We start from the raw sequence: 144,179 nt of genomic DNA, 5'->3' as shown, positions 1-144,179 counted from the left end.
TGGGTTACCTCACTCAGGATGATGCCCTCCAGGTCCATCCATTTGCCTAGGAATTTCATAAATTCATTTTTTTTAATAGCTGAGTAGTACTCCATTGTGTAAATATACCACATTTTCTGTATCCATTCCTCTGTTGAGGGGCATCTGGGTTCTTTCCAGCTTCTGGCTATTATAAATAAGGCTGCTATGAACATAGTGGAGCATGTGTCCTTCTTACCGGTTGGGACATCTTCTGGATATATGCCCAGCAGAGGTATTGCTGGATCCTCCAGTAGTACTATGTCCAATTTTCTGAGGAACCGCCAGACTGATTTCCAGAGTGGTTGTACAAGCTTGCAATCCCACCAACAATGGAGGAGTGTTCCTCTTTCTCCACATTCTTGCCAGCATCTTCTTTCACCTGAATTTTTGATCTTAGCCATTCTGACTGGAGTGAAGTGGAATCTCAGGGTTGTTTTGATTTGTATTTCCCTGATGATTAAGAATGTTGAACATTTTTTCAGGTGCTTCTCAGCCATTCGGTATTCCTCAGGTGAGAATTCTTTGTTCAGCTCTGAGCCCCATTTTTTAATGGGGTTATTTGATTTTCTGAAGTCTACCTTCTTGAGTTCTTCATATATATTGGATATTAGTCCCCTATCCGATTTGCAATAGGTAAAGATCCTTTCCAAATCTGTTGGTGGCCTTTTGTCTTATTGACAGTGTCTTTTGCTTTGCAGAAGCTTTGCAATTTTATGAGGTCCCATTTATCCATTCTTGATCTTACAGCACAAGCCATTGCTGTTCTATTCAGGAATTTTTCCCCTGTACCCATATCTTCGAGGCTTTTCCCTACTTTCTCCTCAATAAGTTTCAGTGTCTCTGGTTTTATGTCCTTACTACCCTCAGTATATCTGACTGGAGCCTGTCCATCATGTAATCCTGCTTGATTCAGAACTCCTCGGTGTCCAGCTTTCACTGGGATCCCTTGATTCCAGGATCCTGTGAACTTGAGATTCGGGGTGTGTCAGAGTTCTTGGCAGTCAAGTTTACTCTGAGACTCTGAGACTCTGGTGTGCCCAATCTCCTGGGATCCTGGGATCCTATGATAATGGGTATGTTATGGAACCTAGAAGTGGTACCTCCTCTGGGGGATTGCGGAGCTGTTCAATGTGTTCGAAACCAAGGTAGACCAGCACCAATCAGAAAAAACCTGAGCCTCTCTGCTCCTGCTCACACAGGCCCCTCATGGTTGTTTTGGAACAGATGTTGTGTTCGACTCACCAGTGATCCTCAGATCCTGGGTATGCTAGAACTCCACAAAGAACTAGAGACACTGAAACATATAGAAGAGAACGTGGGGAAGAGCCTCAAGGATATTGGCACAAGGGAAAGATCCCTGAACAGAACATCAATGGCTTGTGCTTTAAGATCAAGAATCAATAAATGGGACCTCATAAAATTTGCAAAGCTTCTGTAAGAGAAAAGACACTGTCAATATGACAAAAAGGCAACCATCAGATTGGTAAAAGATCTTTACCAATCCTAAATGTGATAGGAGGCTAATATCCACCATATATATATATATATATATATATATATATATATATATATATATCCACATACATATATATCTCAAGAAGGTGGACTCCAGAAAACCAAATAACCCTATTAAAAATGGGGTTCAAAGCTAAGTAAAGAATTTTCAACTGAGGAAAGCCGAATTGCTGAGAAACATCTGAAAAAAATGTTCAATATCCTTAATCATCAGGGAAATGTAAATCAAATCAACCCTGAGGTTTTTCCCTGGCAAAATTCCACCTCACACCAGTCAGAATGGCTAAGATCAAAAACTCAGGTGACAGCAAATGCTGGGAAGAATATGGAGAAAGAGGAACACTCTTCCATTGCTGGTGGGATTACAAGCTGGTACAACCACTCTGAAATTAAATTTGGTTGTTCCTCAGAAAATTGGAGATAGTTCTATTGGAAGATCCAGCAATACCACTCCTGAACTCAGAAGATGTTCCAACATGTAATAAAGACACATGCTCCACTATATTCATATCAGCCTTATTTATAATAGCCAGAAGCTGGAAAGAACTCACATGTCCATCAACAGGGGAATGTATACAGAAAACGTGGTACCTTTACACAATGGAGTACTACTCGACTATTAAAAATAATGAATTTATAAAATTCTTAGACAAATGGATGTATCTGGAGGATATCTTCTTGAGTGAACTAAACCTATCACAAAAGAACACACATGATATGCACTCACTGTTAAGTGGATATTAGTCTAGAAGCTCACTATCCTTCTTAGAAGGGGGAACAAAATACCCATGGAAGGAGTTATACAGAAAAAGTTCAGAGCAGAGACTGAAGGAATGACCATCCAAAGACTGCCCCACTTAGGGAACCATCCCATAAACAACCACCAAATCCAGACACTATGGTAGATGCCAACAAGAGCCTGCTGAGAGGAGCCTGATATAGCTGTCTCCTGAGAGCCTCTACCAGTGCCTGGCAAATACAGAAGTGGATGCTCACAATCATCCATTGTATGGAGCACAAGGTCCCCAGTGAAGGAGCTAGAGAAAGGACCCAAGGAGCTGAAGAGGTCTGAAGCCCCATAGGAGGAACATCAATATGAACTAACCAGTATCCCCACAGCTCCTTGGAAGAAAACCACCAATCAAAGAAAACACATGGTGGAACTTGTGGTTCTAATAGTATATGTAGCAGAGCATGGCCTAGTTGGTCGTCAATTGGAGGAGAGGCCCTAGGTACTGTGAAGGTTCTATGCATCAGTATAGGGGAATGCCAGGACTGGGAATGGGAGTGGGTAGGAAGTGGAGGAGGGGGAGGGTGGAGGGAATAGGTGATTTTCAGAGGGGAAACTAGGAAAGAGTATAACATTTGAAATGTAAATAAAGAAAATATCATATCTATACATATCTATCTATCTATCTATCTATCTATCTATCTATCTGAATCAGCTGTCCCACTTGTGGGCATATACTCAAAGAATATTACATCCTACCACAAAGACACTTGTTCAAATATGTTCATAGATGTTCATAGTACATTCGTTCAAAATATCTAGAAAGTAGAAATAATCTAAATATTCTTCAATAGAAGCAATAAAGAAAATCTGGTACATTTACACAGTGGAGTATTATTCTGATATAAATATAATGGCATGAAATTACAGGCAAATATGCCAGCTTGTATGTGTATTCCCAGTTCCTCTGATAAAGAAGCAAGTGCTCTTAACTGATTTGAGCCATCTTTGCTACTGTTTATCATTTCTGTTTAATTATGTAAATAAAGTAGGCAAAATTATTCTCAATGGATACTGGACTAAATGTTGAGCATTCTGTAAAATTTTCAAAATCAACTACAAAGGAAACAGAGATAAATTATAGACTAATACTATAATAAACAAAATAAAATATAGAATATAAAATGAATACAAAGTAGAAAAATTTCAAATCAGTGTTAAAACAGACATATAAAATTAATAATAAAACAGATAAATGAACAGGAATGTATAATAAGTTAAGGCAATAAAGCAAAAGGAAATGAAAAAGAAATATCAATGCAGACTAACAATTGAAAGAGGTCTACAGTAATATGATGTTTTTAGAAATGTCAGTTTGGTGCTTAGGAGACCACCAGGGGTTCTGCATGATTTCTAGATAATTATCCTCCAATTTTTAAATAAAATTTTTTACTCATGTCATTATTTAATCATAAAGATTTCCATAATTATCATGTCTTTTCCTTTTTGTTCTCATTAATTTATAAAGCTCTATTTGATCAAAATGTGAAAATTGGTGACCTACGCACTTATTTAGTATCACTGGTATTCTATAATTCCCTATAAATGCAAGCATACAAAGAAAGATTGTAATTAACTCATTGTCGTTCAATGTTATTAATCTACTTTTATAAAAGATTATTGTCTTTGTCATGTAAGTTTTGGAGGAACAATGTATTTTGTCATGTGGTGCAGTATGCATCATAAACAGAAAACAATTTTATTAAATCACTGGGTACATGGTACTTTTTTGTCATGCTTGTATAAAATATTCATGACTTAAATGTACAAAAATATTTAAAGTGATACAATTTTGATCAATGACTTCTGTATTTTGATAATTTCCCATTATTAAAACATATTTTAAGTTAGCTAGAGAGCACCCGTGATTTTAAATTTACACTATAATTTTAAATTTTGAATAATATTTAATAGCTCCTGTTGGAAAAAACTACACATTCTTTTATTGAAGAAAAAAGTTCCTAATGGAAAAAATATATATAAGTTCTTAGACATTTTCAATATATCAATTTGAAAGTTTCTTAAAGCAACAGCCAAATGATGAATAATTAATTAGGCTGACATAGAACAAAGCAAGGATGATATATAAAACAAATTACTGAAAAGTGATATATTAAATTAAGTGCAAGTTATATGTATCCTTATTTAAGCAAACTTGTATATGGGAAACTAGTTAATGTAATGAGATGCAAAACAGGGTAGGTAAAGTGAAAGTACAAGTTCTCTTTCAGAGGCATTTCTGCTATTACATTATTATCTGATTGTTTTTAACAATTCTATCTGTGAGCAAAATAACTATAATGTGAAATTCTTTGATTTGATATTTTATGATATAACATGAAATTTTAAATTACATGAACACTCTTCAGAAGAAAATAAGCAACGACATAATAGGATTGGTGTGTGTGTGTGTGTGTGTGTGTGTGTGTGTGTGTGTGTGTGTATGTGTGTGTGTGTGTGTGGACAGAGTTTGATCCTAAGAAATGATTCATTTTAGCAATTTTACTAACCATGAATCAGATATAGAAAGAAAAGTATAACATTAGTTAACTCTGAATAAATTTATGAGAATTCTTATAGTGCATTAATGTAATTAAAATTAACATCCATGCTTTCTGTACTATAAACTCCAGTTTTGTTACAGCAAAATTAGTTTCATCATGGCGTACAACTTAATACTCATAATATTTAATATTTTACTTTATATATTATAGTCTGTGATGAATGATATTTTAAGGTCCTGAATTATCTTTTTAATTATCAAGGAACTTGATATTAAATTAAGGATTAATTAAAGAAGATACTATGAAATATTTTTCATTTCTGTTTTCAATATGTCATCTGTATCAGTAAAATTGCATCCTTAGAGAGAAAATTAATTTATGATTATTCCACTTACTGAAAATTTTCATCAATATCAAATGTGTTTATATATTGAAATCCTATTAGCTCCCACCAAGATGATCAGTTCAAGAGCCAGGACCTTTGAAGGTAACCAGGTCCTAAAGGTATAACTTTCAGGAATGGAATTAGTCCTATCAAAAGAAGAGACTTAAGAGAGTTTGATTGGCTATTTAATCTTAAGAGGATGTAACAGAGACTCTCTTAGGAAGCTAGCCCTCCACACACTGAACCTACAAGCAACTTTGTCTTAGATATCTTAGCTCCAGAACTGTGAGAATTAAATTTCTCTCAGTCTCTTTTATCCTCAAAATTTTCTGTCTAAAAAAGTATTATATCAGACAAAATGAGCAAAGGCAGTTTGTTAAATTACAAAGTGAATTTGTTTCTTTCCATTACTAACTCATGTTTTAGTTACATATAAAATTGAATTTATTTTTCCTAATTTTTCTAAATAAAGTAGGAATTGTCTATTAAAACTATTATTAATACAACATAAATTTGTATAGTTTTTTAATTAAGAAAAACGAATGCTTTGTATTTTACTAACAACAAATTAGCTGTAAATTAAATCTAATACTTTTTGTCAAACAGAAATTTCTATTCCTGAAAAATCCTAAAATATATTCATCTTTACAATTAAATTTGATTTCTCAGTCAACTCTCACATGCAAATCTGCTCAAAGTCAAGCCATTGAATGAGTTATTTATGCTCATTGCTCTCATTTGGTGGTTACTAAGTGTCTGTCTCTTTTGATGAAGATTGTTCAGTGCGAAAAGTGTTATCAAGGCAAGGCAAAACAAGACAACCATTTTTTTTCTTCCAGAAAATAAAAAACAATAAACATATTTTGAGTATATGGTATTTAATAGTTACTATTATATACCTAATGTATTACAAAATTCTTACTTTTTATGACAAAATTGAAAGGAAACTAAGTAGTCCTTAAATTGATTATGTAAAAATGGACTGCAATGCAATTTGAAGATATTGAGTGCCATCTCCCTACCTTTCTACCCTATCAACTCTCCATCCTTTCCCAAGTAAATTTGAGGTTACTCTTTTTTCATCTTTGCTTCCTCTTTCAATTTTCTTTTCTGTCCTCAACTTGTCTTAAGAACAGGAACTAGTCTTGATTTGATTTTTTGTTGTTTTTTTGGGGGGGGGTATTTTAAACTTTTTTATTAGATATTTTCTTCATTTACATTTCAAATGCTATCCCATACCCCCCACCTCCCCTGCTCCCCAACCCACCCACTCCCTCTTCCTGGCCCTGGCATTCCCCTGTTCTGGGGCATATGATCCTGGCAAGACGAAGGGCCTCTCCTCCCATTGATGGCCATGTTTGTGGTCATTGTAGCAAATAATTCAAGCAATTGAAAATAACTGAACCTGAGAGTCTCACAAATACAAGCCAAGAAAAGTCTGCTGACATGTTTCATAAGTGAGACAATGTCTTATTTTCTTTATTCCTTTTTTAAGAAAAAATTTAATTTCATTAATAAACTATTGGAAATTGGATTCTTGTTTTAAAAGCAGTATTTTGGTTCAGATATCTGAGAATACAAATTAGCTACTAAACATATAATTTATGAATTAAATGCAATAATATGATCACATACATATATTTCTGTCTTGCACTTGCATACACATGTATAGGCTCATTTCAGACATTTTTAATTGCAAGTCAACCAGGCAACTAGCCTTAAGTGCTACTTAGTACAGTGAATTGAGTACCAAACTAATAAATTATGTGTTTTATTTTAGCTAAAAATATATACTAGAAATAAAAGCTGTCTTTAACTTGAATGGTAACATCAAATCGAAAGGATTGAAAATAAGGCAACTTCAGAAATCATGATTCTTTCAGTCTTCACTTTATCCTGAGGTATTGAAAGTTAAAAGTAAAGATTTGAAATAATTATTTGATGATTTGCAAACTGATAAGCAAAAATAATAGAATAGGCTTTAAAAGTTACGTGGCATTGCTAAAAAGTTTAACATACTACTGATCAAAACTGCAAAATACTGTGTATGATGGTGAATGGCTTTTCACATGTCTTTTTTATTTTCTGTTTTAGTTTGTTTTTGAAAGAAGGTTGTCTAGGTTGGCCTCAACATGCAATCTCTCTACCACAGCCTCTAAAACCCATGAATTACATGCATGCTAAAAAATATCTGATGCTCCTTAATTTCTTATTGAACAGAATTTGATCATTTTAAAATACTATCTTTTGCTTTGATAAAATCATATATATATATTTATTAATGACAGGCCAGTAAATGGGAGGCATCAATATTTTTCTAAATACAATCTTCATGAATTTAAGTGAATCTTCTAGTTCATTATCCACTGAGGAATTCAGTTGATTTTGCAAGTTCTCCTATGTTCTCAGAGCCAAGTTAGTTTTGTTTGTTTGGTTTGGTTTGGTTTTTGTAGTGTTTTCTTTTTTCAGAGACTTGAAGTTCTTGTCACACAGGTTTTTCTCTTGCTTGGTTAAACTTACACCAATATATTTTGTATTATTTATAGCTGATGTGAAAGGTGTTGCTTTCCTAATTTCTTCCTTGACCTTTTATCATTTCAATAAAAGAGGGCTATTGATTTAATTCTGGTTAATTTTGTATTCAGTCATTTTGCCAAAAGTATTTATTAGCTATTGAAGTGCTAAATTTTGGTGTCACTTATGTATACTTTCATATCATCCATGAATTATGATACTTTGACTTTTCATTTCCAATTTGTATCTCCTTGCATTATTTTGTTGGTCTAGCTAAAAACTTTAAACACTATGTTGAATAGATATGGAGAGAGTGCCCAGCCTTGTCTTGAGTTTAGTGGAATTGATTTAAGTTTCTCTCCTCTTAGTTTGATGTTAGCTATTGGCTTGCTGTATATTGTTTTTATTGTGTTTCCATGTTACTTTATTCCTTATCTCTCCAAAACATTTTAACATGAAGAGGTGTTGAATTTTGTCAAAGGTTTTTCCAGTATCTAAAAAGATAATAATGTGGTTTTCTTCTTTCCTTTTGTTTATATGGTAGATTATGTTGAGGGATTTTCATATATTGAATCATCCTTGCGTCCCTCGGATAAAAAGTACTTGACCATGGTGAATGATGTTTTTAATGGGTTTTTGGATTTGGTGTGTGAGTATTTTATTAAGTATTTTTGAATCAAAGTTCTGAAATTCTCTTTCTGTGTTGCGTCTTTGTGTGGTTTAGGTATCAGGGTGAATTTGAATAGTTTGATGACTATTGGTATTGGCATTTTTTGAAAGACTAGTAGAATTCTGTACTAAAACTTTATGGATCAAGGCTGTTTTGCTTGAGAGGTTTTTGAATAAAGTGCTTCTTATTAAATCCAAGAGGAGTCAATGGCAGGAAATAATCAAACTCAGGGCTGAAATCAACCAAGTAGAAAGAAAAAGAACTATAAAAAAGGATTATCAAAGCCAGGAGCTGGTTCTTTGAGAAAATCAACAAGATAGATAAACCCTTAACCAGACTAACTAGAGGACATATCAGATCCTAGTACAAACGCCTATACTCAACAAAACTGGAAAATCTGGATAAAATGGACAATTTTCTAGACAGATACCAAACACCAAAGTTAAATCAGGATCAGATAAACCATCTTAACAGCCTCATATCCCCTAAAGAAATAGAAGTAGCCATTAAAAGTCTCCCAACCAAAAAAAGCCCAGGACCAGATAGGTTTAGTGCAGAATTCTATCAGACCTTTAAAGAAGACTTTATACCAATACTTTTCAAACTATTTCACAAATTAGAAATAGAAGGTACTCTACCCAATTCGTTCTATGAAGCCACAATTACACTGATAGCAAAAACCACACAAAGATCCAACAAAGAAAGAGAACTTCAAACCAATTTCCCTTATGAATATTGGTGCAAAAATACTCAATAAAATTCTTGCAAACAAGAACACATCAAAATGATCATTTACCACAACCAAGTAGGCTTCATTCCAGGGATGCAGAGATGCTTTGATATAAGAAAATCCATCAACATAATCTACTACATAAACAAACACAAAGAGAAATAGATTCATTCTTATCTCCTTGTACAGAGCTCAAGTCTACGTTGATCAAGGACCTCCACATAAAACCAGATGCTCTGAAGCTAATAGAATGTGGGGAAAACCCTCAAACACATGGGCACAGGGGAAACGCTCTAGGAGAGAATACCAATGGCTTATTCTCTAGGATCAACAATTGACAAATGGGACCTAATAAAATTGCAAAGATTCTGTAAGGCAAAGGACACTGTCAATAGTTAGAGGTAATATTATGTGTATGTTTGCGATTCTGTTCTTATGGGTTTATTGTGAGATCATTGATTTCTTGTCTTTTTTTGGGTGTATTTGCCTTTCTTGTAGTTTTTATTCTAGTATCCTTTGTAGGGGAGGATTGGTAGAACATCCTTTTTTAAATTTGCTTATGTTATGGAATATCTTGGTTTTTCCAACTATAATTATTGAGAGTTTTGCTGTATATGGTAGACTGGACTGGCATCTATCATCTGTTATTGTCTGCAAGACATGTGCTCAGAATCTTCAGGCTTTTGGAGTCTATGTTGAGAAGTCAGGTGTAATTCTGATAAATCTGCTATTGTATGTTACTTGTCATTTTCCCTTTGCAGTTTTTCATATTCTTTTTTTTTTGTTGTTGTTCTGTATATTTAGTTTTTTGATTACACAGTGGCAGGAGAGTTTTCTTTTCTGGTCCAATCTTTCGTATTCTGTAAGCTTCATGTACATTTATAACCTTCTTTTTCTTTAGGTTACAGAAGTTTTATAATATAATTTTGTTAAAGATATTTTCTGGACCATTGAGCTAATAGTCTTCTTCTTCTATTCCTATTATTCTTAAGTTATTCTTTTCATAGTGTACCAAATTTCTGGGATGCTTTGTATTAGAAACTTTTTAGATATGGCATTTTCTTTAACTAATGGGTCAATTTCTTTTATTGCATCATCTATACCTGAAGTTCTCTCTTTGATCCTTTGTACTCTGCTGGTGATATTTTCAGCATTAGTTCCGGTTTTCTTCCCTAGGTTTTCTGTTTCCATATTTGGCTCCACTAGAGTTTTGTTATTGTTTTTATTTCCATTTTCAGGTGTTGAACAGCATTATTCATTTCATTGACATGTTTGATTGTATTTCATGGTATTTCTTTATATTTCTTTCTTTCCTCTTTAATGACCTCTACCTGTTTGATTTTATTTTCCTATATTTCATCAATGGATTTATTTATCTCCTCTTTAAAGGACTATCATTTTCATAAGATAAGATTAAGTTGCTTCTTGTGGTTATGTGTATTAGGATAGTAGGTAAGCTATGTTCTGATGGAGTTATGTGGCACTGGCTTTTGTTGATTGTGTTCTTGCACCAGTGATAGTAGTCTCTGTTGTCAATGGCCTGGTAGTCCTGGTAGTAGCAGGTTTCTGGTACTGGTTGTCTCAGGTGGCAGCGGGCCTCTCTAGAGGCAGGCAGATTTGTGCCCCAGGGAGTGGAATGTAGGTTTGTAATTGCTGGTGGGGGTTTGGACTGGAAAATGGAACACAGAAAGGTCAGGGCAGACCTCTGGGCTGCTGGGCTTCCCTGGGGTTCAGCAGACAGGAGTCTGAGGTCTGCTTATTTTTCCTGGTTATCCCTGATGGCAGCAGTCTTCCTGAGAGGCAGGCAGATCTGTGTGTGAGGGAACAGAGTACAGCTCTGAGATTATAGATAAAGATGTGAACCTGAAGATGGAGCACAGAACTGATGGGGCAGACCACTGGGCTGACATTTCCCCCATTTTGTACACTGCATCTTTAGTCAGCATTTTAATTTTCTTGAAGTAAAGAAGCCTTTTTTTTATGAAGTTCTACTTATTAACAATTATTATTGTGTTCTGAGTAAATGGAGTTGTATTGAGTGAGTCCTCATGCCTAGCTTGAAGTATGGTGCTACCTTTCTATTCTAGATATTTCAGAGTTTCATGTCTCATGTGCTTCTTTGATACATTTGGAATTGTTTTGTGTACAGGATGAGGGACAAGGATAAGGTTTCATTCTTCTACAAATATATATCCAGGTTTCCCAGCACTGCTTGGCAAAGGTGCTGTCTGTCCCTAGTATATGTATCTGTATATATGTATAAGTATATCAGTATATGTGTCAGTATATGTAGGTGTATATGTGCATACTTATATGAGAGTCTTTGATTTTGTTCTGTTGATCAATGTGTCTGCTCTTCTTGTGTTAGCTGGCATAATGTAATTATTATTTTTATTTTACTACAATGGCTTTATATATAACTTGAAATCAGATAAAGTAACAACTCCAGCAACATGTATATTGTTTACAATTGTTTTGACTCTCTGGAGGGTCTTTTGTGATTTCAGATAATATTTTTTTTGTAATTTCTGTGAAAATTACATTATAACTTTAATTGGATGTACATTGAAACTCTAGATTGCCTTTAATGGGAGGGCCATTTCACACATAAACCCTACTAATCCATGTGCATTGAAAAATCTCTCCATCTCCTTCTATGTACTTCAATTGTTTCTTCAGTGCTTTAAATTTTTCACTGTGTGAGGCTGTTTGGATTTCTCAACAACTTAGAGCATCTTTTGCTCTTTCAGAGGATCAGGGTTCAAGCTTCCTGTACCTACATGCTGGTTCACAACCCCTCATAACTCCAGTTTCAAAAGATTGACTTCTGCAGATTAGCCACATAGGTGTGTGTATATATACATGCAGGATAAACATTCATTCATATAAGATAAATATAAAAATTATATAGTTTCTTAATTTTATATCTTCCACCTTATTGCTTAGGTTTAGTCCAAAGTATTTTATTTTTATTTTGTTTTGAGGTGCTTTCTTAGTCTGGTTGTCCTGCTATGTAGAAGGGCTATTAGTTCAGGTATTTTAATTATGTAGGCTGCCATTTTGAACAAGTTTGTGATCAGATCTGGACTTTTGTTAATGGAAATTTTGGATTTTCCTGGGCATAGATTCATATTCTCTGTGAAAAGGGTATATTTAATTTTATTGTTTCCTATCCATACCCCTTTTCTTTACTTCTCTTGTTTTTTGGTCTAGCCAGGACTTCAAGTACCATACTGAATAGAGGTAGTGTAAGCAGATACCCTGACCTCATTTCTGATTTTATTCAGTGTGGTTCAAAATTTTCTGCAATTTACGTGTTCGTGGCTACTCTTTTGACATAGATAGCTTTGTTTTGCTGTAGTAGCGCCTCTTCGTAACTTTTCTCTCCATTTTAATTTTATTTTTTATAATGTAGAAAACTTGGAATTTTGTCAAGGCCTTTTTACATCAATTGATATGATCACATATGTGGTTGCTTATTTATTGACTTACAGATATTGAATCATTTCTTCCTCCCTAGAAGAAATCCAACTTATCAAGGAGAATAATGTTTTAGATATGTTCTTTTTTTAATTCGTTATTTTTTTACAGCCTAATGTTGCCCCCCGCCCAATTCCCAGTCCTCTTTTTCAGAGTTCTTGACTCAATCCCCCTTTCCTTTTGCCCGTGAGCAGGTGCTTCCCCCCAACCCCCCAGCATTCTCCTTCTTTGGGACATCAAGTCTCTATAGCATTAGGTGTATTTTCTCACATTGAGTCCAGACAAGACAGTCAGTCCTCTTGTACATATATGCCAGGATCCTTGGACCAGTCATTGTATGATTTCTGGTTGGTGGCTTAGTCTCAGTGGTCTAGATTATTTGACACTGTTGGTCTTCCTATGGCATTGCCAAGCCCTTTAGTTCCTTCAATTCTTCCCCTAATCCTTCCATACATAGGAATCTCTGATCTCTGTCCCATGCTTGGCTGTAAGTATCTATCTGTATTTTTCTCAATAAGCTGCTGAAAGAGCCTCTCAGAGGACAGCCATGTTAGGCTGCTGTCTGTAAGCACAACATAGTGTCAGTAATAGCTTCAGGGTTTGGTGCCCATTGTTGGTTATTTTGGCAAAGGTCACCCACATTGAGCCCTGGGAGCATTTCATACATCCCAGGGCTCTGGGACTTTCTAGAGATTCTCCCTTCCATCCCTATTTTCATCCCTGGCAGCTGCTTGTTTCCAGTCATATTTTGGGCTAACTGAGCCTCTCTTCTATATTCCCGCATACCTGATCCTGGACCCCTTTTCTCCTCTTCTTCCCTCTCCCTTCTCCCACTCAGGTCCTTCCATCCATCTACTTCCCATGATTATTTTGTAACCCCTTCTAAGTGGGCCTTCCTTCTTATTTAACCTCCTAGTGTCTGTGAGTTGTATCATGTCTATTCTGTACTTTTTTGCTGATATCATATTATTAGGAACTATATACCATTCATGTCCTTTTGGGTTTGAGCTACCCGATTTAGCTACACCCATTTGCCTTCAAAATCCATGATGTCAGTGGTTTTAATAGCTGAATTGTGTAAATGGACCATATTTTCTCTATCCATTCTTTGGTTTAGGGACATCTGGGTTGCTTCCAATTTCTGGCTATTATGAACATAGTGAATCATGTGTCCTTGTAGTATGGTGGAGCTTCTTTTTGGTATATGCTCAGGAGTAGTATAACTGGGTCTTCTAATTTTTGGAGGAACTGTCAAATTGCTTTCCAGTGTGATGGTACCAGTTAGCAACCCTCCCAGCTATGGAGGAGTGTTCTATTTTCTCCAAATTCTCTCTAGCATGTACTGTCCCTTGAGTTTTTGATTTTTGCCATTGTGATTGGTATAAGGTGGAATCTCAGATTGGTATTCTTGAGCAGAGTCTTCAAACATTTTACTGAGAATTTTTGCATGTTCATCAGAGAAATTGGCCTCTAATTATTTTTGTTGTTGTATCTTTGATTGGATTTGGTATCAGGATAAACTGAATTCATAAATGGAGTGTGGGAATGTTCATTATATTCCTCCATTTAGGGAATAATTTTAATAGTATTGGACTCACCCTACAGAGGAGATTATTCTCATCCTAGAAGCCATAAATAGAAAAACAAACTGTCTACTGCTAGGTATAGTATATATGTATACTTGAGGTGCTTGCAAGATATGTTCTTATCACCGTTAAACATTACCGGTGCTTGCCATTGCTCTCTCTTTGATACTAGAACTTGAAAACAAAACCCTATGTGACCAATGCCACAACCATTGGTTACAGACATTAAGCTGGTACACACTGGGAAACCTGCTTTCTGCTGGCTGCTTTTCATGGTATAATGCAGTATAATGTGAACTGCTGAGGTGGAAATGCCATCCACATGATAGGGTAGGACATACCAAGATATATATATCCTATACACTGCAATGATGACTATTGTGGTAAGATATGGCCATGGACACAATAGTGACAGAGATTTGGTGAGGATATGCATCTGAGTTCTGAGGGATTTAATGCTCATTCCACAGGAGGAAACACATTTCTGATTCTGTAAGTCTTTCCAATCCCCGTGGTTTGGGAGTACAGATTTGAATCTACTTCTATTATTCTGCTAAATGGGCATAGTAACAAATTGCCCCCTAAATTTGTATCTCACTACTCAGATTAACCAGCTCTTAGTTCTGTTCATTCAGAGAAGGTTTTTGTGCAATGGACAATGGTTAATAGAGAAGCACACAATTAGTCCAAGAACAGAGAATGATTGCCAGTAGAAGGCAAAGCCAAAAATAAGGCATTTATATTATACCATGTTCCAAGGCTCAGGAACCATTGTGGGATAGGAAATGGAAAGGCAGTAAGAATTAGAAGTGAAAGAGTGTCTTTTTTTTTAAAAGATAGTAACCCTTCATACATACTTTTGTTACTAGTATTATTAATGATTAATTGTTACACTAAGTTGAATTTTGGTCAGTCATGGGTTCTCCTTCTGGAGTGAATAGATGCAAATCTTCTATTTCCAAAGAGAGGGAAAACATCTTACATAAAAATTTGAAAATATGAAAGAGAGGGAACAGACCCTAGACTTGCAGATCTCATCAGGACATGGATATTGGGATGTTTTTAATGGGCAGTGTGCTGTGCTTGTGGATAGGCTTGGTGACCTGAGTTCAAACACTGAATTTCACAGAGTATAAAGAAAAAGTTAGACTTTTGAGATTTACTGTCTCATCTCCACATGTGCCGACCTTCACATGAGTAATGTGTACTTTTATGTACTTACACACACACACACACACACACACACACACACACACACACACACACATTCATACACACAAAAATATTTTTATACATATAAGAACTTATGTATTTTAAAATATTAACAGATATTTGTATAATAAGTGATTTTAATTATGACAAATGAAGATAGTGGCTAAAATGGGATCAAAAAATGATGATAGAACTATAAGTGAAATAATTTAAATGCCATTGGTTCTTCTTTTGTAATATTAAATAAACACAGTGTCCAATTACTCTTAATTAAATTTATCCAGAAAATGTCAACAAATATAGAAATCAGAGGATGAAAGGAACTAGAACCTATTTTTTACAGTGAGATAAGAAAGAAATTATTAACAACAACAACAACAAAAAAAACACTAGATGAAAATACAGAGCAAGATTTTGAGTAGCTGGGAGACATGCATGGAGGTTGGCATTATCTCTGGCTTATCCATCAATATTTTAACCAGGATATATGAATTCTTGGTAATTCTAAATCCATAGCCTCCATTTGAATTATACTAACTAGGTACAACTGCACTAAAAGAAACTATTTTTACATACATAATTTATACTTATTCAGAACCACTATGGTTTAAATCTCATTTGAAGTTTCTCTGCTTTAATAAGAAATTTTTGGTTAACTGTTATTAGGTCAATTATCCAATGACACACATTTCATTCAGTAATACAAGCATCAACACATATTTACTTCTTTATCTTTAATGGAGTCTATTTTGAGTGGTGGAAAACATTCTTTATCCTGCTGGAATTGCTCTATAATTCTGCATTCCAGCTTTTGGCAATAACAAAGGAAAGCTTTCTGAAAGCCTGTGATTATAGTTGTTTTATAAGGACAAATCACGGAAGATAATTCAAGGCTATTAGGCCCTTTCATCCTGATAATTATCAGGTATTTAGGGCTTTGTGAACATTTCCAAATTAATGGATTAATTAGTCCAGTTTTGCAAGCCAGGTCAGTCCCATCACATATTTTGTTTAAAAATCAACATGAGAAGCTGTACTTAGAACTCTTCAATAGTTGCAATGTTTGAGGATATTCAAGACTGAAGAAATCATTACTGAATGCTCTAAAATTTTAATGTATTCCACCATTGTTTGTAAGAAACTTTCTTCTCATTTCTAAATAAATTCTGTATATTGTAAATATAGAATAATGCAATTTTCTAAAAATCCATAATGGGAACATTTTTGCCTCTGTAAAGTGCTCTAATTGTCACTAAATGATTTGTGCTTCATATATCAACTTTACAGATTAAAGGACACATAAGGAAAGAGAGTCTCAAGGCAGTTCATGTAATGCAAAGCCTAGATAAAGTAACACATTAGAATTTACTGTTAACGAGGTAGAATTCATGCAGGTGGTGAAATGATTCCTAGTATGAAAGCGTGTTATCTTCATTGCTGTCTTCAAATATGGGACTTAACAGTTGTAGAATCCTACCCTCAGAGCATGATAGACAGTATCATTCTTACCAAAGCTGCTGCGCCTGGACATGACAACCTACTCATGATGACCCCTCAAGACTAGACCTGCTGATGAAGAAACAAGTCAAACTTGCATCTGAGATCTCACTCCCTCGTCCTGCACAACCTTTTCAGCGGATGCTATTCTACCTCAGGTGCATGTGTTCTTGTGGACGCAGGAGGCTTTAAAATATGGAAGGTTGGCTGACAGAGGACTCCATTTATATGTATGGGGAAACTATGATCCATACAAGTATGAAATTTCTTAGTGGTGAAGCTGTGTTGGGGTTATTTATGTTTCTGTAAGTAATGCTGAGACAGTGATATGTAAGCTCAGGACTCTTCCATTGGTTCTCTAAGTTGGGCTTTGGTAGAATAATCCTCTGGTGTAGCCAGTCCCTAGGTTTAACTCCTAGCTCTGACAAAAAAGAAAAAAAATCTTAAATTTTTGTAAAATAGGTTGTTATTTCATTTACTTCTTTTCTTATGTTTAAATTCAGTGTTAAGAGATGCCCTATGTACTAATATCAATAACCCTGCTTCCAAGTACCAGTGTTTAACTCTGTTTTCAGAATTTTTGTACTTGTGAAACCCAAACTATAAACAGTATTATTTAAAGAATTAGAAAACACAATATTATATCCTGGATTTCTAAGAGTCTCTAATATGAGGCTTCTAGGTTCTATTAGTCTGGAAATTTTCTTAACAAAAAGTCAGTAACTAATTTCAAGACATCAGTATGATTTTTATTTTGTGACTGATTTTTAAATAATCTATACTAATTTATTCTAATGTTTATTCAATTATTCTGTTTACTGTTTGAAAAGTTTGAGTGTTTCTGTATTCCTTTGATAAAATAGCCTATGATGAACAACTCTTGATATTTCAAATTATTGAGGACATTTCTCTTTGGACTTTGAGACTGTGGTAACTGATTTGGAAAGACATTCTTTCTTGTGAAAAAAGACTACCTTAGTAGAACATTGAGACTTTTCACAGAATAAGCATATCAAATCTGCATCCCATTTTAAAAAACTAGGCTGCAGAAATGTGATGGTAACTTGGGATGTAGCATGACTTTTTGTCATCTATGAACCGTTTATGCTTGGCCTACTGATATATGTGTACTCAAATATTTTATTTAGAAGACAAAAATCAATTAATTTAGAATTTTTCTAAATAATGATCAACTTAGTTCTGAAGTTTAAATCAAAGTCCTACTTATTCCTGCTATGTGTTAGGATAGTTTACTTATGTGCCATTAAAAGATATGTTATAATTCAAGTTCTGATCCCACAGTGGTGATACTATAAAATTGTGCAACATTTCAGAGATGGGTCTAGTGAAATTCTTTCAGACCATTGGTGGCATGCTTACAGAGACCATTCTGTAATTCTTTGTATTCTCAGAGATGGCTCTATAAAAGGAACAAGGCTGCTCATCTCCATTGCTCTCTGCTTCCTGGATGGAGATATATGTGCTCTCTTCCATAATTACAATACCCATGCAGCCTTCATCAATTATAATTGAGCCTATGGAGGTGCCTTTAATCTCTCCAGACTGGGAGTTAAATAATCCTTATAAAATAGCTTATCTCAGTGTTTATTATAAAAAAAGCATACTAATAAATTTCCATAAATTGCCAACTTATATTGAAGTGGATTCTCAGTTTCATAACTTTGAGAATCAATGCACGCTGTCCCTTAGGAATAATAGCAGCACCCTTGGCAGTCCTTCTTACCATGTGACACCACAGTAATTACTAAATTATTTTAGTGTTCAGCAGAGGCCTATAAGCATTATCTCTGTCCCACTCTCCATTGTTGTCCATTTCTATAGGGGATTTTTGTGAAGAATAATTTCATTTTAGTATTACCAGGTTGAAAAAAAGTCAAAAGAAGAATAACATTTAAGAAAATAAGGAATTCTGAAAAACTCAAATCTCAATATCTATAAATTAAGTGCTGTTGGAATGTGGCCATACTCACTCATTTCTATATTGCCTATGGATGCTTTTTGCTACTGAACCAAAGCCCAGTACTTGCCAAAGAACCTTTCTGGAGAAGATATTTACTATCAAGCCATTTAGTGAAAAGTGTTCTGCAGGAACTCTGAATCCTGCTCTGATTCATGTTCTTGAAGTTTCCTGCTCTGGGGAGATGGCAAAAACAAGGCGGTTAATACATTGTATAATAGCTGTCAGAAAAGAAAAAGGTAAAAAAGACTCCTGCTGATTTCAGCCTTCTCCTGCTTTTATGTGGGTCTCAATCTGTTGTGATGGCAAGCATTAAAATGAAGAATAGCATTGAAGAAAACACATTTTGTCCAGCAGAATACATTTGTGAGCTTATCTGATAATTTCCTTATCGTAATTTTATGCAGAAATGTGAAGTATTAGAACCTATTGTCTCATTTTTATTTGTTGAGGCAATGTCACTTTTCACATTGAATTGTGGCATTTAAAAGAAAATGAGTTACATACTCTCACACAAATATATGTACATGTGTCTATTTGCATGTGAATGCATATTTAGATACATATTTATATACAAATAGTCATATGTGCATTTAGTCACAGTCATATGGATGTATATATACATTTATTTACATATTAATTAAAACATGCATGTACTTCCAATTTTAAAATTTTGAAATTATCATGATACTAAGTTTCATGTATTATTTATGTTGATGTTATTAAAATCAATTTCTTATTAATCTTTAATAATTTTTCTATCTATGTATCAAACAAAGAGATAATTAATTTTATTTGCTTGTTTTTTTGAATCAGAGTTTCCTATGTCCATGAACTTGTGATCATTCTTTATTTCCTCTCAAATGATGGGAAAAAAGGCATGGGTCATCATGCTAGAAAAATAGCTTTAAATATTTTATATAAAGTCGGAAATTGTTTTTATTTTTGTGTTTGTGTATTCATATGTATGTGATTGCAATATGCTTGTTCAGGTATAGTTGCATATGTCTGCTTATAGAGGCCAGAGGTCAAAAATCACTTTTCTTCATTCATCTAAATATATATTTAAATTTTATTAATAGTTTTAATATAAAATTTATTTGTTCTTTCTCCCCTGACTCCTCCCAGATCTTTCCTACTTCCTTACCCACTCAAACACATGTTCTTTCTATATCTCTCAAAAAAAAAGTAATAAATAACAAAAATCCAGGAAAAGACAAAAAAAAAAAAAAAAAAAAAAAAAAAAACCAAACAAACCCCAAAATCAAAACAAACAAAAAGAAGGAAAGAAAAACTCTGAAACAAAAAGTACAAAAACAAAACACAAAGCACACAAATACGTATATAGTTTTCTCATGTTGGTCATCTCCCCTTGGGAATAGGGCCTGGCCTGGAGTGTGTGCCTATCTATATTGGAGAAAACTGATTTTCACTTTCCCAGAAATTAGCTTCTTTTTTAGGTGTGAGATTTATGTCTACTTCCTAGTCTTCCTGCTGGGATTTAATCTGATTTAAACCTGGGCAGGTGTTGTGTATGCTGTGAAAGTCTCCTCTGTGTGTTCATATGTGTATCACTGTTGTAGCGTCTAGATATAACTTCCTTGAAGTCATTCACCACTGCTGGCTCTGCTGACTCTTACAGTCTGCCTTTTCTTTGACCTAGATCCCTGAGCCTTGAGGTGGGGATGGCTGTTAAAGAAATACCATTTAGGTCTGAGTATTTCAAAGTCTATTACTCTTTTGTTTTCTGTGTTAATTATCATCTACTACAAACTCAATCTTTTCCTTGGCCCAAGGCCAAGATCAATAAAACAAAGGTGTTGCTAGGATTCAGGGAAAGGGTGGGTATGCAAACTGGTACAGCTACTATGGAAGAGTGTGGAGGTTCCTCAGAAATGAGAAATTGTATCTACCCAAGATCTAGTCATACTACTCTAAGGCATATGTCCAAGGCCTCTAAGTATTATAACAGAAATATAACCTAAGTTTATTACTTCTTTTTTCATCATATCCAAACATTCAAAGTAGCCTAGATGTCTATCATATATACAATGGAATGTCACCAGCTCTTATGAAAAAAACTAAATTAAGAAATTTTCAGGAAAATGCATGGAATGATCATTGTGAATGAAATAACCTGGACCTCCAAAGACAAATACGCCTTCTTTTTTATTTTAAATATGAATGGTAGCTTTTAAGCTTTTGATAAATGTGTTTCCTTTCTGAGAATGAGAGAGACTAGGTAGCTAGTGAGGGACCAGAGGGATTTTCCCAATAAGGAAAAATAGATCAGGGTCTTATCGAGAGATAAAGGAAAAAAGAGAATCAGAGAATTTATTGGGATGGGAAAGAGGAAAGCAAGGTAAAGGAGGAATACTGGAAAAAACAAATAAAGTTAAAGGGTTTTTGAAAAGTCTGACACTATTACTGATGCTATGGAGTGTTAGCAAAAAGGGATCTATCATGACTGCCCTCCTTCCTATGGAGTTCCTATGGCGTTTGGGACCCACAGTCTTTCCTTCTATTCTTCCATAAGAATCCACACATTCATCCACTGTTAAGCTGTGGGTATATGTATCTGTCTGTGTGAACTTTTGGGTAGAACCTCTTAGAGGACAAATACTTCTGTTTGAAGAATACAAGAGTATCATTAATAATGTTAATTATTAGGGTTTTGTGCTTGCCCATAATATAGGTCTCAAGTTGTGCCAGTTGTTGGGTGACTATTCCCTTAGTCTCTGCTCCTTCCCTCTGGCCTGCATTCGTTGTAGACAGGATACATTTTGGATTGAAAGTTTTGTGGGTGGGTTGGTGTCTCTATCGCTCCACTGGGGTTCCTGTTTGACTATATGACATGGACTCTTCAGGTTCTGTATCCCCAATGCTGCAAGTCACAACTAAGGTCACCCCATTGATTCTTGGATGGTTCCCTTATCCTAGTTCTCTTTCTTGTCCTGGAGATGCTCCCCACCTCCTTACCCCTGTCAGTTGCAGATTTCTGTTCATTATCATGGCGATCTAGCCATCTCTCCTCTTCTTCCCCACAACTGATTCTGAACAACACATTCCTGTCTCCATTTCCATTCCCTCCCATCACCCTTCCTCCATCTGCCTCTTATGACTGTTATGTATTCCTCCTTCTAAGTGAGATTCAAGTTTCCTCAATTGAGTCTTCCTTCTTGTTTAACTTATTCGGGTCTTTGGAGTGAAGTACGGCAAATGTAATTTATGGCTAATATGCACTTATAACCGAGTATATACCATGCATGTATGTCCTTTTGGGTCTATGTTACCTCACTCACAGTGATATTCTAAAGTTCTATCTATTTGCCTGGGAGATTTGTGATATCTTGGTGTTTAATAGTAGAATAATATTCTGCTGTAAAACTATTTTAATCTTACACAGTTGTCAGAGTAGTCAATATACTTAAAAATATGCTTATAATTTACTGGTTACGTTTCAGAAAGCTGTACCAGTTAGAAGTTTGATCAGTAATTAATAAATATCTAGGCTTGGGTTGAATTACAACTGATAACAAGAAATGGATTTAAAATGCTCTTTATCACATTTATGTTGACTGCCTAGAAAAATAGATAATGCTCTTTGTTGTTGTTATTGTTTTTTGTTTTCTTTGGTTTTTGTTTTTGTTTTTGTTTTTGAGACAGGGGTTCTCTGTATAATCCTGGCTGTCCTAGAACTCACTCTGTAGAACAGGCTGGCCTCAAACTTAGAAATCTACCTGCCTCTGCCTCCCAACTGCTTGGATTATGCATGACAACTGCCTGACTGATAATGCTCTTAGATTAAGAAATTGAGGTACAAAATGAAAGCATGTCTAAGAGGAAATCTCATAGCTCTGAGTGACTCCAAAAAGAAACTAGAGAGAGCACACACTAGCAGCTTGAAAACACACCTAAAAGCTCTAGAACAAAAGGAAGCAATTCACTCAAGAGGAGTAGACTGAAGGAAATAATCAAACTCAGGGGTGAAATCAACCAAGTGGAAACAAGAAGAACTATTCAAAGAACCAACCAAATAGGAGCTGGTTCTTTGAGAAAATCAAAGAAGATAGATAAACGCTTAGCCAGACTCACTAGTGGGCACAGGGACAGCATCCTAATAAACAAAATCAGAAATGAAAAGGAAGATATAACAACAGATCCTGAAGAAATCCAAAACACAATCAGATCCTTCTACAAAAGGCTATACTCAACAAAATTGGAGAACCTAGATGAAATGGACAAGTTTCTAGACAGATACCAGGTACCAAAGTTAAATCGGGATCAGCTTAATGATCTAAACAGTCCTATATCCCCTAAATGACTATTTCAGAAGCAGTCATTAATATTCTCCCAACCAAAAAAAGCCCAGGACCAGATGGGTTTAGTGCATAGTTCTATCAGAACTCCAAAGAAGATCTAATTCCAGTTCTTCACAAACTATTCCACAAAATAGAAGCAAAAGGTACTCTACCCAACTAATTCTATGAAGCCACAGTTACTCTGATACCTAAACCCCAGAAAGACTCAACAAAGTTAGAGAACTTCAGACCAATTTCCCTTATGAATATCAATGCAAAAATACTCAACAAAATCTCGCTAACCGAATCCAAGAACACATCAAAGCAATCATCCATCCTGACCAAGTAGGTTTCATTCCAGGGATGCAGGGATGGTTTAATATAAGGAAATCCATCAACGTAATCCAGTATGTAAACAAACTCAAAAACAAAAACCACATGATCATCTCCTTAGATGCTGAGAAAGCATTTGACAAAATCCAACACCCATTTATGATAAAAGTCTTGGAAAGATCAGAAATTTAAGGCCCATTCTTGAAGATGATAAAAGCAATCTACAGCAAACCAGTAGCCAACATCAAAGTAAATGGTAAGAAGCTGGAAGCAATCGCACAAAAATCAGGGACTAGACAAGACTGCCCACTTTCTACCTACCTATTCAACATTGTACTTGAAGTCCTAGCCAGAGCAATTTGACAACAAAAGGAGATCAAGGGAATACAAATTGGAAAGGAAGAAGTCAAAATATCACTTTTTGCAGATGATATGGTACTATTTATAAGTGACCCTAAAAATTCCACAGAGAATGCCTAAACCTGATAAACAGCTTCAATGAAGTAGCTGGATATAAAATTAACTCAAACAAGTCAATGGCCTTTCTCTACACAAAGGATAAATAGGCTGAGTAAGAAATGCAGGAAACAACACCCTCCTCAATATTCACAAATAATATAAAATACCTTGGCATGACTCTAACTAAGGAAGTGAAAGATCTGTATGATAAGAATGTCAAGTCTCTGAAGAAAGAAATTAAAGAAGATCTCAGAAGATGGAAAGATCTTCCATGCTCATGGATTGGCAAGATCAATATAGTAAAAATGGCTATCTTGCCAAAACAATCTACAGATTCAGTGCAATCCCCATCAAAATTCCAACTTAATTCTTCAACGAATTGGAAAGGGAAATCTGCAAATTCATCTGGAATAACAAAAAGCTAGGATAGCAAAAACTCTTCTCAAGGATAAAAAAAACCTCTGGTGGAATCACCATGCCTGACCTAAAGGTGTACTACAGAGCAATTGTGATTAAAAAAAAAAATGCATGGTACTGGTAGAGTGACAGACAAGCAGACCAATGGAATAGATTTGAAGACCCAGAAATGAACCCACACACCTATGATCACTTGATCTTTGACAAGGGAGCTGAAACCATCCATTGGAAAAAAGACAGCATTTTCAACAAATGGTGCTGGCACAACTGGTGGTCATCATGTAGAAGAATGCGAATTGATCCATTCCTATCTCCTTGTACCAAGGTCAAAACTAAGTGGATTAAGGAACTCCACAAAAAACCAGAGGCACTGAAACTTATAGAGAAGAAAGTAGGGAAAAGCCTTGCAATGGCTTGTGCTGTATGATCAAGAATCAACAAATGGGACCTCATAAAATTGCAAAGCTTCTGCAAGGCAAAAGACACCGTCAATAATTCAAAAAGGCCACCAACAGATTATGAAAGGATCTTTACCTATCCTAAATCAGATAAGGGACTAATATCCAATATATATAAAACTCAAGAAGGTGGACTACAGAAAATCAAATAACCCCATTAAAAATGGGGCTCAGAGCTAAACAAAGAATTCTCACCTGAGGAATACTGAAGGGCTGAGAAGCACCTGAAAAAAATGTTCAACATCCTTAATCATCAGGGAAATGCAAATCAAAACAAACTTGAGATTCCACCTCACACCAGTCAGAATGGCTAAGATAAAAATTCAGGTGACAGCAGATGCTGATGAGGATGTGGAGAAAGAGGGACACTCCTCCATTGTTGGTGGGATTGCAAGCTTGTGCACCCACTCTGGAAATCGATCTGGCGGTTCCTCAGAAAATTGGACATAGTACTACCAGAGGATCCAGCAATACCTCTCCTGGGCACATATCCAAAAGATGTTCCAACTGGTAAGAAGGACACATGCTCTACTATGTTCATAGCAGCCTTATTTATAATAGCCAGAAGACTGAAAGAACCTAGATGCCCCACAACAGAGAAATGGATACAGAAAATATGATACATTTACACAATGGAGTATTACTCAGCTATTAAAAAGAATGAATTTGTGAAATTCCTAGGCAAATGGATGGACCTGGAGGGCATCATCCTGAGTGAGGTAACCCAATCACAAAAGAACTCAAATGATATGTACTCACTGATAAGTGGATATTAGCCCAGAAACTTAGAATACCCAAGATATAAGATACAATTTGCGAAACACATGAAACTCAAGAAGATCAAAGACCAAAGTGTGGACACTTTGCTCCTTCTTAGAATTGGGAACAAAACACCCATGGAAGGAGTTACAGAGACAAAGTTTGGAGCTGAGACAAAAGAATGGACCATCTAGAGACTGCCATATCTGTGGATCCATCCAATAATCAGCTTCCAAATGTTGACACCATTGCATACCCTAGCAAGATTTTGCTGAAAGGACCAAGATATAGCTGTCTCTTGTGAGACTATGCCGGGGCCTAGCAAACACAGAAGGGGATGCTCACAGTCAGCTATTGGATGGATCACAGGGCCCCCAATGGAGGAGCTAGAGAAAGTACCCAATTAGCTGGGGGGATCTGCAACCTTATATGTGGAACAACAATATGAACTAACCAGTACCCCCGAAGCTCGTGTCTCTAGCTGCATATGTATCAGAAGATGGCCTAGTTGGCCATCAGTGGAATGAGAGGCCCATTGGTCGTGCAAAATTTATATGCCTCAGTACAGGGGAATGCCAGGACCAAGAAGTGGGAGTAGGTGGGTGGGGGAGTGGGTTGGGGAGCGTGTGGGGAACTTTTGGGATAGCATTGGGAAATGTAAATGAAATAAACACCTCATTAAAAAAATGCTAGGCTCACAACCAATAAATAAATAAATAAATAAATACATACATACATACATACATACATAATGCTTGCCTTAAATAACATTCTTTAAGTTATTCTTTTAATTCAGGAAAAACTTGAACAATTATAAGATTTATTCTTTTAATTTAATGTAATATTTTCATTTATTTGAGGTCATGTAATGTAGTTTGAACATATTTATTAACCATTTCTTCCCCAATTCTTCTATACCCTTACCTCTGTATCCTCACAATGTTATGTCCTTTGTTGGTGCTATTATCTTGATGATCCATCAAGCTTAATTTGTGCAGCTCATTAATTCTTGTTTGGAGCCACTCTGGGGAACATGATCTATCTACCAGGGGCCACACCATTAAATAAACATAGCTCCCTTATCAGCTAGAGAATGGAGCTCATAGGCATTCCTGTTCATGCTAGAGTATTGACAACAACTGTGAATGCATGAAAGTCCTAGGTCTGTCATATCCAGAAGACTCTATTTTCCTCTGGTTTTTCTCATCCTCAAGCTCTAACAATCTTTTATTATTATTAATACTCAAAAGTATTTTAATAAAATTTAAAATCCTGTTCATTTTTCAGGTGAGAGTTCAAAACCTACTTTTTTATTTACATTTCAAATGTTATCTCCTTTCCTGTTTTCCCCTCCATAGCAAACACTCTATCCTACCCCCCCCCCTTTCATCTACCCACCAACTCCCACCTCACCACCCTGGATTCCCTTACACTGGGTCATCAAATCTTCACAGAACCAAGAGCCTTTTCTCCCATTGATGCCAGATAACTTCATCCTCTGGTACATATGAAGCTGGAGCCATGGGTCCCTCCATTTGTACTCTTTGGTTGGTGGTTTAGTCCCTGGGTTTAGCTGGGGGGGGGGGGTCTGGTTGGTGGATATTATTGTTCTTCCTATGGGGTTGCAAATCCCTTCAGTCCTTCTCCTAACTCCTACATTGGGGTCAACATGCTCAGTCCAATGGTTGGCTGCAAGTATCTGCATCTGTATTTGTCAGGCTCTGGCAGGGCCTCTCAGGACAGTTATATCAGGCTCCTGTCAGCAAGCACTTCTTGGCATTAGCAATAGTGTCTGGGTTTGCTGTCTGGGATGGAGCCCCAGGTGAGGCAGTCTCTGGATAGCCTCTCCTTCAGTCTCTGCTCAACATTTTGTCCTTTAGACAGGAACAATTCTGGGTTAAAATTTTGAGATTAGTGGCTGGTGCCATCTCCAACCCGAGGCCTTGCCTAACCTCTGGATATTATCTCTACAGGTTCTCCTTCCCCTTTGATGGACATTTCAGTTAATTTCATCCCCATTGGGTCCTGGGAGTCTCTTCCTTTCCTAGCATCTGGAGCTTTCTAGTGGCTACCCACCCTTGCCACATACCCCTGTTCAATTTCCTGACCCTCTGTAGATCATCCCTGTCTGCTCCCATACCTGATCCTGCCCTCCTTTTTCCCTCCCCCTCTCTTCTTCCTTCTATTCTTTGATTACTTCTGAACTTTGGTGTGTGTGTGTGTGTGTGTGTGTGTGTGTGTACTTGTATAAGAAAGAGCTTAAATTTGTTCTTTGTGTGTTACATGCATGTGTATTTTTTATTTTGATAATATTTGCTTCACTATTTTCCCATATCTCTAGACTAACTTCAACATATACCACTCCCAAATTCATATCTTCTTTATTTCACAAAAATGTATTACTGAAGACAATTAGAATTGGTCCAGTGTACAAGGGACGGTTAAGGTTTGGGAATTATTTTAAGAGGTGTGGAATTCTAGAAACTGAGCAAATAAATTTGAGGGTTCTTGTGATATATATTTATAAGTTGGTTATTGATAGAATTTACATAAAGCATTTTAAAATTAAAATGTGATAGATTAATATCAATTGCAAAATAAAACGCTGCTATATGAGTAACATTTCATGAAGCATAATATGATAGCTACCATTTGAAATTTCAACAAGTCTGAGAAACTTTTTTTCATCAGCATCCTTGCCATGTGCTCTTAATCTCCACAGGTGTTTTACTATTAAACAAGTTAATTTCTCAATGTCAACTTTCTTATGAGAATAGATATATTCATTATTGCTTAAAAATATATCACTGAGATAGTCAATATGATCCTTTAATAGAAACTATTTGCTTTCACAATAGAAGTAATATTATCACATTAATTATAAAATATACACTTGAGTCTTTAAGTAGCTTAAATTGTAGGATAAAGTATGTATATTCAGAGTTATCCTAAAAATTTCACTGTAATTTGAAAATTTGAATACATATTTCTGTGTTGCAAAGGCAAATTATATCTGGGTCCATTAATATAAAATAAAATTTGGGTGTGGATGACACCGAATAAGAGGCAAAATAAAAGTTGCTTAGGTTAATCCATCATGGAAACACCAATATGAATAATCATCACTGCACAAAATAGTATTCAGGGACCAGAGACTCCAAGCTAAAAAAAAAAAAAAAAAAAAAAAAAAAAAAAAAAAAAAAAAAAAAAAACCAAAAAACAAAAAACCACAATGCAACCACAATGCCTAAGAGATAGAGAGACATAACATAAGACACACTGGTGAAGGTAGGTGGAAAAATGTAACATTTTTTTTTTGCCCATTTTTTAAGTTTCTGGTATAATGTCAAGGGAAATACTTAAGCAGCTGAAAAGAATAATCACTCTGGTTGCCATGACCCCTAGGCCTAGACTTCTTCTAGTGAAGCTTTGTGCTGTGAATTAGTCTCTAAGAGCCCCAGCTTCAGGATGGGATTCTCTTTTTTGTTGCTGTTGTTGTTGTTTTAACTTTCTTTCTTTCTTTCTTTCTTTCTTTATTTTTTCTTTTTTTTTAATTACGTATTTTCTTCAATTACACTTCCAATGCTATCCCAAAAGTCCCCCCTCCCCACTCCCCTACCCACCCATTCCCATTTTTTGGCCCTGGCATTCCCCTGTACTGGGGCATATAACGTTTGCCTGACCAATGGGCCTCTCTCTCCAGTGATGGCCAACTAGGTCATCTTTTGATACATATGCAGCTAGAGCCCAAAACTCTAGAACAATTATATGGATCTACATTTTATATTTATGTCAGTAAGATGTCAGCTCTGTCTTACTTGTATCCATGACTCTCCAAGACTAAACTCTAGACAACCTGCCATGAGCTCAGAATAGTACTTTCCTTTGAGAAAAATTGCCTTACCCAATCTCAAGCCTTTATATCATTCAGGTAGTATGAAATTACAGGTTAATTTGAGCTTCTGTCCTGTCTTTGTGTCACTGGGTAGGCAGCAGGCTCAATATCTATAAATACTTTGACGTTCAGGACAGTTTTAGTGATTCTGAAAATATTAGCTCACTAATTCCAGAAGCAACTTGGAGACTGTTAGTCACTGCCTTCCATATTGTCCAGAATTTTGTTTGAGCAAATAATGAATGACATTCTCTACTAAAGCTGTTATATAAAGACAGGGAGATGTATTGAGTTCCATGCTAAACTGTACATATGCCACAAAAGTACATAAGGATTAAAACAGTATCAGAAAGCATGGCACCATCAGAAAAAGTAAAGCATCAGTAACAATTCTACATAATTAAATATATGTAAATTACCACAACAAATAAAAATAATCCATAATACCAGTCTTTTTTTGTTGGGCCCTTCTAACTGTTAGGAGCAGGTGTGGCGGCAGTCCTAAAGGCGCCAGGGACTGCAGCTAAGTCATATGACTTGCACCTGACTTCCTCATATAAGACACAAACATCTTGAGTGCTGCGCAGGTGTACCAGGATACAGGTGAATCCAGTCTGATGGAGATATGCCCCTGCTGCCCTGATTAGCTGAAGCTGCGTGCCTGGTGAGGGGGCGTGGCCTGCGGTGCGTGGATGAGAGAGAGTATAAAAGAGTGAGAGGCCCAGGGTTCGGGGGAGATATAAAAACAAGGGAGATATAAACAGGGGAGATATAAACAGGGGAGATATAAACAAGGGAGATATATGGAGAAAGAAGAAACAGGACTGAATAAATGTGTGCAGAAGGATCCTGTAGCAGCGTTGTTCTTCCTGGCCAGTTGAGCGCGCGCAACAAGTGGTGCCGAAACCCGGGAAAAGAAACATCTTCAGGCATGAGCGAAGACCCCCTGTTACAGGGAGGATTCAGAACTGCATCACGGGGAAGGAGTGGTTAATAAAGGTTCTCGTAAAACAGACTGTTGAGAAGGATCCGGCGTGGATTCAGAACTCTTCAGCTGGGGAACGGTACTGATGAAGAGAAAGAAGAGAGATGAAGACTGAATAAACTGTTGTTAGAAGGACTGGTGGTCGTGTCGTTCTTGCTGGTCGAGAGCGGGCGCGACAATTGGTGGCCCATACGGGGAACCGACTCCCCCACTGAGTTCAGAACTTTCAGCAGTCAGTGGTTGCAGGCAGGGTAAGTTCACGGTAAGTGAAACTTGCGACCCCAGGGGTTTGGGAAGGACCTCGGATAAAATTGAGGCAAGTATAAAGTTGCCAGGAAGGAGGCACAAAGTAACGATAAGGTTCCTGGCTTTGGGACAAGTTAAGGTTCCTGGTTTTGGGACAAGTTAAGGAACTATGATAACCTCAGTGTAGTGATCAATAGATCCTCGCTGTGTAGTTATGCTTTTTTCTCCCATTGACCCTTTGTGGGTAGGTCTGATAGTTTTGGTCTTGTTTGTTCTGATATATGGACTCTGTTACTGTTTGAATCAAGAGGCAGTCAAGACAGGTCAGAAAATCCTTATAGAGCAACAAGAAAGTATGTCGGAAAAGGAGAAGGGCTTAAAAAGAAAAAAGAAAAAGAAAGGAGACACAGTGTTATCAGGTGGACAGAAAGGACAAAATAAAAGAGCTGAGGCGGAGGAGGAAGGCGAATTAGCTTCTGCGTCCTCTCCCTATGCCTCCTCAGCAGCCACCTGTAGGTGGACCTTCTGTCCGGAGATTTGGAGAGGATCGACCAGATCAGGTGTTGACGTGGGCGAGAGGGTCTGTTTGTGTGTTCCCACAGGACCAGACGGAACCTCTTTGGGTGCCGGAGAGATTGGTGAGACGCTGCAAGAATGAGGCTCCTGATCCAGTTGCCCCTGTGGATGTGGTGGATGATCCCACAAGCACAAAGGATGGAGCCGAGATGAGAGATCCTTTCGGTATTCCAGAAGCCGATACCAGCTCGACATGACATTCAAATTTTTCCACGCTTTTTGATCCCTGAATTCCCCTTAAAGAGATAGCCCCGCTGGCTATCTATCCCTTGCTTCAGGGAAGATGAGTAGGGATGAGAGCCCTGGGATGTATGCTTGTTATAGTGTGTGTGTGTTTTGTGTTTGGCACATGTGTTAGGTGCAGAGTGTGTGGCCCGCACTTTCGCCATGGTAGCATAGGCTTTTGCTGCAGTGGAGGCGGGACAATCTCCTCAGATTCGGTTTGCCGCTCTAAAAGAAATTATGCTGCGTTATGCCGTGGGGTGCGAGGCTAAGCACTGCACAGAGGATAGCTTGCTGTTGGCATCCTGTGGAAGGCACGTCTGATTGCATGAACGTTCAGTGTCCTAGTTCCCTTTCCTCAGGAAAAACAACACGGGAGCTGGCCAAAACCTCTCTGGGTGATGAGCCTAAGGGATGGTTTTGTGTAGGGCCCCTATGCTTGCACACTGGGGATCAGACCTCTACCTTCACCCATGAGGCTTGCTTGCAGCAATTAAGATCTGGCCATAGATTAATCAACATCCTGGCCTTTTGATGCACCTGCCACAAGCAAAACACAATCTCCCCAGGTGTGGCTTGGCATGATTGAGAGGTAGTCAGTGATAAGACTCCCTGGGCATGTCACCAACCTAAGACAGGGATCAAACCAATGCTGTTTGTCACCCAAGGACGGGTAAGGGGCATGGCTGCTGGGGGCTATCTACAGACATTCTCTCTGCCAGAAAAGAAAAAAGGGGGAGATGTTAGGAGCAGGTGTGGCGGCAGTCCTAAAGGCGCCAGGGACTGCAGCTAAGTCATATGACTTGCACCTGACTTCCTCATATAAGACACAAACATCTTGAGTGCTGCGCAGGTGTACCAGGATACAGGTGAATCCAGTCTGATGGAGATATGCCCCTGCTGCCCTGATTAGCTGAAGCTGCGTGCCTGGTGAGGGGGCGTGGCCTGTGGTGCGTGGATGAGAGAGAGTATAAAAGAGTGAGAGGCCCAGGGTTCGGGGGAGATATAAAAACAAGGGAGATATAAACAGGGGAGATATAAACAGGGGAGATATAAACAAGGGAGATATATGGAGAAAGAAGAAACAGGACTGAATAAATGTGTGCAGAAGGATCCTGTAGCAGCGTCGTTCTTCCTGGCCAGTTGAGCGCGCGCAACATCTAACTAATCTCAATAGCCCCTTGTCCACCTACCCTTGATCTCCCTGAAAAATGTAGGTCATCTTTGACCAGCAGGGCTTCTCCTTCTCTGATTTGTCTGGAGAGCCAAAAACCCATATATCCTCTACTTGTGAAATGTCATGTAGCCTTGGTAAGAGTACAGGTTCAGTTTTCTTTCTCCCAATAAGAACATGTCCAGCAAGAAACTGAGATTCCTGGAATGCTTCTCCATGAAAAGGAACCATCCATAGAATTGGCACTTAAGCTAATTATTTCCATTTACGCTGAACTCTCCTTTCCACTCCCCAGAGTCTAAATATACTTGCAATTCACCCAAATGAAATATAAGCATACATTCTACCCAAATACAGTAATATTTACAAGGTAAGATCATCTTATCTGTTTCATTGCAGATTGTTGGAGGTCTCCATCTTAAAGAACTACAACACTAAGATTCTCAGAGATCCTTCTCCTCTTGCCTCCTGCATTTACTCCCAGCAGGACTGGGATCTATCCTTTCTGAACTCCACTTCATCCTTTCAGCCTGTTGTGCAATGGTGTTTGGCCACTATGAGAGGAAGGAAGCAGAGAACATGGAACCAGAGCTGGACTCACAAACACATACCATGTTCTTTTATTTGTTTGTTTTGTGACTCAGATACTGTATAGCCTACACTGATAATAAACTCATTATGTAGTCCAAGTTGACCTTAAGTTCATGATCTTGCTTCAGCTTTCCAACGACTGAGACGTTAGGTCCATACCAGAATGTCAAGTGCATTACTTGTAAAGGATCACATTGAGTTATTAGGGATACAAAACCAAAAACTGACCATAATCGGAAAAAGAAAAATGAAGACAAACAGAAAGAGATTCAGAAGCAGGCTCAGTCTACAAAGAGTCATATAAATTGAGGACAAGCTATTGATATTACTCAGGTAAATAGATGAACAATACCAAATGAATGATGAAATCCTAAATGAACTAAAGAGTACTATCTGGCAAAATATGCTCACTCTAGGACTCCTAAAAGAAGCATAGAGAAAACTAAAGGACTGAACTTATTTAAAAATAATGACAATGCTAGTAGATGATAGGCCTAGCATGAACAAAGAACTGAGTTCTGTTCCCAGGACTGTAAAAGCTATGTATGGTACCTATCTTAGTTAGGGTTTCCATTGCTGTGACAAGATTCCATGAGCAAGATTTATACTCATGATGTTTAGTCCATAAAATCTGGCATAAATTCTGTAATCTATTCTATTTTTATTCTGTGAGGTACTTGAAGTCTATCTATCTATCTATCTATCTATCTATCTATCTATCATGCATTGATAACCTAAAAACATCTTCTTAGGCATAAAACGTTTTCTTAGATCCTCAACAATTTAAGCTTAATTGTGAGACTGTAACTATCTAATCTTGAATGTTGTTAGAGACCTGAGAAGGAATATTACTGAAGTGAATACTAAGCGTAGACAAACAGGTTTCCAAATTATATAAAAGACAGACATTGTTGGTTGCCTGAACAGTTTCCCCAAAATTTCTTTATAATGGTGGTACATCTATCTTTAGCCTTTTGTGAAGGCTGACAGACATTTTGTGAAGTGGGAATTATGAAGAAGTTGCTTACCCTGTATTGGCAGTGTGGCAGTTGACATCTCTGCATCCATTTTTGCTTTCTGGACAGAATTTTGTGGTTAGTTGAAGCATGAGTATTTTCCTTGCCCTGTGGCTAGCTTACCATAAATGAAGCAACTCCACATGGCAGTTACTGATGCTCATCATCTTCTTTGAAGTGGAATGTGGTTTACTGTCAGGAATAGACCTGACTCATAGTGAAATGAGACAACTTTAAATGCCAATGGATCTGTGAGGTATTTGAAGTCTATCTATCTATCTATCTATCTATCTATCTATCTATCTATCTAGATATCTAGATAAGATATCTATCATCTATCTATCTAGATATCTATCAATCTATTTATCCTATGTCTGAATTTTCAAACATTGTTTCTTTTTAGTTATTTACTATTCTAATAAGCTTAACACATTTTATTGTAGTTAATTTAGTCTCTAATATAACCATGAGTTTGAATCCCCGACTATAAACTTATATTTCTTATTTGTCCCTAAAATTTGTAACTTGCAATTTTTATATTAATAAACTTTTTATATTAATCATTTTATTCATTTCAAATGATATCCACATTCCAGCTTACCCTTCCACAGCTCCCCCATCCCATCCTCCCTCCCCTCTCCCTTTTGCCTCTATGAGGAAGCTCCTCCATCCTCTCACCCACTCCTGACTCACTGCTCTAGCATCCCATGTGCAGAGGCATCAAGCCTCCACAGGACCAAGGGCTTCCCCTCCAATTGATGTCAGATACCCAAGAGATATATGTTCCACTGTTTTCTTAGTGTCCTAATTTGTGATAGGCAGAAGCTGAAAGCAACCCAGATGTCCCACAATGGAATACTGTATACAGAAAATGTGGTTCATATATACAATCAAATACTATTCAGCTATTAAGAAAGAGGGCATCATTAGTTTTGCAGTCAAATGAATGGGACCTGAATATATCATCCTGAGAGTATTATCTCATACCCAAAAGGACATGGATGATACGTACTCACTACAAAGCACATATAAGCCCAAAGGGCACAGAATACTCGGGAAAAAATCCACAGAACTAAAAAAAATAAAATAAAAATAAAAAAATTAACAAACCATAGGGCCCAAGTAAGGATGCTTTAATCCCACTATGGAGGGATGAGAAAGTAGAGGAAAAAGAGAGGGAGGTAACTGAGTGGGAGAGACAAGGGGGAGGGAAAGGAGAGAAGGGGACCATGATCAGGTATTGTGGTGGTGGGGAGCAGGAGCAATGCCCCGAGGGTCAGTAAAATGAATGGAAATATACAAAATTGGGAGGTGGGGGTAGGGAGATCCTCTAGAATGTCCCAAAGACCCGAGTGGTTAGAGAATCTCAAGGCTCAAAGGGAGTGACCTTAGATGAAATACTCAACAGTGGGGTAAGGGAACCCGTGGAAGCCACCTCCAGTAGAAAACCAGGGCATCAAGTGGATGGATGGAGTTGCCATCCCACAGTCAAAAACTCTAACTCAGAATTGCCCCTGCATAAAAACACGTCAGGGAGAAAAATGGAGAAGAGATTGAGCATATGGAGGTCCAATGACTGGCCCTAATTTGAATCCAGGTCATGGAGCGGCTCCAAGGCTTGACACTATTACTGATGCTATGGTATACCTACAGCCTAACATGGCTGCCCTCTGAGAGGCCCAGTAAGCATCTGACAGAGACAGAAGCAGATACTTACACCGAACTAATGGGTAAAAGCCCAGGACCCCTATGGTTGAATTAGGGAAAGGCTGGAAGAAGCTAAGGAGGGGAATCCAACAGGAAGACCAGCAGTCTCAACTAAGCTGGACCCTTGAGATCTGTCAGACACACATCTGCCAACCAGGCAGCATACACTAGCTGATTTGAGGACCCCCTACACATACACAGCAGAAGTCTATCTGGTCTGGCCTCTGTGTAAGAAGATATGCCTAACCCTTGAGAGAATGGAGAGGCCTGGCAGGGTCTTACAGTGTGTTGGGGTATGAGGACATCCTCTAGGAGCCAGTGGATGAGCAATGGGATAAGGAATTGTTAGCAGGCAAAACAGGTTAGGGATAAAGACTGGACTGTTAAAAAAATTAAAAAAAGATAATTTAAAAAAGAAAATTTAGAGTTAAGAAAAAAGAAAGATGTCTCATATGTATAGAAACTCCACAAAGATTGTAATTGATTATGTAGCAGAAATCTGACACAGTAGAAGGAAGTGGAATGGTAAAATCAATGTGTCAGAGCAAACAACAAAGAATGCCCTGCCAGTTAGGAGAAAGAATATATCAGAGAAGTCTCCTTGGTGAGGGATGAAGACTATACTTACTTATCTATGTGTATAAAGACAAATCTTTTTGTATTGTTGTTAGGGATTGTGTACAGTTATTGCAGATTCTCTTCTAATCTATTCATTAACACTGAGAAATTAGCTAAGTACTGGACAGGATTTCTCTCCTGTTGAACAGTTCCAATTAGAAAGTTGTTGTTTGCTGCCAAGTTATGTGTGCCACTACTTCGCTCTTAGGATGCTCATAGTAACATAACTGTCATTGATGTTGTCCTGAGGAGGCTGGTTGGCTATTTCCTTCCTTTGAAACCTTGTGTGGGCCTTCTGGTACCAGGAAAGCTAGTTCTCAAAGAGGGGGCACTCATGTCAGTTGTAGTTCAAGGATCTTTGGGCCTTTGTTCTGAAAGTGAATTATGTTTTCTGCAACAGGAACTTTTCACCACTAGGGAAGCAAGTTCATGCAACAGCAGTAGGTTATATGCTTTGAAAGTCTTTTGGACAGCTTTAATGTTTGGCATAATGTTTGTAATAATTGTCAACATTTAATACCTTTGATAACTATCACTCAGCTGTACAATTATTTTGCTTTTCAAAAATATCATTAATATCAATGAAGCTCTAAACAAAACTGGTAGACTTTAAATAGAGGTCTACCTACCATTACACAACAGACACATTGCTGACAGGCCTGCTAATTTTTGTCTTTGCTGATTTGGGAACTAATTCACGTTTATTTTAATGTAGTTAAGAGTAAGATAGCTTGTTAAGTAATATGTATTTTTAAATTTTTATATGTAAAGGATGGGCTGAATAGATGTTTATTTTATCCTGATCAACATACCTCATCAAAAATATTGTAAAAGTAATTCTCAATGATGTCTGTTGAGTATGCATTACCTTTGTTTTGCTTGTGTATTTTTTTATGGAAGAATTAGTAATTGAATCATAATTAGATTGTTATTTGGTTCATTTCTCTTTATTTGATTACTTTCCCTTCATCTCATTTTCCCCTTAATTGACTTGTTAAGCTGAGCTATCAATTGCTTTAATCTAAAAATATTATTATCTTCACTTTTCATTTTACTTAATCCTTCTTCACATTTGACATTCTTATTAGGTTTTTAATATGTCTGAAAAAGACAGTCTTTTTCAGGAAACACACATTTGAATGAGCCATATATTGATTTTAAATTGCTTCATAGTAACAAATATTTTGAGAGGGATTAATGATGACGATGACCATTTTATCCCCACTGTGATTCATTTTATTTAATCAGTTATGTAGCTCAGATATCTATCCCTATCTCCATCTCCATCTCCATCTCTATCATCTCTATCTCCATCTCTATCTAATCTATATCTACATATGCAAATCTTTGGATAACTTACAAAAATAAACATTTTGACTATTTATGTATAACACTCCTGAATCCATTGGCACAGCCATTGTTCACAGTAGTCAATGTGCCATGTGTTCAAATAGCATTATGTAGAATTATGAGAACTAGGTGAACCTTGTAAATACTGGACGTACTAAACAGAGTAATAGATATGATCAGGGTTCTTAGGTGATCCCCAAAAGCTTCAATATCTCTACCTGGACTTAAAAATTAAGAGAGTTAAATAAGAAGGATAATAAGAATATAGCTGAGTTTGTTTTGATTTGGATATAACATACTGTGTTAGTATAAGGAATCCAACAGAAACTGTCAAAAACATTGGAACTATCATGTAATACTAGGGATTTTGGTTTTCTTTGATTACCTAATACATGCTAAATTTGCAGCTTTGTTGCAATGTTTTGCTCAAAACTGAACCTATAAAATTTATTACTTTGCTTTGTACATTAAAATTATTTCTTTGTTTTATACTGTGATACAGAACTCTATATTCTTCTGCCCTTCTCTGCCTCTGTACTGTGACTAATGCATTATTCAAATTGCTGACAGACAGTTCTACCTAAGGCTGTATTGCTCAGTGCCAGTCACTGAAGTGTGTTCATTTCCAAGAGCTTGGATTCATAGTTCTTGAGTCACCAACATTAGTCATATTTTAGGAAACCACTAGTCATACAATCATCTAGACAATAATACTTCTTCAAATTTCGTAAGCGATATAGCTTTATGTCAATAGGTATCATGTGTCCTACACCACAGAACACAGAGAACCAATCATTTACTTTTCAATTCTAAAATTTAGAATCATTTCTCAGTACCCTAAACTGACTTGATATTTATATGGACAATGTTACTCTAATTTAAGTAGTTATTCTTGTAGTATTTTAAGAAAAAAGAAATACTTATTTATATTAAGCTATTTAGTATTGTTTCACAGAATTCTCATAAAAGTCTTAAAAATGTTGCAATGTGAAATTTAGCTGAAACAGAATTTATTATTTTGAACATAAAGTTGAGTTTTATTCCAAAAATATTACTATTATTTTAGCTCATGGCTTCCAGTTCCAATTTGTTTTCTTGGGCAGATGCTTGGTTTCTTTAAATATGCAGAATGTGATGATTTTCTCTAATACTTGATGTTAATTGTTCTAAGATAAATTAAGTTTGTGGCTTTGAAAGAGGATCCTTAAATAAGTCAATTCCTTGTTAAGAGAAGTGTAACTATAATATCTACTTCATAGAAAATACATATTAACTCTTCATCTTTTGATGAATTTCCAACTCATCAAAACTGAATTATAATACACATTTTCCTTTGCAAGTGTTGCCTTTTCTCTTCAAACCAATGGAAACCAAAAATAAGACAGAAGTTGGTACTAGGGACTGGGTTATTGTTGTGATAAATCTGATCACACTTTTATTTTGAGGAATGTGGATTGTGGGATTTTGTAAATCAGCCAAATGTTTTAAGTGGAGATCAGAATTAATAAAAGGGTACCAGGAAGCACAATGGAGCTAAATACTGTGTTTAAGAACATTAAATGGAATTAAGGGAGTAGTGAGTGACCTTGGGGCAAGATCCTACTAATCTAAGCTTATTGTTTATATATATGCAGTTGAACAAGGGATAGTTATGTCATGTTAAGAATTATTATGATCTGGTTATTGTTTTTATTTTGGAAATTTCATCTGAAATGAACTACAATCCATAAATGGAAGGCAGACCTATGGTGCAGACCTTGAGGCTGGAAAAATATAGGCGTTTGTTCTCAATCTTGAAGCAGTGGCCTTGAAAAGTTTCAATGCTGAAATGATGACACCTTTAATACCAGGATACAGAGACAAGCATATCTCTAAGTTGAAGGACAGCCTGGTACAGAGCAAGTTATAAGTAGAGAAATGTTTAGGTCCAAGAGTGGTGGACAGTTCCTTTAATGCCAGAACTCAGAAGACAGAGGCTTACAGATCTTTGAGTTCAAAGTCTGCAGAGCAAGCTCCAGGACAGCTAAGCTTAGGCAGTGAAGGAAATCATTGAAAAGAGAAAGATGGTGAAGATATAACAAAGGGGCATAGTTCCAGCCTCAGCAAGCAGTAGAACTCAGTCAGCAGCTTTGGCCATTTGGCTCTAGCATTAGGGTCAAGAAGAGAGGGGGTTACTAGGATAATAGATGCTAGTTAGATGGAACTAAGATATCCATGATAAAGAAAAGACTAGCATCACTAAGGTAAAATCTTCTGGGAAGTGTTTTCTGAGAGCTCAAAGAAGCATTTTTCCAGAGATAATCAAGGTTGTACCTTGTGCTGCAGCTAGACATAGTAATATACAAAGATTACCCAGGAAATACTGGTTTTGAAGGGATTAATGGGTCAAGCAAAGCAGGTGATGCTTGGCACTGTGAGAGTCCAGGAAAGACCATTTGTGAATGTGCAACCTCAGTTGCAGTTTATGGCCCATGACTGAAGGGAGCCTATGGGTGGGTATTGTTAAAGCCTAGTTGTAGTGGAATACCCCAGCATTGTCAAGATGCTATTACCATGGGATGACCTCCAAGAACCTCTGCAGCAGTGGAGTTGAATAAACACCAGCCTAGAATGATAGAGTGCAGTGTGCAGGCCCTTTGAAGGAGCCATGAAGATCATATATGAATCCTAGACATTGAATCAAGAAGCTGTAAATGTGAAGATATCTTGGAGACTCCAAGATATTAGAGATATCAGAGATGTGAGATGCCTCCCAAGGAATGAAGCTAACAGGGAGTGGAACCAGCCCAAAAGAAGGAAGTTCATTCAGTTAACAAAGATGAAAGGAGTTAGAGATCTGAAGAGTACTTTGATATCAGACACAGAAATGGAGAGTTTGGAGTTTGCCTAGCTTGTATTTGAAGTGTAAATTTATGGTTTCCTTGGAAACCCAGTTGTGTCACAGGATGTTTTTCCAGAAGCTGTCATGTGAGAGGATGTTTTGCTGAAACAGGTACATGAGAGGATGCTTTCCTGAGGCAGACATGTGAGAGGGCATATGATGTTTTGCTGGAGCAGACGCTTAAGAAGGCAAGTGATGTTTAGAAAGAATATAAATATAATACCATAGAGAGTGAGAGAACATGCTTGCATTGCTATCCTTTGCAATGCTTTTCTAGCCATGCACCACTTAGCAGGTCTACACTTCATAAAAATACACCAAAGAACTTCTGGTGGTTTTCTGACTTATTCTTGTCAGAAATATTCCCCAAATTCCTGCCAATTTGGTAGAGCCTTGTGGTTTCCACTGGATTGAGCAACTACTACTGCTTTGTGCTCAGTGCTTTCTATTGAACTGGACCACTCATATTCTGACAATAAAAACTGGAACTGCCCCAAGAACTACTTCTAAACATGTCCACAACTCCCTTATCCTATTAACCTTCCTTCTCTACTACCTCTGGAGGGCTAGATGGAAAATTCAAGTATTTAAGAAACATAATTGAAGTAGGTTTAGAAAAATCTAAGCCTACATATTTTTGGTCTTGCTTTGGTCCAATGTTTCTCTACTATGAAATTTTTGGAGTGGTAATGATTTGCATTTTGATTTTGATTTTATTAGGATTTAACTGATAAGTGATTGGACTCATCTCAGAAGAGACTTTGCATTTTGTACTTTTAACATTGCTGAAAATGCTATAGGCTGTAGGGGTATTTAAACATTGACTAAATGTATTTTTCCTTATGCTATGAAGAGGTATGGTCCTCATAGTCTCATGTGTTTTAGCAAGCCTATGGTGTCCATGGAGAAGAAAATAGTAGTTTGAATGGGGTTGGTCTACATAGACCAATGTCTTTTAATGTTTGGCTCACAGGGAGATACATTATTAGGAGATGTTTCATTTTTGAAATAGATGTGGCCTTGTTGGAGGAAGTGTGAAACCTTGGGGGTTGGCTTTGATGGCATTTTCTCAAGCTCCACCAGTGTAGAAGAGACACTCTTCCTTACTGCCTTCAAATCAAGATGTAAAACTCTCAGTTCTTTCTCCAACATCCTGTCTGCCTAGATGCTGCTTGTTTCTTGCCATGATGATAATAGACTGAACCTCTGAAACTGTGAGTGAGCCCCAATTGCATACATTCCTCTTTAAGAATTTCTTTGGTTATGGTGTCTCTTCATAGGAATGGAAACTCAATCTAAGACACACCTCACTAAGTAATTATGCTATCATATGGGTACATATTTTGACACCACTTTTGAACAAAATTAAATTTACTCAGAAACTTTCTTTTACTGTTCTGAGATCATGGCTCTTTTTATATCTGGTGTATTTATGTGGAAATCCTTATATATCAAACAGATTACCACAAAATATCACCAATACTCAATTATTAGTTGAAACATAGTTCAGGGATCAACTTTGGTAACTTATAGAACAGATTTATTTGAGAAAGAGGAGAAATTTTATTCTTCAGAGTTAGTAATTCCAGTCACTCTATTTTCCTATTTTTTCCTAAGGAGGAAATGGCCCTTTAAGCAAATAAGGCATTGATACATAAGGCTCATCATGAGGGCTCTCCTACACAGACCACTGAGAGCAGTGTACTTCTTCAAGCATGGAAAAAGTAGATTCCAGAGATGTAGAACCTGTAAGGTTAAAAACAAACAAGCAAACAAACAAATAAAAACTCTAATGATCCAGTGACAAATGGAGGATATACAGCTAACCACATTAAGAATATCAGCACACAAATGAGAGTGTTTCAGAATTGCCATATATGATGCCCAGAAGAGCATAGAGGTACATAAATAGTAACATAACACTAATCCAGACTTGGTATCTCACATACTCCTAGTTCACAAGATAGTTTTAGTATTTCTCAGGGTATTAAACCTTTACTTTCCACCATTAGGTCAGAAGAGATGCCTGTGTTCTACTGAAACATTGTAAGACAAGCAGGAAAAACTTCATGAAATCTAGGCTGATTCGTGATTGCCCTGAATTCATGAATTTTCTCTGCTAACACTTCAGAGGACATATGGTTCTACTGAAAGAGGGACTCCATCACACATATGGTGGGGTGACAGATAAGAGACTTCTGGAGTAGGATGCCAAGATTTGTAGATATATTTGAAAAGAAAACTTTCAAAAGTGTAGCATAATATTTAAATGTAAAAGTTTAAAAATCATCAGAGTATAACTTGACAAATGACCAAAAAGTTAACATACTTGGTTATCATGAGCCCAAATAAATACTTAAATATTTCCCAGTTACTCCTGTAGACATCACCCCCCCCCAGAGGTAGTAATGGTTCTGTCTCTTAGCTACATATTAGAACTACGTGTTTTGTATTAAATACATTATGCAGAAATACTCTGTATCTGGATTATTTACAGCATATTTCACTTGTGAGAGTCATCAGTGTTACATACTTTAGAAATGTGTTTATTTCTACTGTTGTCTATTCATTCACAATTCAGGAATACCATTGAAAGACATTATGCTCTCAATATCACTATACATGCATTTATGCATTTTATCATAATTATGTGTGTGTGTATGTACATGCATGCATGTATGTGCATGTGCTTGTGCGTGTATGTGTGTGTGTAAATAAAATATGATGATGTAAGTCATTTGTCAATGGTAAGCATAGATTTAGATCTAGAAGATTCTTCCCAATATTTTTTCTAGTATTTGTCTCAATTAGCATTCTGCCAATTAGTGTATCATGGTTTAGTTGCTTGTTGTATTTCATTATTTCCAGTGACTTATGTCCCATTATGACATTGTGGTTTTATTTACACAATTCACTGAACAAATAAAATGGGTTCTGATTTATATTTATATTACATTTATATTTCTTTTTTGTTTGTGATCTATCTCATGAGACCTATCTTCATGTACTGAGTTGTAATTTTTATATCAATACATGTATTTAGCCTGCATATAGGACATTTGTTACAAACACTAATTATAAATAAATTTTACATATCCATCATTTGCATTTAAACTCAATCAATATTGTCATTTTAAAGTATTTTGAATTAAAATTGGGAATTTCTAAATGATCATAGTCTTACTTTAATTTATTTGCAAATATTCCTTTTAAAGGACAATTCTGCCTACATTAAAGATTTGAAGGATATCCTTCTCTATCTTACTTTCTTTTTAAAAAGTCTTTATTATTAGACTTTCTACATTTAAAAAACACACCAATGTCTACCAATATCTATGAAACTGATATTTGTGGATAGTGTGAGTTAGAATTTTAGATTTGCTTTCTTAGAATCTGGAGATATATTTATAATTTATCCAGTGTCAGATTTTGAAATGTCCATCATTTACCCATTGTACCAGACAAAGTGATCATTGCTATTAGAATCTGATGTCTTTATCACATTCTTCAACTATTGCTTTACCAGTGTTCACATTTTTAACTTCATGGTATTCTTTATTGATTTCTTTAGCTATGGGCTGGTCTACCCACTCTTTAGAAACTAAGAATAAAATATTCAACAACAAATAGCAGCTCCTTTGTGAAGCTTAGACATTCATACATTGTAATAGGAAAAAAATGCAAATGCAAGGCACTGCAAAGGAATAATTACTACATAGAACAGAAGACAAGGAATGGCTGCAAAGTGTCAATGGCCTGTGGAGGATGCATATAAATCTGTAAGGTCTTCTGACAGGGGTGAAGTTAGAGCAAAGGTACAAGCAAGGTCAGGGTGAGATGTATATGCTATGAGAAGAAAGAGTTGCAGAGACAATGATGATGTTATTGGTGCAAGTACATTTATATTTCAGGGTGTCCATATCCAGCACCTTAAAATGCATACCCCATTCTGATTTTAATTATATCTAGAGGCAGTTTCTCTTAAAAGACTGTCCAGTTCTTATGACCTTATAATAAATGCTGAGGAAAATTTGGTAGAGACAAAAAGGAAAAAGAAAAAACCATGTCAAAATGAAGATGATGTAATCACAAGCTGCATATAAACCAGAGGTGTCTAGAGTTTGGAGGATAATGTGAAGATCTTCCTAAAACCTTTGAAGGAGTGCTGCCCTGGTGATGTCATGATTTTTAACTCATAACATTTTATCCTAACATATTTCTTGTGATTTTTACATTTTTAGGAAAGCAGTCCAAAGGATATGTGTAAATAAGAACACAGAATTTGGGTGCTTCTGAGGTGAGAAGTTAGAGGATGTTGAAGGAGACCTTGTTAGAGTTATAAGAATGAGACAGACAGGTAGAGAGATATGGGAAACTAATTAGACTACCTTGGATTGCAATTAATCTAGGATATTCATTTTTGTGTACCTAGCGATTCTGTAGTGTCATAAGGATTCAGAGGGCTTGATCAACTTCTTGGCCTATTTTCATCCCTTTGACTCTTCAACATTCTCTTGAGTGTACCTCATTGTTCTATATCTGCAATTTGTGAATCTTGGGTTCCTAGGTTGTAATATCTGAGGTTTTAGACTTCTGATTCAAAGATTCCTATTTTGGATGAAAATTTACTCTCTCTCTCTCTCTCTCTCTCTCTCTCTCTCTCTCTTTCCCTGTATGTGTGTCTCTCTCTCTCTCTCAATCTGTGTTTATATTGAAGAGTTTTATGTTAATCTCAAAAGTTTTCTGAGACATCTCATACATTTTCATGCCTAATATCATAAGCGAACTGATTTGCAACAGCATATCTGAGCTCCAGAGCTATTTCACAGTTTATAATAAGATCAACCTATTCTTATTTGAAGTATAATACTAGATCCATGCTTTCCCTCCATCAGTGTGGTACCATCTGGCACATTATTAGTGCAAGACACACTGAGGTTTGATGCTACTTGCATATGACTGGGACAGACACAATTTTGATCCAAAAGCTGACATTTTACTATGATTAGTTTGTCAACTTACTGTAACTCATTAGAATAATAGGACAATATTATGCTTTTGCTAAAATACAAATACTATTACAACACGAGAGACAATTTAAAAGTAGGAACCCCCAATGCTCACTTACATCTCTGAGAAACCTGTGGAAAAATAAAGTGGAACAACATGGATGTTTTCAAAATTAATTTCTTAGTCATTAAACTTAGTAAGATCCTGGGTAAACTGTAAGTTTTTTGTTGTTTCCTTTTGATGTATTTTGCTTCTTTTTCACCTTAAAGAAATCAGGGAATGAGTATGACATTCTTTTCAGTTTTTACTCTTAACACATCCATTACTCTTATTTACAACGTTCAGTCTCTAAGCTATAGCTAGCTCAAAGTTTATTAGCTTCAAACACTGTATTTTCAGCACTTGATTTTCCTTAGAATACTGAAATGCTGATTATCATAAGCTTCTTATTTTCATTTGGATAAGTTTAATTCCAAAGATGAGGTTTGGGAAATGATAGCTACACAAAAACTATATTGTTGAAAGAAAGAAAAGTTAGATAACTTTTTAAATTGGGTTTGAAAGGATGATATTTGATTTTGTTGAAGAAAGATAATATTCTAATTCTGTACACAAATTATTTTTTAAAAAGTTCATTATAACACCCCATAACTTGTTTATTAATTAAGCGTGATATAAAAATTGCTGGAGATGAGAGATGATATTTTGATTTTATGGAAGTTAACATAAACCAAAGGGATAGTACGGTAAAAAAACAAAAAAACAAACAAACAAAAACAAAACAAAACAAATCTACAGTAATATCTGTTGAAGTAGCAGGTCATCTTAATTCTAAATCTGTGTAGGAATATTTGCCAAATCAACAAAGAAGAGATATAATAACATGCATTTTGCTTTTCAAAGTTAAGTTGGGGCTAATATTATTAGATACGAAATACGAAATAATCTTTTTTAGCATTTTCTAATCAGTTTCCAGAGTGATAGAATAGACAATACTAAATTTGTTTCCGAGATGTTTTCTATAATCTCAAGCTTTCTTCTTTTTTGAGAGCCTGTTCACTAGATTATCACTGTTTCTCATCTCTAAGGATTGTTTGCATAAAGTAGATATGGAGGAGAATCTTCTACACAGACAATAAAATATATACAGTAAACACAATTATAAAAGTTGGGGTAATAAGTCTCTCTCAAGAGCCATAGTCTAACAAAATCCCCAATGCAAGACATGGGAAACAATTCAAAGTGTTGCTTAGAGTCTCTCTCTCTCTCTCTCTCTGTATATATATATATATATATATATGACTTTTGCCCTTAATTGTTCCAGAAATTGAAAGCAATTTTTATTACTGAAGAAATCCCATCCTAAAAATATTGGAATTATAAGAATAAAGCTGAATCTGATTAGTTGGTGCCTCCCTGAGCACTTACTTTCATACTGCAGGAAGTTTCTAGGAAAGCTTCTAAGCGAGGAAAACAATCAATATTGCAACCCATGTATAAATCCTAAAAATCTCAGTATTGACCAGCATTCAAGACCTTTTTCCTTCTTCCTTCTTCCTTCTTCCTTCTTCCTTCTTCCCTCTTCCCTCTTCCCTCTTCCCTCTTCCCTCTTCCCTCTTCCCTCTTCCCTCTGCCTCTGCCTCTGCCTCTTCCTCTTCTTCTTTTTCTTTTTCTTTTTCTTTTTCTTGAGATGAAGACAAATTTCAGAGCTATAATTGGTAAAATGAAAAGCACAGCTGACAATGGTACTCCCAGCCCCGATTGAGACATTTGTAACACAACATTTATACCTAAGGCTCAGGGAACATTATGGGAGGGGGAATCTAGGATATCAATATATTTAATCCAAATAGTGTTTTCAATACATGACAAGGAAACAGCATCCATAAATTCTTGACAATATTGCCAAAACAAGAACAGAACAATGACAACATCAGGTGACAAATCCACATGGATGGGGGAATATCTCACAGGGCACCATTCCCAGATGAAAACTATGGCCAGTGATGTGAACAAGTGTGATTGTGTTCACCTGTTTTCCTTTCCCTTCGGGTGGTGAGAAAAGACATCATGGATTTGATACTGAAACAGGCGGTATAGTAAGATTTTCTCATTAAAAATGTGATGTCTACATAATAATGCTAATTAAATGTTGAACAGTACTAGAACCTTTGCTGCACCTAATTTACAGGAGTCAAATTAGTATATTATTGAAAATATAATTGTTGTGGGCATCCATGCACTTTTAGCTGGTGGTGGTACTTTTTGGTGCGACTACCACCCTTCATGATGAAATGTTTGTTGGTCTGGTGTTTGCATATGTCTTGTCCATGCTATCATAATTGCTGAGTTCATATATATAACTCCCCAGTTGCATCAAAAGAAAAAAAAAAAAACACAGTTTCCTTGAAAAGCTATCTAGTACAGTCTTTATATCTCCTCTTCAGAGAAGATGCCTGAGCTATGGTGGGAGTTGTATGTTCTGTGACTTTCTCTTTCCATGTGGATTTTTAACTCTTTCAAGGTTATGGTTGACATTCACCTTTTTCAGGTCATCTGCTTTATTGGTTTTTGTACATGGGTGATTGTTCACTATCACAAACTTAGCACTCTAAGTAACAAAAGTTTTACTGTAGGTAAGAGATCAGTGTGTCTCACTAAAGAAGTTTTAGTAACTGTTTCTCCCCAGCCCTCGTCAGAGGTGTTCTTCCTCTTTCAAGATGTTAGTGGAATCCATTCCCATGTAGTAGAATTGAGCAGTCCACTGCTTAGCGACTATCACCTTAGTGGTACTCTTGAGAGGTCCCCAAGTTCCTTGTACAGAGCCTTGAAATGTCAACAGCATAAATGAAGGCTAATGTAGCACTCACACTGACATCTTTATTTCTCAGGAGTACTCATTATTAATGTTTCATGGGGTTAGAATGAAGCCACTCTTGAACCCAAGGAAAACTTTCCATTTTTAAACTTCATTTCTTAATCTCAGATTCAAAGTATCTTTTCCCTTTACAGGCAATATACAGCTCAGGGATATCTTTGAGGGAATGTTATCACTTTCTCCAAATACATTTGCCTCAACACCAAGTCATTTAAAATATCATCCTATTCTATTATCAAGTCAGAATTTGGTATGTCATTACCTGAAATTCTCCTCATTATTTCACCTAAATTAAGACTAGGTGGACTGTGAGCTACATCTCTCAGTCCATGGGACTTTATATGTGAAGAAGCAATTCTATTCTTTCTAAAGTAGAGATGACATTTTAAAGCTTAATATAACATCAATAGCAATTTTAGATGTGAATGGAGAAAATGGAAGGAAGATGGGTTTATGGTCTCAAGAAATTCTAAATGACAGAGGAATCAATTCCATTCAGGATTAATGACCAGAAAATAATTTTATGTGACTAGTAGCTGTGCCCTTTGGACTTTTAGATCCATGTTCAGAGTCATTTTTGATATATTTTGGAAGATGTCATGTATTAAGTAAAATTCTTATCATCTTTGTTCTCACTTACAGAATTTTCAGTTCTGAGAGCTTTATTTCATTTCACACTCTGTGATCTTTTCTATCACACTCTGCAGTGCTCCAGGTGACCAAGCATTCTTAAGAACCTTGTAGGATTTATTTCCATGTTACGTCTTTACAAGTCAACATTTTGATCCATAGAGTTTGTGGTAGAAAAATCTATTACCTATTGTTGGCTTCTGAGGGATTGGAGAGAGCATCTTTTTAAGCCTCCCAGATGTTTTCTTGTTTAATTGAAGGGATCTGTGAGTCAGACTCTCAATCCTTTCATAATTCTTTGTATTATGGCTTATCTAATGATTTGATTCAAGGACCTAGCACACTGTTGAAAACACAAATCCGCATATACTTCAAGACACATTCTGTAAACCTCTTATCATTTGATCTTCAATCCCTTTGCCTTTTGGATAATTTGAATAACTCTCCACTCCCTGTGTCATATTTTGTTTTGCTTCAGCAGTCATGGCAGTCTTTTGCTGTTGTCCTTGTCCATTTTAAGGGGCAAGAAAAAATCAGGCCATGCCTTTAATATGGGTTTTCAAAACTCCTCAATTTTTTCTGAGACAGTGTATTGGTTAATACTACAATGTGATCATGAACTTGGAATCCTCTTACGTTAACCTCTCAAGGACTTAGATGACAGATATATACCATCAATCTAGCTTAAGATCTTATTAACACTTTTAATTGAACATCTACATTTCCCCATAAACTGAATACATACTCTGGTTATATGTCACAAAATTCTTTCAATCCTGAGCAGATATCATTGCTTAAGAGACACTTGTTAAACAGTTTAAATTAAATAAATTGATTTTAAATAATTTATTCAAATTCTCCACTTTCTGTTGGTGATCATAACAGGCATACACAGCATCATAAGATAGTTTAGTGATGATTTTTCAAACTGGAAAGGTAACTGTAAAATCTTAAGTTGAAGCTATAGCCCAGGTAGACATTATTATTTTCTTCACCTAAAGCAAATATATATTGAAATTCTCATTATTTTTCTAAAAGCATCTAGATGTTTCCTTAAAAAGCATGTAAATGATAAGACCACGAAGGTACTTGCAGTATAATGACTGCTAGCTTTCTAAATACTTAATTTGATGTTTCTTCATAGAATTCTAAAAGAATTACATGTTCAGAAGACCGTAAATAAATAAAAATAAAAATACCATCATCAGTTTCTTATTCATCACAGCATAAAGCTTTGGAGGAAATCTTGTGAAAAGCAATTATGCCATTTTCATGGTCTAACTTCTCAAAGAAGTATCATCCAGTAAATTCTTTAATACATAGGAATTTTATCTCTAAACTATAACGACAAGCATAAATGTACTTGAGTGCTGAGGACAAAAATCACCTAAATATTTCTTCATTTCTCTAGACTACTGAAATACTGAAGCTTTTGACAGATACATGTGACAGGAGTGAGGAGAATGGCTGGGGGGATGTAGTAAGAGCACTTAAGATTTACAATTAATACAAACAGACCTGCATTCCCATTTAAAAAATGTTTCCTTCATATAAGATTATTTAATGCAAATACCTTCTAAAGATGAAATTATGACAGACAGGCTTCATTTCATAAAATTTACCTTACAGATAAAGACTTAACAGATAAAGATATTCTTGTTGAAGTAAAACATGAGAAAGGGTCCAATTTTAGTAACATCCTATCTTTTGTAAGCAATTACATTAACATCATAAAAACTACAAGATTACCATGTCATATTTACTTTTAAGACCAATGGGGCTGTAGAGAACGGTTAGGAATTAAGAACAAATACTGATCTGTGAGAGGACCTCAGTTCTTTTCTCAGCACTTACCTTGGGTGTCTCAGCCTATAATTCCAGGTCTAGGAGAGGCAAAGCTCCCGGATCTCATATATGCACATATGGACACATAGACACACAAATACATAAAGAGTTTTTAAAGGAACAGTATTATAGTTATTGGGACATGAGGATTTATCACATGTCTGAAATTATAATTTTTATGTAAAGTAATTATCAGACTCTTGGCTAAATTATCATAACATGCATTAACCAGGTGTGTTTAAACTAAAATGGATCATATAATTTTTATATTATCACTTCCAATTAATCAATTAAGTTAATGATATATTGTGATTATAAATACAGAAGCATAGAGTATGTTTATAATGAATAAATTATATACAATATATTCTGAATACAAAAGGAATGGATAAAATAATATGAAACTAACAAATAAAAAACTTATGGTAGGAGAACACAAGGATTTAACCTTTCCTTTGAAATAGTCAAATGTGAAGACTTACAACAGAATAGCTACATTAGAAGGCTTCTTTTCCTGCTGCTGAATATGTTTCTCAGTTCAGAGGGGGTGGCATTACATCCTACATCATCGCTTTACTGCAATCTGCTCCTGACAGGACCATCCATCTGTTTAGCCTGAACAACCCTGCGGTTGCTTATGTGCTTATTCACAGATGTAAGTAGGAGGTTGACTACAGGTTTTCTGACTTATACTCGAATCTAAGCTAATGTGACACATTTGGAAGCATAGCTGCACATGTTCTTGTTTAATTGGGAATTTTCTCCTTTGACTTTCAGAATAGCATAGAAGCAAAGACTGTGCTAAACAGACCTAGATTCTGAGCAGATCACATTCTTCTTGAAGAAAGCTGGAAATATGATAAGAAGGGAAGGACTCTCAAGAAGCAAGGGGTTTCTCTGAAAGTGGTGAGCAGCTGGCATCTTTTATACATTTTCTGAATAGATTTGGCAGGAGGTCAAAATCTGGAGAAGAGTCTGTGGGTTCAATATGGTCCGTGAATGGCTCTGAATTATACAACAGGTTTAGTAATTACAACCTTATTCTTTCCATGAGATGTGATAGACATTTTTAACATTCCCATAATACTCTAGCTGTATTTATATGATAGCTTTGGACCCTTAAATTATTTTACTAAACAGAATAGTGTTTATTGTCTGGCTTATGATTGGGAGTCTTGGTGGATGAGCATAGCTCATATGTTGTACTGCATTAATCCTTCCAGATTGAATTAAGACAACCATTTTACTATGTTGGGCAGTGTGCAATGTTTGACAAAATCAAACCAAACCAAACACGTGTCAAGCTTTTCAAGACTCTGAAGCTATGGAACAGCACTCAGCATGATTTATGATGGTACATTTTGTGCTTGAAATTATTTTGACTGTTGAAGGTAATTGCTTTACAAGGAAAACCTTGCTTCCTCCTTTCTCAGAACATTTAGAGTTGAGGCATATCACCCTGCTACAGCTTTGTTCATGCTAAGTTCTTTGAACCTTCTTTATTTTTAACTATTTAACTAGTGAAGTGTCCAGCTCCAGTGTTACTATAGAAATATGCTGTTGATCCTCCCAGTCAACATGAGTGACTAAGCTCAGCTTTGGTTTCACGGGGCTGAGTCTATTGGTTGTTAACATGCTTTACAGTTTGAATTGAGTAGTAGTTGTGTGTGTAGATTTCCTAAAAGATTCTATTAACATATATCTATGTGTATGAGTATTCCCTAATAAAATATAGGAAGGAATTCAGAATCTTAATAAGTGCTTACTGGGAAGAATTTTGGGAATTTCTGAAATAAATGCAATTGTCGGTTAAGCTATTATATAATTATCTCTGGAGATCTCAGTTTTAAATCAAGAGGCATTTTTAGAATTGTATAATATTTTATATTTTCTGCTCCATCATGTTTGGCTGCAAGGATCTCCCTCTGTATTTGTAAGGATCTGGCAGGACCTCTCAGGAGACAGCCATATCAGGATCCTTTCAGCATGTACTTCTTGGCATCCACAACAGTGTCTGGGGTTGGTAACCTTATATGGGATGAATCCCTAGGTGGGATATGGGATACTTATAAGAGAAGGTAAAAAAAATTATGATAAACATTGTGATGGTTTGTATATTCTTGGACTAGGGAGTGGTGCCAATTGGATGTGTGGCCTTGTTGGAATAGGTCTGACCTGGTTGGAGTAGGTATGTCACTGTGGGTGTGGGCTTAATACTCTCACTCTAGGTGCCTGGAAGTCAGTCTTCTACTATCAGCCATGGAGCTTGTTGGGTGCAAATGAGTTTACTATTCAATTTAGTATGTTTAATAGCCTGTATATTTTTAGTCCTAAATTGCATTGAATTATCCTTAATTTTAACAACTCCAACCCAGACTATGGATTCAATATTTATTTTATTTTATTATATATATATATATATATATATATATATACACACACACACACACACATATATATGTATACGTGTGTGTGTGTGTGTGTGTTTGTGTGTGTGTGTGTGTGTGTGCTTGGTTTATGTATGTTTGTAAGGGAGTACTCCAGTGTCCATGAGTGTGTTCACATACGTGTGCCTACGCTGTGAAGGCAAGAGGTTAATAATGGCTATCAACCTTGATATCTCTCCAACTTATTTTTTAAGAAAGTGCTCCTGATTGAACCACTAACCCATTGTTGCCAAGGGTTAATTGGAAAACTAACTCTAGAGAATCCTCCTATCTTTTCCAGGGCCTTGACTACAAAGGTCATGTACATTTGTGCTGAAGATAAGGCCTAAAATCTTCATGCTTGCATAGCAGTTATTTTACTAGCTGAATCATTGATACAGCTCTGAACACTATTTCTTTTTTTTTTTTGTAATTTTTACTTTATTAGATATTTTCTTTATTTACATTTCAAATGCTATCCCGAAAGTTCCCTATAACCTCCCCACACCCTCTGCCCTGCTCCCCTGCCCACCCACTCCCACTTCTTGGCCCTGGTGTTCCCCTGTACTGGGGCATATAAAGTTTGTAAGACCTATGGGCCTCTCTTCCCAATGATGGCTGACTAGGCCATCTTCTGCTACATATGCAGCTAGAGACATGAACTCTGTGGGTACTAGTTAGTTCATATTGTTGTTCCACCTATAGGGTTGCAGACGACTACAGCTCCTTGGGTACTTTCTATATCTCCTCCATTGGGGTCCCTGTGTTCCATCCTATAGATGACTGTGAGCATCCACTTCATTGCTGGTGGGATTGCAAACTTGTATAACCACTCTGGAAGTCAGTCTGGCAGTTCCTCAGTTCTGGCATATACCCAGAAGATGTTCCTACTGGTAATAAGGACACATGCTCCACTATGTTCATAGAAGCCTTATTTATAATAGCCTGAACACCATTTCTTATTCAAAAGAAAAAAAATTAGAAAACAATATTAAATGCATAAATTGCACATTTTGATTTCTGTTTAAGTCAGAATATAACCTCTAGTTAATATGTTCTATTGCAGGATTTCATGTAATTATTTTAATAATCCTAGATTCTAAAAGCATTATCCTAAATTCTAATACTAATATTCAAATCCTAAAATTGTCATAATCTCATGGTTCCTTCTCTTACAACTGCCTCTCAACATCATTCTGCCATTTAGATACACACTTTGGTACAACATCTGACTACTCTATAGATGATGTTTATTTAATTTTTTAATTTTTATTTATTTTCTTCACCCTTTCCTTTTATTTAAAATAGTTTCTTTTACACATCCTGATTATAGTTTCTCTTTCCTCTAGACTTATCTGTTCCCCCACAGCTTCTCTTCCCTCTAAACACACCCCTTAATGTCTCTCATTAGAAAAGAGCAGCCAGAGAGTATGGTGAAGAGGTAAAACTGTGGTCTGGATATAATTTATGAGAGAAAAATGAAAAGAAAGAGACTTCTTTTTTTTTTTATTTTTTTTTATTTTTTTATTTTTTTTTCCATTTTTTATTAGGTATTTAGCTCATTTACATTTCCAATGCTATACCAAAAGTCCCCCTTACCCACCCACCCCCACTCCCCTACCCACCCACTCCCCCCCTTTGGCCCTGGCGTTCCCCTGTACCGGGGCACACAAAGTCTGCGTGTCCAATGGGCCTCTCTTTCCAGTGATGGCCGACTAGGCCATCTTTTGATACATATGCAGCTAGAGTCAAGAGCTCAGGGGTACTGGTTAGTTCATAATGTTGTTCCACCTATAGGGTTGAAGATCCCTTTAGCTCCTTGGGTACTTTCTCTAGCTCCTCCATTGGGAGCCCTGTGATCCATCCATTAGCTGACTGTGAGCATCCACTTCTGTGTTTGCTAGGCCCCGGCATAGTCTCACAAGAGACAGCTACATCTGGGTCCTTTCGATAAAATCTTGCTAGTATATGCAATGGTGTCAGCGTTTGGATGCTGATTATGGGGTGGATCCCTGGATATGGCAGTCTCTACATGGTCCATCCTTTCATCTCAGCTCCAAACTTTGTTTCTGTAACTCCTTCCATGGGTGTTTTGTTCCCACTTCTAAGGAGGGGCATAGTGTCCACACTTCAGTCTTCATTTGTCTTGAGTTTCATGTGTTTAGGAAATTGTATCTTATATCGTCGGTATCCTAGGTTTTGGGCTAGTATCCACTTATCAGTGAGTACATATTGTGTGAGTTCCTTTGTGATTGTGTTACCTCACTCAGGATGATGCTCTCCAGGTCCATCCATTTGGCTAGGAATTTCATAAATTCATTCTTTTTAATAGCTGAGTAGTACTCCATTGTGTAGATGTACCACATTTTCTGTATCCATTCCTCTGTTGAGGGGCATCTGGGTTCTTTCCAGTTTCTGGCTATTATAAATAAGGCTGCTATGAACATAGTGGAGCATGTGTCCTTCTTACCAGTTGGGGCTTCTTCTGGATATATGCCCAGGAGAGGTATTGCTGGATCCTCCGGTAGTACTATGTCCAATTTTCTGAGGAACCGCCAGACTGATTTCCAGAGTGGTTGTACAAGCCTGCAATCCCACCAACAATGGAGGAGTGTTCCTCTTTCTCCACATCCTCGCCAGCATCTGCTGTCACCTGAATTTTTGATCTTAGCCATTCTCACTGGTGTGAGGTGGAATCTCAGGGTTGTTTTGATTTGCATTTCCCTGATGATTAAGGATGTTGAACATTTTTTCAGGTGCTTCTCTGCCATTCGGTATTCCTCAGGTGAGAATTCTTTGTTCAGTTCTGAGCCCCATTTTTTAAGGGGGTTATTTGATTTTCTGAGGTCCACCTTCTTGAGTTCTTTATATATGTTGGATATTAGTCCCCTATCTGATTTAGGATAGGTAAAGATCCTTTCCCAGTCTGTTGGTGGTCTTTTTGTCTTATAGACAGTGTCTTTTGCCTTGCAGAAACTTTGGAGTTTCATTAGGTCCCATTTGTCAATTCTCGATCTTACAGCACAAGCCATTGCTGTTCTGTTCAGGAATTTTTCCCCTGTGCCCATATCTTCAAGGCTTTTCCCCACTTTCTCCTCTATAAGTTTCAGTGTCTCTGGTTTTATGTGAAGTTCCTTGATCCACTTAGATTTGACCTTAGTACAAGGAGATAAGTATGGATCGATTCGCATTCTTCTACATGATAACAACCAGTTGTGCCAGCACCAATTGTTGAAAATGCTGTCTTTCTTCCACTGGATGGTTTTGGCTCCCTTGTCGAAGATCAAGTGACCATAGGTGTGTGGGTTCATTTCTGGGTCTTCAATTCTATTCCATTGGTCCACTTGTCTGTCTCTATACCAGTACCATGCAGTTTTTATCACAATTGCTCTGTAGTAAAGCTTTAGGTCAGGCATGGTGATTCCACCAGAGGTTCTTTTATCCTTGAGAAGTTCTATCAGACCTTCAAAGAAGATCTAACTCCAGTTCTGCACAAACTTTTTCACAAGATAGAAGTAGAAGGTATTCTACCCAACTCATTTTATGAAGCCACTATTACTCTGATACCTAAACCACAGAAAGATCCAACAAAGATAGAGAACTTCAGACCAATTTCTCTTATGAACATCGATGCAAAAATCCTTAATAAAATTCTCGCTAACCGAATCCAAGAACACATTAAAGCAATCATCCATCCTGACCAAGTAGGTTTTATTCCAGGGATGCAGGGATGGTTTAATATACGAAAATCCATCAATGTAATCCATTATATAAACAAACTCAAAGACAAAAACCACATGATCATCTCCTTAGATGCAGAAAAAGCATTTGACAAGATCCAACACCCATTCATGATAAAAGTTCTGGAAAGATCAGGAATTCAAGGCCAATACCTAAACATGATAAAAGCAATCTACAGCAAACCAGTAGCCAACATCAAAGTAAATGGAGAGAAGCTGGAAGCAATCCCACTAAAATCAGGGACTAGACAAGGCTGCCCACTTTCTCCCTACCTTTTCAACATAGTACTTGAAGTATTAGCCAGAGCAATTCGACAACAAAAGGAGATCAAGGGGATACAAATTGGAAAAGAGGAAGTCAAAATATCACTTTTTGCAGATGATATGATAGTATATATAAGTGACCCTAAAAATTCCAACAGAGAACTCCTAAACCTGATAAACAGCTTCGGTGAAGTAGCTGGATATAAAATTAACTCAAACAAGTCAATGGCCTTTCTCTACACAAAGAATAAACAGGCTGAGAAAGAAATCAGGGAAACAACACCCTTCTCAATAGCCACAAATAATATAAAATATCTCGGCGTGACTCTAACGAAGGAAGTGAAAGATCTGTATGATAAAAACTTCAAGTCCCTGAAGAAAGAAATTAAAGAAGATCTCAGAAGATGGAAAGATCTCCCATGCTCATGGATTGGCAGGACCAACATTGTAAAAATGGCTATCTTGCCAAAAGCAATCTACAGATTCAATGCAATCCCCATTAAAATTCCAACTCAATTCTTCAACGAATTAGAAGGAGCAATTTGCAAATTCATCTGGAATAACAAAAAACCGAGGATAGCAAGAAAGAGACTTCTATGGTGCAACAACCAACATGACAAAATAAAATAGAATATGATAAAGCAAAGATCACTATATTAAAATTGGACAAGGCAAACCAACAGAAGGAAGAGTTTTAAGGAAAGGCCTGTGTAGGTACCATGATAGCTTTTTCCATCTCGTTGAGTTAAGATGAGCCTTGCTTAGTTCATACACAGAGTCTTATTCTTCTGGCATCTTTCATCTCCATTAGCTCTTATACTCTTTTTGCTTCCTCTTCTTTGGGATTTCTTGAGTTCTGAGGGAAGGAATTTGATGGAAAAAAAATCCCATTTACACACTCATTCTCCATATCCCATCTGCAGACATCAAACTCCCACACTATTGCTGATGCCAAGAAGTGCTTGCTGACAGGAGCCTGGCATGTCTGTTCCCTAAGAGGTTCTACCAGCAAAGATGCAGATTCTCACAGCCAACCATGACTGAGCCCCGAGACACCTATGGAAGAGCAAGAGAAAGGACTTAAAGAGATGAAAGGTATTGCAACCCCAAGGAAGAACCATGTCAACTAAGTGCTCAGAGCTCCCAGGGACTAAGCCATCAACTAAAGACTATACATGGAGGTATCCATGACTCCAGGTACATATGTTTCAGAGGGTGACCCTAACTGACATCAATGGGATGGGCCCTTGGTCCTGTAGAAGCTTGATGGTCCAGCATTGGGGAATGTTATAGTGATGAGACAGAAGGGGGTGAGTGGGAAAAGGAGCACTTTCACAGAGGCAAAGGAAAGGGCGGGGGGAGTAGGGAACAGATGGGGAGGTCTGTGGAGAGGTAACTGGGAAGGGGGATATCATTAGAAAAGAAACAAATAAAATGATTAATAATAAAAAAAAATCTGACAGTAGGTTTCTGCATCTGTTCCCATTTTCTGCCAGAGGAAACCTTTCTGATAATAGAATGAGGCATGAATATATCAGCATAGCTTAATATCATTAGGACATTTCAAAAAAAGTATTATTTTATTTGTTAAGATACCAGTACTGTTTCTTTTACCATAGAATTATGTACAATTTAGTCTTTGGGTCTTGGTCAACAAAGCAATACTATAGGTATAGGAATCTGTCTTATAGAGTGTGCCTTAAGTCAAATTAGATTTTTTTTTGTATACTCCCATAAGCTCTGTACCACCATTGCCCTATCGTATTTTTCAGGCAGAATATATTGTAAGGTTTTGTGGCTGGGTTGGTGTCTGCATTTCTTTTGGTAGCCTACAAAATGATGATGAGTACCTTCTCTCATCAAATGCCATAGGGATGGAGGCTTCATGTAGGCACCACTCAACTTCTGTTTGTTCAATGACTTTTGTTGGATGTTATTCATGGAAATGGGACCCTACTATCAGTTTTCAGGGAACAACTCATTGACTTTTCAACATTTTGGGTCATTTGGGGATTTCTATGGTAACCCCTGGGTCAACAACTCACATGAATTCAAGCTATTTACTCCACTGGAGGCCTCTTTTGGTAACAAGAGATAGCCAGTTATGGATGGGGAAGTGTGGGTTCAACAAAAGCCTACTTATATATTTGCTAATAAACCCCATATTCTCAAACACACATGCTAGTTAATATCTTGGTCTTGTATTATAGTTTACTATATGAACTTTAAAATATTTTCTCAAATCATCATAATATATTTAAATATACTTTCCTTGTCAAATTATATCCAGCAAAACAATTGGGCCTTTAGTGGTTAAAAGTTGAAAGCAAACAATATATATGAAGAGATTTTGTTATGTAAGGAACAAAAAGTAAAATAGTAAGAAGGCATGCTTGAAAACATGATGCATGTCCTAGTGAGAAAAGAAAATAAACCACCATCTCTGGGTCAAATATCATCTCCTATAATTCTCTTGGCAGTAGATTCAGTGAATATATTTTCAATCTCTTCCATTTAGTGTGGAAAAATATCCAACTAAGAGCTGAATGGTTTTTCCAATAATGTTTATTCTTTACTGTAATGGAGTAATATTGTGTTCCCATTAGGAAGTAAGTTTATGAGAAAAGAAGCCACCTGGGAAATGCTGACTAGAGATTTTTCTCTACATTCACTATGAGCATTTAACCTTCTACTGCAACCTGAAATCTGAATTATCATTAAAGATTTTTTTTTTAACAGAAGATATGTATACTACATCAACCCTCTCAATTACTCTTGGAAGAGAGCCTCTTGAAGATTTAAGAAAAATTCTTAGTAGTACACATCAAAACTGAACAAATTTTTTTTAAAAATATTTTTCATTTTTATTGGTTATTTATTTATTTTAATTAATTAATTAATTTTTTTACACACGAGATTTTATTTCCCCTGTCTACCCTCTGACTGTTACATATACCATACCTCCTCTGGACCCTGCTGTCTCCACAGTCATGTCCCTAACCCACACTTCCCACCCCATCTGATTTCTAAACACCCTGGGACCTCCAGTCTCTTGAGCGTTGGGTGCATAATCTCTGAATGAACACAGATTCAACAGCGGCTGATATGTGCTGCCTGTTTGGTGGTCCAGTGTTTGAGAGATCTTGAGGGTCCAGGTGAATTGAGACTGCTGGCCCTCCTACAGGGTCGCCTTCCTCCTCAGCTTCTCTCAGCCTTTGCCTAATTCAACCACAAGGGTCAGTGTCTGTCCATTGGTTAGGTGTAAATATCTGCATCTGACTCTTTAAGATGGTTGTAGGGTCTTTCAGAGGGCAATTATGATAGGTCCCTTTTTATGAGTGCACCATAGCCTCAGTAATAGAGTCAGGCCTTGGGACCTCCCCTTGACCTGGATCTCAATTTCGGCCTGTCGCTGGACCTTTTCCTCAGGCTCCTCTCCATTTCCATCCCTGTAGTTCTTTCAGACAGCACGAATTATGGGTGAGAACTTTGACTGTGGGATGGAAATCCCACAGTCCACAAATCCCCTATTCTCTGGCCCTTTCCTGTGCCTCTATTAGGGTGCTTCTCCAAACACCAACCCATTCCCACCTCACTGCCCTAGCATTCCCCTACCCTGGGTCACCAAGCTTCCACATGACCAAGAACCTTCCCTCCTAGTGATGCCTGATATGGCAATCCTCTGTCATGTATACAGCTGGAGTTATGGGTCCTCCCATGTGTACTCTTTGGTTGGTGGTTTAATCCCAGGGAGCTTTGTGGAGTCTGGATGGTTTGTACTGCTGTTCTTCCTATGTGGTTGCAAACCCCTTCACAGAAACTGAGCAAACCATAATTCCTTTCCATCACCATCAACAATTTTTCAATTGGATTGCTTCAACTTTTTCTCCATTTAGTTTGATGTTGGCTACTGGTTTTCTGTATATTGCTTTTACTATGTTAGGTATGAGCCTTGAATTCCTGATCTTTCCAAAACTTTTAACATGAAGGGATCTTGAATTTTGTCAGATGTTTTTTTAAGCATCTAATAAAATGATCATGTGGCTTTTTTTCTTTGAATTTCTTTATGTAATGGATTTTGCTGATGAGTTTCTGTATATTGAACCATCCCTGGGAAGAAGCCCACTGGATTGTGGTGAATGATCTTTGCTATACTTTGATTTATCCAGTTATTCCATCATAATTCAGAGTTGAAAATATTCTCAAGGATTTCAAATATGTCTGAAGAATGTGGCTCAAGAAAATCATCGTAATTAATGAACTTATGACAGTCTTTGTTCATACTCACTAACCAACCTCAGGCATTACTAGCTGTGGGTAGTCAAACAGCTTCATAAGATTTTTTGTTTGTTTGTTTTATTTTTCTTGTTTCATCTTTTACATTCTAAATGATTTCAAGCCTTCTCAAATTCTGAATCTCCCTATTTACTCTCCTGATTATATAATTCAGCAGGGGATAGGCATGGCATGTGAAAAACATTCACATATTTGTGGGTAAAAATGATGCAGTTTTCCAAAGCTGCTCACATTAGGAAAGACCAACAGAATTTATATACAGGTTTCTCAGAATATGTCGGCTCATGAAGGATGCTTTGAAAGCTTCTAGTGGACAGAGAAACAGCAAGAAGTTAAGTGTGATTGAAACCTAATTGTCATTGTGCAATTTGTCAAAACAGCATAGAAGCTTGAAGCAAAACAAATTGAATTCCATATTTTTACTGATCTCATATATAAAAATAAATGTATTTTTATATTATAGATATATGTGCACATAACAATAATTAAAGAAAAAGTTCATAAATTTGGAAAAGATCAATGTGGGTACACAGGATGGTTTTAATGAAGGAAAAGATATGTAAGTGAAGTGAATATATTACAATCTCAAAATCAAAACACACTTAATAGTAAAACAAATGTTTTATAAGTATGTACATGTGTGTATGAAAATCCAGTTATATGCAAAAGTAAATTTATGTAGATCCAAAGAAGATAGGATGAACACTGTGAATGTTTAATTACAGGAGCCATTGAGCATTTCAAAAGAATAACCATTAGTTTAAAAATAATAAAAAGGAGAAGGAAGGAGGGGCTTATATTATTTAAAGCCATTTCAGCATAGTTATTCATTTAAAAGGTCAGTTTGCAAATTTACCTTGCAAATGGAACAAATTAGAAAAATGATAGGCTGAGGAGAGATTACACACTTAATGTGAGCCTGGGGTTCTTGACAGCAGGGCTCTGATGAGACTGAATAGAATGGGATTAGCAAGTAATGCTCTTCAACTCTTGAATAGTAGCAGAGCAGGTAAACATGGAAGACTGTGTGGCTTGGAATAGAGTTTTATAAATAGCTCTCTAAAAACTGTTAATTATTTCTCCTTTCTTACTGTTATTTCTTAGGCCTGCATTATGATGTAGGAAATCCTTTGAATTAGGTTTCTCAAAGGATCCTTTAAATTAAATTCCATTTTAATGAAAAGAACTGATCACATAAAAGAGCTAGAATAACTATAGTAAAAACTCATGTTTAAATAATATTTATTTGTTCCTTTCTTCTTTCAAAGTATGTTTATTTACAGAAAGAAAAAACTAATAAAAATAAATCAACTTTGTTATTTTAATATGCAATGCTTAACATTACTTTGTAAATAAGATGGAATAATTTAATTAATTTAAAAGGTATAGAATATGCTCTAATAGAATATATTTCAGCGCTAAAGATTTTTTTTTTTTTTTGAGACAGGGTTTCTCTGTGTAGCCCTTGCTGTCTTGGAACTCACTCTGTAGACCAGGCTGGCCTCGAACTCAGAAATCTGCCTGCTTCTGCCTCCTGAGTGCTGGGATTAAAGGTGTGCGCCACCACTGCCTGACTGGCAGAAGAACAATTAAATGAGAATTTGGTAATAAAACATCGAGAAGCTGGTAACAGAATTCATTACTCTGATGGTATTTTCAGAATGAGATTAGCTAAATTTATAATATTGTATCCATTTTCTCTCCTCCTATCATTGATTCAAGAATAAAACCATAATATTTAGGAAAGCTTGAAATAAGTTCCCTTTTCATATGAATTTATATATCCCTGCTGGTGAGTTTCCTTAACTTTTCTTGGAAATTCTTATTTCACTAGCTTTTAGACCATGGGATTTTTTTTTTTTTTGTCATAAAGGAATTGAATTTATTTTTAAAATAGCATATGCCTTATGTAGAGTTTAATCAAATATCTTAATTTTTTAAATTAGGTATTTTCTTCATTTACATTTCCAATGCTATCCCAAAAGTCCCCCATACACCCCTACCCACTCCCCTCCCCACCCACTACCACTTCCTGGCCCTGGCGTTCCCCTGTACTGAGGCATATAAAGTTTGCAAGACCGATGGGCCTCTCTTTCCAATGATGGCCAATACATACATCTGATACATATGCAGCTAGAAACATGAGCTGATACATATGCAGCTAGAAACATGAGCTCTGCGGGGGGGGGGGGGGAGTGGGGTACTGGTTAAAAGCATTGTTTCTTGTCATGATCAGGCGGGGCAGGGATAGCAAATTAGCATTTGTTACAGTTCTGTTAGTAGAAATTAGATCAAAATGAGTGGCATATATCATCATGTGATTCAGAACCATTGGTGTTTGAATTTACTCAGTGTGGACAATAGGACAAAAACATTCTCTTGACATAATAGAATGTATAAAAAAATGTTTCTTATTAAATCCGTTTTGAGTTGTCTTTTCCAGAAGTAGGTGGCTGAGACAAGTCCCCTATAGAAGACTTCATGGATAAAACTAATCTGGAGTTACTCTAGACTTAGCATCTCTAACTCCATTTTATACAAATAAAATGCCAAAAATGCTTCATCCTATGTAATTAGAGCCACTTCGGCAGAGAGACTTTGTAGTTTTCCCATGTGTGTATGTGTACGTGTGCGTGTGCGTGTATGTGTGTGTGAAGAGTAGTGAAAAAAAGTTTTTTTTAATCACATAAATCAGAAAAATGTAGATTAGAGTACTATATGAGTAATTTATCGGGTCAAGTGTAAAAAGGTATGGTAACAGATATTCAGTATATTAAAATGGATCCTGCTTCAGCACAAGTAATAGGAATGGAGCTAAATCAACACATGCTAGTGACTCCAGATCTATGCAAAATCTCTAGTAAACCTTCAGGTACTAGCCCATGCACTTGGTATTATTCACATGTTTCCTACCAAATATGTGGTTTTAAAGCTATACTCCCTAATAACTCTATTAATTATAAATATTTGTGTTATCTTGCGTAATTATATTTATGGAGTACAATTGTTCAGTACATGTTTACTTTATTCAGTGAACAGATTCCGCTAAGTGACTTAGCCATCAATTCCTTGTATTGTGAACATTAATAGTTCTTTCTGTATCTGTTTCAACATATATGAAAAATTCTTTTGAGCCACTGCCACTTGATTATGCTATAAAGCATTAAACAGGATTCCTTTTATTCACCTCTACTTCTGTGCCTCTTTCCACCACTTTCTTCATCCTCTCTGAGGATATCTCTGCTAGGATCCTGTCTACAATCACAACAGTAGTAATAGTTTCAGTGTTTGGTGCCTGTTCATTGGGATGGATCCCAAGTTTGTCCACTCACTAGCTGAGCACTTTCTCACTCTCTGCTCCATTTTGTTCCTGCATTTCTTTTAGACAGGAAAAATTTTGAGTCAAAAATTTTGATGGTGGGTTGGTGTTCCATCTCCCCACTGTTGGGCACCCACATCAAGCCTCCTCCATTCCAAGTCTCTGGGACTTTCTAGAGGTTACCTCAAGGACCCCTGCCCCTGGCAGCTGCATATTTCTATTCATTCTCTTGGCCACCTGGGCTTCTCTCCGATCTTCCCTGTCACCTACTTCCTACTTTCCTCTTCCCCTCTTTTATCCATGTCCCTCATTTTCTCTGCTTCCCATGACTATTTTGTTCTCCCTTCTAAGTGGTTGAAGTATCCTCACTTGGGCCTTCCTTCTTGTTTATTTTCTTAAGGGGTGTGGGCTGTATCATGGGTATTCTGTACTTTTTGGCTAATATCCACTTATATCCTCAATAGTATATAATAGTATACTATATAGTATATAGTATATATACCATGTTTGTCCTTTTGGATATGGGTTACCTCACTCAGAGTGATATTTTTTTAGCCACACCCATTTGCCTGCAAAATTCATGATACCATATTATTTAATAGCTGAATAGTATTCCACTGTGTAGATGAACTATATGCTGACGAGGATGTGGAGAAAGGTGAACATCCCTCCATAGCTGATAGAATTGCAAACAGGTACAGCCATTCTGGAAATCAATATGGCAGGTCATCGTAAATTGGAAATAGTTCTATCTGAAGATGCAGCTATACTGCTCCTGGACATATAGCCAAAAGATGCTGCAACATACCACAAGGACACTTGCTATAGTATGTTTATAGCAACCTTATTTATAATAACCAGAATCTGGAAGCAACCCAGATGTCCCTCAACCAAAGAATGGATACAAAAAACAGAAAAGCTCTTGATATTCATCCATTCTTTATTTACTTATTTATTTTTGCTTTGAGGGACATACACAGTAATAGAATTACCAGATAATGCAATATCTCCATTTCAGTCCTCTTTATATATGAGTGTTTTTGTATATGAGTGTGTATGTGTGTGCGCACGCGTGCATTTTGTCTATATGGTTTTCTATAATTGCCCCACCAATTTAAAATTTCCCAACATTATAAGAACTCTCCATTTACATTCTTGACTGTACATGCAATTATTGACTTTTCATAGTAGTCATTCAAAAGTGGTTGATATGAGAGCTTCTGATTTTAATTTCATTTCCCATTTATTTAGTAATTTTCAATTACTTACTAAGCAATGAAAAGTACCTTTTCTTTTCATGTGTTATATTTAATAATATGTAAACATTCTTTGGGAATAGTTATATAAAGTTATATAACTGGTTTTAGGGGAGGAATCAGTGGATAGAGCCCTTAAACTATAATCATAGGGTCTGAGATCAGATTCCCAGAAACCACATAAAAGCCAGACACAATAACCCGAAGGCCATATGTCAATAATCTCTGTACTTCTCCTGGCCATTGAGAATCTGATTGTTGTTGAACCCAGATCTTGTAAGATAGGTAACCAGATGTCTGCAACATCAGACTATGAAAGACTGTCTCAAAGTGGAAGATGAGGAAATCCACATGAGATTGTCTTCTACACATATACTGAGAATAGCAAGTCTATATGTATACACATACAAATGATTTTACCAAAAAAAGATTATATAATTACTTATATCAATTTATTATTATTTTGCTGATATTTGAATTCTATGTATATTCAGTATATTTATCCTTTGTAGAATGAATGCTTTCTATACACTTTCTTTAGTTATATAGCTTGTAAAGTAACTGTTTATTGTCAATTTTCTTTGTAGAGATATTTTAATTTGTGCTAATACTGATCATCATTTTTATTTTATTAATTTCGATTTTTGATCATATTTTAAACATTTTCATCCTGACAAATTTCCTTAATAATTTACTTTATATTTTTCTGTAGTAATTTTTTACTTTATATTAATGTCTCTTGATTATTTCTAGTTGACTTTTCTATAAAGTGAGATATAGAATTGCAGTTTCATTTAATTTGCACATAAACTTTTTCAAAACTGAAACATGTATTTAATTAATTCTTTATGAGATTTTACCAAGTTATCTATATTTTGCAAAACTGAAGGATGTTATAATACAATTTGCTCTTTTGATTTTTCTGTAACTATATTGTTATTGCCATTTAATAACAGGTTTAGTAATTTAATATTTTATATCACAAAATTTAACCATTTAAATGGTGTTGTTGAATCATTTTATCTATGTTTAATTTGTGAAATCAGTGATGTATAGCAGCCAGGCTGTTCTTGCATAGTAGACCAAGGTATGCCAAGTTGAGCTAGATATATTACCTTACTTGGCAATGTATTTTCCTATTGCAACTTGATTTGTAATTATTTGTTTTAGTGAGCATATGACATAAAATATTACAAAACTTTTTTCTCTTTATATTCAGGGTAGTAGGAAATCTGTTCCTTATTTAGAGCAAAAGAAGGGTTCACAGTACCCCTTGAGTAATTATTGCAGAAACTAATTTTCTTAGGAGACCATGATTTTTCTCGAGATGGGTTTTGTTTTGTCTTTTCTTCATAGCAAACACTGATATACTATTCATTAGATCACAGACAATTGAATTGTGTTACTGTTGCTGACATCTTTTCCCCATTACCTCACCATTAATAGTATAACTGTGGTGTAAGTAATGGGAACCATACATTACCTAAACATTTACAAATCTGAATTTACCATGGCTATTTTTGAGTGTCCAATCTGCCAGAAACTTTGAATATTATAGGAGGATTTAAGTTTACTAAATGTTAGAGAAACTATGACCTATTTTTCTTGTTGGAAGACATATTCTAGATTATGTAAGTGTCATTTCTGCATGGAATGCTTTTTTCTAAAAGAAAAAAACCATGAGTTCCCAATGTGTTCTGTCTACCATGATAATGTTCTATCTAACACTGCATCTGAACACGGAAACAAATTCATAGTAAAAGAGTGTAACAATGAGATCATTATAATAAAAGTTACTGAAATTTTTATGTTGGACTCTATCATGAAATACATGTATCAATGACATGCTTAAATGGCCTTTTGAAAACTTTTAGTTCCAGTTGGATGACTAGTTCCAGTGCCAATTCAAGGTTTCAAGGAGATGTGTTTATGCTCTGAATCAGCAACCGATATATGGTTATTTTCTCCCAAAATTAGAATTCTTAACTTAATAAATCAAATAGAAGACATAGCAAGCAATCCTACCATTTACAAAGAACCCTTAATGAACAACTACTATGTTCTGATGACCTAGAGGTATTTGTTCCAAAGTAAAGCATACACGCAAAACAAGACACGACAATAATTTCCTTTAACTAGAAGTATATATTGTCAATTATTTTATGCTTCTTCTGTTTCTGAATCAACAAATTATTGTGATATTGATTAACTGACTATCTTGGGGGGAGTTGAACTGCTAATCGTCAGTGGACATAAAGGAGAATGTGGCTGAAGTATGGGAAATTCCTTAGCATATGTCTCTTAGCATATGTCTCTTCTGATTAAAGATGGTAAAAAAACAAAAACAAAACAAACAACAACAACAACAAACTACAAATGTTCATACCTAGTTTGTGTCATCCCACTAGGTAAGAACTAGGGAGCTTACTGAATGCAAAGGCAGTACATGATTGTAGTAAGAAAAGGTAATTATAAAGGAGAATTTTGACCATATGCCTAGATACATAATGAAGACATTAAATAAGGACTGTAAATAGTTGTTTAAAAAAATTACCTTCTGACCAAAAGCAGAAACTGCAGATGTCAAGGGTTTATTTGACTTAGAATTCAAAGGGGGAGTGGGTGGGTAGGGGAGTTGGGGGGTGGGTATGGGGGACTTTTGGTATAGCATTGGAAATGTAAATGAGCTAAATACCTAATAAAAATTGGAAAAAAAGAAAAAAAAAAGAAAATATCCAATAAAAGAAAAAAAAAGATAAAAAAAAAAAAAAGAATTCTAGGGCTCAATCTGTCATTGAGGGAAGTAAGTGTGGGATGGAACTCTAGGAAGAAACCCAGGATCAGGGACTGTTGAAAAACACTGCTCTCTGACTCGCACAAAAGCTTATGTTTGATTAGTTTTCTTGTATAACTCAGAGTTACATGTCACAATGGTACAGTACACAGTGACTGGAGCTTCTTATATCAATTAAAAATCAGATCATTTCCCACAGACATTACAAAAGGCTTTGCTAATGTAGTAAATTTCTTCCATACTTTGCTAGGTTATGTCAACTTGATAATTAAGAGCAGCTAGGTCAAATACATTAAATATTGCTTTGGCTTATATTTTTAAGTTAATGGGTTTATTAGGATACTTTACCATAATAAGTCCCAGAAAATACGTGTTATATATCACTATATTTCATATATTCATATTTACATATATTATATTTTATCTTTTCTATTTTTATAACAGATGAATTTGTTGTCTATCTCTTATTTGTCACTCCTCACTCTGAAAGATATATATATGTTTGTTTATTTAAATTTATATAAATTGAAGCATTTATATGAATATATTATAAACACATATATGACAATAATCATTTATATAAATACGTACATTTTACATTGCATATTACACAATACACATTTTCCCATGGCTTAGATGTGTGTGTGCATATCACACACACACATATCTGTGTGTGATTGTTGGATAAGTATGTTTGTGAATGTCTGTAAATAAAAATATTCTATTCTATTATTCTATTTCTTGGAGGCTTTTTAGTGCATTTATGGTAGAAATTTTAAACAAACATCTATATCTTGTGAAAGTTCCAAAACATGTTTTATTTAAGCAGATTCTATCATTTATATAAAATAATTTTTCTAATTTTTTTGCATTTCTCACTAATAGATATAATAGCCTTGAAATATAAAAATGTTACATAGAATTTTGAGGGACAAGGAAGATAGGAGCAGCTCTAGCTTCCATCGTATGCAGTAGTAATAGAAACCATGCATGAGGTTTCACAGAGGATACACTAGATGTTAAGTTGGTCTCTGCCATCCACACAAAAAATGTGATATCTGTCTAAACATAATAATTGTATATATATTTCTACTTAGAAAAATATTCTATGGGGCTGGAGAAATGGGTCAGCAGTTAAAGCACCACTGACTGCTCTTCCTGAGGTCCTAAGTTCAAGCCCAGCAACAACATAGTGGCTCACAACCATATGTAATGGGATATGGTACTCTCTTCTGGTGTGTGTGAAGACAGCTACAGCTATATAAAATAAATAAATCTTTAAAATATATAAAAGAAAAATATGCTATGTATATCAAAGTCATTAATACAATGGGCAGTTTTATCCTACTTTGATACCTGTATCAGCATTTGAGAAAATACATGCCACAATGCTTCTGGTTGTTTTGAAGAAAATCAGCTTTTGACAGGATAAAGGGTTAAGAAGCACCAGTACAGGCTTCTCTAATTTTACCTAAGTGTCAAGTTTCTATACAGTTTTCCATTCAGCCTTTGATGGGTAGCAGTACCCTGTGTTTAGGTCTGTATCGATTCCTCTGTGCCAGAACCGAAACCTTGTCTATTAAGGAATAAAGGAGGGAGGAGGGGCTAGAATGAGATAGAGAATGAGAAAGCCTTCATCTGGGGAATTAAGATAAGAAGAAGCCCAATTTTCCTATCTTGAAAGATGACCTCCCCACCCCCCTTACCCCCACCCCCAAATGGTTCTGACAGTAAGTTCTACTTTAAAAAAGTACAAAAATCAATATCACTTCTAAGTGTGAAAGTCGGACAGCATGAAGAGGAATTTAAGTCTTTTCCTAGTGTTAATGTAATAAAGATTCCCCCTTGTTCCTGCACTCCTTTATACAAATGATATCTACTCTTTTTTAAAAAAAAATTATTAATTGTTTTATTTATTTACATTTCAAATATTATTCCCCTTCCCCGTATCCCCTTCACACACCTCCTACCCCTTCCTGTCCCCATTGCTTGTATTATGGTGCTCCTCCACCCACTCCCACCTTCCCACCCAAGCATTACCCTATGTTGAGTCATTGAGCCTCTACAGGAACAAGGGCCTCCCCTCCCATTGACACCAGATAAGGCCATCCTCTACTACATATGCATCTGGAGCCATGGGTCCCTCCATGAGTACTCTTTGGTTGGTGGCTTAGTCCCTAAGAGCTTTGGGGGTCTGGTTGGTTGATATTATTGTTCTTCCTAAGGTGTTGAAGGAACTGATGGGCTTTACAACCCCATAGGAAGGACATCTACCTTTAAATCCTTAGTGTACTTTTTACATTGTGTAGTTATAACTCTTCAAATTGAAAATGCATTATGAAAATTTTATTGTCATTAAACATTTTAAAATATGTAAGATTCATTATTTTCAGACCTATTACAAGTTATAAGTGAGCAATCAGCATGAAAACACGGTTGAACATTGTTATAAATTTGTAACATGTCTGGTTTTAATATATATTAGCATTTAAAAATAATTCATCTATTAGTTGACATTTTGCTGTATGCTGTACAATGGCCAAAAAAAAGAATACACACGCACACACACACACACACACACACACACACACACACACATATGATTTATATATTATTATATATTGAATAGTGCATTTTCTCTTAGGTGGCCATCTTGTTAGCCTGATGTTAATTTTCTACTAATGAAAATTTATGAGCTCCTCTAGTTTTCTTATATGATTTTATATTCCCTCCAGAAATTTATGTTATTTTATTTCTCTGCTTTGACAAAATTTGAAGTTATCATATTTTGGTTTCATACTCTATTTCCTTGATAGCTAATAACACATAGCATATGTTTTTATTCTATTTGTCATTCATATATTCTATTCACGTATTCTGACTATTTTATTATATTTATATATACAGATTTTATGTTTTAATTATAAGCTTTTATTGAATATCAACTTATAATATTTAGTTAATAATTTTTCTCACTATTTGATTTTTCTGCTTTTTTTTTTTTTTTCCGAGAAAGGGTTTCTCTGTGCAGCCCTGGCTGTCCTTCAACTCACTCTGTAGACCAGGCTGGCCTCAAACTCCGAAATCTGCCTGCCTCTGCCTCCAAAGTGCTGGGATTAAAGGTGTGTGCCACTACCACCCGCCTATTTGATTTTTCTGAATAATACATGTTTTTGCTAAGTCAATTTTGATACAAAATTATTATTAACTTTTACTCTCAGTTGATCATCCACTAATTTGAATATAGTGAAACTTGTCCTATACAGCAATGGTTAATACTTTCCTCAACATTATGAAGTTAAATAGCTTTATTTTTGATTATTTCATACAGGTTCACTGCATCTTTATTACTTCCATCCTTCTATTTTTGCCTTTCAACTGTTTGCTCCTACTTGACCCTAATTTGTTATCTATTCTTCATTGCTACTTACACATGTACACATAACCTACTGATTCTGTTTATCTTTTCTCCCATTTGCATGTGTCTAGTACTAGTCACTTAAGAAATTTATGTAGGAGTCATTTTTCTAGTCCATGAATCTGTCTGTCTGTCTGTCTGTCTGTCTGTCTCACTGTCTCTCTCACACTTTCTCTCTCTTTCACTTTTTCTCTGTCCCTCTCTGTCACTGTCTCTCTGTCTGTCTCTCTCTTTCTCTTTCAGTTTGGGAGATTAGAAATAATAGGTTCTTCTCTTGGTTAATTGACCTTTCCAGCCATGGCCTGGACTTACATGATAGGAGAAAATTGATTCCTGCAATTCCTCTTACTTTCACGTGTCCCCTTATACAATAAATAAATAATAAATTAATTAACTAATATGGACATAAACTCTAGTCTTAGAACTTATTGCCCAGACTCTGAGGTATCACTTATGTTCCTAATGTAGGGAGCCAGAGTCAGGAGGATTACATGAAAGTGCTGGATAATCTACACAGCAATCTTAGTAACAGTCCAATAGGTAAATGGCACAGAAGATCACCAAATATCTCCACTTACCTTTTAACACTTTATAAGCACACACGTACATAAGCTTGTACAAATGTGCACTCACATTTTCATATATGAACAATTGTACTTATACACAAGAATACAATACAACCCAGATATATGATTCCTGGATGTATGGCCAAAACACTCATACTATAGAATAACTTACACATCAACATTTATAACAGGGTTATGGAATCATCTTCATATCCATGAATAGATGAGTGTGTAGAGAAAATGTGTTTATATGTGTGTTTGTGTGTATTTCATTTGGCCATAAAAATTAATGAAAAATTTCCAGCTGTGTTAATATATGCCTTTGATTCCAGCACTCATGATACAGAGGCACAGGTGAAACCTGTGAGCTCAATGGTCAGTCTGGACTACATATCTCAAAACTAACCTAACAAAATAATAAAATAAACTGAGTTAATAAAAGAAACTTTCTCATTTGTAAGAAAATGGAGATGTCTGGCTTTCGGCACATAGACAAACTAAAGAGATTATAGGTTTTCTCGTATTTCTGAACTTTAATTTCATCTAGATGTATGAAATCATACTATCCTGAAAGCAGGAGACTTTCTGAATGATGAAAGATGATTAGCTGGATAAAAATAGAAGGAAGAGAGAAATGGAAGAGTTTCAGCTAATATAGCTAATACATGCAATCTACTTGAAAGTAATTGTTATTATTAAATCCATTTGTGGAGATCAGTTTTTTCAGATACATAAAATAACCAACAAAACTTGAGTTCTCTTTTCTCAACATGCACAATAGCAAAGCCCCAATTTCTGTTTAAGGTAGTACTGACCTCATCAGCTTTATTCCCCTCCAACTTTCCTTCTTTTACCTATAGATAACTTGTGACAATTGTACTACCTGCTAGTTAGTTCTGAGAAATTCTTAACTTTGTTAAATGTGCGTTATACAACACTAACATATATCCTGAACAAAAGTTATAGCAAAGCAAATATTGTGTAATCTATTGTGTACATTATTCACTCATCCAACAAACACATACCAAAAGTCAACATGTAGTAGATACTGTTTTAAGACACCTTGATGACTGGAGAATGGGCATGATTAAGAAAAAATTATGGTGAATTACTTTCATAAATACTCATTAAGAGGATGACAGATGTACTGATACAACACATAGAAAGTAAAAATGGTTAAAATGTAATTTTAGCCGTGGCTTGTTTTTATCAATTGTTTTTGAGACAGGTTGTCATTTTGTGTCCTATGCTGGCCTTGAGATTGCCCTGTATCCCTGTCTGGCTTTTAAGTCACAATGCTCCTGTCTGAACTCCTAAGTGCAGACATTATAGTTATGGACTTCTGTGTCCTGCCACTTGAACCATTTTCTTACATAAAACTAAATAGATGCAATATTAAGTTGATCCCCATGTAATTTAATCAATAGAATCTATACATATAGAAAAATTCAAGTTTTATTTCTAATTATTCAGTTTATATTTATATTTCAACATGAAATCTTCTACATTGCAGATATTGATTTAGAAATTTTAATATTTAATTTTCAGAGGTGTATGTGCATCAACTCAATACATTTTTCTCAATATGATTATTACTCTGTAGAATAAATCTATAAAACAACAAAACTGAAATTGCATTAACTTTAGGAATGTATTCGTTTGGCTGACAAATTAGAAAGAAAAGGTAATTAGTATATTATAATTTTAATATGACTTTATACTAAGCACTTTGTTTTTATTGATAAACTATTACTTCATAAAATACAATAAAATGTGAACAGTGTGAGATGAAAACCTATTTTTAATATTTTAAACTGTTGCATTCTGAACAAAAGATCAAATCAACATGAGTCTACATTTTTATATATATTTTTTTACATTCCATCCAAATTATTACCAAATAATAATACCATTAATTTTGAAAGTAAATATCAAAGGAAAATTGGTATATAAGGTTTTATCATATTTTTTAAATTTTGTTAACTCTTAATTTTTAAATTTTATTTATTTATTTTTTGTTTGTTTTTACACTGCAGATTATACCCCCTCCTGGTTCACATTCTGTCTGTTCCTCATATCTTTTTTTCTTTTTTCTTTCTTTCTTTCTTTCTTTCTTTCTTTCTTTCTTTCTTTCTTTCTTTCTTTCTTTCTTTCTCTCTTTTTTCTTTCTTTCTCTCTCTCTCTCTCTTTCTTTCTTTTTTTGATATTTTCTTTATTTACATTTCAAATGTTATCTCATTTCCTAGATTCCCATCTGAAAATCCACTATCCCCTCTGCCTCCCCCTGCTCCCCAAACCACACACTTCTATTCCTGGTCCTGTCATTTCTCTATACTAGGGCATAGAGCCTTCACAGGACCAATGGCCTCACCTCCCATTGATGACCTACTAGGCCATCCTCTGCTACATATATAGCTAGAGCCACAAGTTCCACCATGTGTTTTCTTTGATTGGTGCTGTAGTTCCAAGGAGCTATGGAGGTACTGGTTAGTTCATATTGATGTTCTTCCTATGGAGGTTCAGACCCCTTTAGCTCCCTGGGTACTTTCTCTGGCTCCTTCTTTGGGGACCTTATATTCCTTCCAATGGATGACTGTGAGCATCCCCTTCTATATTTGCCAGGCACTGTCAAAGCCTCACAGGAGACAGCTATATCAGGCTCTTTTCATCTGGCTCTTGTTGGCATCTGAATAGTATCTGGGTTTGGTGGTTGTTTCTGGGATGGATCCACAGATGGGGCAGTCTCTGGATGGTCCTTCCTTCTGTCTCAGCTCCAAACTTAGTCTCTATAATTCCTTCCATGGATATTTTGTTCCCTATTATAAGAAGGAAAGAAGTATCCATACATTAGTCTTCCTTCTTCTCTAGGTTCATGTGTTTTGCAAATAGTATCTTGGGTATTCTAAGATTCTGGGCTAATATACACTTATCAGTGAGTACAAATCATACTTGTGTACTTTTGGGATTGGGGTACCTCACTCAGGATGATATCCTCCAGATGCAACCAATTGCCTAAGAATGTCATAAATTGATTGTTTTTAATAACTAAGAAGTAATCCATTGTGCAAATGCACCACATTTTCTGTATCCATTCCTATGTTGAGGGACATCTGGGTTCTTTCCTGATTCTCACTATTATAAATAATGATGCTATGAATATAGTAGAACATGTGTCCTTATTATCAGTTGGAGCAACTTCTTGGTATATGCCCAGGAGTGGTATTCCTGGATCTTCCAGTAGAACTATGTCCACTTTTCTGAGGAACCACCAAACTGATTTTCAGAGTTGTTGTACCAGCATGCAGTTCCACCAGCAATGAAAGAGTGTTCCTCTTTCCCCACAACCTCACCAGCATCTGTTGTCACATGAGTTTTTTTATCTTAGCCATGCTGGCTGGTGTGAGGTGGAGTCTCAGAGTTGTTTGATTTGCATTTCCCTGATGATTAAGTATGTTGAACATTTTTTTAGATCCTTCTCGGCCATTTGGTTTTCCTCAATTGAAAATTCTTTGTTTAGCTCTGTACCCCATTTTTTACTAGGTTTATTTGATTTTCTGGAGTCCAACTTCTTGAGTTCTTTATATATATTGGACATTAGTCCCCTATCAGATTTAGAATAGGTAAAGATCCTTTCACATTCTGTTGGTGGCCATTTTGTTTTATTGACAATGTCTTTTGCCTACAGAAGCTTTGCAATTTTATGAGGTCCCATTTGTTGATTCTCGATCTTACAGCACAAGCCATTGCTGTTCTGTTCAGGAATTTTTTGCCTGTGCCCATATCTTCAGGGCTTTTCCCCAACTTTCTCCTCTATAAGTTTCAGTGTCTCTTGTTTTATGTATGTTCCTTGGTCCACTTATACTTGAGCTTTATATAAGGAGATCAGAATGGATCAAATCGCATTCTTCTATATGATAACCACCACTTGTGCCAGCACTATTTGTTGAAAATGCTGTCTTTTTTCCACTGGAGGGTTTTAGGTCCCTTGTCAAAGATCAAATGACCATAGGTGTTGGGTTCATTTCTGGTTCTTCAATTCTATTTCATTGATCTACTTGTCTGTCACTGTACCAGTGCCATGACATTTTTATCAACAATTGCTCTGTAGTAGAGCTTGAAGTCAGGCATGGTGACTCTTCAAGAGATTCTTTTATTTTTGAGAATAGTTTTTGCTATTTATCCAGATGAGTTTGCAAATTTGTTGCGCTCACCTTGTCCAGTAAGGAAAAATGCAACACGGTCAGATTCTTCTCAACAGCTTTACTCCAGGAACTCCTCGATGCTACGGGAACCCCGGGAACCCAGGGAGGACTACTTATATACACCCCAGTACTGGGGAGGGCTATGTGTCCTCCTGAGATTGGTCAGTCTGCTGGTACTTTAATTTGCAAGCACCTGCTCAGGAGGGGTTGGCGCCAGATTCGGGCTAGCACCTGCTCAGTGATGTTGTTTATGGAGATGGTGTACCAGAGACTGGCGCCATCTTTTAGGCGCCAGCTGCCTATGCAAATTACCCTTTTTACTCTAAGTATTGAGTGGAATTTTGATGACTGTAGATTTCTTTCAGCAAGATAGTCATATTTACTATATTAATCCTGCCAATCCATTAGCATGGGAGATCTTTCCATCTTCTGTGAACTAGTTTGATTTCTTTCTTCAAAGACTTGAAGTTCTTATCATACTGCACTTTGACTTCTTTAGTTAGAGTCACACCAAGGTATTTTATATTATTTGTGACTATTGAGAAGGGTGTTGTTTCCCTAATTTCTTTCTCAGCCTGTTTGTCCTTTGTGTAGAGAAATGCCACTGATTTGTTTGAGTTAATTTTATATTCAGCAACTGCATTGAAGCTGCTTATCAGGTCTAGGAATTCTCTGGTGAAAATTTTAGGGTCACTAATATATATTATCATATCATCTGAAAATAGTGATACTTTGAATTCTTCCTTTCAAATTTGTATCCACTTAATCTCCTTTTGTTGTTGAATTGCTCTGCCTAGGACTTCAAGTGCTATATTGAATAGGAAGGTAGAAAGTGAACAGCTTTGTCTAGTTCCTGATTTTAGTGGGATTGTTTCAAGTTTCTCTCTACTTAGTTTGATGCTGGCTACTTGTTTGCTGTATATTGCTTTTATTATGTTTAAGTGTGGGCCTTGAATTCCAGATCTTTCCAAGACTTTTATGAATGGGTGTTGGCTTTTGACAAATGCTTTCTCAGCATCTAAAGAGATGATCATGTGGTTTTTGTCTTTGAGTTTGTTTATGTAATGGATTATGCTAATGGATTTCCATATATTAAACCATCCCTGCATAACTGGAATAAAGCCCACTTGATCATGGTGGATGATTGTTTTAATGTATTCTTGGATTTAGTTAGCAAGAATTTTATTGAGTATTTTTGCATCAATATTTATAATGGAAATTAGTCTGAAGTTCTCTTTCTTTGTTGAGTCTTTGTCTGGTTTAGTTATCAGAGTAATTGTGACTTCATAGAATGAATTGGGTAGAGTACTTGTTTCTATTTTGTGAGCTAGTTTGAGAAGAATTGGAATTAGGTCTTCTTTGAAGGTCTGGTACTCTGCACTAAACCAATCTGGTCCTGGGGTTTTTTGATTGGGAGACTATCAGTGACTGCTTCTATTAATAAAAAAACAAAAAACAAACAAGCAAAAAAAAAAAAAAACAGCTCCTGGTTTGATTGAAACTTTGTACAGTTTTTTGTTTTTTCTACTTGGTTGATTTCAGCCTTGGGTTTGTTTCTTCCCTGCCATCTACTCCTCTTGAATGAATTTGCTTCCTTTTGTTTTAGAGCTTTTAGGTGTGCTGTCAAGCTACTAGAATAGACTCGCTCTCTCTAGTTTCTTTTAGGGGGAATACAGAGCTATGAATTTTCCTCTTAAGAATGTTGTCATTGTGTCACATAATTTTGGGTATGCTTTGCCTTCATTTTCATTTTACTCTAAAAACTCTTTAATCACCTTCTTTGTTTCTTCCTTGACCAAGTTATCATTGAGTAGACTGTTGTTCAGTTTCCATGTGAATGTTGGCTTTGTATTATTTATGTTGTTTTTGAAGATCAGCCTTAGTCTTTGGTGATCTGATTGGATGCATGGGATAATTTCCATATTTTTGTATCTGCTGAGTCCTGTTTTGTGACAGATTATATGGTCAATTTTGGAGGAGGTACCATGAGGTGCTGAGAATAAACTATATCCTTTTGCTGTAGGATAAAATGTTCTGTAGATAACTGTTAAATCCATTTGTGTCGTAACTTCTGTTAGTTTCACTGTGTCTCTGTTTAATTTATGTTTCCAGGATCTGTCCATTGATTATAGTGGGGTGTTAAAGTCTCCCAATATTATTGTGGGAGGTGCAATGTGTGCTTTGAGCTTTACTAAACTTTCTTTAATGAATGTACATTCCCTTGCATTTGGAGCATGTATATTCAGAATTGAGAGTTCATCTTGTAAGATTTTACCTTTGATGAGTATGAAGTGCCCCTCTTTGTCTTTTTTGATAACTTTGGGTTGGAAGTCGATTTGATAGAATGACTATTCCAGCTTGTTTCCTGGGACCATTGTCTTGGAAAATTGTTTTCCAGCCTTTAACTCTGAAGTAGTCTGTCTTTGTCCCTGAGGTAGGTTTCCTGTATGCATCAAAAAGTTGGATAGTATTTATGAGGTCATTCTGTTAGTCTATGTCTTTTTATTGGGGAATTGAATCCATTGATATTAAGAGATATTAAGGAAAAGTAATTGTGTTTCACTCAGCAGTGATCCTAAGATCCTGGGTGTGCTAGGGTGTCTGTTGTGTGGAGAGTTCCTTGTGGACCATGGGACTGTCTTCAGAGTTCATACCTCCTCCAAATTCCACACTCTCCATGAAGCTATCCACACCTCACCAGCACCCATACCACCAGACCTGTCCATTTCCTGGGGCCTCTAGTCCCTTGAGGATTAATTACATCTTCTCTGATTGAATCCAAATCTGGCAGTCCTCTGTTGTATATATGTTGGGGGTCTCAAATCAGCTGATGTATAGTGCCTGGTTGGTGATCCAGTGTCTGAGAGACCTTGTGGGTCTAGGTTAATTGAAACTGCTGGTCCTCCTATAGGGTTACTTGTTAGGTATTTCAGGGGGCAGTCATGATAGGCCCCTTTTTTTGACCACTACATAGCCTCAGTAATAGTGTCAAGCCTTGGGACCTCCCCTTGAGCTGGATCCCTCTTTGGGCCTGTCACTGGACCTTCTTTTCCTCAGGCTCTTCTCCATTTTTGTCCCTGCAGTTCTTTCATTCAGAAATAATTATGGGTCAGAGTTATTGACTGTGGGATGACAACCCCATCCCTCACTTGAAGCCCTATCTTTCTGCTGAAGGTGGGCTTTACAAGTTCCCTCTCTCTACAATAAGGAATTTAATCTAAGCTTCCTCCCTTTGAGTCCCGAGAATCTCTCACCTCCGAGGTCCCTAGTACATTCTGGACAACCCCCCCACCAAGTCCCAAGGTTTCCATTCTTTCTGCTGGCCCTCAGGATTTCAGTCTTTTTTCCCTTCCCTCCACTTCTGTTATAGCTTTCATCTCTCTCCCAAGTTGGATTGAGGTGTCCTCACTTGGATCCTTTAGCTTGTTAACCCTTTTAAATTCTGTGGAATGTATCTGTACTTTTAAAATAATTTTACCCAAGATATAAGATACAATTTGCTAAACGCATGAAACTCAAGAAGAACGAAGAACAAAATGTGGACACTTTGCCCCTTCTTAGAATTGGGGACAAAACACCCATGGAAGGAGGTACAGAGACAAAGTTTGGAGCTGAGACGAAAGGATGGACCGTCTACAGACTGCCATATATGGGGATCCATCCCATAATCAGCTTCCAAACACTGACACCATTGCATACACTAGCAAGATTTTGCTGAAAGGAACCAGATATGGCTGTCTCTTGTGAGACTATGCTGGGGCCTGGCAAACACAGAAGTGAATGCTGACAGTCAGCTATTGGATGGATCACAGGGCCCCCAATAGAGGATCTAGAGAAAGTACCCAAGAAACTGGGGGGATCTGCAACCCTATAGGTGGAACAACAATATGAACTAACCAATATCCCCCGGAGCTTGTGTCTCTAGCTGCATATGAATCAGAAGATGGCCTAGTAGGCCATCACTGGAAAGAGAGGCCCATTGGTCGTGCAAACTTTATATGCCTCAGTACAGGGGAATACCAGGACCAAGAAGTGGGAGTGGGAGTGGGTGGGGGAGCGTGTGGGAGACTTTTGGGATAGCCTTGGAAATGTAAATGAAATAAATACCCAATAAAATTTTTTTAAAATTTATTTATTTATTTATTTATTTATTTTTCTAATATCCCTTATTAATGAGTACATACCATGCATGTCCTTTTGGGGCTGAGTTACCTCACTCAGGATGAATTTTTTTTCACTCTATCCATTTGCCTGCAAAACCCAGGAAGTTCTCATTCTTAATATCTGAGTAGTATTTCATTGTGTAAATGAACCACATTTTCTGTATCCATTTTTCTGTTGTGGGACATCTGGGCTGTTTCTAGCTTCTGACTACCACAAATAAGGCCTCTATGAACATACTGAAAAATGTGCTCCTGTGGCATGGTGGGGCATCTTTTGGATATATTCCAAAGAGTGGTATAGCTGGGTCTTCAGGTAGTTCTATTTCCTCAGGTTTCTGAGGAACTTCCAGATTGATTTCCAGAGTGGTTGTACAAATTTGCAACCCCACCAGCAATGGAGAAGTGTGTCTCTTTGCCCATATCCTCTCTAATGTGTTTTCACCCTAGGTTTTGATCTTAGCCATTCTGATTGGTGTAATGTAGAATGTCAGATCATTTTGATTTGCATTTCCCTTTGACAGAACAATTTTTCTACAAAAAAAGTCATTGAGTTTTAAAATCTACAACAAAATGACTTTTTTTTTAAATAACAAAATGTCTTGAAAGTTATTAAAACCCAGCAAGTGTGCTTGATAAACATCTCTTCTATTGCTTATTGGCATGTACAACTGGGATGTTGGTTTGGAAGAACCATTCTAAAATTTATTTTACTTAAAGTTTCTCAAACTTAATATATGAGGCACCTTGCCTTTATAAGTAACATGTTTCATTCCAAATAATATAAGTATATATTTTAGCACCTATGCTAATATGGTAAATATTTATATAAAATTTCCATATATTTATCCTGGAAAGTTTGATCATGCTAGAACCTAGACAGGCTTATTCATTGGATAGAAAATAAGTACTATAACAATGAGACTGTGCACACATTGTAAAATAGGCTATCAGAGACAGACAGGCTGCTATAAACATGACTGTGACTCCCTCTTCCCATATCTCTTTGTGCAGTACCCTCTGTTTCCACTTTTTATTAAGATATTGGAAGATATAGATATGGTATAGTTATATATCAATTCTTAAATTAGTCCAAAGGTCTCAAATAAATTTGCCTATTTTTCTTATACATCTACCTCCTACACAAACTGCATTCTAAAGAATTTGAGTTAAGCTGCCTTAAACCCCTAATTCTGAGATTGAGTTTGCAGGACATGTGTTCTGGTAAAGGCTTATCTCAGAAGATAACAATCATAAAGCCAGCTGAGGAAATAAGAGAGAAGATTTCATTCCCCAGCTTAGAGTAGTTTTATAATATGTAGAGAATCTTATGTGGTTTGGGACAGACATTGTTTTGCTGGAGCTGTTATTGGTCCTTTGCGAACTTTCAAACTCCACGACCCAAATCTGGAGTGTAGATACAAGCCTTTCTTCTTCACACTAGAATTTCAGGAGAGTGATGTTCCTTCTTTAATTTAGGTAAATATCCAAAGGCTTTCTTCACTTGCTTGGGAGGGAAGATGGCATTTACTACCATGCTTGTGTCTTTCATCATCATGGGAATTAATCAGAAGAAGTCTCTAGAAATCATGATTTCATAAAGAGGGGGATGGAGGGAGATGAAATCTAGGACTAGTCAAGAAAATGATAGGTAAAATGTATCTATTCTTTCCCATAAATTTTTGCTTCCTTGTAAATCTCACATCATGAACCACAATCCCTCTTATTTCCCAGTCCTTCCATATTTGCCTACCACCCTTATGACATACTCACAAAAAAAGTAAAAAGAAAAAAGAAATGATAAACTAAAATAACAACAACAAAACAAAAACAATCTGCCTACTAAGCTATGGTGTGTCAGTGTGTCACACAGTGTACCTTATGCTCCGTGATGGTGGCAAATATCTTTAATCCCAGCAATTGGAAGACAGAGTTGGGTGGATCTTGGTGCGTTCATGAAAGCCTGGTTTACAAGATAAGTTTCAGGACACCCAGGGCTACACAGAAATATCCTGTTTTGAAATTTTCTTTTAAAAAAAATCATATTTTCTTTTATTTTTTTAAATTTACTTATTCTGTGTATGAGTACACTGGAGCTGTCTTTAGACACACCAAAAGAATGCATCTGGTCCATTACAAATATTTGTAACCCTCCATGTCGTTGCTAGGATATGAACTCAGGACCTCTGGAAAAGAAGTCAGTGCTCTTAATCGCTGAGCCATCTCTCCAGCCCTACATTTTCTTAAAATGAACTGAATCTAAGAAGATGTTGTTTTAATAATCATGTGGTCAGAGAATGTATATTAATAAAATAGTATATTTCAAAATTTGAGAGTAGATATGAGAAGCTATATAGTTTCAGACACTCAGTGTTTAAAAACATGCATTGAAACTGCTTTGTGTCTATGTATGTGTTTGTGTGTGTGCTTGTGTGTGTATGTGTGTTAGTGTGAAACCTAGGTAAGCCACACTTACTGACATAAACAGGTTAGCAACGGTAAAACTTATCAGAATCTATCATGATTTGTAGAAACAAATGTTCATAATATACTCTCATCTAGTAAATGCATCATGTGCTGTAAACTTTCAAGAGTATTTCAAATAGGCTAATAGTTCTCTGCAATAGACCCACTTCTTCCTTTGAGAGACCACAGACAACCTACTTCTCCTTCCCTATTTCAATTCTTATCTGTAAAGGATGACCCTTAGAAGATCTTTGATCTAAAAGTTCTAACTAGCCATGAAGTTTAAGAAGGAGTAATAGCCCAATCCAATCGCACGGGACCTAAGACTGCATTAATCGGGGAAGCAGAAAATCCGGCCTGATCAGGGTCACAAGTTCCTTAAGGTCCACAACAGCACTGGGGTTCATTGTGAGCAGAGTCTCTGAACACTGGCAGGGTCTCCACAGGACCCTACAGGGTATCTTAAGACCTCTGGTGAGTGGAACACAACTTCTGACAGGAGGCAGGTTCGAACACCAGATATCTGGGCACCTTCCCTGCAAGGGAAGAGCTTGCCTGCAGACAATACTCTGACCACTGAAACTAAGGAGAGATCTAGTCTCCAAGGTCTGCTGATAGAGGCTAACATAATCACATGAGGAACAAGCTCTAACCAGAGACAACTATAACAACTAGCTCCAGAGATTACCAGATGGTTAAAGGCAAATGAAAGAATAATACTAACAGAAATCAAGACCACTCACCACCATCAGAACACAGTACTCTCACCCCACCTAGTCCTGGGCACCCCAACACACCTGAAAAGCTAGACCCGGATTAAAAAGAATATCTCATGATGATGGTAGAGGATAACAAGAAGGACTTTCATAACTCACTTAAAGAAATACAGGAGAACACAGCTAAACAGGCAGAAGACCTTAAAGAGGAAACACAAAATTCCTTAAAGAATTGCCAGAAAACACGATCAAACAGGTAATGAAATTGAATAAAATCATCCAAGACCTAAAAAGGGAAGTAGACACAATAAAGAAAACCCAAAGTGAGGCAACTTTGGAGATACAAACCCTAGGAAAGAAATCTGGAACCATAGATTCGAGCATCAGCAACAGAATACAAGAGATGGAAGAGAGAATCTCAGGTGCAGAAGATTCCATAGAGAACATCTGCAAAACAATAAAGAAAATGCAAAAAGATGCTAACACAAAACATCCAGGAAATCCAGGACACAATGAAATGACCAAACCTACAGATAATAGGAGTAGATGAGAATGAAGATTTTCAACTTAAAGGGCCAGCAAATATCTTCAACAAAATTATAGAAGAAAACTTCCCAACCTAAAGAATGACATGCCCATGAACATACAAGAAGCCTACAGAATTGCAAATAGACTGGACCAGAAAAGAAATTCTTCCTGACACATAAAAATCAGAACAACAAATGCACTAAATAAAGAGAGAATATTAAAAGCAGTAAGGGAGAAATGTCAAATAATATAAAGGCAGGCCTATCAGAATTACACCAGACTTTTCACCAGAGACTATGAAAGCCAGAAGATCAAGGACAGATGTTATACAGACACTAAGAGAACACAGATGCCAGCCCAGGCTACTATACCCTGCCAAACTCTCAATTACCATAGATGGAGAAACCAAAGTATTCCACAACAAAACCAAATTCACATATTATCTTTCCACGAATCCAGCTCTTAAAAGGATAATATCAGAAAAAACAATACAGAGACAGAAACCACACCCTAGAAAAAGCAAGAAAGTAATCCCTCAACAAACCAAAAAAAGACAGCCACAAGAACAGAATGCCAACCCTAACAACAAAAATAAAAGGAAGCAACAATTACTTTTCCTTAATATCTCTTAATATCAATGGACTCAACTCCCCAATAAAAAGACATAGACTAACAGACTGGCTACACAAACAGGACCCAACATTCTGCTGCTTACAGGAAACCCATCTCAGGGAAAAAGACAGACACTAGCTCAGAGTGAAAGGCTGGAAAACAATTTTCCAGGCAAATGGTCTGAAGAAACAAACTGGAGTAGCCATTCTAATATCAAATAAAATCAACTTGTAACCCAAAGTTATCAAAAAAGACAAGAAGGGACACTTCATATTCATCAAAGGTAAAATACTCCAAGAGGAACTCTCAATTCTGAATAACTATGCTCCAAATGCAAGGGCACCCACATTCATTAAAAAAACTTTAGTAAAGCTCAAAGGACACATTGCACTCACACAATAATAGTGGGAGACTTCAACACACCACTTTCATTAATGGGCAGATCGTGGAAACAGAAACTAAACAGGGACACAGTGAAACTAACAGAAGTTATGAAACAAATGGACTTAACAGATTATCTACAGAACATTTTATCCTAAAACAAAAGGATATACCTTCTTCTCAGCACCTCAGGGGGCATTCTCCAAAATTGCACATATAATTGGTCACAAAACAGGCCTCAACAGATACAAAAATTTTGAAATTGTCCTATGCATCCTATCAGACCACCATGGATTAGGACTGATCTTCAATAACAACATAAATAATGGAAAGCCAACATTCACATCGAAACTGAACAACACTCTTCTCAATGATTAGTTGGTCAAAGAAGGAACAAAGAAAGAAATTAAAGACTTTTTGGAGTTTAATGAAAATGAAGCCACAACATACCCAAACTTATGGGACACAATGTAAGCATTTCTAAGAGGGAAACTCATAGCTCTGAGTGCCTCCAAAAAGAAACTAGCGAGAGCACACACTAGCAGCTTGACAACACACCTGAAAGCTCTAGAAAAAAGGAAGAAAATTCACCAAACAGGAATAAATGGCAGAAAATAATCAAACTCAGGGGCAAAATCATCCAAGTGGAATCAAGAAAAACTATTCAAAAAATCAACCAAACAAGGAGCTGGTTCTTTGAGAAAATCAACAATATAGATAAACCTTTAGCTAGACTCACTAGAGGGCACAGGGAGAGCATCTGAATTATCAAAATCAGAAATGAAAAGGGAGACATAACAACAGATCCTGAAGAAATCCAAAACACCATCAGATCCTTCTACAAAAGATTATACTCAACAAAACTTAAAAACCTGGACGAAATGAACAAATTTCTAGACAGATACCAGGTACCAGTGTTAAATCAGGATCAAGTTAACGATCTAAATGTTCCCATATCCCCTAAAGAAATAGAAGCAGTCATTAGTATTCTCCCAGCCAAAAAAAGCCCAGCACCAGATGGGTTTAGTGCAGAGTTCCATCAGACCTTCAAAGAAGATATAATTCCAGTTCTGCACAAACTATTCCACAAAATAGAAGTAAAAGGTACTCTACCCAACTCATTATATGATGCCACAATTACTCTGATACCTAATCCACAGAAAGATCCAACAAAGATAGAGAACGTCAGACCAATTTCCCTTATGAATATCGATGCAAAAATCCTCAATAAAATTCTCGCTAACCGAATTAAGAACACATTAAAACAATCATCCATCCTGACCAAGTAGATTTTACTCCAGGGATGCAGGGATGGTTTAATATACAGAAATCCATCTGCTTAGAAGGAGAAAAAGCATGCGACAATTTCTAACACCCATTCATGATAAAAGTCTTGGAAAGTTCAGGGATTCAAGGCCCAGACTTAACCATGATAAAAGCAATATAAAGCAAACCAGTAGCCAACATCAAAGTAAATGGTGAGAAGCTGGAAACAATCCCACTAAAATCAGGGACTAGACAAGGCTGCCCACTTTCTCCCTACCTATTCAACATTGTACCTGAAGTCCTAGCCAGAGCAATTCGACAATAAAAGGAGATCAAGGGGATACAAATTGGAAAAGAAGAAGTCAAAATATCACTTTTTGCAGACAATACAATAGTATATATAAGTGACCCTAAAAATTCCACCAGAGAAACCCTAAACCTGATAAACAGCTTTGGTGAAGTAGCTGGATATAAAATTAACTCAAACAAGTGGATGGGCTTTCTCTACAGAAAGAATAAACAGGCTGAGAAAGAAATTAGGGAAACAACACCCTTCTCAATATTCACAAATAATATAAAATATCTTGGCGTGACTCTAACAAAGGAAGTGAAAAATCTGTATAATAAGAACTTCAAGTCTCTGAAGAAAGAATTTAAAAAAAGATTTCAGAATATGGAAAGATCTCCCATGCTCATGGATTGGCAGGATCAACATTGTAAAAATAGCTATATTGCCAAAAGCAATCTACAGATTCAATGCAATCCCCATCAAAATTCCAACTCAATTCTTCAACGAATTAGAAAGAGCAATCTGTAAATTCATCTGGAATTAAAAAAAAAAAACCCAGGATAGCAAAAAACTCTTCTCAAGGATAAAAGAATCTTTGGTGGAATCACCATGCCTGTCATAAAGCTTTACTACAGAGCAATTGTGATAAAAACTGCATGGTACTGGTATAGTGACAGACAAGTAGACCAATGTAATAGAATTGAAGACCCAGAAATGAACCCACACACCTATGGTCACTTGATATTCAACAAGGGAGATAAAACCATCCAGTGGCAAAAAGACCACATTTTCTACAAATGGTACTGGCACAACTTGTGGTTATCATGTAGAAGAATGTGAATTGATCCATACCTATCTCCTTGTACTAAGGTCAAATCTAAGTTGATCAAGGAACTCCACATGAAACTAGAGACATGGAAACTTATAGAGGAAAAGTGGGAAAAAGCCTCGAAGATATAAAAAAGCACAGGGGAAAAATTCCTGAATAGAACAGCAATGGCTTGTGCTGTAAGACTGAGAATTGACAAATGAGACCTCATGAAACTGCAAAGCTTCTGTAAGGCAAAAGACACTGTCAATAAGACCAAAAAGCCACCCACAGATTGGGAAAGGATCTTTACCTATCCTAACTCAGATAAGGGACTAATATCCAATATATATAAAGAACTCAATAAGGTGGACTCCAGAAATTCAAATAACCCCATTAAAAAATGGGGCTCAGAGCTAAAGAAAGAATTCTCTACTGAGGAATACAAAATGGCTGAGAAGCACTTGAAAAAATGTTCAGCATCCTTAATTATCAGAGAAATGCAAATCAAAACAACCCTGAGATTCCACCTCACACCAGTCAGAATGGATAAGATCAAAAATTCAGGTGACAGCAGATGCTGGCGTGGATGTGGAGAAAGAGGAACACTCCTCCATTGTTGGTGGGATTGCAAGCTTGTAAAACCACTCTGGAAATCAGTCTGGTGGTTCCTCAGAAAATTGGACATAGTACTACCGGAGGATCCCGCAATACCTCTCCTGGGCATATATCCAGAAGATGTTCCAACTGGTAAGAAGGAAACTTGTTCCACTATGTTCATAGTAGCCTTATTTATAATAGCCAGAAGCTGGAAAGAACCCAGATGCTGCTCAACAGAGGAATGGATACAAAAAATGTGGTACATTTACACAATGGAGTACTACTCAGCTATTAAAAAGAATGAATTTATGAAATTCATAGGCAAATGGTTGGACCTGTAGGGCATCATCCTGTGTGAGGTAACACAATCAGAAAAGAACTCAAATGATATGTACTAACTGATAAGTGGATATTAGCCCAGAAACTTAGTATATCCAAGATATAAGATACAATTTGCAAAACACATGAAACTGAAGAAGAATGAAGACCAAAGTGTGGACACTTTGTCCCGTCTTAAAATTGGGAACAAAACACCCTTGGAAGGAGTTACAGAGACAAATTTTGGAGCTGAGACAAAAGGATGGAACATATCCTAGAGACTGCCATATACAGGGATCCATCCCATAATCAGTCTCCAAATGATGACACCATTGCATACACTAGCAAGAGTTTGCTGAAAGGACCCTGATATAGCTGTCTCTTGTGAGAATATGCTGGGGCCTAGCAAACACATAAGTTGGTGCTCACAGATGGATCTTATTGCCCCCAGTGGAGTAGCTAGAGAAAGTACCCAAGGAGCTAAAGTGATCTGCAATTCTATAGGTGGAACAACATTATGAACTAACCAGTACCCAGGAGCTCTTGACTCTAGCTGCATATGTATCAAAAGATGGCCTACTCGGCCATCACTGGAAAGAGAGGCCCATTGGACAAGCAATCTTTATATGCTCCAGTACAGGGGAACTCCAGGGCCAAAAAGTGGGAATGGGTGGTTAGGGGAGTGGGGGATGGGAGAGTATGGAGGACTTTTGGGATAGCATTGGAAATGTAATTTTAAAAAATTACCTAATTTTAAAAAAAAAAAGGAGTAATAGTAGCTACAGAATTAAACTTGGTTGTAGTAAGCATTTATATTTGATTATATTTTTTCTAAAATTGAATAAATTAACAAAAACACATACACCATATTATTTTATATTGTTAACTAAGATATGTGTCAACTCCCCACAGTCTAAAAGGAACGACTATTTCTCTGTGCAGTAATTTTGTGAACTGGCATTTTATTTGATTAATAACTTTCTACCTTATAATTAAAAGGATTTTAATGTGCCATTAAAACTAATTTAATACATTTGTAACTCTCTCTCTCTCTCTCTCTCTCTCTCTCTCTCTCTCTCTCTCTGTCTCTATATATCAGCAATGCAACAGAATTAGGTTTCCACATTATTAGGTCAAGTGAATTATTCATTATGGTTTTACCTTTTGGAAAGCCAAAAATTTCCTATTATCCACACATTGTCAGTGAGGAGGAGGGTGAGCTCCTTTCAAAATGTTTGTCCTCTAACACTGCTTATCTTGTGGTTTGCTCAAAATTTTCACTGGGTTGAATGAACTTACTTTTCCTTCAAATTAACCAACAGCTATGTGTATGTTAGACAGCTTTCCATGCATGTAAAGGATCATAGCATAGAAAGTGGTGACATGGAAAATGCTTCCTTGAGAAAATAAATAGAGGAGAAATGCTGATCATGTACTGAGAGCTCTGGACCCCAGTTTGGACTTTAAATGTTTCCATAGACCCATGTGTTTAAGACTAGGTCCCTAGCTTGGTGCCATGTAAACAGACTGACTCTTTTTGAGGTAAGGACTACTAAGAAGATTTGAAACCATCCAAAGCATGCCCTAAAATGGACTGTGGGAAAACAGGATCCTTCCTCTTCCTCCTTTGGATTGAAGGATATGGTGTGAACACTCTGTTTTATCATACTCCAAATCATAGAGCTATTTCTAGGGCACTAATGCCGTGGTCTTAACACATCCAGGACTGCCAATCAAATTCACCTTTTTCTATTATGCTTTTAATTGTTTATGGCTTCATTACAGTAAGGAGAGTCAGAATAACGACATCTAGAAATATCTTTTGCCTGGATATTGTAATTTTTACATTATAATAATAAGACACAATAAATCTACAAATCAAAATTCATAGTATTTTGTTTCTTTCTCTTCTCACAGTGCTAGAGTGTGGGAAAGGTAAGATCAAGTAGCATTAACAGTCACTGTCTGCTTCCTTGTACATACTATGCTAATTTGTATTCTAGGGGAGAAGAAACCCACATTTTGCATGATATGAAAAAGGAAAAAGAGTGAACCACTTCTTCATACATTTTTATAAGGGTCCAAATTTCTCCCTTTTTATGTATAATGGCAGTTAATATTTAAAATGAGTTTTGGAGGTATGTTAAGACAATGACACTGATTACCTGCTCTTGTGACACATTTGACACCTGCCACATCTCTTGGAATCCATTACACTGTCAAGGAAAGAGCAGGTTATGGTAACATTCTTATGGTGCAAGGCTAGAAAAGGAATAAATATTTCTTCAGATCAATTTCATATGATATGTAACAAGTAAAAAACTGACACTCTCTGTCACAAGCATTTCCTATTCTTATTGAAGACCAGTCAAAATTCATATTCTACAAAATGCTTTTTCTTTGAGTCAATTGATTTAAACATCATCAAGAATGCTGAAATCATAACCAAGTTTTCATTTTCTTTAAAGACATATAATCCATTGATTATTTCTTGTTACACTTCAGAATTCTCCCTTTCCAGTCTATGGCAGTACCTAACATTAATTGAAACACTATTAACTAGAAAGTTAAATTATGAGATGCTACTTTGAAAAGTTATTTACTTACAATTCATCTCTAGAATTTAAACTCCTGTTACTCTCTAAGAATTACTTCTGCGATTTTTTAACCCATTTCCCTGCATTCTTTCAGTCTCTTTCTTTTTTTTTAATTTTTATTAGGTATTTTCCTCCTTAATATCTCTGTAATAACTCCTTAAAGAAATACAGAAGAATACAGGTAAACATGTAGAAGATCTTAAAAAGGAAACACAAAATTCCCTTAAAGAATTACAGGAAAACACAACTAAACATGTGAAGAAATTGAACAAAACCATCTAGAATCCAAAAATGGAAATAGAAACAATAAAGAAATCACAAGGAGAGAGAGACAACACTGGAGAGAGAAAACCTAGGAAAGAGATCAGGAGTCACAGATGCAAGCATCACAAACACAATACAAGAGATCTCAGATGCAAAAGATACTCTAGAAAACATTAACACCAACAGTCACAGAAAATGCAAAATATAAAACTCCTCATGCAAAATACCCAGGAAAACCAGGACACAATTAGAAGACCAAAGCTAAGGATAATAGGTATAGAAAGGAGCAAAGATTCCTAACTTAATCATCAGAGCACAGTTCTCCCACCACTTACTTTCAACAAACCTCTAGAAAAAAAACATCCCTAGCCTAAAGAAAGAGATGCCCATGAACATACAAGAAGCCTACAGAACTTCAAATAGAATGGATCAGAAAATGCATAATACAAAGAAAGAATATTAAAAACAGTAAGAGAAAAAGGTCAAGTTGCATATAAAGGGAAACATATTAATTACATAAGACTTTTCACCAGATATTATAAAAGTCAAAAGATCCTGGGCAGATGTCATACAGACCCTAAGAGAACACAAATACCAGCCCAGGCTACTTTACTCAGTGAAACTCTCAAATACCATAGATGGAGAAACCAAGATATTCCATGATAAAACCAAATTTATAGACTATCTTTCCAAAAATCCAGCCCTAATAAAGGATAACAATGGAAAACTCCAATGCAACAAGGGGAATTACATCCTAGAAAAAGCAAGAAAGTACTCTTCATTCAACAAACCCAAAAGAAGATAGTCACACAAACACACTTTTACCTCTAACAACAAAAAAAATGCAAAGCAACAATCACTATTTCTTAATATCTTTTAACATCAGTAGACTCACCCCTCCCCCCCAAAAAAGACATAAATTACCAGACTGGATACATAAACAGGAACACCATTTTGTCATATGCAGGAAATGTATCTCAGTGACAAAGACAGATACTACCTCAGAATAACGTGCTACAACATAATTTTCAAAGCTAATGGTCCCAAGGAACAAGCTGGAACATCCATATCAATATGGAGTAAAATCAACTTGCAAACAAAAGTTATCAAAAAAATAAAATAAAATAAGGAAGGACACTTCATACTCATCAAAGAAAAGAATCTACCAAGATGAACTCTCAATTCTGAACATCTATGCCCCAAATTTAAGGGCATCCACATTCATAAAAGGAACTTAATTAAAGCTCAAAGAGCACATTATACCTCACACAATAATAGTGGGAGACTTCAATGCCCCATTCTCAGCATGGAAACAGAAACTAAACAGAGATACAGTGAAACTAAGAAAGTTATGAACCAAATGGATTTAACAGATATCTATAGAACATTTCATCCTAAATCAAAAGAATATACTTTCTTTTCCTTGCCTTATGGTACTGTCTCCAAAATTGACAATATAATCAGTCACAAAACAGGACTCAATAGGTACCAGATAATTGAAATACTACCATGTATCCTATTAGATCACCATGGACTAAGTCTGGTCTTCAATGACAACAGTAACAACAGAAATCCCACATATACATGCATACTGAACAACCTTCTACTCAATGATAAGTTGATCAATGAAGAAATAAAGAAAGAAATGCAAAGAAACAAAAAACCCAAACCAACAGAAAAAAAGGGGGGGGGGGAGCTTAAATTAGCAACTTGACAGCAGATCTGAAAGCTCTAGAAGAAAAAAGAAGCAAAACCACGCAAAAGGAGAAGAAGGCAGGAAATAATCAAACTCAGGACTGAAATCAACCAAGTAGAAACATAAAGAACTGTAGTAAGAATCCTCAAAACCAGGGGCTGTTTCTTTGAGAAAATCAACAAGATAGATAAACCCGTAGCCATACTAACCAAAGGGTGCAAATAGAGTATCCAAGTTAACAAATTGAGAAATGAAAAAGTAGATGTAAAAACAGAAACTGAGGAAACCTAAAAGAATCATCAGATCCTACTAAAACCCCTATACTCAACAAAACTGGAAAATCTGGATGAAATGAACAATTTTCTACACAGATACCAGCTACCAATGTTAAATAAGGTCAGATCAGACATCTATACAGTCCTAAAACCCATAAAAAGTTAGAAGCAGTCATTAATAATCTCATAACCAAAAGAATCCCAGGACCACATGGTTTTACTGCAGAATTCTACCAGATATTCAAAGAAGACCTTACACCAATACGCTTCAAGCTATTTCACAAAATAGAAACCAAGGTAACATTACCAAATTTGTTCTATGAAGCCAAAACTACTCTGATACCTAAACCACACATAGAACCAACAAAGAAAGAGAACTTCAGAACAATTTCCCTTATGGAAATTGATGCAAAAATACTCAATAAAATTCTTGCCAACTGAATCCAAGAAAACATCAAAATGATCATTCACCATGGATCAATATAAAGAAATCCGTCAATGTAATCCACCACATAAACAAACTCAAAGAAAAAAACCACATGATCATTTCATTAGATGCTGAGAAAAGGATGTGACAAAAACCAATACCCTTCCATTATTAAAGTCTTGAAAAGACCAGGAATTCAAGGTCCATACCTAAACATAGTAAGAGCAATATACAGCAAACCAGTAGACAGCATTAATATAAGTGGAGAGAAACTTGAATCAATTCCACTAAAATCTGTGATTAGAGACAAGGCTGCCCACTCTCTCCCTTCCTACTCAATAGAGTACTTGAAGTCCTAGCCAGAGCAATCAGAAAACAAAAGGATGTCAAATCCATCAGAGAACACCTAAACCTGATAAACAACTTAAGCAAAGTGGCTGGATATAAAATTAACTCAAAGAAATCCATAGCCTTCCTATACTCAAAGGATAAACAAGCTGATAAAGAATTTAGGGAAACAACACCCTTCAAAATGGTCACAAATATTATAAAATGTCTTGGTGTGACTCCAACCAAGCAAGTGAAAGATCTGTATGACAAGAACTTCAAGTCTCTGGAGATAGAAATTAAAGAGGATCTCAGAAGATAGAAAGATCCCCCATGGCAGATGGTGAGCTAGCAGTCTGAAGAAGTGACACAGCTTCTGGTACAGACACCATTACAGGCTCGGGACATCTGGGCACCTTGCCTGCCAGAGGAGAGGTGTCCACCTGGGAGGGCTCTGACTGCCAGAGCAGGTAAGGGGGCCATCTTGTGTCCCAGGTCCCTCAGAGGCCAGTCTGCACAGGTGAGAGTGTGGACAGCAGAAGCAACACAGCTTCTGGGACAGGCAGAAGCAACATGGCTTCAGGGACAGACACCAGTTTCAGACTCCAGACATCTGGGCACCTTACCAACCAGAAGAGAGCTATCTGCCTGGTAGGGCTCTGACTGCCAAAGCAGGCGAGAGAGCCATTTTGTGTCCTGGGTCCCTAGGAGACCAGTCTGTGCAGATGAGCTTGCAGACTGCAGAGGCAATGCATGTTCTGGGACAGGCCTTGTTTCAGGCCTTCATCTTCAGCCAGGAGGCAGGTCTGAATGCCACACCTCAGTTCACATTCCCTGAAAGAGGAGAGCTTGCCTGCAGAGAGTACTCTGACTGCTGAGACACAGGAGAGAGCTGGACTCCCAGGACTGCTGACAGAGGCTAACAGAATAACAGGAAGAACAAGCTCCAACCAGAGACAATATAAAAACTAATGCCAGATATTACCAGATAGCAAAAGGCAAATGTAAAAATCTTAGTAACAGAAACCAAGACCACTCACCATCATCAGAACTCAGCACTCCCACGTCAGCCAGTCCTGGATACCCCAACATACCCAAAAAGCAAAACTTAGATTTAATACCATATCTCATGATGCTGGTGGAGGACTTTAAGAAGGGCATTAATAACTCACATAAAGAAATACAAGAGGACACTGCTAAAGAGGCAGAACTCCTTAAAGAATTATAGGAAAACACAACCAAACAGGTGAAGGAATTGAACAAAACCATCCAAGACATAAAAAGGGAAGTAGAAACAATAAAGAAAATTCAAACTGAGACAAGTATGGAGATAGAAACCCTAGGAAAGAAATCAGGAACCATAGATGTGAGCATCACCAACAGAATATGAGATGGAAGAAAGAATCTCAGGTGGAGAAGATTCCATAGAGAACATAGGCACAAAAATCAAAGAAAATGCAAAATGCAAAAAGATCCTAACACAATGAGAAGACCAAACCTAAGGATAATAGGAGTAGATGAGAATGAAGATTTTCAACTTAAAGGGCCAGCAAATATCTTCAACAAAATTATAGAAGAAAATTTTCCAAACATAAAGAAAGAGATGCCCGTGAGCATACAAGAAGCCTACAGAACACCAAATAGACTGTACCAGAAAAGAAATTCGTACCGACAAATAATAATCAGAGCAACAAATGCACTATATAAAGATAGAATATTAAAAGCAGTAAGGAAAAAAGGTCAAGCAACATAGGAAGGCAGGCCTATTAGATTACACCAGACTTCTCACCAGAGACTAAGAATGCCAGAAGATCCTGGACAGACACAAAGAGAACACAAATGCCAGCACAGGCTTCTATACCCAGCAAAACTCTCAATTATCATTTATGGAGAAACCAAAGTATTCCATGATAAAACCAAATCCACACAATATCTTTCCATGAATCCAGCCCTTCAAAGGATAATAAACGGAAAACACCAACACAAGGAAAGAAATTACACCCTAGAAAAAGCAAGAAAGTAATCCCTCAACAAACCTAAAAGAAGACAGCCACAAGAACAGTATCCCAACTTTAATAACAAAAATAACAGGAAGCAACAGTTACTTTTCTTTTATTTCTTTTAACATCAATGGACTCAATCCCTCAATAAAAAGGCATAGACTAATAGACTGGCTAGACAAACAGGACCCAATATTTTGCTGCCTACAGGAAGCCCACCTCATTGAAAGAGATGGACACTACCTCGGAGTGAAAGGCTGGAAAACAACTTTCCAAGCAAATAGTCTAAAGAAATAAGCTGGAGTAGCCATTTTAATATAGAATAAAATTGACTTCCAACCCAATGTTATGAAAACGACAAGGAGGGGCACTTCATACTCATCAAAGGTAAAAATCTACCAAGATAAACTCTCAATTCTGAATATCTATACTCTAAATACAAGGGGAGCCACATTCATTAAAGAAACTTTAGTAAAGCTTAAAGCACATGTTGCACCTCACAAAATAATAGTGGGACACTTCAACAACCCACTCTCAACAACGGACAGATCCTGGAAACAGAAACTAAACAAAAACACATGGACACAAACAGAAGTTATGAAACAAATTGATTTAATAGATATCTACAGAACATTTTATCCTAAAACAAAAGGATATAACTTCTTCTCATCACCACATGGTACCTCCTCCAAAATTGACCATATAATTGATCATAAAACAGGCCTCCACAGATACAACAATACTGAAATTACCCCATGCATCCTATCTGATCACCACGAACTAAGGCTGATCTTCAATAACAGAATAAAAAATAGAAACCCAACATTCACGTGGAAACTGAACAACTTTCTACTCAATGATTCCTTGGTCAAGAATTAAATAAGAAAGAAATTAAAGTCTTTTTAGAGTTTAATGAAAATGAAGACACAACATACCCAAACATATGGGACACAATGAAGGCAGTTCTAAGAGGCAAACTCATAGCCCAGAGTGCCGCCAATAAGAAACTAGAGAGAGCATACTCTAGCAGCCTGAGAGAACACCTAGAATCTCTAAAACCTAGAATCTCCTTTAAAACTAAAGGAGGCAAATTCACAGAAGAGGAGTAAAAGGCAGGAAATAATAAAACTCAGGGCTGAAATCAACCAAGTGGAAACAAAAAGAACTATTCGAAGAATCAACCAAACCAGGAGCTGGATCTTTGAGAAAATAAACAAGATAGATAAACCCTTAGACAGACTAACTAGAGGGCACAGGAACAGTATCCTAAATAACAAAATCAGAAATGAAAAAGGAGACATAACAACAGAACCTGAGGATAATCCAAAACATCAGATCCTACTACAAAAGTTTATATTCAACAAAACTAGAAATCCTGGGTGAAATGGATAACTTCTTAGACAGATACCAGGTACCAAAGTTAAATCAGGATCAGATTAACGATCTAAACAGTACATTTCACCTAAAGAATTAGAAGCAGTCATCAGTAGTCTATCAACCAAATAAAGCCCAGGACCAGATGGGTTTAGTGCAGAGTTCTATCAGACCTTCAAAAAAGACCTAATTCCAACTCTCCTCAAACTATTTCACAAAATAGAAACAGAAGGTACTCTACCCAATTCATTCTATGAACCCACAATTACTCTGATACCTAAACCACACGAAGACTCAACAAAAAAGAGAACTCCTGACCAATTTCCCTTATGAATATCGATGCAAAAGTACTCAATAAAATCCTTGCAAATCGAACCCAAGAACAAATCAAAAAGATAAACCATCATGACCAAGTAGGCTTCATCCCAGGGATTCAGGGATGGTTTAATATATGGAAACCCATCAGCGTAATCCACTGTGTAAACAAACTCAAAGACAAAAACCATATGATCATCTCATTAGATGCTGAGAAAGCATTTGACAAAATCCAACACCACTTCATGATAAAAGTCTTGAAAGATCAGGAATTGAAGGCCCATACCTAAACATAATAAAAGCAATATACAGCAAAGCAGTAGCCAACATCAAACTAAATGGAGAGAAATTCGAAGCAATCCCACTAAAATCAGGTACTAGACAAGGCTGTCCACTTTCTCCTTACCTACTCAATATAGTTCTTGAAGTCCTAGCCAGAGCAATTTGACAACATAAGGAAATCAAGGGGATACAAATTGGAAAGGAAGAAGTCAAATTATCACTATTTGCAGATGATATGATAAGTGATATATAAGTGACCCTTAAAATTCCACCAGAGGACCCCTAAACCTAATAAACAGCTTCAGTGCAGTAGCTGGATATAAAATTAACTCAAAAAAATCAATGGCCTTTCTCTACACAAATGATAAATGGGCTGAGAAAGAAATTAGTGAAACAATACCCTTCACAATAGTCAGAAATAATATAAAATACCTTGGTGTGACTCTAACTAATGAAGTGATAGATCTGTATGATAAGAACTTTAAGTCTCTGAAGAAAGAAATTGAAGAAGATGGAAAGATCTCCATGCTCATGGATTGGCAGGATTAATATAGTCAAAATAGCTATCTTGCTGAAAGCCATCTACAGATGCAATGCAATCCCCATCAAAATTCCAACTCAATTCTTCACTGAGTTAGAAAAGGCAACCTGCAAATTCATCTGGAATAATAAAAAACTTAGGATAGCAAATACTATTCTCAACAATAAAAGAACCTCTGGTGGAATCACCATACCTGACCTTAAGTTGTATGACAGAGCAATTGTGATAAAAACTGCATGTTACTGTTACAGCTATAGACAGGTAGATCAATGAAATATAATTGAAGACCCAGAAATGAATCCACACACCTATGGTCACTTAATCTTTAACAAGGGAGCTAAAACCATCAGGTGGAAAAATGACAGCATTTTCAAAAAATGGTGCTTGCAGAAGTGGCTGTTATCATGTAAAAGAATGCGAATTGATCCATTCTTATCTCCTTGTACAAAGCACAAATCTAAGTGGATCAAAGACCTCCACATAAAACAAGACACACTGAAATTTATAGAGGAAGAAGTGGGGATAAGCTTCAAAGATATGGGCACAGGGGAAAAATTCCTAAACAGAACAGCAATGGCTTGTACTGTAAGATCAAAAATTGACAAATGGGACCTCATAAAATTGCAAAGATTCTGTAAAGCAAAAGACATAGTCAATAAGACAAAATGGTCACACACAGATTGGGAAAGCATTTTTACCAATACTTAATATGGCAGGGGACTAATATCCAATATATGCAAAGATATCAAGAAGCTGGACCCTAAAAATTCAAAGAACCCCATTAAAAATGGAGTACAGAGCTAAACAAATAATTCTCAACTGAGGAATATGGAATGGCTGAGAAGCACCTGAAAAAATGTTCAACATCCTTAATCATCAGGGAAATGCAAATTAAAACAACATTGAGATTCTACCTCACACCATTCAGAATGACTAAGATCAAAAATTCAGGTGACAGCAGATGCTTGAGAGGATGTGGAGACAGAGGAATAATCCTCCATTACTGGTGGGATTGCAAGCTTGTACAACCCCTCTGGAAATCAGTCTGGTGGTTCCTCAGAAAATTGGACATTATACTACCAGAAGATCCAGCAATACCTCTTCTGGTCATATACCCAGAAGATGTTCCAACTTGTAATAAGGACACATCCTTCACTATGTTCATAGCAGCCTTATTTATAATAGCCAGAAGCTGCAAAGAACCCCGATGTCCCTCAACAGAGGAATTAATACAGAAATTTTGATATATTTACACAATGGAGTACTACTTATCTATTAAAAACAATGGATTTATGAAATTCTTGGGCAAATGGATGTATCTGGAGGTTATCATCCTTAGTGAGGTAACCCAATCACAAATATATGATTCAACACAGGGTCCCCAATGGAGGAGCTAAAGAAACTACTGAATTAGCTGAAGAGGTCTGCAACCCTATAGGTGGAACAACAATCTGAACTAACCAGTACCCCTAAGAACTTGTGTTTCTAGCTGCATATGTAGCAGAATATTGCCTAGTCAGCCATCATTGGGAAAAGAGGCCCCTTTGTCTTGCAAACTTTATATGCTCCAGTACAGGGGAACGCCAGGGCCAAGAAGTGAGAGTAGATTGGTAGAGGAGCATGGTGGGGGAAGTGTATAAGGAACTTTTGGGATAGCATTTGAAATGTAAATAAAGAAATTATCTAATAAAATTTAAAAAAAGAAATATCCCCCAATCTCAAAGATTAGGAGTAATAATATAGTAAAAAAGGCCATCTTGCCAAAAGCAATCTACAGATACAGTGTAATCCCCATCAAATTTTCAACTAAATTCTTCATAGAGTTAGAAAGAGCAATTTGCAAATGTATTTGGAATAAAAATAAAATTAAAAAACAACCCTCCAAGATAGAGAAAACTATTCTTAATAATCAAAGATCTTTTGGGGGGATCACTATTCATGACCTCAAGCTCTTCTAGAGAGCAATCGAAATAAAAACTGCATGGTATTGGTATAGCCACAGGCAGGCAGATCATTGGAACAGAATTGAAGACCCAGAAATGAACCCACACACCTATTGTCACTTGATCTTTGACAAAGTACCTAAAATTATTCAGTGGGGGAGAAAGGTATTTGGAGGTCAGCATGTAGAAGAATGTAAATCGTTCATTCTTATCTCCTTGTATAAAGCTCATGTCCAAGTAGACCAAGGACCTTCACATAAAACCAGATACACTGAAGATAGAAGAGAGAGTGGGAAAGAGCCTCAAATACATGGAAAATTTCCTAAAATTTTCCTAAACAGAACGCCATTGGCTTATGCTATAAGATTAAGAATTGACATATGGTATCTCATAAACCTGCAAAGCTTCTATAAGGCAAAGGATATTGTCAATGGGATAAAACAATAAACAACAGATTGGGAAAAGTTCTTTATCAACCCTGCATCAGATGGAGAGTTAATATCCAATATATACAAAGAACTCAGGAAGTGAGACTCTAGAGAACCAAATAACCCTACTAAAAATGGGGCACAAAGCTAAATGAAGAATTCTCAACTGTGGAATACTGAATGGCTGAGAAGCACTTAAAGAAAGTTCAACATCCTTACTCATCAGGTAAATGCAAATCAAAACAACCCTGAGATTCCACCTCACACCAGTCAGAATGGCTTAGACATAAAATCAGGTGACAGCAGATCCTGTCAAGGATGTGGAGAAAGAAGAACACTCTTCCATTTTTGCTAGGATTACAAGCTCGTACAACCACTCTGGAAACCAATCTGGCAATTCCTCAGAAAATTGGACATAGTATTACCTGAAGATCAAAGTACACCATTTCTGGGCATTTAACCAGAATATGTTCTGACATGTAATAAGGACACATGCTCCACTTTCTTCATAGCAGCCGTATGTATAATAGCCAGCAGCTGGAAAAAATCCAGATATCTGTCAACAGAAGAATGGATTAAAAAAAGTGATATATGTACACAATGGAGTACTACTCAGCTATTAAAGACAATTAAATCACGAAATTCTTTGGCAAATGGATGGAATTAGAAAATATTGTCTTAAGTGAGGTAACACTGTCACAAAAGAACACATATGCTATGCACTCACTGATAACTGGATAATAGCCCAGACCATGAGAATCTCAAGCAGGAAGACCAAAGTATGGATGCTTGAGCCCTTTTTAGAAGGGGGAACAAAATACTCAAGGGAGGAATTACAGAGACAAAATGTAGGGGGAAGACTGTAGGAAAGGACATACAGAGACTGTCCCAGCTAAGGATCCATCCCTTATATGGACACCAAACCCAGACTATTGCAAATGCCAACAATTGCTTGCTGATATAGCTGTCTCCTGAGAGGTTCTGGCAGAGCCTCTCAAATACAGAGGTAGATGCTTTAGCCAACAATTGGACTGAGCACAGAATACCCAATGGAGGAGTTAGAATAAGGACTGAAGGAGCTATGGGGTTTGCAACCCATAGGAAGAACAACAATATCAACTAATCAGTCCCTGCCCTGCCCTGTCCTGCCCCCCATGTTTTGAGGGACTAAACCACCAACCAAGGAGTATACATGGAAGGACCCATGGCTCCAGCTGAATACTTAACAGAGGATGGCCTTGTTGTGGACATCAATGTGAGGAGAGGCCCTTGATCCTGGGAAGGCTGGATGCCCCAATGTAGGGGAATGCAAAGGTGGTGAGGCAGGAGTGGGTAGGTAGGTTGATGAATCCCCTCATAGAAGTAGGAGGAGGAAGGATGGGATAAGTGTTTTCTGGAGAGGAAAATGGGAAAGGGTATAACATTTGGAATGTTAATAAATAAAATAACCAATAAAAGAAAGAAAAGAAAAGAAAAGAAAAGAAAAGAAAAGAAAGAAAATCTAGTGAAAACATCAAATGACAATGACAAAGTAAACTGCTTTAACTTCCACCTATTATTTTCCTAAGGAATTCTGAAACAAACTCTGAGCTAGAACAAATTTTATGCACAATCTTGATAGATACCTATTGGTAGTTTCCACTCCTTGTTGGGATTTAAGAGGCATAATCATGTGAAGTTGTATGAGTTATTTAATATGTAAGGAAACATAAATTGAAATCTACCTTAAAATATATTCCTCTTCCTTATTATGTTTGAAATACTAAATTTTTACATTTATTTAACTACAAGTGAATCATCTTAGGATTAGTTCAGTACATTCAAGATTAAAGACTTTTATAGTTTTTTCAGTGATTATTGAATTTTGATACCCCAAAAGTTCAATTGTCCCTCATAGTTTAATAATTTCATTGTTTTGATATGATATATATATATATATATATATATATATATGTATATATACACATAATTACAATTTTATTGTAAGTTATTCTTAGTATCAAGTTGAAACTGAGGACTCCCAATTGGGGATACTTCATAATATGAAATTATATGTATACGCAAAAATGGTGTGCCACAGGGGAACGTGTCTTTAATCCCAGAATTCAGGAGGCAGAGGTCATCAGATTTCTCTGAGTTACAGATTGGTATACTCTAAACAGCTAGTCCAGACCAGTCAATGCTACAACATATGGCTATGTCTCAAAACAATACCCCAAAAGCAAGCAAACAAAAACTATCACATAGCAAAGCAAAGCAAAGCAAATAATAATAATAATAAAAAAATAAAAAATAAAAATAAAAATAGACAGAACAAATAAAAATAACCCACCCCAACAAAGTAAGCCTTCAAACAACAGTTTTCCTGTTCTTTTCTCAAGCTTCATATATTGTGATTTGAATGTAGAGCACAGTAGAGTACAGAACAACAAAATTACATGATAAAAAGATATGGACATTTTTCCACCCATTTCAAGTTCTAAATGTTCAAACTTTCTTGAGATTAAAATTTTATATTCCGTGGACCTATGGTAAAGATAAAGAGAATTTGTTCTCAAACTTAAAGCTTTATCAGTATGTGTTCTCATGGTCCTAGTGTGTTAAAGTCAGAAAAATATTTTGAGAGTGTAGAGCCAAGTGGTTTGGGGAGAAATACTCTCTCTTGTCAGAGACATATTGTTCTCTACATCTTTGCCATTTCTACCTTTGTTTATCACACTGAACTGTTGAAAAAAAATGATTTCTTGCCACTGACTATCCCCTTTTTGGGTCTCCTATCTATGTGGAATGGATCTCTGGTTGCAGGTGGACAAGGAGTCGGCAGATGACAAACAGAAGAGACACATGAGATTATGTAGAATCTGAATGTAATTTGTCAAATTGAACATCAAACATTTTATACAGAAGAAAATAGGGAAGTTGGGTGAAACACAGGCAAGGTACAAAGAGGTTACTGGATTTTACACAAAACAGAGGAATACAAACATGGATGGACTGACAAGAACCAACTGGGGTAAAATTCAATGTTAACAACTGGGATCAAAAACAGCTGCACCTAAGGTCCACTAAATCTTAGAAGGCAGGGTCAAGGGCTTCCTGCCCTTGCCAAAGTTCCAATTTTGGTCTATTGTATAGCCCACCTTCCCCCTAGGCCATTGTAAATACTTGTGTATGGGTGTAACTCAGCTATCTATAGTTCTAAGTATCTACTCTGGTTCCTTCTTAGATCACAAACTTCCTTCTTCCTAGATAATGGTAAATTCCTGGGTAGGGCAGTGACTTAGCTATCCATGCCCAAGGTCAGATCAAGGACTGCCTAGAATCTAATTTAGCTATATGTCAAAAAATCAATCCTTAGGAGCAATTGTAATAAAGCAATATTAAGGGAAAGCACGCCGATCTGTTTGCCAACTAAAGCAAGGACATTGGAGCGTTCTTTATACAGGATGCCACAATTCCAGGAGACTAAGTTTCCATGAACTTTTCGCCTCGGGACAGCGCCCAGGTTTTTGGGGCCTGTCAAGCTTGTCATTACTGGAGTGGAGGTAGCAATTTCAGATCTTATCATAATTTACAAAAATGCTTCTCTTTTGGGTCACCCTTTATTGCTCTGATAATGTACTCAGAGCAAAAGCTGTCTATGAGAAGAGACACTTATTTCATTGTATACTTCCATGTTATGGTCTATCACTGAGGAAAGTCAAGATAGAACCTCAAGCAGGAACTTGATAGCAAAACACATAAAGTAACACTGCTTGCTTGTTTTCTCATAAGCTCTAGGTAACCCAGCTCTCTTCCACATCCCTACCAAGGGAATGGCAACACCAATAGTAGGCAGAAGACAATCAAAACATAAATATTTTCACAGGCAAACTTAATAAAGACATTTGCTCAATATTTGTTTTTAAACTGTACAGTGCCTTTTTTTGTATAGTTAACACACTACCGAATGTGTCTTTAGATAGCCCTCTCCTGGTGGTATTTTCAATAGCCACTAACCTTGCCTGGTACAGTCTGGGGGTTGTAAATTGGCATGGAAATTTAAAGCAGGTTCTTGTTGGTGCACAGCACAAATTAGTTATATACAGGGACAGTAGTTTGTTTTTTTGTTTTTTTCTTTTGGTTTTATTTTTGGGTTTTATTTTTTTCATCTTCAGTTGTCTCTGATGCAGCTTATACGAAGATAATTGTTGTTCTGTTAACTGAATACCACTCTGTAATTGCAAAAAAAAAAAAAAAAAAAAAAAAATTGTGGCTGTTTTGTTGACATTCTGAATGCTTCTAAGTAAATACAATTTTTTTTTTATTAAAAAAAAAGAGTTGCTCAATGTTTAAATTTTTTACTTCTTTCAAGTCATTCTGGGATGTATCATGTTGGCAGTTGATGCTATCTGAAACAGCTGCAGATATTCATGAAGATGACCTTCGTTGTCTGCACTTCAGCAGAGTTCCTATTCTGTTGATAATTTCCCCAAGCAAGTGTCATTGAAACCTACGACTGCTAATAATGACGACAAATTTGTGTAGGCTTCATACTCAACCCTCTTAAATTGTATCTTTTGTGCCATTTTTAAAATTATTAAAGCCTAATCAATATTTTTCTATATTGAATATTTGAAACTTACTAAATGCAAGCAATGTGCCTTGATCAAATGTCAATTAGCTCAAGTTTCACTTTTTTTTTTTCCAAGCTCAGGCTCATAGTTACTACAAATTCTTATGAATCTAAAATTTGCCTTATGTGTAGTTTTCTAAACGCTTTCCACACACAAACCTCAATTATAATTATGTGGCAGCCAAGCTCAATCAAGAGCTCTAAGAACAGAAGTCTTCACCTACCCGTGTTAATATGTTTTTCCCTCTTATGACTGCAAGCAGTTCAATAATAAAATACATTGTCAATTGACTTCTTTATGTCCCAGGCTTAAATTAATAGTGAAATGGTCAATCAATAAGACAGCAGTTGATGGTCACATTCTAACTGAAATCTTTGTTTCCTGACTGCCTGTCATTATGTCACCAGAGATAGTCTTATAAATTCCAAAATGCTTAATGAAATTACTTTAATTCCATAGAATTAGTGACCTAATTGGACTTCTATAGTAATATTTTCTAATAAATACTTTTCATGACACAAATACTGATTCACAGCAATCAAGCTGGGTAGAAAATGACTTCCAGGAATTAGTAAGGATGTTTGTCCCATAAAAGCAGTTGCTATTTCTCAGAAAGCATGAAATATAGACTTTGTGGGTGTGAAGAAAAGTGATTATATTTATAATTGAATCTAAAAAAAGTGAGTTTCTGAATATTATTTACAAATTTAAAAATAAATGAACCTGAGCTGAAGAGGATATTAACTTAATTTTCCTAGGTTCTCAAGTGTAGAGGAAGAGAGACAAAAGTTTCCAAGACTCATGAAAAGAATTGTATCTGCCTTGTTTTTTTCTAATGGTATATTGCATATTTGCTATTTCAATTAAATTTTTTAATTAAAAATTTCAACTTGTAAGTATGCTAAGTAACTATCATATTCATATGACCTCTAAGTAGAAGTATTTAGTAAGAAGTAATGAACTTGAATATTAACATGGTTCTGATCAAAGAATATGGAAATATATTTAAATTGAAATTATGTGGGCATTATGTTAATATATAATAGTGACTCTCATCTAATTTGGGATGTTTTAATCACTATATTAAAATACCTTTTAATAGCTTACCACTCTAAATCCATATAAATAGGAGAAATTTTGAACTTCATTTGGGAAATGTTTTAATATGTTAATTAATAAAATGTTAAATGTAAAGTTATCTTTGTTGTTTACAGTACCACAAGGAGAAAAGAGTCGCTGAGTATGAAGTTCATCTCTTAAATTTGTTATGTAGACATTTTTTTTTTGAATTGACATATTTCCTTCTGGATGTATGAGAAAAGTGAAAGAAACATAAAAGGCTGGGAAAGCTCAAAATGTTAAGATTCATAAGACCCCTCCCCTAGTTTGTATAATCACTGACAGTTACTATGAAGAGGGTAATCTCTGACCAGCCTAGATGTCTCTCTTATTCTGGAGCCCTTTCAGGTATAGCAGAAAGAATGACCAGAGCCATAATATTTCCCCGGAGAGTCAGAACCTGGAGGCTGGCTTCAGCAGCAAACATATCAGACTACAGATTATCTTTGTACCTTTTTTACTAAAAATTGTACTCCTGGGAAGAGACATCACGGCCATAGAAACTCTTAAAACAAAAAAAGCATTTACTTCTTTCTTGCTCACAAATTCTGAGGTTTAGTTAAATATCATCAGGGCAGGAGACATGGCAACATGAAGGCAGACATGTTGCTGGAGAAAGAGCCAGGAATTCTACATCTGGATATAGAGAGCAGAAAGAAAGAGACAATAGGCTTGGCCCTTGAAACCTCAAAGCCCATCCTCAGTTACAAACTTGCACCAACAAAACGACACCTACTCCAAGAAGGCCACACTTACTCCAAGAAGGCCACACCTACTCCAAAGGCCACAACTCCAAATCTCTCTCAAGTAGTGTGATGAAGCATTGAAATATAAGAACCTATGAGGACCATTCCTATTCAAATCACCACTGCACCTCCCTTGGAACTGATTCAGGCCAAGCAATACGTTCATTCTCTATCCAACATTTTTCTTCTTATAAAATAATAAGAACACATGATTAATATTTTCCTTTGGTATTACAGCAGGCAAAGATTTCTTTTTAAATATTTCTTTAACTTAACCAGGCTAGATAGCACTGTTGTAGAATGACAAATGTCTGGGGCATTTTAACACTTGTTTCTTAGTTGGAGACACTGATTAGACAAGTTTCAATAGTTTAGGCTTGTTGGATTAAGTGTGTCACTGTGAGTAGGTTTACAGATTAAAGTATTCTACCAACTACATAGAGTTCACTATCTCTACTAAGTGGTTGTAGCTTGAGATGTTAGTTCCCATATTCCTGCTTCTACTGTCTTGCCTGTCTCTTGCTTCCATGGTAGCCATCATGATAGACTCTTATCTCTCCAGAATTTCCTTCTATAAATTGTCTTGATTACAGTGTCTTATCATAGGAAGAAAATATTTATTAATGCAGACACTTACTTGAAGTGAGTGTAATAGCTTTTATAAGGTCTGCACATGTTCAAAAAGCTTTTGTAATCACTGAATTTCTCACAAATTTGGGGAAATATCTGGAAAGACTATGTGAGGAAGAACTGTAAGATCTTAAATAATGGGGATGTATTGTTTACTGTTTGTCTTTTGAAAAAATAACTGGATAAACAATGTAAAAAGTAAATAAAACTTATTAATGAAGGTAATGGGTGTAACTCAGTGGGAAAAGACACTCACAGGGACCATTAAGTGTTTGAGGGTGAGTTACCATGCAATGATTAGGGTACTCCTTCATAAAATGTTGTTCAGGGGATCTTCCTAAGTCCACACAAGCCATAACGGACATTTTTATTGCTGTTGGTTACATGGCAGAGATAGACACTAATTCTCTACTACTTGAGAATAACACATGTTACAAGTACATTGCATGAAGATATCAAGCTAGAACTGATATGAAAATTTCCTTTCTTATGGATGGCATTTTTTATTACATATTTTCTTTATTTACATTTCAAATGTTGTCCCCTTTCCTAGTTTCCCCTCTGAAAATCCCCTGTTCTCTCCCCTCTCCCTTTGCTCCCAACCCACCCACTCCTGCTACCTGGCCCAGACATTTCCCTATACTAGGACATAGAACCTTCATAGGACCTAGGGCCTCTCCTCCCACTGATGACCAACTAGGCCATCCTCTGCTACATATATGGCAAGAGCCACATGTCCCACCATGTGTTTTCTTTGATTGGTGGTTTAGTTCCAAGGAACTCTGAGGGAACTGGTTAGTTTATATTGATGTTTACAGATGGCATTTACATTAGACTTGTCACCAACTATGACTATAAACCCCACATGTTTCACAACAAATATTCCATATATGTTTTTCATTTTTACAAGTGGAAAAATGCTGTGTATATAACCAGTTGGTTTCTCTTTGGATTTAAAGATTAGTCTATAAGAGGGAACTCATTGCAATCCATGAAAAAAAAAAAACCTCATGGATTGGAAGCTTGCAGTTTCCATTTGCAAACTGACTGATAGTATTTTGTCAAATGGGTGTGTTCCTGTGAAATTGTATTCTAAACACATTTGCTCATAGATTCTAACAAACTTTTGTCAGTCAAGGAGAGAAACTATTTTTTTTTTTTTTTTTTTTTTTAACATACCAAACTTTATTTATTTTTTTTTTCCATTTTTTATTAGGTATTTAGCTCATTTACATTTCCAATGCTATACCAAAAGTCCCCCTTACCCACCCACCCCCACTCCCCTACCCACCCACTCCCCCTCTTTGGCCCTGGCGTTCCCCTGTACCGGGGCACACAAAGTCTGCGTGTCCAATGGGCCTCTCTTTCCAGTGATGGCCGACTAGGCCATCTTTTGATACATATGCAGCTAGAGTCAAGAGCTCAGGGGTACTGGTTAGTTCATAATGTTGTTCCACCTATAGGGTTGAAGATCCCTTTAGCTCCTTGGGTACTTTCTCTAGCTCCTCCATTGGGAGCCCTGTGATCCATCCATTAGCTGACTGTGAGCATCCACTTCTGTGTTTGCTAGGCCCCGGCATAGTCTCACAAGAGACAGCTACATCTGGGTCCTTTCGATAAAATCTTGCTAGTATATGCAATGGTGTCAGCGTTTGGATGCTGATTATGGGGTGGATCCCTGGATATGGCAGTCTCTACATGGTCCATCCTTTCATCTCAGCTCCAAACTTTGTTTCTGTAACTCCTTCCATGGGTGTTTTGTTCCCACTTCTAAGGAGGGGCATAGTGTCCACACTTCAGTCTTCATTTTTCTTGAGTTTCATGTGTTTAGGAAATTGTATCTTATATCGTGGGTATCCTAGGTTTTGGGCTAGTATCCACTTATCAGTGAGTACATATTGTGTGAGTTCCTTTGTGATTGTGTTACCTCACTCAGGATGATGCTCTCCAGGTCCATCCATTTGGCTAGGAATTTCATAAATTCATTCTTTTTAATAGCTGAGTAGTACTCCATTGTGTAGATGTACCACATTTTCTGTATCCATTCCTCTGTTGAGGGGCATCTGGGTTCTTTCCAGTTTCTGGCTATTATAAATAAGGCTGCTATGAACATAGTGGAGCATGTGTCCTTCTTACCAGTTGGGGCTTCTTCTGGATATATGCCCAGGAGAGGTATTGCTGGATCCTCCGGTAGTACTATGTCCAATTTTCTGAGGAACCGCCAGACTGATTTCCAGAGTGGTTGTACAAGCCTGCAATCCCACCAACAATGGAGGAGTGTTCCTCTTTCTCCACATCCTCGCCAGCATCTGCTGTCACCTGAATTTTTGATCTTAGCCATTCTCACTGGTGTGAGGTGGAATCTCAGGGTTGTTTTGATTTGCATTTCCCTGATGATTAAGGATGTTGAACATTTTTTCAGGTGCTTCTCTGCCATTCGGTATTCCTCAGGTGAGAATTCTTTGTTCAGTTCTGAGCCCCATTTTTTAAGGGGGTTATTTGATTTTCTGAGGTCCACCTTCTTGAGTTCTTTATATATGTTGGATATTAGTCCCCTATCTGATTTAGGATAGGTAAAGATCCTTTCCCAGTCTGTTGGTGGTCTTTTTGTCTTATAGACAGTGTCTTTTGCCTTGCAGAAACTTTGGAGTTTCATTAGGTCCCATTTGTCAATTCTCGATCTTACAGCACAAGCCATTGCTGTTCTGTTCAGGAATTTTTCCCCTGTGCCCATATCTTCAAGGCTTTTCCCCACTTTCTCCTCTATAAGTTTCAGTGTCTCTGGTTTTATGTGAAGTTCCTTGATCCACTTAGATTTGACCTTAGTACAAGGAGATAAGTATGGATCGATTCGCATTCTTCTACATGATAACAACCAGTTGTGCCAGCACCAATTGTTGAAAATGCTGTCTTTCTTCCACTGGATGGTTTTGGCTCCCTTGTCGAAGATCAAGTGACCATAGGTGTGTGGGTTCATTTCTGGGTCTTCAATTCTATTCCATTGGTCCACTTGTCTGTCTCTATACCAGTACCATGCAGTTTTTATCACAATTGCTCTGTAGTAAAGCTTTAGGTCAGGCATGGTGATTCCACCAGAGGTTCTTTTATCCTTGAGAAGAGTTTTTGCTATCCTCGGTTTTTTGTTATTCCAGATGAATTTGCAAATTGCTCCTTCTAATTCGTTGAAGAATTGAGTTGGAATTTTAATGGGGATTGCATTGAATCTGTAGATTGCTTTTGGCAAGATAGCCATTTTTACAATGTTGGTCCTGCCAATCCATGAGCATGAAAGATCTTTCCATCTTCTGAGATCTTCTTTAATTTCTTTCTTCAGGGACTTGAAGTTTTTATCATACAGATCTTTCACTTCCTTCGTTAGAGTCACGCCGAGATATTTTATATTATTTGTGGCTATTGAGAAGGGTGTTGTTTCCCTAATTTCTTTCTCAGCCTGTTTATTCTTTGTGTAGAGAAAGGCCATTGACTTGTTTGAGTTAATTTTATATCCAGCTACTTCACCGAAGCTGTTTATCAGGTTTAGGAGTTCTCTGTTGGAATTTTTAGGGTCACTTATATATACTATCATATCATCTGCAAAAAGTGATATTTTGACTTCCTCTTTTCCAATTTGTATCCCCTTGATCTCCTTTTGTTGTCGAATTGCTCTGGCTAATACTTCAAGTACTATGTTGAAAAGGTAGGGAGAAAGTGGGCAGCCTTGTCTAGTCCCTGATTTTAGTGGGATTGCTTCCAGCTTCTCTCCATTTACTTTGATGTTGGCTACTGGTTTGCTGTAGATTGCTTTTATCATGTTTAGGTATTGGCCTTGAATTCCTGATCTTTCCAGAACTTTTATCATGAATGGGTGTTGGATCTTGTCAAATGCTTTTTCTGCATCTAACGAGATGATCATGTGGTTTTTGTCTTTGAGTTTGTTTATATAATGGATTACATTGATGGATTTTCGTATATTAAACCATCCCTGCATCCCTGGAATAAAACCTACTTGGTCAGGATGGATGATTGCTTTAATGTGTTCTTGGATTCGGTTAGCGAGAATTTTATTAAGGATTTTTGCATCGATGTTCATAAGAGAAATTGGTCTGAAGTTCTCTATCTTTGTTGGATCTTTCTGTGGTTTAGGTATCAGAGTAATAGTGGCTTCATAAAATGAGTTGGGTAGAATACCTTCTACTTCTATCTTGTGAAAAAGTTTGTGCAGAACTGGAGTTAGATCTTCTTTGAAGGTCTGATAGAACTCTGCACTAAACCCGTCTGGTCCTGGGCTTTTTTTGGCTGGGAGACTATTAATAACTGCTTCTATTTCTTTAGGGGATATGGGACTGTTTAGAAGGTCAACTTGATCCTGATTCAACTTTGGTACCTGGTATCTGTCCAGAAATTTGTCCATTTCGTCCAGGTTTTCCAGTTTTGTTGAGTATAGCCTTTTGTAGAAGGATCTGATGGTGTTTTGGATTTCTTCAGGATCTGTTGTTATGTCTCCCTTTTCATTTCTGATTTTGTTAATTAGGATTTTGTCCCTGTGCCCTTTAGTGAGTCTAGCTAAGGGTTTATCTATCTTGTTGATTTTCTCAAAGAACCAACTCCTCGTTTGGTTAATTCTTTGAATAGTTCTTCTTGTTTCCACTTGGTTGATTTCACCCCTGAGTTTGATTATTTCCTGCCGTCTACTCCTCTTGGGTGAATTTGCTTCCTTTTTTTCTAGAGCTTTTAGATGTGTTGTCAAGCTGCTAGTATGTGCTCTCTCCCGTTTTTTCTTGAAGGCACTCATAGCTATGAGTTTCCCTCTTAGAAATGCTTTCATTGTGTCCCAAAGGTTTGGGTACGTTGTGGCTTCATTTTCATTAAACTCTAAAAAGTCTTTAATTTCTTTCTTTATTCCTTCCTTGACCAAGGTATCATTGAGAAGAGTGTTGTTCAGTTTCCATGTGAATGTTGGCTTTCTGTTATTTATTTTGTTATTGAAGATCAGCCTTAGTGCATGGTGATCTGATAGGATACATGGGACAATTTCAATATTTTTGAATCTGTTGAGGCCTGATTTGTGACCTATTATGTGGTCAATTTTGGAGAAGGTACCATGAGGTGCTGAGAAGAAGGTATATCCTTTTGTTTTAGGGTAAAATGTTCTGTAGATATCTGTCAGATCCATTTGTTTCATCACTTCTGTTAGTTTCAGTGTGTCCCTGTTTAGTTTCTGTTTCCATGATCTGTCCATTGGTGAAAGTGGTGTGTTGAAGTCTCCCACTATTATTGTGTGAGGCGCAATGTGTGCTTTGAGCTTTACTAAAGTTTCTTTAGTGAATGTGGCTGCTCTTGTATTTGGAGCATAGATATTCAGAATTGAGAGTTCCTCTTGGAGGATTTTACCTTTGATGAGAATGAAGTGTCCCTCCTTGTCTTTTTTGATGACTTTGGGTTGGAAGTCAATCTTATCAGATATTAGGATGGCTACTCCTGCTTGTTTCTTCATACCATTTGCTTGGAAAATTGTTTTCCAGCCTTTCATTCTGAGGTAGTGTCTATCTTTTTCTCTGAGATGAGTTTCCTGTAAGCAGCAAAATGTTGGGTCTTGTTTGTGTAGCCAGTTTGTTAGTCTATGTCTTTTTATTGGCGAGTTGAGACCATTGATGTTAAGAGATATTAAGGAAAAGTAATTGTTGCTTCCTGTTATTTTAGTTGTTAAAGGTGGCATTCTGTTCTTGTGGCTGTCTTCTTTTAGGTTTGTTGAGGGATTACCTTCTTGTTTTTTCTAGGGCGTTGTTCCCGTTCTTGTATTGGTTTTTTTCTGTTATTATCCTTTGAAGGGCTGGATTCGTGGAGAGATAATGCGTGAATTTGGTTTTGTCGTGGAATACTTTGGTTTCTCCCTCTATGATAATTGAGAGTTTGGCTGGGTATAGTAGCCTGGGCTGCAGTTTGTGTTCTCTTAGTGTCTGTATAACATCTGTCCAGGCTCTTCTGGCTTTCATAGTCTCTGGTGAAAAATCTGGTGTAATTCTGATAGGCTTGCCTTTATATGTTACTTGACCTTTTTCCCTTACTGCTTTTAGTATTCTATCTTTATTTAGTGCATTTGATGTTCTGATTATTATGTGTCGGGAGGAATTTCTTTTCTGGTCCAGTCTATTTGGAGTTCTGTAGGCTTCTTGTATGTTCATATGCATCTCATTCTTTAGATTTGGGAAGTTTTCTTCAATAATTTTGTTGAAGATGTTTCCTGGACCTTTGAGTTGAAAATCTTCATTCTCATCCACTCCTATTATCCGTACGTTTGGTCTTCTTATTGTGTCCTGGATTTCCTGGATATTTTGAGTTAGGATCTTTTTGCATTTTCCATTTTCTTTGATTGTTGTGCCGATGTTCTCTATGGAATCTTCTGCACCTGAGATTCTCTCTTCCATCTCTTGTATTCTGTTGCTGATGCTCAAATCTATGGTTCCAGATTTCTTTCCTAGGGTTTCTATCTCTAGTGTTGCCTCGCTTTGAGTTTTCTTTATTGTGTCTACTTCCCTTTTTAGGTCTAGTATGGTTTTGTTCATTTCCATCACCTGTTTGTATGTTTTTTCCTCTTTTTCTGTAAGGACTTCTACCTGTTTGATTGTGTTTTCCTGTTTTTCTTTAAGGACTTGTAACTCTTTAGCAGTGTTCTCCTGTATTTCTTTAAGTGATTTATTAAAGTCCTTCTTGATGTCCTCTACCATCATCATGAGATATGCTTTTAAATCTAGGTCTAGGTTCTCAGGTGTGTTGGGGTTCCCTGGACTGGGCGAAGTGGGTGTGCTGGGTTCTGGTGATGGTGAGTGGTCTTGGTTCCTGTTAGTAAGATTCCTCCGTTTACCTTTCGCCATCTGGTAATCTCTGGAGTTAGTAGTTATAGTTGACTCTGTTTAGAGATTGTTCTTCTGGTGATTCTGTTACCGTCTATCAGCAGACCTGGGAGACAGATTCTCTCCTCTGAGTTTCAGTGCTCAGAGCACTCTCTGCTGGCAAGCTCTCTTACAGGGAAGGTGCGCAGATATCTTGTATTTGGACCTCCTCCTGGCCGAAGAAGAAGGCCCAAAACAGGACCTTTCTCAGACACTGTGTTGCTTTGGCAGTTCCCAGGTGGTACAGACTCTCACCTAAGCAGACTAAATTCCTAAGTTCCTTGGAGTCCCGGGACCAAGATGGCGACCGCTGCTGCTGTGGCTTAGGTCGCCTCCCCAGCCGGGCGGGCACCTGTCCTCCGGTCCTGACGGTGGCCGGCTGTCCCCAGCCCACAAAGGGTGCTGCCTCAGCGCCTCTGTGCCTCCGCCTGTTCCAGAAGCTGTCAGGTTCTCTGGCGCACCCTCTCACCTGTTCAGACTAATTTCCTAAGTTCGGCGGGTCCCGGACCAAGATGGCGACCGCTGCTGCTGTGGCTTAGGTCGCCTCCCCAGCCGGGCGGGCACCTGTCCTCCGGTCCGGAAGGTGGCCGGCTGTCCCCGGCCCACACAGGGTGCTGCCTCAGCCCCTCTGTGCTTCTGCCTGTTCCAGAGGCTGTCAGGTTCTCTGGCGCACCCTCTCACCTGTTCAGACTAATTTCCTAAGTTCGGCAGGTCCCGGACCAAGATGGCGACCGCTGCTGCTGTGGCTTAGGTCGCCTCCCCAGCCGGGCGGGCACCTGTCCTCTGGTCCGGAAGGTGGCCGGCTGTCCCCGGCCCACACAGGGTGCTGCCTCAGCCCCTCTGTGCTTCCGCCTGTTCCAGAGGCTGTCAGGTTCTCTGGCGCACCCTCTCACCTGTTCAGACTAATTTCCTAAGTTCGGCGGGTCCCGGACCAAGATGGCGACCGCTGCTCGAGAAACTATTTTTGCAAAGGGCAATGCTTTACAAATATTCATCATAGTCAAACCACTACACTATTACTGTTGCTCTAGAATTGTGACTCAGATGAAAGAAAATTAAACCTTTTTATTACTCCATGCAGGACTTGATCAGTATAGTAGGTGAGGGAGAAAGAATATAAGAGTTGGAAAAAAGGGTGGCATGGTGTCTTCTCTTTCTCCACGCTGAAGGGTTTGCTCCTGAGGAGGCACGAGGCAATAATGCAACTTACAAGACTTAGGTGGCTAACACAATTCACCTGACTCAAGAATCTCAAAGAAATACATGATTCACAGGATTCTTTTCCAGTGTTATATAAGCAGTAAGCAAATTCTGGGGAGAGGAAACTGGCTAGCCAAGTTTCCTGATAGTTGTTCAGGAAGATCCAGGAGTGCAGTTTTTATGCTGAGTTGAAATTTTGGAAAATTTAGCTTTCTCTGAGTCATCCATTGTATTAGGTTCTTGGGTTATTGTTGTAAATGAAAACACCTTACAAAAACAAGGAAGAATCTGTTTATTTTGAATCACAATTCTAGGGTACAGTCCATATCATTGGGAGATCCTAACAGTCCAAACTTGTAAATAGCTAGTAATCTTTTATCTGTGTGTAAGAAGTAAAGAATGCTAATCTTTGGTCCTGAGCTAGCTTGCTGTTCTTTTCTGCAGTGAGGACCTAAGCCCTGGAAATGGTGCCAACCATCTTTATAGTAGGTCTAGTGTATCCATTAAACTACACAAGATAATTTCTTATGAGTATTGCCATAGCCCACATAATATAGATAATTCTTCACAAACATGTTCATAGGTTTGTTTCCTGGATGATTCTAGATTCAGACAAGCTAATGATCAATATCAGCAGCAATCACACCCCTCAGTCTTCTTGCTATAAATTACCATAATACTCTTAGTTCACTGAAGTAGACTTTGGTAGATATTTGTTCTGTGGTCAGACTTCTGTGGAGAGAAAATAGACATTTATTTACATCTTTCCAAAAGTGTCATAGAGTGTTCTGTGTTAAAGCAATTCTGCAAGTTTACATTTTAATGCATTGTCATGACTTGTGCCTAACTGAGGATAAATTTTCTACATGATAGCATCATTGTATCTCATGGTTCATTCATTCAGCTATCAGACATGAATTTCTAACTCTTAAAAACCTTACTAGTTGGGGGTTATACAATTTGATAATTAAAATGTTACAATAGCTCCCAAAAGAACATGCTCAACCTCCTTCTTCCTTTTTTGGACTAGTGAACACCAGCATCCCCTTGTACTCCTGGCTTCTGAAGCCATGTAATACTGGTACACAACCAGAATTGTATATTTTAGTAGACAAAAGAAATTTCTTGGTGCTATACTAACACACTTTTCTTTTAACTTGTAGATTGTTTTGTTTTCATTAATTTTCATTATAATACCAAAAAAGGCTTATGCTACATACTGAGTATAACTATTAATACATATATTAATCAGCTCTGTGAAATACTCTCATATTCTGAAACAAAAGCAGCCTTTTGGATGGCCCTTAAAATGTACGACATTTTTCACTATGATCATGTATTTATGTTTAGTACTTTTATTCTCCAATGATGGAATTCAAAATGAATTACAGTATTTCTCTTATGTAGATATTTCTTTAAAAAAAAGAAACTATACTGTCTTGCAGATAGCAAGATGTTTTTTTTTTTTCTTTAGGTACTTTTATAAGCTTGTAAAAAGTAAAAACAGTCTTCAAATGCTGTGTATGTCCTGACAAAGCACTGTACCAGAATTCAGACAGAAGTCTGCTTACGTTCTATATGACTCATTTCACTCTTAGTCACTTCTGAGTCATGAGCTCCTCACCTGAAGAATGGATACATTTTCCTCTCTGGCTTATTGTGAGGAATAAAGTTATATGTGCATGGATGTGTTAAGATAGGCAAAGAATTAAGGAATTGGGAGAAAGGCAGATTTTAAGCCATTTTATGACTTTCAAATATTGTTATTTCAACAGTTGCTTGTCACTGCTAAGCTGAAATTAAATAAGAACATGGCCTTAAATATGGGGTCTAAAGAGGATCCAACCTAAAGTGTACATGTATAAGAGCAAATTCAACGATCTTCTCCTTCCTTGATGAAAACTAGCAAAAGAAAAACTCATTGTAACATATTCCATGAGACATCTTCATAGTCAACCACTCATTCTGAGTTTGGGTCTACACAGAATAAATAGCTTATCATTAACTGTATATTTGAAACCAAGAGTAATAGAACATAGATCATTTATTTATATCGCTTATTGTATGTCATTTTTATCTCTCAATGTTAAATTTAGTTTTTGTGTCATCTTGGACAACATACTATTTTCATAAACACATCAGCAATGCTTCTGCGGAGGAAGACTCAACGTTATTGGTTTTCTGCTATTTTCCCTGTTCACCTTCTTTCTTGTGATACATATTATTCTTTCTTAGATATCTAGCTTCATTAAATTTCTGTTTATTCTTACATTTGGTTCTTATGCTGTTATTTGTCAGTAAAATTATTCTATATGAAGCATTCTTAATCTTAGGCCATCTCATCCAAGGACTGACACAAGTGTCCAGTTCTTTGTTTAGAAAAAAAAGGTGTATATGTGAGTTTGTGTGTGTGTGTGTGTGTGTGTGTATGTGTGTGTCTGTGTGTGTCTCTGTGTGTGCATCCAGTGCCCATTTTCTGATATCTTCAAGTCAACATGGAAATGTTTTCAGTCCTTAAACGTGTGACTTTACTTGTGATTAGTCATAACATTCCCTGCAAATATGTAGTCAAATATTTCTGCGACTTTTGGATACATACTTAACTCTTTGTTCTCTGAATCTTCATCTTCTAAGTAGGCATGCTATGTTTAAATGAGGAGATAAAGATGACCCTAAACCAAGCCATTTTTAGTTTCTCCTTGAATTTTCTTTGTAAGTCCAAAGCCAGATATCTTGGTACAACTACTGCCAGTGTGGAGGTCAGGTATTTAACCTTCCAAAGAGCTTAGTAACACTGGAGTCAAAGCTGGGAGTTCTTAGAAAAGACAAGAGTTAAGGCCAGAAGGGACAAAGTGAGAACACATAATACTTAGAACCTCAATGATGTGAGACTGTATAAAGAAAAAACAACAACAATGACAACAAAAACAGTCAGTTCTTATTAAGGATGTGGTGCATGCTGATAAAGCAGAGTCTAGTTTCAGTGTGAGAAAGAAAGGAGATTTTCCAAAGTGTTGGGAAACACCTTAAGAGATCAGAGGATTTAATAATTTATTAAGAGTTTCTTTTTTTATGGGATGTTCTAAAGATTAGATTAGGAGATTACAAATTACATAATAAGATTAATGAAAAATCTCTGTTTACTCTGGAAATGAAATGAAAACAAAAAGATTAGAAGATACATAAAATACATTCATTAAAAGGTAGAAATGAGTAGACATTGCTTCAAAATGGAATGTTCTGCTATTCTACTACTAGATTCTAAGCGAAATAAAGTTATTTGAAATCAAGACTATTTGAATAATTTAAGTTTTTCATACTTTTGGTTGCCACTCATTTGGATTGACCAGAAGAAATGAGTGTTATGGGGAACAATCATGTGTTGACTTGTTTTCCCGCCAAGCCAGTGTATTAGTTTTTACTCACCAGAAAACATGGGCTATGCATACTGACTCACTTTCTATAATTTAAATGTTCTTGTAGTCATTCTCAAAAAAAGTTCTTTCTTCTGCTGTGATTTTTCACTTTGACTGATAAGTAAACTCAGCCTTTTTATTTGTCACAGTTATCTAGTATATATGATAACAAGTAGGAATGTTTTCATAAGTCAGACCCTATATACTCTTGTGACAACTATCCACAGGCTGGAGATCTGGAAAAATAGTAGTAACTCAATATAAAGGGGCAGACATTTCATAACAAGAAAGAGAAATAGGTGTAAAAATGTTAAGTACTCCTATGCATATCTATGTTCAAAAGTTGAAGAATCTGGGTTATTAATAGTTGTAGATGATAGCATAGCAGAGTCTGATTTCTTTATGTGTGACAAAATGTTCTTTTATCAGTCTCCTCTTTCCATTCTATCAGGATCGCTGTCTACAGAATGATGTCACATTTATTTAGGTGGAATGTCTTTCTTCAAATCACTGAGCTATACTTGATCTACTGTAGAAACACCATCATATGCCCACCTGGAGTATTCTGTACTAACATCTTAGGCCTCACTAAATGTATTCAACAACCACAGTGAGTCATCATTTGTTTTGTTTTGTATAAAAATGTTAATTTTGTGGATGACAACTACTTTTGTTTAAGCTAATCCTGATGATTCACCCCCTCTCCCCCCCCCCCCCAATTGTGTTGGTGACTTTCTGGATTCTCTGATTATATACAGAGAATGTATCATAAGAGTGAGCATCTGGAGGAGATATTGAAGGATCATGAAAATTTTGCTAAAGAAGGTGGAGAGGTGTGGCAATTCAGATATTCATCAAATAATCACTTGTTTTAAAAGTTAAAATGCTTCTTGTGTACAACAAACTAGTCCTCTTTGCCATATATTTCATGTATAGGTAAATTCCTATTCAACTATCCTAGATTTCTCTTTCTCTAAATTATAGTTTTCTGACTATTCTTACACTATCCTAATAATTGAACTACAACCTGTTATCTATGAATACAAATCAAGATTCTTGTTCTTATTTGTATGCATAAATTGCTGGTGTATTACTGCATTTGAATAAATAATTTTTTATTTAAAAATCCTCTTGCTACTTTTAAGAATTTCATAGGAAATGACCTTGACAAGCAGTGGGGATGAGTTCATTTTACCCTATCTGTACACTCTGCGTTTCAAACCCTTTATCTCCAGGAGTCCTCATTTGTAGGCTGTCATTATCCAGAAGATTCCCTATGCCCTTGATCATGAGGAGAAAGGTTAAGCATCACTTCTAAAACAGAACGTTCAAAAACTTGATAAAAGACAAATAAAGTCAGGGATCATTAATCATTATCACACAAGAAAAACTGGAAAAAGTATCAGAAATTCAGCATTTTTTCTGTTTCTTTTCTCTTTACTTTTATAACTTGAATAAGTTAAAACATCAGGGTAAACATTTTCTGAGTTACTAAAGGCTTCCATAATGAAAATTTGGAATATATATGATTATTTATTTATTCTTCATTCATATACTATATCTCAACAACAATTTCCCATTCTTCCCCTCCTACCAGTCTCCCATTCCACCTTCTCCCTCTCCAAGATCCATTTGTTCTGTTTTCCTTCAAAAAAGAGCAGGTCTCTAGTGATATCAATTGAACAGAGAAAAGTAAGTTCAATAAGTCTAGGAACAACCTTTCTATCAAGACTGGATAAGGCAACCCATAAGAGAAAACGGAAAAAAAAAAAAAAGTCAGGCACAAGAATCAGATATATTTTCCAATTCCCACTGTTTGGACCCCTACAATAGTACCAAGCTAGACAACCATAACATATATGTAGAAATCCCAGCTAAGACCTGCACAGACTTGTTAGTTGTTGTTTCAGTCTCTGTGAGATCCTACAAGCCTTGGAAAGTTAATTCAGTGAGTCATGTTCTTCTGGTGTCCTCCAGCCCTCTGCCTCCTACAATCTTTCTATCCCCTCCATTATGTGGTTTCCCCAGTTCCACTTAATGTTTAGGTGTGGTTCTTTGAACATGTTAACATCAGTTTGTGGATGAAACCTTTCTGATGATAATTAGGCTAGGTATAGATCCATGAGTATAACAGAATATGATTAAGAACCATTTCATTGACTTTTATTTTATTAAATTTTTTCCCCAGGCATGTTTGGTTCTGTTCTTGTTCTCAGGAATATCTAGCCTCTTGTTGTTAGCCATCCAGGCAGTGATAGGAATGTTATGCACCATGATTACCTCAGCACATCTTGCAGTGAGGACAAATTGTGGGTAAAAGTTTTGTGACTGGGTTTATGTCCCAATCCTCACATTGAATTCTTACCTGGTTACAGAAAACAGCAGTTACTAGAAGACTTTGCTAGGGTCACCTCTGTAGAATCAGAGGAGAAACATTTAAGCAGATGCCTTAGTCAGGGTTTCTATTCCTACACAAACATCATGACCAAGAAGCAAGTTGGGGAGGAAAGGGTTTATTTGACTTACACTTCCATACTGCTATTCATCACCAAGGAAGCCAGGACTGGAACTCAAGCAGGTCAGGAAGCAGGAGCTGATGCAGAAACCATGGAGGGATGTTCTTTACTGGCTTGCCTCCCCTGGCTTGATTACCAAAACCAAGATTACCAGCCCAGAGATGGTTCCACCAACAAGGGGCCTTTCCCCCTTGATCACTAATTGAGAAAATGCCTTACAGTTGGATCTCATGGAGGCATTTCCTCAACTGAAGCTCCTTTTTCTGTGTTAACTCCAGCTGTGTCAAGTTGACACAAAATTAGCCAGTACAGCAGAATATTAAGAAAAATAACCCCTAGGCTACATAGTTGATTTAGAGGAATATATAAATCTGGGAATTTAAGAATGAGACATTGTTAGCACCATGGGTGTGGGTGTACTTGTTTGCTTATGCAAAGTACCTGAAAGTTTTACAACCACTTTGGAAATCAATTTTGTGGGTTTTCAGAAAATTGGGTATGGTTCTACCTCAATAGCTAGATATACCACTTTGGAGCATATACCTAAAAGATGTTCTGCCATACCATAGGACACTTGCTCAACTATGTTCATACCAGGTTTATTCATGGTAGAGAAAAACTGGAAACACCTCAGATGTCCCTCAACTGAAGAATGGATAAAGTAAATGTTCATTTCCACAATGGAATACTACACAACTATTAAAAATAAGGACATAATAAAATTGGTAGGCAATTGGATGAAACTAGAAATGAAGAATGGATAAAATAAATGTGACACAATCGAATACTATTCAGTTATTGAAAACAAAGACATCATGAAATTTGCAGGCAAATGGTGGAATGAAAAAATATCATTCCAAGTGTGGTAACCCAGACCCATAAAGACATGCATGGTATGGACTTACTTATAAATAGAAATTAGGTGTAATTTACAGGATAAACAGGATACAATCCACAAACCCAAAAGAAACAAAGTAACAAGGAGGACCCAAGGAAGGATGCTTAGATCTTACTCAGAAGAGTAAATAAAATAGACATCAAAGGTAGACGGAGAGGGGGGAACTTGGTGGGAGAGGGGATGAAGAAGAGAATGGGTAGGGCGATCAGGTATAGCTAGAAGATGCAGGAGAAGAGATGAGAGAGAGAGAGAGAGAGAGAGAGAGAGAGAGAGAGAGAGAGAGAGAGAGAGAGAGAGAGAGAGAGAGAGAGAGAGAGAGAGAGAGAGAGAGAGAGAGAGAGAGAGAGAGAGAGAGAGAGAATGGAGAGAATGGAAATTGCTGCAGGGCATTTCTGGGAGGACTCAGAGACCTTAGACAGAGGAGTCTCCCAGGAGTCTGTGGGGAGACATTGGCTGAGACTCCTAGCAACAGGAGATATAGAGACTGAAGTGGCCACCTTCTCGAGCTAGGCAGGACTTCTTGTGGAGAGAGAGAAACATCAACTCACCCACAAAACTTTGAACCAAATTTTTTCCTGCTTACAAGATATGCAGGGATAAAGATGGAGCACAGATTGAGGAAATAGCCATCTAATGACTGGCCTAACTTGAGACCCACCCCATGAAAAAAAGGTAACACGACATTATTATGGATATTCTGCTATACTTGTAGCATAGTGTCGCCTAGAGGCTTGATATGCAGCTGATGGAAATAGATACAGAGATTCACAACCAAAAATTATGTGGAGCTCATGAAGCCCTTACTACTTTTGATGATGGTGTTATAAGTAGTGAAATAAACCCTTTCCTTTCCAAGTTGCTTATTGCTTTATCACAGCAATAGTAACCCTAAATAAGACAAGCTGGTGCCAGAAGTCAGGTATGCCATATCTGAAAGTTTTAGGGTGGTTTGTGGAACCACTTTAGAGCTTTGGGTTAAAAGAGCCATCGGGTGTTGAGAGCTCAGAGTATTGCTTTGACATAGTTTTGAAAATAAGAATGTTGAGAGCAGTGCAGATGGTGGGGCCCTGGACCATTTGTAGGAAGAATCTTGTGTCCAGTCTGTTGGAGGTGTGATTTACAGGAAACCAGAAACACTTAAAGTATAATCTTCTTTGTATCACTGTGACAATTGATACTGATTAGCTAGAACTAAGAAATTAGTGGTGATTAACAACAGATGAACATCATTGAGGTAACATTTCCTGGGAAGTATTTTCTAAGAGTTATAACACTGATGCTATATTCCAGATGTAGTCTAGTGTAAGAGTCACTTAGCTAATGCTGTTTTTGAAGACATGAAGGGGTCATGGAAAATAGCTGAGACTTATCTATTTGAGAGTCCTGAAAAGCCATTGTTGAATGGATAGACTCAGCAGCATTTGAAGGCTCAGAAATGAGGAAGTCATTCAGAGAAGTTGAGGCTGGGCATCATGAAAAGAGCTCAGAAGAGTTGAAAGTGCAGCTGTGTTGTAATAGAAGGCCCCAGAAGTTTTAAAGATGCCAGCATCAGAGGGGGAGAATTTCATGATCAGGTGTGGAAGGACAGGGAAGATGGCCATGACAATGAATGGAGATCTGCAACTGATAGGGGTTAGGAAGTGGGGAGCATCTCTTCCTCTTCCTGACCTTACCTGTGATTCACAATCTTGGGATTTTGAAGATACCACCTCCTGGAACCAAGCAGGAATTTCAGTGGAGTGATTCAGACACTAGTACACTCACAAAACTTTCAACCCAAAATTCATCCTATCTAAAAAAATGCAGGTGCAGGGGATAGAATAGACACTGAGGGAATGGACAACCAGGAAAACAAACAACAACAACAACAAAAACAAAGACAAAGACAAAAATTTGAAACAGATCCCATGGGCAAACACTGAGCCCTGACACAATTAATGATATTCTGTTATGTTTTGTAGACAGGAGTGTGTTTTCATCTAAGAAGCTTCACCCAGCAGCTGACTCAGACAGATACAGACACCAATAGTCAAACAGTAGATGGATCTTGGTGACTATTATGGAGAAATAGAAGGAAGGATTGCATGCTATGAAGGGGATAAGAACTCCACCAGAAGATTAACAGCATCAGCTAACCTGAACACTTTCAAAATCTGAATAACCAGCCACAAAAACATAAATGGACTGTACTTATGTCTCCCTGAACATATGTAGCAGATGTGCAGCTTGGTCTTCATGTGAGTCCTGAACAACTGTACCAGGGTCTATCTCAAAAGCTATTGCCTGTATATGGGATATAATTTGCTAGCTGGAATGCCTTATCTGGCCTCAGTGGGAGATGAAGGGCCTATCCTCAAAAAGACCTGAAGTGCCAGGGTAAGGGATAGTGTGTGTGTGTGTGTGGGGGGGGGGATACCTGCTCAGAGGAAAAGGAGATGGGGGATAGGGAAAGGATTGTGGGGATGGGTTAACTAGGACAGGGGCAATGAGACAGATGTAAAGTGAATAATTTAAATATATAAATTAAATAAAAAAAGAAGTGGAACAAGGATCTCAATATAAAAGCAGATACACTGTATCTAATAGAACAGAAATTGGGGAAAAACTCCGAACACATGGGCACAGGGGAAAAGTTCTTGAACAGAACACTAATGACTTATGCTCAAAGATCAAGAATCGACAAATGGGACCTCATAAAACTGCAAAGCTTCTATAAGGCAAAGAGCACTGTCAATAGGACAAAACAGAAACCAACAAATTGGGAAAATACCTTTACCAACCTTACATCTGATAGAGGGCTAATATCTAATATATACAAAGAACTCTAGAAGTTAGACTCCAGAGAACCAAATAACCATATGAAAAATGGGGAACAGAGCTGAACAGAGAATTCTCAACTAAGGAATACCTAGTGACTGAGAAGCATCAAAAGAAATGTTCAACATCCTTAGAAATCAGGGAAATGAAAATCAAAACAACCCTGAGATTCCACTTCATACCAGTCAGAATGGCTAAGATAAAAAACTCAGGTGACAGCAGATGCTGGCAAGAATGTGGAGAAAGAGGACCACTCCTCCATTACTGGTGGGATTGCACGCTGGTACAACCACTCTGGAAGTCAGTTTGGTGGTTCCTCAGAAAATTGGACATAGTACTACCTGTGGACCCAGCAATACCAACCCTAAGCATATATTCACAAGATGCTCCAATGTCTAATAAGGGCACATGCTCCACTATGTTCATAGCAACAATATTTATAATAGCCAGAAGCTAGAAACAACCCAGATGTTCCTCAACAGAGGAATGGATACAGAAAATATGGTACATTTATTTACACAGTGGAGTAACACCTCTTAAAAACAGTGAATTCATGAAATTTTTAGGCAAATAGATGGAAGTTGAAAATATCATCCTGAGTGAGGCAACTCAGTTACAAAAGAACACACTGTATGTACGCCCAGATAAGTGAATATTAGCCCAAAAGTTCAGAATATCCAAGATTCAATTTACAGACCCTATGAAGCATAAGAAGGAAGACCAAAATGTGGATGCTCCAGTGCTTTTTAAAAGGGTGAAATTCCAAGTATATGTACATTTCATCAAATATGTTGGAATATATGATCTTTTCTCCCTTCTTCCACTCTACTAACTCTCTGTCTCTCTGTCCCTCCATCTCTGTCTCTGTCCCTGTCTCTCTGTCTTTGCCTCTCTCTGTGTATGTTTTAGCCTTTCTCTGTCTTCACAAAAGTTGATAGAGTTCACACATGTTCATTTAGGCTGCAATCAATATTTATCATTACTATTCCTTTTATTTTGTTTCTAAATCATTCAAGTACTTACTATAATGAGGATTTAAGTACTAGCCTAAGGCAATACAGATATATCATAAATAAGAAATTAGTTCCTGTGAGAAGAACAGCCCATTACCATGCATGAGGTGACTGATCGGTCAGTCTTAACTCGGATAAAATAAAGTTACTCTCTGCTATTATCACACAGCTGGTGCTATTTTACATTTTCAATCTCTCACCTCAGTAGCACATGCATTAAGTTGGTACGATACGGAAATTAGTATAGCCATTGTGCAAAGATGGCATGCAAATTCTTGAAACATTCTATAATATTTTCCAGAACATATTGTATGGAAAACTATTATTTTTCATTAAAAAATTATATTCTTAAAATTTACTATTGGCCAATGCACCGAAGGGCCTAATCTCTGTAGTTCTTAAGGCCTTTATAACCAAACCACTACTTCTTCAATAGAGTGAATTCTAGACTGCCCCAAAAATCAAATATAACAGAGTTCTAGATGAACCATGCAGGAACGACCAGTAAATGGTTGTCTAGATTTTGCAGTTCTTTTTTTACTCACTGTTTACATTTTGTGTTAGGTATTGTTACTTGCTTTTTCCTCCTACTCTTACAAATCCTATTCCTTCCCATACAGGCAACAATATCATGAGTGAAGTGTGGAAACTACCCATTGCCCAGAAAAGAATACTCAGAACACAGTTCTAATCCTAAAGCTCCCACCTCATATCCAAACTCTCCGTTCCAGCACCACATGGGACATTTCAGGTGCAACTCTTAACTATCTAATGATGAGCATCCAAACTGACAATTCTTGGGTTCTATGGGACATTTCATGTTCAAATTCTAAAAAATTTCTACTATATGTAAGGAGCTTAATTTGATGACATTATTTCTTCATGTGTTCCCTCCCATGCCTCCCAAGAGCTGAACCCATCTGAAGAATACAAAAAAACACCCACTGTGAGTCTAAGGTGGTGTATCACAAAGACACTGGATAGACCTGTTCTTGAAAGGAGAGACAGCCACTGTATATATCAGCCTTTCTAATAGTATTTGGGGGCAGTGTGTATCTCAGATACCAGAGGTATAGTCTCAGGAGAAAAATCAGGTTTATATTACACTGGTAGAAATTTACAAGAGCCAATAACATGAGCCCATGTGAATACACACCATGATCATTTAGATGCTGAAGGAATACTGGGAAAGAAGATGACTGCTCATGGTAAAACACAAAACTATTGTAGTCCTGTGGTCAACTATTGAAAACTCAAGAGAGAAATTCAGTTTGGGAACATGTTAGAATGTAGGTAATGTGTGATGCCACATATCTGAAAGCAAACTAGTGAGAGAGTTTTTCCTTTCTCCACACTCTCCTATGTCTGGCTCAAGTTATTCATTGATTCAAAGTAAGAAAATTGAAAAGAAAGAAGTTCCTGCCTTATTTTCCTAAACTGTAACATGTGGAACTAAATTAGATAGAACCTTCCATTTAGGAGGTATGGTTTTTCACAAATGGGAAATAAAGATTTGTTAGTTAATTAGTGTTATTAGATTTTACAGAGTGAGTAAAATAATTCTGTGTTATAATAAATGTTTTGGTGTACAGTATCTGACAGTTTCCTTAGAAGCAAGATGAACAAGGGCTCATATGCAGTTCTAGCAACTTACTTTTCTCTTTTCTCTCTCATCCACAAGGCTATTCCCTAGGACACTGGACTTCCTGTTCCCTAGGATACTGGACTTTGTCTCTCTGCACTCTTTGAACCAAAGTTCTTCCTCAGTTCTGTAAACATCCATATACATTACAATGTTATGAAAAATGTTTGTGTGCTAAATGCTTTAAAAGTTAAAATTTTCAATTCATACGTCATAGTTATATGTTTGGTTTTGTCTCTTTTCCTGGATTTCAGATACAGCTCCGTTTTCACTGAGTGGTTATGATGGGGTAAGTGGGCTGTATCTTATGAAGAATGTCTTATCTCACTAGGACTTTTATACCAAGAATTCCATAAACATGTTATCTCTGTATAGCCAAGGTCTAGGTAGCTATGGCTCATCAAGAGTTTTCTATGTAGACCTGGTTAGTTTGGTTCTCAGTGATAAGTGACTGCCGTAGTTTCTCAAGTGCTGGAAGTAAAAGTGCATGCCCCCATTCCATGTGAAAGCATAGACTTTATCAAAGAATAAAGAGATGAAGGAAACAATGTCTTCTCCTATAATATATGTTTGGTCAAAGTTCTATAAAACTTCTAATTATATGTTTGGTTGTGAGGCTGGCCTTTAACAGCTAAACCATCTCTCAAATGCAAGGACAAAGAGTGGAGCAGAGACTGAAGAAAAGGCCATCCAGAGATTGCCCCACTAAGGGATCCATCTCCAGACATCAAATCCAGACACTATTGTGAATGCCAAGAAATGCTTGCTAACAGGAGCCTGATATGTCAGTGTCCTGAGAGGCTCTGCCAGAGCCTGACCAATAGAGATGTGAATGCTCGCAGACAACCATAGGACTGAGCACAGGGACCACAATGGAAGTGTTAGGGAAAGGACTGAAGAAATCAAAGGCATTTGTAAACCCATAGGAAGAACCCCAATCAGAACCCCAGAGCTCCCAGGGACTAAACCACCAACCAAAGTGTACACTGTGGAGACTCAATGCCACAATGTAGGGGAATGCTAGAGTGGTGTGGAGGGAGTGGTTGGACAGGTGGGGGAACCTCTCTCATATAAGCAAGGGGGAGGGGAATAGATTAAGGAGTTTGTGGAGGGGAAACTGGGAGAGGGTAACATTTGAAATATAAATAAATAAAATAACCAATAAAAAACCAAACTCCTAATTATAATCCTACCATTTAAAATGTGGGTTGTTTTGTTTTGTTTTGAAAATTAAAGATTAGTTTCCAACTTCTGGTCAACATGTTTTCAAATATTTGTTTAAAATTCAAATTTATAAAATTGTCCTGTATAGACTCCATATTGTGTTTTGATTCACCTATTCAAAACAATTAGATTATTCATATTATATTGGATTTAGAATGTTAAAAAACATCCATGGGTGGTACTTGTAGTCCTGTTGTCAACTTTTCAAAGCACAATGAAGAAATTATTTTTTAGGTGAAATGATAATTTTTGTCTTCAGCGTTTTAAAAACAATACACATATATATTCACTTTACATCCCAATATTAACTTCCCTCTCCTCCTAGTACTCACTCAGGCAGACAACTCCTCCAGTACTCACTCCCACCCTACAGATGGCAAGTCATTATAGGACTAGGTACAATTATGCCAGGCTTCTGCTTTAAAACATGGCAGAGCATCATTAATAGTGACAGGAATTCATTCTTGCCCATGGGATGGGTCTCAATTTGGCCATTCATGGGTGGCCCATATCCTCAGTCTCTGCTCTATCTTTGTAGGCAGGACACAATTTTGGTTGAAGGTTTTGTGGGTGGATTGTTTTTCTCATCCCTCAACTGAGAGTTATGCCTGTCTATAGGAAGTGGCATGTTCAGGAACCATATCCCTCACTTCTAGGAGTCTTAGCTACAGTATCCGTGACAGACTTCCCGGGGCCTCCTCCTCCAGTCCCATGTCTCTGGCATATCCTAGACATTGGTAACCTCACTGACCACTACAGATTTCTGTTCTTTCTCTTTATTCTCCCTAAACTGATTCCTCACCCACTCTCCTGATTATTCCCTCTCTCAGTCACTTCCATCCTTCCATCTATCTCTGATACATGTTTTATTTTCCCTAATAAGAAAGATTCAACAATACTCCTTTGGGCCCTCCTTGTTATTTGTCTTCTTTGGGTATGTGTCTTAGAGCACAACTATCCTGTATTTTATGAATAATATCCATTTATAAATGAGTATATGCCATGCAAGTCCTTTTGGATCCTAGTTACTTCACTCAAGATGGTATGTTCTAGTTACATCAATTTGCCTACAAAATTCATAATGCCCTTGTTTTTAATAGCTGAGTATTTTCCATTGTGTAATGGACCAGCCACATTTTTGTCATGCATTCTAAGTAGGGGAGACACATAGGTTGTTTCCAGTTTCTAGATACTATGCATAAAGGTGCAAGGAATATAGTAGATCAAGTGTTTTGTGGGATGATGGAGCATCATTTGGGCACATTCCCTGGAGAGCTATATCTAGATCTTGAGTTAGAACTATTTCCAAGTTTCTAAGAAACCATCAAATTGATTTCCAGAGTCTTTGTACAAGTTTGCACTCCTACTAGAACTGGAGGAGTGTTTGCCTTTCTCCACATCCTCACCAGCATATGCTGTTCATTTAGGTTTTGATCTTAGTCATTATGATGGGTATAATGTGGAATCTCAGAATCATTTTGATTTACATTACCCTGATGACTAAGGACATTGAACTTTTCTGTGTTTCTCACCCATTAGAGATTCTTCAATTGAGAATTTTTATTTTTAGCTCTGTGCCCCATTTTTAATTGGGTTTTTTGGGTTGTTGATGTCTAACTTTGAGTTCTTTACATATTTTGGATATTAGCTCTCTGTCAGATGGAAGGTTGGTAAAAATCTTTTCCTCATCTGTAGGCTGTCCTTTAGAACATAGATCTTTTATTAACTTATGTATATGCATATATAGGTACACATAGTATATGCATATGTATGTATGACATAATATATGCATATGTACCCAAATGTTCATGTAGCTAGAATTTAATATGCACCAAAGACAGCAAAGTAAGCTAAATAAGAAAGGTATGAGGAAGGACTGAAGGCAGGCAAAGAAGAAATAAAGTCTTTTTTCCTATTCTAATTCTGTCATGGATATTTTTCAATTTTGATGATGGGTAAGTGACTATAACACCTTTTACTGTAAATGTAAAATCAAATATGAAGTTCTATAACTTCAGACAGACTATTCTAATCAAATAGAAGTTTATTTAGATATCTAGATGTTGGGCATGGTTAATTTTAATGATATGTTTTGAATTGGCATGATTTACCCAAATTTTTTAAAAAGTAAATTAAGAATAAAAACATCTATCTTGGAACATAAAGGAATTTTATTGTTACACTTTAATTTTGAACTATTAATATTTTAATTACACTTTCTTTTGTCACAGAAATATAAACATTTTATAAATCTCTTCTCTTCATTCTGTTATGATGAAAAATTCTTGTCATCCTCTTATACTTCAGTAATTAAGTATTCAGAAAATTAATAATGAGAAAATTAGAGCTGGAGAAATACTTCAGAAGTTAGAACAGCCTATTTTTAAATTTATTTATTTTTATTTTATATATATATATAGTTTTTCAAGACTGGGTTTATCTGTGTAGCCATGGCTGTCCTTCAACCCACTCTGTAGACCAGGCTAGAAATCTGCCTGCCTCTGCCTCCCAAGTACTGGGATTAAAGGCATGTGCCACCATTGTCTGGCCTGAACACCATACTTTTAAAGACGTGTCCTGGAAAGTGATTTCATATATGTTGTTAAGATACCCATAATATATTAAAATGTGGAAATAAAAAATGTATATTTAAAGTAAGAATTCCATTTTTTCTGGTCAATTCATAATTTCATTATTTCATTTTTCATGTCCAAGTTCTGATGATAATAATTCTTTGGATATAGTCAATATCTGTGACATCAGTCTCCAATTATTGCAACTGCTTTGTGTGTGTTTTGTGTGTTTGTGTGTGGGGTGGTGTGTGTGTGCGTGTGTGTGTGTGTATTTGCTTGTGTGTTTAAATCTATTCCTTTTTGAAATAATTTTGAATTGGCACTGTTGATCCTTTCTTGGTTTCTAGTTTCCCACTCTATGCCAAGGCTAATCAACATGCTAAATTTTATTCTAAGAGAGAAAAAAAGCCTAAACCAGTCTTTTAGCTAAAATTTACTTTTAATGTTTATATTTATATTGTAATAACCCATTGTAGATATAACATCATAATTACTTTTAATGAAATCATAGGTGGAATTCTTTCAGTGAAGAATTGTGTCCTGTTTATTTTTTCATCAACAGCTTACAAAACATCTGGGGCAGAGAAGATGGTCTCTCGAACATGGAAAAGAGTATAGTAATGATATCATAGCTTACAGTTATATCTCCAGGGGAATAGAACGAGCAGAAAATACAAACTAAGTTTATTATTTTATTTCCCACTTTCTATTAAAATAATCTTATCAACCTATTTTGTCTATTTATTCTGGTGATGTAATTTTTCCACTTCTAAAGTTAAAATGAAACGATAATGGTTTTCCCCCTGCTCTGAATTGAATTATGAGGTAATTGATTATGTACACATTGCTTAACTGAAGTTTGTTAATGATCTTTTTGCCTTTATTTTGATGTTTTCTACAACACAGTAATATGTAATAACTGTAATCTGTAGAGAAAAGTATCTAAAATCATATAATGAAGGGTTAAGTATAGCAGCTACCAAAAACAAAAGGAGACCTACATGGCTATGGTTGCCATAGTGTTTTATTTTTTATGTGGCTTTATCATGACATTTCACATAGCTCCTGTAAGTCAATAAGCTCTTTGGGAAGCAATGGCTGTGAGAGAAGATGTAGCGTGCAGCAAATTTATTTTCCATTCCCTTTTATTGTCCCAGTCATACTAGAATGACCCCATTTGTCCACTCTAATCTGCTCACCTCTTCCAGCAAGCTTTTGGTTCTGAAGAGCTAAATCTCATGGAAATGCAATAAGCCTGTAGCTATTATCTGAAAAGTACAATGAAGCTGAGTAACATTTTTCCACTCTTCAAACAGTGCCTCCTTTCGCAAATACAAACTGATCTTTATCCTCCCCTTTGCCACCCTTTCCAAATACACAAAGCCAATCCTGTTGTGTTTCCTAGTATCATTTCTGTTTAGTTGTTTATATTGTCCCATGATAATAATAATAATAATAAATGATAATAATAATTAATAATGATAAAAATAAAAAGTTGAGCTTTAATCAACCAGAGTCAATGTTTAACTTGAATTTTGAAAATAAGAAAAATTGTATAAGGCTGTACTTTAATTTATTCTTTTCATAATATACTTTGATGAGTTAACCCATTTGCTAAACAAAACATAAAGATGAGAAATATCAAAACCCACAAACGGAGTGAAGGACATTTATTTCTTCTGATGAAAAGTATTCTGTACTAGATGGAGTTTGACTTTTACATACTGGTTGGGAAATAAAAATATGAATTAAAAGTATGTTTTCTAAATCTAATGTTTGCGAAATCTTGGTACATAAATTACTAACTTATTGAAATGTACAATTCTTATCCTCTGGATAGAGGTATTCATTCCAATTAACTCACCATGTTCCATGTATTAATCAATTGAAATATCATTCCTCTCTGCTTAGAATATATCCTTTGACTTATAATTATTTCACCTACTCAAATATCAGTCCTAAGTATATTCAAGAATATTTTATGTTAAAAAGCATTTCTTATAACTTTATAATACTCCTCATAAGCTGAATGCAACTCTTCTATTCCCCTTACATTGTTATCTACTGGAAAATTTAGAAGAGGACTTTGGACTAGGTGGTGCTGTGTTAGGATGAGTAGAAGTAATTTGTCTTTGTCAGTTAAGTCTCACATATTTTGATGTAGAACAAAAAGTTACTGAGTCGATTGAAACAGCAACAACTATGTTACTGAATTAATATGTAAAACAGTATTAGCCAAAGGGAAAAATTGAGTGTAAAACTAAATGGAATTTTTTCCACATAGAATAATAACATTCAAATAAGTAATTACATTTTATGATTGTGTTTTATGATTGAATTTTGCTAGACAAAAGCAGAATGCAGAAAAACTGAAGGACCTAAACTTTAACTTAGACAAATAAAAAAAAATTGAAAGGGAGCTAAAGTTTGTATATTGTCAAAACTATAGGTATGTACAAAGCAAATTCATGACTTTTGTCTGCATGATTCTGGATTCCATATGTCAATCATTCAATCACTTCTCCTACAGAGTTCACTTCAGTGTTTGATATGGCTAGCAACAGGCTAAGTTCCAATAATAGAGTAGTGAGTAAGATCATAGCTCATAACTTGTAAAATAATTATGACTATATTCAAGTATGCTTTCATTTTAAACATTTTTCATGAAACTTGCTTTATAAACCATGGATATATTTACACACACACACACACACTTAGTTGGATTTATTCTGTATAGAGGGTAGTGCTCTTTTTAGAACTTAGAGGTTGCTAAGTAAAAAACCCACCGGGGTGGTGGCTCACGCCTTTAATCCCAGCACTTGGGAGGCAGAGGCAGGCGAATTTCTGAGTTTGAGGCCAGTCTGGTCTACAGAGTTAGTTCCAGGACAGCCAGGGCTACACAGAGAAACCCTGTCTCAGAAAAACAACAACAACAACAACCCCTCAGTGTCAGATGAAGGATATTTCCCCATGAGGGGTTATATGGAGACCCATAAAGCAATATGTTTCTTGGTTTTCTCTCAGATGGATAGAGTCTGTTCCTGGTAATACAAAATATATTGAATATGTGACATGGAGAAACCAAGTTTCTATCAACCAAAGATTTTCCTCCTTTCTCGTCAGCTTTCCCAGTTCCAGAAGATGCTAGGCAGGCTGCCACAGAAAAACAAAAACAAAAACAAAAACAAATAAATAAACAAACAAAAAAGTAATCAACCATCTTAGAAAGATGTGATCACATTGAATTATAATAATGACCACCATAAAATATGCCCATGTGTACAATAGTGACATGAAAGTTATAAGGGTAAAAATTGACATTCTTTTTGAGTTTATGGCCCACTATTCAGGAAGAAACATATGCACAGTACTGTAAATCTATCCAAAGGTCTACCACTGATTATACACATTGAAGGGATTAATCTACTACTATTTTTTTTGTTAAAAATTGATATAGTACCTACATGCTGTATAAATTTACAACTCTTAATCCATAGATTAACCCAAGAATGTTCTTTGTTCAATGTACTGTTAACAGAGAAAACCAAAACTGATGAATAGAGTCAGTGTTTGTGTCATGCTCAGCCACAAATGGAAAACCTATATCATATTTTTCTCTCAAATGTCATGGACCATCACAGAAGAAGAGAAAGATCATAAGAGCCAGACCTCTGGGAAGACTGCTCTAAAGCTTTGTTTTATGGAAATTACTAAAACAAGACACTCATCATTTTACATCAGCTAGGACTGCCCATAATCAGTCAACACACTTGGCGGGGAGGTGCAATCTCATGCCCTGAAAATTCTGGGTGATAAACTATTGACAGTTAATGGCTTCCTGAGAAGGAAGAGTAAGTTTAACAAGGATGGTCCCTGTAAGTCTGAAACACTCCAGTGAATATCTACACATGAAGGAGTGTACAGATAGCAGAAGAAGATGCAAAAATTTTGTGTTTGCCTTTTTAACAATAAAATCTAAAGTTGGGATGTTATAGAACATATATGGGAATATTCAAAGTTCACAATAGAAATGTATTTATACGTGTATGGATATATGAAAATGTAATAAAATATATTTAACATATATAAAGGTTAATATTAAATATAATTTTAAAACTAAGCATTGTTATTTTCTAGGACAGTTGAGCTAATACAGAGTTTATATGCTACATGTTTCTCTTTCGTGTGATTGTTCATTTGGAAATAAATGAGATCAGTCAAAAGCTTTTTCTTTATTTCACATTAAGCTGCTTTCATAGCCTTCCTGCAATGCCTGGATCCTGAGGGCCAGAAGAACTTATATATTAATGAAAGAGCTCTGAGCACCTGGTAAGTCTCCATGAGTATTTCCCTGAAGGCAAAGAATGTATATACACATTTTTCTACTCCAAACAGGTCACTTGCAGAGCCAATTCCCTACTGACAGTGGCAATCAGCTATGCTTCCTGTACTATATTCCACAGAGCATCATGTCAAGCTATAATATATCTAGTCATGTGCTTAAGTAAAAGAGCCTGAAGACTAAAATTTGATCTCTCAAGTTCCTACAAGCAGGAGATAGACAATTGTAGAACTAGTGCTTTTCTTTGAAATGAAAATAATTCTTCCTAAAATGGACTACATGTTTAATGTGATTGCCTCTATTTCCTTCTAGACATTCAAGGAGAAACAAAACAAATTCTAAGTATTTTTAGATTGTTTTCTTTTTAACAGATGCATAAAAATCAGACACACAAAACAGCACAAAGCGATTATTCAATGCACATTAGATAATGCTCAAATAAAGGTTACTGATCATTCTGTTTGAATATTAATCATTTTTATAGATTGAAAGCATTTTAATTGAAATAGAATGGCATCACATTTCTTTCCCCTCCCATAGCCCCTCCCAGCTACCCTCCTTCAAATCTATCCTATGGTGTCCCTCCCAATTTCAAGCTGTTACCTGTTTTATTTTATTTTATTTTTAAAAATTTTTTTTCATGTCTGACTCACTGTGCAGGACCCAGTGTCCTACTACTCACACTCCCTAGGCAAATTGAAATCATCATTTTATTCTAAACTTATGTAAAATTAATGACATGGATTCTACATATGAGTGAGTTAAAAAAATGTTTGTCCTTTTGTGCTTAACTTACTTTGCCTATGTAGTTATTCCTATATTCATCTACTTACAGTCTTTTCTATGTTTATATGAATGTTTTACTCCATAGAGTAAAATACATAGACAAATTTTCAGTCAATGGACATTTTAGTTGTTTACAATTCTTGTTTGCTACATATAGTGTTGGAATAATGCATACATGTCTTTGATATATTGATATCATTTGCTTTGATGTATACCCAATAGAAAAATATTGTATAATACCGGAGTTTTATTTCCATCTTAAAAATAACATCTTTTGTTTGCCACAAAGATTATATTGCATTAAATTCCAACTACTGATATGAAAAGATTATCTTTTCTCTATATACATGCCAGCACAATTTTAGTAATTTTGATGATGGCTATTTTTAAAATGCTATAAGATGATTTATTTATTTCTATTAAAATTATTTCTTTGTTTTGTAAGACTATAGTTACATTATTTCCCACTTGCAAAGCCTTATATATGTTCCTTTTTGCTGTCTTTCAAAATCATGGCCCTTTCCCCCACTTACTTAATGTTCATTTGTATGTCTTCCCATGTCTAGGGCTTGTTTTTTTATTTTTTTGTTTGTTTTTTTTAACCACTTTTGTGGGATCATTTTTAAGTTCATTATATACTCGAATATTAACCCTTTCTACATTGAAAATTCTTATCATAAAGGTTGTTATTATGAATATTGTTTACATATCAAATAATATCCCATGCGCTTTTACTGAGATTAACAGGTCTAGAGTAAGAGTAAGAAGTTGTTAAGTGACTTAAATTCTGTTTTTAAGCACTATAATTAAGAGAAAAAGCTGTGTTAAAGAAAATGTAAGATATACTTAAGATCATGTTTGTGGGCTTCTCAAGTGAGAGTTCCCAGACTTAACGTTTATTGTTTCTTTCATAATTTGGAGATGCCTATAGCTATTTTTTTAAAACATATGGCAAAGTTACTTTAACCAGTGAATAATACCTAGATTGAAAAATAAGGTTCTTCAGTGTAAATTATTAGCTCTTATATATTAAGTAATCAACAAACCATAGATCCAAATAATCAGTAGAAATTACCCATCTCCAGTTACTCCATGTGATGGATTAAATACCTTTAAATATGCTTGTCCCAGGGAGTGGCGCTGTTGAGAGGTGTGGCCTTGATGGAGTAAGTGTGGCCTTGTGAGTGTGGGCTTTAATACCTTCTTTCTAGTGGACTGAGAGCCAGAATTCTGTTAGCAGCCTTCAGATGAAGATGTAGAATTCTCAGCTACTCCTGCACCATGCTTGCGTGTATGCTGCCATGTTTCTGACTTGATGATAATGGACTTAATCTCTAAACTTGTAAGCTAGCCCTTATTAAATGTCCTTATAAGAGTTGCCTTGGTTATGGTGTCTTTTCACAGGAGCAAACCCTAACTAAGACACTCCATAAAAGTTAAAATTTCATATTTCCAAAGGGATATTATAGTCTTGAATAATATGTGAAAATTGCTCTGATTCTCAGACAGTGTGTGTAACATCTGCACACACACACACACACACACACACACACACACACACACACACACACTTACAATACCTATGGAGTGGAAATAAGGGTCAGAAATAAGCTTTAAAAATAAAACTAAATAAAATCTAAACATAATAACTAACTTATTTTATGGGATCTCCTTCCTAAGAAATATGTAAAGAAAATTAATTGAAATTTCCTTTAATGCTTTATATATAATTCATAGAGATAATGGAAGATGTTTTCTTTCTTCTAAAGTTTTGTTCTTCTATTGTGAAAATTTCTACTATTATCATCTTTCCTAAGGATTTTCAGTACTATACTTATATTATTAGTTAAAATTGATATATAGTAATTCAAATATATTTTATCATTGATATAAATGTTGAAGTATCGAAGAGTTATAAAAACACAGGTTAAAGTCATACTCAGTTTTAGATTATTTTTAGAAATATAGGTACAAACCGTAGCACTGTGTAACAGATTGAAATAAACAGAGTCTGATAGTATAGGAATATCCATTTAGAGCCTATTTTTTCTTCAGTGTACAACAAATCATATTCACTGAAGTTCCTTTTATCTAGTGTTAGAAGAAAACCCCTACAAGTTCATACAGGTTTTACTGGTTTTTAAATTTTTCCTTCTTTCTTTATTTTTGTTTGTTTGTTTGTTTGTTTGTTTTGTTTTTGTTTTTTTAATTGCTGACCAAGTCAACCTATAAATTGAAGAAGTTGTTTCGGTTTTCATTGTAGATGTTTGGAATCTGTGATGTGACAAAGGCATTGAAGTTGAGGGCACAGCTCTTCAACTACAAGCAGGAATCAGAAAAAACGTTAACTCAAAGTGGATGACTCTTTAACCTTCCAAAGTCCCATGGTAGTGAAACACTTCCTCCAACAATGCCATGTTCTCCAAACCATCCAAACGATGCTTTCAATTGGGAACCAAGTTTTCAAGTGCAAGAGTCTATGGAGGAAAGTCTCATTCAAATTATGAAAGAAAAAAATTTCTAATATTTAAATCAGACAGAATTTAAGCAACTTCTGTACATCTATCAGTAATACAAAACTAATGTTAAATGTAGAACAGTTCATTTTAGAAAGATGTCCCCTAGAGTAACAAGAAAACTGGGATATACATAGAGCATTTGTAAGGGTCAGAAAAAATTGGAACCTGAAACTAAGTAAATGATAGACACCATTCCCAGAAATATTAAGATAACTATTTTGAATTTCTTAGAAAAAAAGTTTTATAATTTCATGAAATTCAAGATGATATCAGAAGATTGCTTGACATTTTCTAACTTATGTTTTTCAATTTATTAGTAAGAATTTCTGTTATAAAGAATCTTAGTAATGACATTCTATCAAAAAAATTCAATTAATTCAAGCTTGTCACAACTACGTACACAATGCTTCTCTATCAAAGAAAGTCAAATGGTGTAAGGAAAACTAAATAGATTTGTTTTCACTATCAAATATGTAAATCTGCTTTATTTATAAGTAAGTTTTCATTTGCTTTTAATTAGACATTTGAAATAAGCATGTATGCATATTGAATCATATTTCAAGAAATACTCTGTGCTCTCTGTTAGTTTAAATTCATCTTATTGTTACCAATTTGGTGGTAAAGTATAATATTTTATTATATAGACATTTTTATATCAAATAAACCATCTTAAAATTCAACCTTTTTCTGGACACATCATTAACAATGTATGGATGAAGGGAATGTTCATAGACTCTCATGACATTCAGATGAACAATTTTTGACAACTGAAATGAGGGGCACTTAGGGGGAGTTGTGGAAATCTAGGACAGTGGAAAATTCCTGCAAATCTCTGAAAAGATCCTAGTGAGAACTTCTAGAAATGGAAGATGAGAAGCCTAAACTAACCCCTATCTATAACCAGACAAGGCTCCCAATGTTGGGCCTGGGACACCAACCCATCCACAAAATGTTTAGCCCACAATATGTTCAGCTTGAAAGATCTTTAGGGTGAATGTTGGCTCAGACTTTCTGAAAGCAGCCAACCCATAACTTATTCTACAAGGAGTCCTAAGCCAAAAGTTGGAGCCCATAACTAAAACTACCTGAATGGCCAGGAATCTGAATCTGAATCTGGATGGCTCAGAAACAGGGCAAAACCAGATACAACTGACCTCCCACCCACCCAAACACACACACATGAGAAAAAATGTGAATAAAATGATTTCTAGCAATTTGGATTTATACTACTAGATCAGTGCCTAGCCCAATAGTCATCAGAGAGGCTTATTCCAGCAGCAAATTAGAAAGATCCATAGAACCACAATCAACAGTTCAATAAAGCTCAAGAAACCCCACCACAAGAGGAAAGGGAGGACTGTAAGGATCAAGAGGGACTGAGTACAACAGAACAGGACCTAAAGAACCAACTAAGCACAACTCCCAGGGGGTTGACAGACTGAAGCAGCCAGTCATGGAGCAATCATGGGTCTGTGTTAGGTCATCTGCATATATCACATGGTTGTGTAATTTGGGGGTTTTGTGGGACTCTTTGCAGTAGTAATATGAATGTCCTTAACTAGTTTTGTTTATCTTGTTGCATTGCCTCAATCAGCCTTGATATGAGGATTTGTGTCTAATCTTAAGGCACCTATCATGTTGCTGATATCTCTGAGAGGCCTGATTTCTTCTGAAGGGAAGTAGAGGAGCAGTGGATGTGGGGAAAAGGGGACATGGGGGTACACTGAAAGGAGTGGGGAAAGGAAAGGCTGCAGTCGAATTGTATTGGATGAGAGAAGAATAAAGAAAAGGGACAAAATAAATTGTCAAAGAACTTTTAAAAACTTTATATTATCCATTATCTCAGTGATATTATATAAATTGTTAAAAAGTAGATAGATTTCTTCACTGTCCATAACATTTATGAGACATAATTAGGGACCCTATGGATGGCTCAGTCATTCCTGAGACCAAAGAGAGGAGAAGGCAAGGAGAGAGAGGGTGCTGGATGGTTCCCATGTGGGTGAGAGTCCTAGATCTGGTCTGGGGCTGGAGCACAGGAAGATCTTCTTGTGGGAGGTTAGACTTGCAGCTTTTTAGAGGAAAGCCTATCCCATCGTTTAAGCACAGTGAGCCTTGATAAGCAAAGATGGTCTATGGTTTTAGAGCTTTACTGTAGAAAGGCAGGGAAAAAGAGAGAAGGTAAAATGAGGGAGAGAGGCCAGTCATGGCCACATGGAGAGAGAGGGGGAGGGAGAGAGATAAGGAGGGCTAGAGATGAGAGTAAGAAAGGTGAGAGCTTAAAGAGACAGAGGAGAGGCCAAGCATCCCCTTTTAGAGTGGGCTGGGCTACCTTGCTGTTGCCAGGTAACTGTGGGGAGGAGCATACTTGGCTGTAATCAGGGTGGAGTCTAGCCAGAATGCTAGAAGCTTGGAACATTGTCTGCATGACTTATGGTCATAGAATTATGGAGTTGTGGGCTCTGTGGTGTCAGTCACTTGTCTGTGGGAACATGGATCACTGTTCTATCCCTTGTAGAGTTTCATACTGGGTCTCTACTGGGTCTCCGGAGCAAGCCTCAATCAACCCAAAACAGGCTGCATTTCGAAAACATGCTTTCATACGCAGAGAATAGCAATCAAACTGATGATTTCCCAGGATTAAGTTTCATAAACTGCATAAGGGTTAATTTGTAATTTAAGAAAATTATAAAATTCATTAAACTTTAAATAAAAAAATTTAGCATGTTTAGCAATATATTCATTAAAATTCTGTTTACTTATTTATTTGTTGATTTGTTTTTATTAGATATTTTCTTTATTTACATTTCAAATGTTATCCCCTTTCCCAGTTCCCCCCAAGAAAGCCCATATCTCTTCCCCCCATCCCCCTGCTTCTAAGAGGGTATTTCTCCACCTAGCCACCCACTCCCGCCTCCCTGCCCTCACCTACACTGGGGCATCAAGCCTTCTCAGGACCAAGTGCCTCTTCTCCCATTGATGCTCAGCAAGGTCATCCTTTGCTTCATATGTGGCTAGAGCCATGGCTCCCTCCATGTGTCCTTTTGGTTGATAATTTAGTCTCTGTGAGCTATGGGGCGTCTGGTTGATTGATATTGTTGTACA

At 36.6% G+C, this 144,179-nt stretch overlaps 1 long non-coding RNA gene across 1 annotated transcript; it reads left to right on the top strand.

Moving 5' to 3' along the window:
- The first annotated feature begins 52,008 nt into the window (after positions 1 to 52,008).
- On the top strand, positions 52,009 to 141,754 carry Gm30092 (predicted gene, 30092). The gene is made up of 3 exons (NR_168595.1): positions 52,009 to 52,139; positions 137,675 to 137,756; positions 140,819 to 141,754. It is a non-coding gene; the product is annotated as a predicted gene, 30092 (long non-coding RNA).
- The last annotated feature ends 2,425 nt before the right edge of the window (positions 141,755 to 144,179 follow it).

The sequence above is a fragment of the Mus musculus genome, chromosome 4, assembly GCF_000001635.26.
Source record: "Mus musculus strain C57BL/6J chromosome 4, GRCm38.p6 C57BL/6J".
NCBI lineage: Eukaryota > Metazoa > Chordata > Mammalia > Rodentia > Muridae > Mus > Mus musculus.
This window is presented reverse-complemented; position numbering and strand designations above follow the sequence as displayed.